At 42.6% G+C, this 144179-nt stretch overlaps 4 protein-coding genes across 4 annotated transcripts; 2 read left to right on the forward strand and 2 right to left on the reverse strand.

Moving 5' to 3' along the window:
* Positions 1 to 6948: 6948 nt before the first annotated feature.
* On the reverse strand, positions 6949 to 10998 carry thoc3 (THO complex 3). Its single transcript, XM_041944435.1, has 6 exons — positions 10819 to 10998; positions 9984 to 10140; positions 9107 to 9311; positions 7812 to 7973; positions 7517 to 7617; positions 6949 to 7334 (listed from the first exon to the last, which is right to left on the reverse strand). Exons 1-6 carry the CDS (start codon positions 10996 to 10998, stop codon positions 7171 to 7173), a joined length of 969 nt encoding a protein of 322 aa, XP_041800369.1. The 3' UTR covers positions 6949 to 7170.
* Positions 10999 to 15447: 4449 nt separating this feature from the next.
* shtn3 (shootin 3) lies at positions 15448 to 45726 on the reverse strand. The gene is made up of 16 exons (XM_041943703.1): positions 45562 to 45726; positions 43418 to 43478; positions 27431 to 27525; positions 26792 to 26960; positions 26033 to 26130; positions 25448 to 25529; positions 24581 to 24675; positions 22985 to 23131; positions 21682 to 21835; positions 20092 to 20269; positions 19449 to 19519; positions 19031 to 19158; positions 18110 to 18172; positions 17526 to 17655; positions 15651 to 15954; positions 15448 to 15556 (listed from the first exon to the last, which is right to left on the reverse strand). Exons 1-16 carry the CDS (start codon positions 45724 to 45726, stop codon positions 15448 to 15450), a joined length of 2049 nt encoding a protein of 682 aa, XP_041799637.1.
* An 8739-nt stretch (positions 45727 to 54465) lies between these two features.
* gm2a (GM2 ganglioside activator) lies at positions 54466 to 61063 on the forward strand. Its single transcript, XM_041944567.1, has 4 exons — positions 54466 to 54700; positions 55890 to 56042; positions 57097 to 57279; positions 59171 to 61063. The coding sequence occupies exons 1-4, from the start codon at positions 54599 to 54601 to the stop codon at positions 59324 to 59326; spliced, it is 594 nt and encodes a 197-aa protein (XP_041800501.1). The 5' UTR covers positions 54466 to 54598; the 3' UTR covers positions 59327 to 61063.
* A 12463-nt stretch (positions 61064 to 73526) lies between these two features.
* pcdh12 (protocadherin 12) lies at positions 73527 to 92297 on the forward strand. The gene is made up of 5 exons (XM_041944566.1): positions 73527 to 76778; positions 80848 to 80939; positions 83966 to 84117; positions 89244 to 89408; positions 90073 to 92297. Exons 1-5 carry the CDS (start codon positions 73911 to 73913, stop codon positions 90330 to 90332), a joined length of 3537 nt encoding a protein of 1178 aa, XP_041800500.1. The 5' UTR covers positions 73527 to 73910; the 3' UTR covers positions 90333 to 92297.
* Positions 92298 to 144179: the final 51882 nt, after the last annotated feature.

Raw genomic sequence — 144179 nt, forward strand, 5'->3', positions numbered from 1 at the left:
TGAACAAGACACCTCTCCTCTGCTCTGCTTTCCCCGCCCCATCTTCTCGCTCTGCCAATAGGAAGAGAACCAGGAAGTTTAGATAAGGTGGGGGTGTGGCCAGCTAGAGTCTCTCTTTGGGACCATGCGGCCTGTTCAGGTGAGTTTGCGTGGTAAGACACAGAGTTGGCTTGTTTTTTGATCTTTTTGGTTGTTTTCCTGTTTTGTCTGCTTCTTGAAGGAAATGTTAGGGTTTGTTTTCCTGCTCTGTTTGCTTTTTGAAGGAAATGGTAGGGTTTGCTGCTTCTTGAAGGAAATGTTAGAAGAGGCTGTTAAATCTAGTCTGTGGTTTAGGCCTCCACCTTCAGCACCTTCTAAATTTTCCACCCCCTACCCGAACAAGGGTCTGTATCCAATCCCTACTTTCATCTTTTGACTCTACCTCTTTATTTTCTATCCCCTACCCGAACCAGGGTTTGTATTCCCACCCCGCTTTTTCTTGGTGCAGTTGGTGAGAGGCAGGGGTAGATGATGGTAGTGTGGCAATCGGCAGTTACATGTGGCATCTAGGCCTGTGGTAGCATTGTAGCAGCTAACAATAGCTAAAGCGGTGAGAGTATGATAGTATCTTAGCAGTTAGTATTGGTAGCTAGCAATTAACATTAACAGTATAGGTGAATCTAGCGTTATTGTCTTCTTCTGTTCCTCTTAGCAGGTAGCGGTTAGCACATAACATTAGCTAAATGGTAGCATCGGAACTGTATTGTCTTCTTCTGTTCTTCCTAGCGGTTAGCAGTAGCATTAGCAATAGTTAAATGGTAGCATCGGTACTGGCCACTACCTGGAGCATCTCTGGGTCAGTTGAACGTGGCGGTGCTGTTTGGACTGTGTAGGAGCAGTGTGAACTGGCACTAGGGGGGGTGACTCTGGGACGCCGGAGTTCACTGCCTAACCTCCTGGAGGTGTAGTGGGACTAAGTAGGCGAAACACTGTTGAAGGGAGGTTTCCACCTGATGACCCCCAGAGACGTGTTAGGAATCACTGCTCTTTGGCAGGTATAGAGGCAGATTAGAGCTCCAAGGTTCTTCACTGAGAATGAATCCTCTTTTTGAGCAAAAGTATCTTGTGTTTAAATTAACTAACTCTTTAGGAAAAAGGTAAAAACTCTGTGATAATTGCTGATAAACATGACATGATGAATATTTTCTGATTTCAGCCTCTCTCTCTTCAGCCTATTGTAAATCTTTGGACTATTTGAAGTAATTTTTCCACAATATTCTGACATTTTATAGACTCGATTATTACGCAGTTAACTGAAAAATGATTGACGAATGAACCAATAATGACAGAAACGGTGAGTTGCAGCTCCAGTGCACGATGCAGTATCCTGTGGGTGCATTTCTACATTAACCATGTTAGTTTTTCAGGGCATCAAATACTCAAGCGGTTTGTATTCAGCAGCATTTTCTGCATCATTATCTCGTCCATCTAAAAACAGCTGTGATTGAACATGTTTACAGAGTGAACGACACGAGCACACGATCTGTTTTAATCAGCTGGGCGGGAGGAAGAAATGAAACTGTCTACTGTCCAGAAGATGTATGCTGCTGTCCACACTTTCCTCCCGCTCTCTATTATCCTGCCCTCTCTCCACCACTCGTGTGTGTGTTAATGTGTGTGTGTGTGTGTCCTCGTGCTTCTTGTCTTTATCCGGACTATTTGGCTCATCCAGCCGAGCGCTGCCGCTGTCAGCAGTTCAAGAAAAGCCCTGACTCCTGCACTTCCAGTTAAAGCAGTAATCTGTGTCCTCGCTGCTTATTCCCCGGAGGTGAAAACCACAAATTAGAAACTTGAACGTCTTGTATTGTTGTGTGCGATAAACTCTCAGAGTCCGGTGAACCTGCAGCTGTTTTTCCAGCCTTTATTTGTCCAGGGAGGGTTTGCTGAGCACACACATGCTGCTTCCTGTCCAGGCAGAGAGACATATGACACGTGTGTTTTTATGTCTCTGCTCTACCTCCATTTATTCAGGTGCACTAGGCTTCAGCTCAGGGCATTTACAACAGCAGGCTGCAACCACAGGTGTGTGCACATCGTGGTTATGCAAGTAATCATGTCATTAAAGAAACATTAAAACTAAAAAAAAAAAAAAAAAAACCCTGAGATCCTGAGAGAGTGACATTCAACTCAGACAAACACCCGGGAAAGCCGGATCTCATTTTACAGGTCTGTTTCCTCATTTAAAGGTTTTATCGTCGGTTAGTCACATTTATGCTTCACACAAGCCGCTGACAGCACAAATACCAACAATATAGGTTTTGATTTATAGTTGAGCATCAACTATTGTCCACACTCCGCTGAGGAGGCGCCGCAGCTGCAGTGAAGCTTTGGGTTGTGTACACTTTATCTGAGGTTTCCTGTGTGTCAGTTTGATGGAGCACGACTTTATTTAATATTGTACAGCTTCAGTTTTTTTCGGGTCACATTCAGTCACGACTTTCTAAGGTTAGAACGTTTTGTCAGTTTGTTTTAGACAACATGATTGGACAATAACAGTGGACCCACCTCAGTTGGTCTGTTATCAATCTTTCATTTGTATTTTTTTTATTTGACCTTATTTTATGTATCTCATATTACAATTATTTTATTTTCCTATTTTGAAAATCTTAAGTTTTTGGTATTTGGCCTTTGGTCAGTGGTGAATGTACTTAAGGTGAAATTCTGGGGGTGTAGGGAAACCTGTATGGCACTGCATCACATTTTCTCCACCTCAGAGGAAACTTTATCACATTTTCTTGCCCCACAGGATCCTCCAAGAGAGCACTTTGCTGCACCAGTGAGATGCCACTAAGGTCTGCAGCTAAAATCAAACCAGGGACGCTGCAGTTGTATGGTAAAGTTGCAACCAGCAGGCCACGATGTCCTTCATATCTCCTCTTCTACTGTGTTTTTGATTGGTGCTTTTATGCATTTCTTTACCTTATATAAAGCACTTTGAATTACCTCTGAGATTTAATGTTTCTTCACAAATATCTTTGTGTATATCACACCTCACTGTACTTTAGAGCCCAAACACATTTGCAATGAATGTCTGCAGGAACTGTGCACTTTAACTTTTAAAGGCATCTTCTTCTTCCTCACCGAGTTTGTTGGCTGCCAGATGTTAGAGAGCAACAGTTTGTTTCACTGTGAAACATCTGATGCTGCAGATGTTGTCAGGAAAGCACTAAAAGAACAAAACAACTGGAAAAAACCTCCTGCAAAACAACCCTCTAATAGCATGTTAGCACGCCTCTGACTCGCCACAGATCCCATTCCAGCAAATCAATCTTTTTAATCTGGACACAGCAATTAAGTCTCCGACCAATTATTGCGTTACGAGGCCTGTGCGAAATGCAGACGAGGCCACTCGGATCCGGTTTCAGCTTCATGTGCTCTGCATCTTCAGTAATGAATGAGGTCATCAATTATCTAGGTAGCTATTTGTTAATATACAGAAGATGAAATTTAATGGCCGGTTTGGTTTCATATAAAGTAATGATGCACACAAACACCGACAATAACAAGACTTGAATTTACTCACTTCAAAGCTGGAAGACAGAACTTTAACGAGCTCTAAATGCATCTTTAGGATTGAGGGTTTTCTGTCCTGATGAAATCCTGATGATTCAATCAGCTTTGATTTTACTTGACAGGAAACTGGTGGAAACACTGATGCAGTGCGTCTCTGAATTTGTGCTGTTCTGAGTCTGAATCACCAGGGGTTGAGTGAAAAAGATTCAGTTCTAAACAGCATTTAGTCTGAGCTGGTTTCTCCACTCAAGCTGAAATAAGGCACATTTGAGAGAAAGAGAGAGTGACCGAGCATCAAAGATTTTCATCTCACCAAAACTCCAAAAATCAATGAGGAAGCCTGCGGTCAATGCAGCGCAGCAATTATCTGGAATGTGCCCTTTAACAGATCCAGAGACTAATTCGCTTTGACTGAAACAAATGGATGTGTGGGTCTGATTATCTCTCTGCACGCAGCTGGCCTTCCTTAACACACTATGAACACACACACACACACAGAGGAATAAATAGACAAATAACACAACACTAATACACTCATGCAAATGTGCAAGCAGACACACACCTTGTCTGAAAGCATTAGTATCTGAATGGACGGATCGGCATGCCGGAGCACATCTGAGCTCCTCAGAGGAAACAGAGGGCGATCACCTCGAGAAAAACTGATACTCACTGAATGAGAGTATTGATCAGAGTGAAACCTGATTCAGGCTGCGGGCTCATGACATTGTTTCACTTTCCTCATGTTTGAAATGTTAAGTACATTAAGACACACTGTAAAAACACTGCACTACAAGTAAAAGTCATGCATTCAAAACCTCACTTGAGTAAGAGTACGTGTTATCAGCAAAATGTTCTTAAAGTTGCAGTAAACTGTTCCTGTCAGTGTTTCTCATCATATCTGATGTTTGTGGATTAATATTCCTGCTGCATTAATGTGTCTGTCACATTTTACTGCTGTAGATGTTTCAGGTTGAGCTCATTTGAACTACTTTATATCCTGTTGGCTGGTTTAATCTACAGCGACGCATCAAATTCTACAAGATCATCGTATGTTTGTAGCATGGCTGCTAATCCAAAAGGCTTTTTAAAGAGTCTATTTAGCTGAAGGAGGAGGAGAATTTTCTCAAGACATGAAGGAAAACTTCATCCTTCACTTTATCACAAACATCTGGAGATATGTGGTTTTCACAGGACAGGAAGGACAAATTGTAATCTGAAAAGTAACTAGTAAATAAAGCTGTCATACAACGTAGTGGAGTAAAAAGGTACAATATTTGCTCCTGAAATGTAGTGAAATAGAAGTATAAAGTTACAAAAAATGGAACTACTCAAGTACAAGTAATTGAAATTTCTACTTAAATACAGTCCACGATAGCTGGTGTTGAAACTCAGCTACAAACTTTATGAACAACGTCCTCTAACCTGTGGCAGTTAAATGCTGGGTTTGTGATTATTGCCTCAAGCGACATGAAATTACACTATTCAGAAACTTTTCTGTGTTGTTACAGAGAAATATAAGCTTATTACAGATCTGTCCGGCTAAATCATCACCGTGTACCTACAGGACAATTTTTAAAGCTAGAGCAGATTAAATGTATTATTCTGACTCTGCAGATGCCACCAGCAGTATTTAATGCTGTTGTCTATCCACCGAGCTTTAGAGCCACATCAAAGTGCCAAAACAGAGGTGATTTATAGGCCAGCGGTAAGTGGAGCGGTGAGGCTGCTCCATGTAGATCAGACCATTAAAAGTCAAATCAGATAGACCTTCCTGTTTACACAATGAGACGGGCACATGAAGGAGACCCTGCAGGCAGCTATAGTTGATTTATTATCCCAAGATGCTCGCTGGCAATCACATCCATGGATATTGACCGACCTCTTCACAATGTCTCGGCTTCAATAAATAACAGCTGGGATCAGCGGGGAGACTGATGGGATGACATGCTCAAGGGCCATCCAGCTGCATCAGGCCACGATGCTAAATTCAATACCAGGTGCTTGACTTCAGCTCATTTGCATGCTGGCTCTGAAATGATCCCAAAGCAAACACACACACAATATATCTTTCACACCAACAGCCGTGGGCCCCCGAGGTTTTTCCACAGCTCACCTCTCAGTTCTACACATTCTGGGGTTCAAGCAGTGAAAACACGAACTGTTCGCCACAGATATTCACAACTACTTTCAACTAACTAATCATTTGGAAGACTTTCATGCAGTGACTAATAAAGGTGAGTCAGCACCTTCGCCTCACGGGACGGCGTTGAGCACTTTTGTTTTGTTGGACAGCACAGCTCTTAAGCGGGGTGGAACCAAATTAAAATTAATTAAAGCCGGGACTGAGGAGTGCCTTGTGATATCCCTCCTAAGATTACAGGAAGCTGCGAGGCGAAGCAGCCTGCTGGTCTGAGGCAGCGAGAACGGGAGCGACCACCTGTCACCGGCCCGGGCCGAGGGCCTCGTATGAGGGCCCACGCTGCGTGCATCTGTCACGGCAAATGAAGATGAAGCGGTCAAGAGAAAACGGCTTCGACACACGGACATGCCCGCTGTCAGCTGATGGTTGTTTTAAGGTATTTATCTGTTGGTGAGGGTCAGAATGGAACAAAGAAAGACACAAGAACAAAATGATATTTGTGAGATATATATCATATTGAAATGTAACTATAAATCACAGCTGTCAGACAACTGCAGCAGAGGAATAAATCCAGAGTAAACTGACTTAATCTGGCTGCAACACACCTTCAGACCCTTTGTTTCGACTCATCAGCGGAGAAACATTACTGAGATTACATAAAAAAACAAAACCACACAAGAGTTACAACATGAAGGAAATGAAACGAATCGAAAAGAAGCTGAAACTCCTGTCAGGAGCAGGAAAGGAGGAACCCTCCAGAACAGTATATCACTGATGAGCTGTGTTTAACATTCAATGAGGCCTCATATAAAACTAATACATCATCTGCTGTTTGGATCTGCAGAGGCAGAGTTGGGAGCTTCCTTCTACCGGCAGCGGTGTTAAACAACGTTAACATGAATGTATACATTTCATAAATATGTAAACACCACTGCTGAATATTGTTTGATCATTTAAGACTCTAAGCTTGTCAGAGCTTTTATAGCAACCAAGTAAAGTGAGTTTTATTTCTATCGTCCCGAATGAGAAATCTTAATTTGCCTGAAGAGGCTTTACAGTGTGGACAGTGAAACGTTCTGTCTGTGATTGAGATCAGGAACACATACGGTTTCATTTTCTACATTAGGCTGAGACACAATTCACCAGATTCCAACTCAAACATCTGAATACCAACCAAAGAGAACGTCATTAATTTGACATTTAAACAAAAATCAGAATTAGTAATTCAGCAATCAGGGCTCAAGACACACAAGATGTATAAAGAGACCGATTTTAATATCAAAAACAATGTATATTTTACATAAAAACAATATATTACAGCACTGGGAGTTTATCGGCGTGTCAATACAGGGAATGAAGCTTTATACGAAACTTAGAACAGCTGCGCCATCTGCTGGTGGCAAAAGGTTACTGTCACAACTTGCAGCCAAATTTCAAAGCAGCATCTGAGACGAGTGAGTGAATTCAGCTCATCTGTCTCAGGAGTCGTTGGGAAGGCCAAACAGTTTGACAGTACCCGCCTCCCGGTTGTTGTCGTATTTGCCCTCCTTGTCGTCGCAGGCGTAGGCCAGCAGCGGCCTCTTGGGGTGCCAGGCCACGGTAAAGGTTGGAGAATCACACTGCACCTCCCACAGCTTCTCTCCTACACAGTCAACAGTGGAGACAGCGAAAAAGACACAATTCTTTAAAGCTAAAACAAAATTAGCCATCACAGCACAGTTATTATTGATGTCGTTTCCATTCTTTAACCCGCTTGGTTCAGTGATTTAAAACATCAGTTGTGCTTTTTTTGAAACTGCAAGATCCACATCTTGTGGTACTGACCCGTTTCCACCTCTGCGATGTCTATGAAGTGATCCTCGGAGGCTGAGGCCAACATCTTTCCATCATGGCTAAAGCTCAGTGTCCTCACAGGCCAGTCAAGCCTACAACATCAGCAGCAAAGGAAAGAAATCCATGATCACTAACAAGCATAGATTCAGACAGAAACTCTCTACGGGGTCTGTCGTACTTATATAAAGTGGCATGAGTCATATTATCATATCAGGATTAACACATCTTAATCAAGAGATGGCACAAAAATCATCTTAAGAGACAGCACATATAACCACAGACTGACCTGGAGAAGCAGCGAACACACACCAGTTCCTCCACGTTCCACAGGCTGACGAGGGCGTCGGCACTTCCTGTGGCGAAGTATTTCCCCGTAGGGTCAAACTTGATACAGATGCAGTTGGACGGGTGAGCGTTGATGGACTGGATGGGCTTCAGCTCCGGATAACTGCAAACAAACACGCTGTTCATTTAAGCTCTGAAACACCAGATTTCTGTACAAAACAGACACCAGAGACTTTGCACATGATACAATAATCAGATTCAAATAAACTTTATTGATCCCCACAGGAAATTGCTAATCTAACAGGATCTTGACACCAGGTGCACTTGGAATTTGTTTTAACTGTAATTTCACTTACAGGAAAAAGAGCAAAAAAGTAAGACAGTCTAAGGTAACAGTGAATATGATGAACTGTGGATTACCCAATAACCTTGAGAGAAAAGCTCCATTTACCTGGGTGGGTTTATCCTTCGGGAACCACGGTGTTGTGTAGAGAAGGGTCGGAAATAAAAATATGTTTAAGTTGTTGCTCCTTTACTTTGGTTTTATTTTCGGGTACAAATGTCTTTATTTTTCTTTCGCGGTATGAAAGACACAACGATGGCTGAAAATGAAATTCTGCAAACGAAAGAAAGCGACCCCAGAATGAACGTACTGATGGGTAAGAGGTGACCGGAGAGAAGTTGTTTTTACACCACTTGTGCACAAGTGATATGTATGTTAGTTGATGTATGATTTTCTTGTGTGTCTTGGATTGTTACAGAGCGCACACTTCACTGCTGGCAGGTGTATTTTGCCTTTTATTTGAGTGGAAAATCTGCACCATGCTGGAATGACACAGTGTGCAGAACAGGTTTAGCCTCTCTCCTGAGCAGGATGGCATTTTATCAAAAGCTCTGACCAAAAACTGAGCCATCAGAGAGTCACGTGACTTCTGTTTACCCTGATCTGGAAAACTGAGACGTCTTCGTTTTAAAGTCACTTCATATCTGGTGTCTACCCACGCTGATGCCAGCAATGTGAAAACAGACAGCATGTGTCAGTTTCTGTCTGTGGTCTGAATTTGAAAAACTACAGTGTTTCCTGCAGGAAAAGCAAAGACCAAAAAGTACATTCTAACATCGCACGTTCAGCAGTGGCTTCACTCGGCAGCTGGCAGGCGTCACAGTGTGAAAACTGACTGAGAGCATGGTACTCAGACAGCTTCCCATGAATATGCAGAAGTTAGGGGGGAAAAAAGAAAAGCTGCAGGACTGCCTGAATCCTGTTTTCCCTGCTTCACTCTGTTTGGTTCTTACCTCAGAATGTTGATGCAGCCGTTGCCGTTCGTGAGGAAGAACATGTCGTTGTCATTGTTCCAGGAGATCTCGTTCACTTCGAACTTGAACTGCTCCTCCGCCTTGGAGCGATGTGTCTTGGCATCGATGAAGGTCACCACATCGTCTTTGTTCCCGACAGCGATGGTCTGACCATCAGGGCTCCAGCAGATGTTAATGTTCTCTCCTGAAAAACAGAGACTTTTAATAAAACGTTCTCTAAAGGGCAGTGGTTTATTTGGCATTTAGGGTTCTTACAATCTTTAAAAAAATGTAGTTCTTTTTCTCATCATCCACCAGCCTGAAAACGCTTCCTACCAAACTGCTTCTCTAACAGAGTCTGCTGTTGTGCCAGAATCTGGGGGTTTAACTTGACATGATCAGATACCATGGTTTTAGGACTCCATAGATCAAATGATATTACGGGTTATCGGTTTTGCATTGATTCAGTTTAGTTGTCATCTTTTTCACGTGGACACAGAGCACAGGGAGGAAGCAGCAATTTCATTCCTTCTGTCAGTCATAGGAAGTGTAACTCAGGAAGTGTCACTAACAACAGAACTATTTTTTGAAGTCTTGCTAAGCTTCTGGCAGTGAGTTAGCAGCCATGCTAACTTCTTAGCATGTTCTTAGCCGTTATTGTTGTTTTCATGACTGCTTTTATAGTAATCACAATTCATACTTCGTTTCACTTTAATCAACTTCATCCAATTTGTAAAGAGCAACAGCAACAGACAACATGTCTAATTTCCACTGCAATTACATATATCATATAAAAATGTAATAAACTGCTATTGGTATATACTTTTGAAAGCCCCTATGTATCAAACGCCAGGCACCACATGAACTGAAGTCCCACCTTTCGTATTGACGGTGGCGATGCATTTGGTGGTGCGGACGTCCCAGATGCGAATGGTCTTGTCTCCTGATGCTGTGACAAACAGATCTGGGTTGGTTGGATGCCAGCAGAGCTGATCCACACTGTCTCCATGACCTCTGTAGTTGTTTTCCTTCACCTGGAGACAGAGAGGATCCCTTGTTAACTCAATGGCACCTCTGTATTACTAAAATAATGCCACGTTCACGCCACATTACACAGACCACATAAACAAACAGCATAATGACAAGTTTCCCACTTTCCCACCACAAACGTGCCCACAAACAATTAACAAAGTAGCTGAAAAGCCATCATCAGAAGTAATTACATCTAAGTAAAATAAACACTTATATGGTCCATTGAGCTAACGACTACTTTAATGAGCTACACACTGGGTGTTCATAGTTTCACCTTAAAATTAAATGTTATAATATCATACCGGTTATCATAAAGAAAACCTACAACTTTTGGGTCTACTCGTTTCTTATAAGACACATCGACCTGAAGAAACATGGACAGAAACAACTATCACTATCACTGTTAACTTATGAAAGACTCGCTTCGGTTTGTCACCGTTATATGTTCAAAAATCAAAGCACGTAAATTTTGTAGCTATGGCTAACTAATTTACAAGCTGACGAGCATTTGGTGTGATATAAAGAACCACTTACGAGGCCATGATACATTACAACAGTTCTGAGTTCATTATTCAGCTAACGTTAGAGGTTTAACCGGCGACAAAACCCTGCACATTACATTCATTCAATGAAACGAGGCTAACGTTAGCATGATAGCAGAGCACTTCACAGCGACTCACCAAACGGTCCTTTTCGAGGACGAAAACGCTGGCTGTTTTATCAAAAGAGCCGGAGGCCAGTCTCCTGCCGTCACAGCTCCACGCCACCGAGTGAACTTTTGCTGTGTGAGCTGGGAATTCTCGACTTTTGTTGTTATTTTTGAAGCTCTCTTGCATCTCTTGGTAGTACTGCGACGCCATCTTGAAACTCTACGTAATATTTTCGCGGCGGCCGGTAACCAGCGGCACGTGAGCGTTAGCGCCCTCTTCTGCTTCGGAGTGGAGAGCGACCCCCACACTTAAACTGTCAGCTACTAAAATCAAACAAATGTCTGTCTCCGTAACTTAATTACTCGTTAGGCTATAATATATATAATATATAATAATATAATATTTTATAAGATATATTATATACTCTATTGAGTACTTCTACTTTGATACTTAAAGTACATTTTCCTGATAGTACTTTTTGTTAACTCAGTTACATTTTGAATGCAGGACTTTTACTTGTGATGGAGTATTTTTGACAGTGTAGTATTGCAATTTCTACTCAAGTAAAGAATCTGAATCCTTCCTCCAACACTGCTTCTTCATAACATAAACTCTGGATGTTTTTATCTTGTGTCATGCTTGAATTTTACGCACAGGCCTGATTCTTCATCAAATAAAGAAAAACAACACTACTTTCAGTTTGAATTGCAATTTATTTCAAGTGATGCTAAAATGAAAATCCATGTTTTAAAAAAACTTTTTAACACTCCATTTATATCCCAAACACACACAATATCTAAGGTCAGCCAAACTCAGGTACAGCCAGATACAGTAAATCCCTTTGTTAAGTAGCCACTTGGTTAACAACTACGCAATCAGTAAAAGGACCAAAGACACGACCCCTCTGCAGGCCAACTACAACCGTCTGAAGGCCTGTGCAAGGCCTCGATATGCATAATATTCAGGCCTGTGGCTGTCAAACGGCTCGAACGGGTAGTTTCATGTGCAGCCTGACAGTTCTTAACATCTGGTCCTTGCATTGGAATAAAATGCACCTAAATGAACAGAACAAAATGCACCTTTAAATGTGATTCTGTGTTTTAAGAAAGAATGACATGGTGTGAAAGCATCATACAAATGTGCCTTATGTAATTGCATACTCTTCAAAATTGTTCTTAATGTTGCATCACGTGTCAGGAAAGCTATATATAGACAGTAGGCCCTACAAAGAAAAAGTCAAGGAATGCACGGTGCATGATTTGATGGTGAGCGTGTTGACTGAGTACAGAAACAATGAGGGCGCCTCAGAACATGTGCATACAGGACTCTGGACTCAGTGCTGATTCAGCGGAGGAAGGCGTGTGGAAGACATCTCATCTCTGGTGGAGGGACAATGACAGCATCTCATCAGTTCTCACACAGCAAAATGTAAATCAGGACGTGTCGGTTTGGAGGCAGGTGTCTGTGAAGAGGTAGACAAAGTACACAAACACCTCGTCCCTCCAAAGCTCGTCTAATCCTTTGCTCATTTAACCACAAGTTTAAAAAAATGGCTTCCTGTTTGTTTCTCCCGAACGTTCGGTGAAATCTTGTCCCATTGGGCCCTGAGAACATTTCTGTTGGATGTGATTTAGTTGGAACTGTGCTACTGTCTTTGCTGTTGTTGGAGAAACTTCTGGCTCTGTTCCCCTAAACCTGAAATATGAGTCGCATTTCTATCCCACGTTCGTCTGATCTCAACCTCAGACCCTCACAAGCCTTACGACACACTGATAGTCGACACGCTGAAACCTGGACGCGAGCGGTCGCTGAAGAGCTTTTCCACGTTTTTACCCTGGTTGTAAAAGTTGTTCCTGGGTGTTTTCACTCAGCTTCCCTCCATTCAGACTCAGGAAGAGGTTGGACTAAACCGACGAAGTTCATGAATGAGATTCTCTAAATACCTGGATGCTACAGTCAGAGGTACACAACGACGGCTGCAGAGCTTCAATTCATTCTTATTCTTGGAAAACAGAGAAAAAAAAGAAATCTGGAGCTCTCAGCACATCTCTTGGTCTCCATCAGTGGATGCAGTTTGTTAAGTAGAACTTATTTGTTATCAGTCTCATAATAATCACGACATCTTATTGATTTATCAACAATTACTGATGGCACTGAGGAAAGTTGAAGGAAGTTGATGCAATACTTTGATCTGGAACAAAATAACCAAACTGCCAACCAGATAGTTGAGCCTGTTGATGCTGCCCACAGAATGAACCCTAATGATTCTGTTGACTGTCAAACCGTTCCTCTAGCGCCACCATCAGGCCAAAATTCACACTTTTTTCCACACATCTAATCAGCAGATTAGATTGAAATTCACCGGTTAATTACCTGCCGTGCAGAGGATGGACCCAACTCAAATATCACGGTGAGCTTTGCTCCAGTGCCAAACCTCAGAATAAACTTTACATTTTAACTCATCAGCATGTTTGTTCCATCCAGTAGTTTTCTACTGCGACACTGATCCTCGCATGTGGATTTTGTCTTTAGGTTTTTTGTGCATTAACATAATTTCCACTCTGATTATTGATCCAAATACAACAATGAAAAAATATTAGTGTTTATCGACGTGTTCAACTTGCTTTAATTTCGCAGTTTCTCCCAACTCTAATCATGAATCTGCCTCAGTGATTGAAACAAGGGTGTGTTTGCACTTCAGTTAAAAACCTTTCCCCGTTCTGTTTTCTGCAGCGTATAAACAAAGTAAACTGTGTTTCAGTATTGCCTGAATGCCTGATGAAGCTCAGAACAACCTATGATTATAAAGGAATTAATTGTGCACCTCCTGCTCCAACTGGGAGTGAAGAAGAGGGAGGTCGGGGGAGAAGCAGAGGGTTTTTAAACAGCACAGTGCATTCCTTCTGATGACACAAAGTGACACTGAACGGACCCTTTGTGCATCAAACGCAGAAAAGCATCGAGCTAAAGCTTTGCAGTCTTTGTACAAGTTGAAGTGTTTGAAGAAAACTGAAGCTCTGTGCAAAAAAGTGCAGCTTCCCTTGTACGGTTCAGTCAGTGCGTCGTCCAGGATCCACAGGTTTGTTTTCAGAAGCCTTCAGAGAGAAGGACCGACGGACAGCAGATTGAAAAATGCTCCGGCTGCTCAGTAACAACTTAAAGCATCAGCCATTGTAGAAAGCCCCGCACTGACTCCGCCGTCGCCACGGCTTTTCGTTATGTGATTGATGAGTCGGGGTAGTTTTAGCCGTTTTTTACATGTAATTCTATTCAGCTGCAGCACACTGACATCTTCAGTGCAGGTTATGTTTTAGTGAAAGCAGAAGGATTATTTTCTAATGTTTCTAATGTTCTGACCATTAACCGCCTCACTCTTCTAACCCTAACCCTAATCCTTCTCACTGGAGATCAAAAACTCTAAGCCAGGCATGTCAAACTGATTCCATAAAGGGCCGTGTGGCTGCAGGTTTTTGTTCCAACCAAGGAGGAGCACACCACGCTGAAATCAATTAACTAACTAAGTGATCCCTTGATGTTGATTCGTTGGCCTGGTGTGCTCCTCCTTGGTTGGAACTAAAACCTGCAGCCACACGACCCTTGATGGAATCAGTTTGACATATGTGCTCTAAACCAAAGGAAAACTGGCAGTAAGTTTAAAAAGTGACATGAGGTTTGACGTGTTGCATTAAATCAGCTGAAACACATCACATCATCGGCCGTATGCTGTTGAATTAAAGACTGATGTTTAGCCTTTTCAGCTGTTTCAACTGAACACATTATAGAGCCTGAAGGTGTGAAGGTTTACACTGAGAAAAAAAAATGGCTGCAGAAAAAGTCTGAAATAGCATTTGAGTCGTAGAATACACCAGAAACAATCCAACTCTCAGCTGCAGTAAACACTCGATTTCCTGTCTTTTAATCTTGGTGCAAGTTTTCATCCCTACAACAGACTGTGTAAACTCTGAATCCACCATGTTTTCTCCGAACAAAAAAGAAAAAAATCTCCTTTACGGATCAATGAATCATCCACCATCGCAGTCACGTGAACGTTGGATAACTAAAAACAGAGTAATAAGCAGAAAAAGAAGCGGTTAACGGTCAGTGTCATTTGTTTCACCGCCTTATTTTTACCAGCAGCTTCATGAACTTCAAGAACTAAAAGCTGGGTCAGGCCAACAAGAATAATCGTTTGAATATTTCTCAACCGCTCATGAGCGACAGGTAGTTTGAGGATGTCGGGCTTCTACAATGACAGATCAGGGTGCGTTCACAACAAGCATTTTCTGAACAGGTTATCTGCAGCATGTTGAACTTCACGTCATTGGTTCATGTGAAAACACTGACATCTAAACTCCTTTTCAGCTTGTGTTAGAGTGACGAAAAAGCCCAAACTCTGTTCAGTAAAAGGGCTACATGTTAGTCATGTGACGTTTCCTCACAGACCTGTTAGTTCTTAAACGTGTAAATCTGAAAAACACAAATACAAAAAGTACAACAAAGCCAACTTCTCCGTTCTGACCCAGTAAACAAAAGGCAAACGTGTGACCGCACCCTAAACCTTCCGATGTGAGGGTGACCGTCGATGACGTCACTCTCACAGCAGCCAATGAATGCATGGATCAGATTACAGAAACGAGGCCGGGATCCTCGCAGTGCATCCTAGCACTCGGCGTCGGTGCTGCCGTTGACTGGGCCGGCGCAGACGGTGGCGTCCTCATCGGGTTCGACTCCGTTTGACTGGACGCACCTCTCAGCCGCGTCCCCGACGCTGTGGGGCGGGACACAAAGACAGACGAGGTCAAAAGATCGTTACATTAAGTCAAACAGTGATGGTTAGTGGCGTTCAGGTTCCTGCGCTCCACCTGTTGATGCAGCCGTTGCTGACCGGAGACTCTGCTGTTTCTTTCTCAGACAGGGAGCTGCAGGACCTCCTCTCCTGCCAGGAGCCCACTCTGGGCTCTTTGCTCGTGTCGGAGCTCTTCCTCCTGGCCACGACGGGCCCCGGCCCTGAACCCCGTCTCTCTGGGCTGACCCTGGGCCCCGCAGAGTCAGAGGGGACGCTCAGCCCCCCCGGCCCCTCCGGGTCCTTGCCCGAGTCGCTGCTGGTGCGCCTCCCGTTCAGGCTGTCTGAGGAGGAGACGTGGCTCATCTGGCCCTCCCGCTCATCTGGAGAGGAGAAACAAACGCTTCCAGAATGAGCTAGTTCTTCAGCTGAAGATAATAATACTTTTTACTTTAACAAAGTAAAAGTATTATTATCAGCAGAATGTACCTCAAATATAACAAGCAGAGGTACCCATGACGCATTAGTGCTGTACAGTGTTACATTAATGCAGTATTATTACATTTAAACAGCCTTAGAATGCTGTAGCCACTCAAAGGGGTGTCTTATACTGGTGGAAGTTATTAATTTACTGTATTACAAAGCAGGTTCACTACAGGACAGTCACACAGCGAACCAGTGAGGGACCACAGCTGCTGATATGTTGATTGACAGCGAGATTGACCAATCGTGTGCAAGCTTAAGCAGTGAGCAGGCTGCCGACGTTCCACTGGGACTGATTTATTATTATTGCTGAACGGCTGAAGTTACGTATTTTACTGTTTTTATTTTCTATGTGCACATTCACCGGATGAAGGACTGTGCAGGAAATTAGTAGACCACATCTGCTGATACAATGAGAAACCTGTTAGACTCTTCTGAGCTTCACTGATTTCGATTTGAAAGGAAAGAAAATAGACGGACAATCTTCTCATCGGCTTCAACCGGCTTCAGCTCGTAACGAGTCTAAATATTTTGCAGATTTGAAATCAAGAAGCTGTGGTTCATTCAGCCAGATGAGGTCAATCCATCATGGAAAAGCAGATAAATCCATGTCAACAATAATGTGACCTCGTTGCACAGTCTGTTCAAGCTGTGGTGCAGTGCGCCCTCTAGTGGACAGCTCACAGTTTTTCTTCCCTGACAGCAGCAGGAGTCGAACCTCTGACCTCTGCACTGTTAACAGGACGTGTTCTGAACAACAGCAGCAGGATCGTTAACAGCTCTGCCTCGTCTGAACCCTCAGGTACAGATCTGAGTGAGCCGGCTTCATGTCCGGGTTCACTTCTTCACACAGAGAGTTTGTTTGCACCATCTTCATCACAGCTGAATTCATTCTTCTCTGAAGATGTTTGCAGTTTCATTTTCTGTATCAGGATTTATTTTCTCCAGAGAGTTTAAAGGTGCTGCTAAATGTGTGATTGATGAGCTTCAACAGGACACTGAGGTAGAACTTAATGCTGAATCCACACCTGAGCAGAGGTGGAAAGTAACTACGTACATTGGACCAATACTGGTCCTGTAATGCAACACTGACACAGGCCATTCTGCCTGATGAGTAGTTTTACTTTTGATGCTTTAAGTACATTTTACTTTTACTTGTAATGGAGTATTTTAATAGTCTGGTATTGTACTTTTACTTAAATAAAGGATCTGAATACTTGTATTACTGCACCTGACATACAGTATATGTTATATACTGTAAAAGGTTTCACACAGTAAAATTTATGTACTATGAAGTTAATACGAGTCCTAATTACAGACGAGGCCGTAAAAAGACTTTTTCTGAGCATTTTTACGGAACAATCAGAAAAAAAAAAGTGTGATTTGTTTTTAGCTACACATGAAATGAAATGGTTGGAGGTAGAAACTCTGCAGTCAGACAGAGCAGAACCTCCTCCTCAGGTGTGTTCACCTCCAGAGCCAGGTTCTCCCGCCTTGTTGCGTCGGCGTCTCAGGATGACCTCCAGCTCGCTGTCCTTCTTCCCAGGTGGCGACGGCCCCGACTCCTGAGACCCTCGGCTGGGGCTCCGCTTCACCGTCTCCTGGAGGCAAGAACAGCTGTCACTGCTGGGAGTTTATTACTCACCACTGAAGTGATTAAATCCAGAACTTCTTTACTCTCAAGGACACACTGACATAAACGATCAGATCAATAAATACAGTGTCGGTTTAATTAAAACTCTGTACAGTTAAAAAAATGATAAAATCTGCATTTTATGTGTTTCTCACTGTATTTATACCATTTGTTCAACATTACTGAGGAACACAAACCTTCAATATCAGAAACCTGCATTCAGATTAAAATGCAGTCTCGTCTTCATCACTGTTTTAATCACTGCCAATCAATTTCAGCCTCTTTTTAGCAAACACAAAAATCATCCAAATCAAAAGCTGAATGACTCTGAGTGATACAAACACAGTAAATGTGTAGATTTGAGTTGTGGAGCTTCAGTGAGCGTTTTCCTCCTAACAAAGTTGATAAAAAGCCTTTTGTACCAGGATGCCTTTCAGTTCTTCCATGGCGCTCTCCTGCTGCTTCTCCTCACAGACTGGAGGTGGCTGAAAAAAACACACAAAGAAAAACAATTATTCCACTTTTTTGTAAAACTAAATTGTGACACAAATGCTGCATTTCATAAACACTGCAAAGTGGGAAATTTCAGTGTTTTCAAGGGGAAAATGCATCTATGTGTAACCATGAGCCGGGATTTTTTGATTCCCATCTCTGGTCAGAGTGTAGCAGCATCATAAGGCTCACTGGTACTGCAGGCCCAGTGTGTGTGTGTGTGTGTGGGGGGTGCGGGTGGGTGTGTGGGGGCGGCATCTTTTCTCCCCAGAGGGCAACAGTGACTTCACAATCACAAGATTGATGCAAACATCAATATACTCACTTTTACTGCTACTCTCTGCGGCAGCACACCGGACGCACATGAGGAGGAAAGAGAAGAGAACAATCAGCCAGAGTGCATTCAGACACATCAAACACGGAGCCCAGTGAGCCCCCAGGTCACTGACGTCCTGATCTTTACAGCAGCAGGATGGAAAGAGTGAAAAGAGGAGAAGAAGGACTGTAAAACGTGTTTTCCGGAGATGAAGCAGGATGTAGTTTCACCTGCTTTCACGTGTGTTTTAATGCTGTTATGAAGTGAACATTGATTTTCTGATCACTTTAAGGTCATACGAATATTTTATTGCCTCTGCTGTCATGGAGCTGTGACCTTTGACCTCCATACTATTGTTGGATGTAGGGTCAAATATAAAGAGGACTGAAGACAAAGAGGCCTGACTTTCAGCAGGATTGGGTAAAATTACAGGCCTGATTTTCATGAAACTTGGTGGAATCAAATTAGTGGCATCTAGTGGTGAGGTTGCAGATTGCAACCAGCTGAATACCTAAATCTAAGATACAGCGACAACACCGTTAGTCCATCCTGTCCTCACCTTGCTCTCCTGACTCTTCACAGGCCGCAGGACGACGCCATGTTTGATCCTTTCCATCATTTCATTCACCGCCTTCACCTTCACGTCGTCTACACCCTCAGCGGCTAGACGGACGAAGGACGAGAGGAAAGGAGTATTTATTCCAAGTATTTATTCAGTGGATTAATAAAAACAAATAATAAATAAAACCTGATATATGTGGAAGAAATTCACAACATACAACGTAGTTAAAATAAACTGCATATTTAACAGCAGCGATATTAATGCACATTAATACATCAATAATTTTTATTAAATATTATAACTAACTAACATTATTCTGAATTTGAACATTCTGCATAATATGAACTTTTATTTTTGTAAATATAATAATAAGAGGTGTAATGAGACTCACCTGGAGGCTGCTCGGCCTTCACAGAGGCTTTAGAGCCTTTTGAGGACTTCCTCATGATGGCTATCAGAGAGCTGAGAGACGGAGACACGACAGCTGAGAATGTTTACATCTGTAGGGCTGATCAGGCACCGATCAGCTGATCAGAGACACACTTTGAACATTTGATTTTAAAGATAATTAACGTTTCTTTATTTTTGTCATCTGTAAACTCCCTTCTTTACTTATTTAGTGCTCCCAGTGTAACAGACACTCAGCGGTTTGTTCTAAAGAGAGACGAATATTCAGCTTTCAGATGCTTATGAATCAACGTCACGGTGCGTCATCACTGACAGGTTTACTGTCACACGCGTGTATCATCACAGCTGTTAAATGTGAATCGGGGGATTGATCAGAAAGTAATTCAAACGTCACAGACACACATTTTTTGTGCCATTGGTTGAAGCTTTGAGGACACTGTGTAGCGGAAAGACTTCTGAGAAGACGCTCCACTGCACTGTCCTCAGGGTCTGGGGGACATCACTTTATATTTCTGGTCCCCTGCGCTGTTATTGAGGTCTGAGCGTTCTGCGCGGGACAGTAACCACGGACACGTCTGCAGCGAGCACGCTGATGTGGAACATGTGTTTGGTTTGTTGTTCCTCACCTGAGGGGGTTGCATCTCGAGGGGGGAGGTGGAGGAGGGGGCGGAGGGGGAGGGGGAGGTGGAGGAGGCGGCTGTGGGGGAGGGGCTGGAGGCGGGGCTACCCCAGGTTCAGGGGGAGGGGGTCCTGTGCTGGTCGTCATGGCGATCTTTTTCTGGGTCTCCTCCTGGAGCTCGTGGACTGTGAAGAGAAAGGAAAACAACAGAAACAGCTCATAGTACTGACGTCTACTGCAGTACTACTGCTCCAGCTGTTACCGCTACTGCTACTGCTGCTACTGCAGACGCTGTGGGTACACAAGACTCTCACCCAACACACTATCTCTGCACACCAGCGGACACAAAGTGCCAGTGAAAGAGGCTTCTGTGTGTATTGTCCTTTTCAATGGTTTCTGGATGAAGTCGGTTGGTGGTTTTGGCCCTGAGTGCATGTGACCCATTTAAAACACAAACAGATGCCATGTTGCACGCAGGCAGAAATTCTGCCAGCCTTCCTGCAGCAGATGGGTCAATGGGTCTGTGTTGGAGTCAGTGTGGAAATACACACAGAGGGATCAGAAGAGACCAGTGACCCTCCAATTTCTGTCAATTATTAAAGCTTTATATTTAAAATTTATTGTGTCACATGAACATCAAAACAATAAAGCTGAAATCAGATTCGTAGAACAAAAAAGCTCAGTTTAAAACCAGATTTTTGTGAAGGTCGGGACAGCACCAAAACTAAAAATGCCAACACAGCATGACTTCTCATTGACCTTTAGCTCCAAAAACCAGCTGTCACCCTTACATTTTCCCATAAATATCTTAGAAAATGTAAAATACTGACAACATCAAGTAAATGTTCTCTATCACCGTGCTTGAGCTCTTCATTGAAGCTTTAGGCTGTTATACTCAGTTAGACTCCATGTTTCTTTATGAATGCATCCATCAATTACATCATGGCACCAAACTTCAGACATTTTTGGCGTCTTTGTAAATGTTGGAAAATAAAATCCTGTGGACAAATCACCAATGTCCGACTGTAAAACAGGAGCTGAAAAATAAATATAAATATGAATAAATGAAGCCACTGGAGAGTCAGTGAGGTGAAGAGATTAAATAAAACCGAAAGGTTTATTTGTTTTTTTGTATTTAGTATTTCATCATTGAAACATTTTAAATGGCAGACTTCAGATCGGAGAAGCTGAAGTTGGACCACAGAGGTGAACTCAGACTTTGTGGAGTTCAGTCTGATTTGGTGCAGCTCAATCAGAGCAGGTCAAACAACTTGTTCCACATTGGGTGTAAAAGTGTCAGCGCTGGCATTAACTGTGCATGTGTCAGCTCATTGCTCCCACTACTTTATTATCTGTTTATTTATTATTTTATTAGTACGTTTGTTCAGGTAGGTATACTTGCCAGCCAGTCAGAAACAATTATTTTCTGTTGCTATGGTGTGTATGTACAGTATTTTACTTTGTGTGTGTGTGTGTGTGTGTGTGTCCTTTTAATGCTATGTATTCCATGTCATCAGCACCCATCTGAGGACCTCCTTAACTCCACCTGTTGTTCCACTGTGTGTGTGTGTGTGTGTGTGTGTGTGTGTGTGTTCACCTCTGTTCTCCAGCTCCTCGTTCTTCTTCTCTGCCTTCTCCAGTCGTCCGTCCACCTCCTTCTTCTCCACCTCCAGCAGCTCCAGCTGCCTCTGCAGAGCCTCCAGCTGCTTCTTCACAGCACTCTGCTCCAGCTGGGCCTCTAGGCTCTCCACCTACACACACACACACACGCACACACACGCATACCACATGATTTAGCTCATGGCTACATAATTAAGGGGAGTCTATTATGAGAGATTAGATTGTCCCGTAACATGAATGTGTGAACAATTCAAAAGGCCTGAAATGCAAACTGATGAAGCCTCTAATGAGAGAAAAAAACAACTGATTAGCTGCCTTTAACTCACAGCATCGTAGCAGATATAGCATCATTGATAGCTGAGGGTCTTCACAGCACCTGCTGTTTCTAGTTTTACCTTCAGACAGCAACATCATCTAAGCAGAGTTAAATCTGTTATCTTATGACCTTTGGTTAAGGTCGTTTGATCCGAGCGGTGACTGACAGAACAAGACTGTGGTTCCCCGTGGCTGCAATCTGCAATATCCTCATGAATTAATTAACTACACTTATATGATGTCAAATTTTACAACCTGCCTGATCTTCTGAAAATGAAGCTGATTCAAAATGTGTGTTAAAGCAGTACAATAAAACTTCAGAGTCAGTGCAGTGGCATAAAAAAGTCAATTGAATAAAATGTAATTGGTGCTGAAAATACTTAAATTCAGCAAAGTGAGGTGGAGACACACCAACCCTGTTTAACAATGCTTCCACTTGAGCAAAAAATTAGCATTTATTCCTGAACTGTTTGACTTCATTACACAATCCGAGCCACTTTAAAGTGGCTATAATTAATATTTTTATAACAACAATGTATGAAATGATTTTAAAACAATGAGAGCAGCACCGTCCGTACTGATGAAAGTACAGAGAATTATCAGCTGAAAAAGAGAAAAAGCTCTAAAAAGCCACTTCATACTACCTACAGCAGACAGCAGACAGACACAGCTGGTGAACATAGTGGAAGAGACAGAGATTTCCTTTAGGAGGTGGTGGAGACCATATCAGAGCTAAAAGAGAGTGGCTATTGGACTGACATTCAAGTTCAAGTTCAATGTATTTCTTTAAAGGTGATAATATGTGTTCACAACGTGTTTCTGCTGCCCCCAAGTGGCCAAAAAGCAGTTATTCAACACCTCCACCTGGCTCAAACAAACTGATGGTGACTCAGGCCTTCACTATGTCGGCTCTGCAGAGTGAACACCACCTTCCTGACAAAGAAACTTAAGTGTTGGGGGTTTACCTTCTGCTGATGCTGCAGACGCTCCTCCTCCAGGGTTTTAGTGACGGCAGCGACGTCCTCCAGAGCTTTCAGAAGCTGAACGCTGGGCTCAGCACTCTGCAGCAGCAGCATACTCTGCCTGTTGGCCTCCTTCTGCTTCACCAGCATCTGCAGGAGGGAGCAGAGAATGACGAGGAGCAGGAGGAGGAGGAGGACAACAGAAAGAGGGAGAAGGTAGGGAAGAGAAGAAAACGATGGCCAAAGCAAGAGAGGGGAAGATAGACGAGAGAAGAAAGAGTGAGATTCTACATTTCAACTACCAGCACATCATCCCAGTTTGTCCATCACACACAGTCTGTTTTAATCCTGCAGGCTTTTCACTTTTCAGGTCAGTAAACATCAGATTCAGGACATATCATTAATCAGGCACAAGGTTATTAACTCACACATCATTTACCAACACAGCAATGCCGGTCAGGTTTATCACTGAGGCTAACAGCAGCATCACTCCACAGCTTTTAATCACAGAAATTAGCTATATCATCAGACTGGATCACTTCAGACAGCTGAAGCAGAATAGCGGAAAAGATTTTCCGAAAGGAGGAGAAACTCCAAAATGTAGATTATGGTTAATGTGAAGATTAAGTTCTTCTCATGTGACCTAAATATTTTCACGAATCCACATATATCCATAAATAGTTTTCAAGTGAAAAGATTACTCAAAGCTGTGCTGTATAAGCTGCAAGACAAAGCAGATTTTATTTTGGCACACACAATAGATCCTGAGCAGGTTATTATTTAAGCTGCATCCAAAACTGTGCAACTAATAAGATGGAAGACTTCCCTCCACCTGACTTACAGACATGATGCATTGAGAAAAATCAACATTGCCTTTGAACCTGCATTAATCTATATTTTTGATATTAACACTGAATTCCTTTAAGATAATGCCAAAGTATGGTGAAACGGATCACCTCGTGCAACAAGCCACTGCTCTGCATCAACATCTAGCAGCTAAACGCTGTGTGGCCTGTTGCACCAAGTCCACGCTAATGATATGCCGAAGCTAGTTAGTTTGATACTGTTGATAGTATTCTGCACCACGATGACGTAAACTTCATCTTAATTAATCTGGTGTTAAGTCCAAATGAACCCAAACAATGTCACAGAAAATTACATTTTCCCTTCCTGTGGCCAATCAGTGAAATGGCTCTTCTTAATGCAGTGTTTACTATCGTGTCCAATCATCATTGACCACTTAGCTACACAATAGTGAAGAGGCTAACGGCTAAAAATAGCTAATGTTAATTATCAACAAAAGTAGAATGAATGTTGGACATAAACATAAAGGAAGAATTAATGAAGAATTAAAGAATTGGATGTTTGTGGCAGGTGGACATGTAAATATGCGACTGTTTGCTAATGTGTTAGCTAACAACTTCATAAACTTGTGATAATGTGGTGGCTGTGTTTTGACATTTTTCTGCCCCCTGCTGGCAAAAAAATGTTGCTTAAAGGTTAAAAAATGTTTCTTTTTCAAGCTAACATGAACACTGGTTGTATTTTTACACACTTCGGCCATCTCTCTCGTACTGTGCGCTCAGCGTGTTTCTTTACCTCATGTGCGAAAGTCTCAGCTTTGACTCTCAGGCTCTGCTCCAAGTCGAGCTGCTCCTTCATCCCATCGTACTCCTGAGCCGCCATCGTGGAGACTGCAGAGACACACAGACAGACAACATCAGACTAAACCAAGGACAGTCCCATCAGTTCATTTTAACTGACACTTAGCCACTTAGCATGCTAACATGCATCACATTATTGTATGTTAGCTTTTGACATGCAAATCAGCACAATGACATTTGTACAGTTATGCTACACATGCCAAGACTAAATACAAATCACTTTTCCCATTTTCACTGAGGAGCTTCAGTATTTTGCAACATGTCTGCTTGTTGCTTTTGTTTAAACCTCCTTGTGTTTCTGTGTTTTGGTGTTTTGGTGTTTCAGTGTTTCTGTGTTTCTCTGTTTCATTGTTTCTCTGTTTCGGCATTTCTGTGTTTCTCTGTTTTGGTGTTTCTGTGTTTCTCTGTTTTGGTGTTTCGGTGTTTCAGTGTTTCTGTTTCAGTGTTTCTGTGTTTCTCTGTTTCTCTGTTTCTGTGTTTCTCTGTTTCAGTGTTTCTCTGTTTCAGTGTTTCGATGTTTCTCTGTTTCAGTGTTTCTGTGTTTCTCTGTTTCAGTGTTTCGATGTTTCTCTGTTTCAGTGTTTCTGTGTTTCAGTGTTTCTGTGTTTCGGTGTTTCTGTGTTTCAGTGTTTCAGTGTTTCTGTGTTTCCTTGTTTCTCTTTTTCAGTGTTTCTGTGTTTCTGTGTTTCAGTGTTTCGGTGTTTCGGTGTTTCTGTGTTTCAGTGTTTCTGTGTTTCCTTGTTTCTCTTTTTCAGTGTTTCTGTGTTTCAGTGTTTCTGTGTTCCGGTGTGCTGTGACTCACCTCTGTTGAATCTCTTGATGGTTTTGCTTTGCTGTGCAACAGTTTCACGGAGCTCCTTCATTTCGGCCTGATCTTTCTCTGACTGCAGAGAGTGAAAGGAAAGTCAAATCAGGCAGCATCTTAAACAGTCAAAGAAATGTTTTGTTTTTCTTTATTTTCTAACAAAACCGTATCATATTCAGTCATATGTTTGTAGCTGTGCTGTCCTGTGTGAACCACGAAGCTCCTGTTTTCATCTTTGTACTGATGCGTTTTCCAGCTAATCTAAGAGGCTTTTTAAAGACTTTATTTATCTTAAGAAGTAGGAGAAATTTCTGAACCTATAAAGGAGCATTCAATCCTTCAGTTCATCACAAACATTCAAAATCAACACATCTGGAGATACGGGGTTTTTACTGGACAGGAAGGGGATTAAAAACTGCAATCTGGAAAGTAACTAGTAACTACAGCTGTCAGGTAAACGTAATGGAGTAAAGTGGAAATTCTTCAAAGAACCTCACATTGGTTCTGAAGTAAAGCTCTTGAGTAAACGTGTATTCTGTGACCTAAAGCTTCGACAGGTGGCAGCGACGAACATCTCCTCACCTGTGAAGTCAGCTCTTCTATCCGCCTCTGCTGCTCATGAATCTGACACACGAAATTCTTCTTCTCCTCCAATAAGCTGTTGACTGTCTCCCTCAGCTCTGAGAGAACAGTACAGGATGAAAAAGCTTGTTTATTTCTGGAAAATTATCTACCACACAATCAATATTAGTACGTAGTGACTACGGTTTACTCTTCATTAGAAAGTGCCCAGAACAGATAATGTAATAATGATAATCTGACCAGTTCTTATATGAGTATAATTCTACATGTTGTTCTTTTAACCTGTTGATGGCGCTGTGTGAATATAACGTCTTTGTACCTTTAACCTGTTGATGGCGCTGTGTGAATATAACGTGTTTGTACCTTTAACCTGTTGTTGGCGCTGTATGAATATAACGTGTTTGTACCTTTAACCTTTTGTTAGCGCTGTGTGAATATAACGTGTTTGTACCTTTAACCTTTTGTTAGCGCTGTGTGAATATAACGTGTTTGTACCTTTAACCTTTTGTTAGCGCTGTGTGAATATAACGTGTTTGTACCTTTAACCTCTTGTTGGCGCTGTGTGAATATAACGTGTTTGTACCTTTAACCTGTTGTTGGCGCTGTGTGAATATAAAGTGCTTGTATCTTTAACCTGTTGATGGCGCTGTGTGAATATAACGTGTTTGTACCTTTAACCTGTTGTTGGCGCTGTGTGAATATAAAGTGTTTGTATCTTTAACCTGTTGATGGCGCTGTGTGAATATAACGTGTTTGTACCTTTAACCTGTTGTTGGTACTGGGTGAAGGTGTCAGGACTTCCATCTGCGGTGTCTGCATCCGAGTCAGCCTCCAGCGCGATGCAGTCGGAGATGCTGGGAAGCAGCTCGTCCAAACAGGGACGAGACGACAGGCTCAGGTACTTCAGCTTCCTGTTCTCACAGTTGAGCTGGAGGTCAAAGTTCACAGGGTTCAACATGATTAAAACTATAAATAGTCAAAATATCCTTTTCCTGTCAGATACAGCATCATGGTAGTGACGGTATCTGCATGTTGATGAGTTAACAGAATAAATTATTACATCCACTTCATGTTAAATGATATTGTTACAAATATTATATTTTATATATATCTTAACAGCAAACATAAAAGATGTTGTATTTACATCTAAATGTTATCAGATTTGAACAGAAGCATAAAGTTTTTGCTGTTGAGGCAGTAACAGACAGAGATAACAGTCAAATCATCGCTGTGCAGAGTCATGCTGACTCAGCTCTCCTCTCTATTCTCCTGCTAATGCCAGCTGGACCCTGATAATGCTAATCTCATAGTCCTGATTATTGTGTGTGTGTGTGCGTGTGCATGTGTGTGTGCATGTGTGTGTGCATGTGTGTGTGTGTGCACGTGCGTGTGTGAGACCTTCGTGGCCAGGGCCTCTGCATTCTCTCGGCACGACTTCTCGATCTCCAGCTGAGTCTGCAAGACGCTCACCTCCTCAATCACCATCTGAGACACTGAGGGGAGGACACACATACACACACACACACACACACACACAGAGGATAAAGTTAATATTCATCTTAATGTGCATTCCTAAAAAACATCTGTACTGGTAACTGAAGGTCCACTCTACTGTATTTTGCCCCACGTTGGTAATTTTAGTCACTAATGTGTTGAAAGTATTGAGACGGCCTTGGTTGACTGTTGATGGACAATTTGTTCCACACACAATTTAAATATCGTTATAAGGAACAACAAATCGGGCCTATTTAGGCATGAGGCTGTAACTGTAATTTTCCTTTCAGAAAGTTAAAGAGCAGGAAGTCAGAGCTGAAACATTAGAGCACATAAACAAAGTAGAAGCAAGACACCCAAAGAATCCTGTTATAAAGACAGAATGTGTGACATCATTCAATCAGACATCTGGTGAACACAAAGCCAGAGGGAGCAAACTGCTGCTTTTCATTTATTAAGAGGAAGTGCAGGAAGAAAATTGTGCTCACGCTCATTAATTTGTTAATAGTGAATCACCTTATGATTTAATATAAAGGTAATGAGTCGAGCTTTTCTCTGTTTCTATGTTTCTCTGTTTCGGTGTTTCTGTGTTTCAGTGTGTCTGTGTTTAGTGTTTCAGTGTTTCAGTGTTTCTGTGTTTCTCTGTTTCAGTGTTTCTCTGTTTCAGTGTTTCTCTGTTTCAGTGTTTCTCTGTTTCAGTGTTTCTGCGTTTCAGTGTTTCTGTGTTTCTCTGTTTCAGTGTTTCAGTGTTTCTCTGTTTCAGTGTTTCAGTGTTTCTGTGTTTCAGTGTGTCTGTGTTTAGTGTTTCTGTGTTTCTCTGTTTTAGTGTTTCTGTGTTTCTCTGTTTCAGTGTTTCTGTGTTTCAATGTTTCAGTCTCTCTCTCTTCCTTTGTTTTCCTTGTGGAGCAGAAGTCTTCCCAAAATAGACCTTAGATTTAAAATGCAAAGACACAAACACACTCAATACGCTTAAAAAGAGAACAGGTGCGTTTCTGGTATCATTTACTGAGAAACTGTGGAAAACACAAAGTCACGAGTTCCTTTAAAGGCAGAACTGGATTTGAATAAAATCAGGATGTTTTTTCTTTCGTGGTGCTTTGTCAAGACAGCAATGAGCGAGTTTCAGTGTAAAACCACCACAAACTCAAACAGCTAAAGACCCAGTGAGCCCGAGGTTGTCAGACGCTCGCAGCTGTCGAACGTGTCACCAGAGCTCAGCTAGTCCTCGGTTATTTTAAAATGACCCAGTTATGGAGACTTCAGCAAAATCTAGACTGAGAGAAGAAACTCGCCAAAACAAACATCCACTCATTTCTCTCCTCTTTCCTTCTTTCATCGGCTCCTACATGTCGGCTCTGATGTTTTAATTTAGCATGTTTTAAATAAATAAATACAAATAAGACTTTTCTGCTCGGCACAAAACACAAAGCGATAACTAAACAAAAATGACCGTGTGAATCGAAACACATCTGGTTATTAAACAAGATCTTTGCCAGACTTAACTACAGCTTCTTCTTGCTCCAGCTTCATTGCTGGTTTCAGTTGGGTTGTGGTGACAGAGGCAGACCTGGACTCCTTCAGGCTGCTGTGACTGTATTACAGATAGCATCCCTGATCCATTAACAGACTGTTTCCTGGTCGATGCACAAGCCCTAAATCTGATTATACTGCTCACACACAAGACTGCAGCAGTGATTTGCATCCAGGACCGGAGCTGACTGTGGTGTGAGCTGCAGCAGAAGGGGTGGTGAATGGGCATAAAGCTGGCTGTATGTCTGGTTTGGTGATGCGCAGGTGCAGTAAGCAGGTAAAGACGCTCTGAGTCATTGTAATGTGCGTTCAGTATCGCGCTCGCTGCTCCTCGAGTTAAACAAAGTGGCCGACATTAAAACGCAGCCGTCCTCTGTCGGGAGCGTTCAAACACAGTAATCACGTCTCAGCGTTCAGCGGGTACAGCTCAGTGAAACGTTTGCTAACACTGGCTCAGTGCACACCGTACGTCACAAACATCAATTCAGCAGTTAATGACAGCCTGTCGGCCGCTTTCCACACGCAGGCCGGTTGTTAGGCCGCTGTAAGTGAAACCCTCCTGCCTGCTCAGCACTCGCTCAGGTTTCATCCAGATAACAAAAGAGTCTGAAAACCTGTCACACTGTAGACTGGAACACTGCCATCAATCCACCATGAAAGGCTGAGGTATTATATACCGACATGCTGCACGGCGACAGCGATGGAATCAAAGAACGCCGTCGTTTCACGTTCACGGCATCCTCTCGGTTCAGTCGCTGCTGTGCTTCGACATACTAACGAGCCAGGAAACAGGAAGGTATCTGGGAAGCAGTGCTGTGCTGTGAGTGCAACATGTTCTGCTTTTCTAAGAATCAGCACCAGCATGCGACGTGAAACAGTCTCTTATCCTGTAACGCCGGAGTAAAATACTGTCCTGCGAGAGAAACATGAAGGCACCTGCAGGCATGAATCCAAAGCAGGTTTGAGCCATTAAGTTGTTTCAAGCAGGTTTGAGAGAGAAACTGAAAAAAGCAGGAAATGTAGTGAGAAAAAAGCATTTCATACATATATTATATTATATTTATCACATGTCTGATTAAAAGATATAGTGTGAACTGAAGATCTTTTTAAAGATATTTTAACTTTTAAACTTTTTATAACGTCTGTTTTCCAGCACAGCGCTCGTCTGTAACTGCGGTTTAGAGCTGTGCAATAACTCAAAATGTCACATCATGATATTTATATTAAGCTACAACAATGCTGATAATGTCTAAAGTTTTTCCTCATAGTAAAACTCTTGGGGCTTATATTGTGATATTTATTATTTCCTCACTATAATGTCTATAACACGTCTTCATATCATGGTACATATAAAATAAAAAGAAGGAAAACACAATAGGACTGTCACCATGACAACCATTACCACCACCAGTACCTGTATGTGTGTCAGTGAGGCCTTCAGGCCCACTGAGCCCATTACGCTTCACCCTGATTCTACCTCACAGGATCTCAGGTGAAGAGTTGTCTGCTCCCAGGCTACATGACTAATGCTCCTCTGTCTGCTTGTGTAGCCTGAATGCAACACAATTAGTCCTACACACACACACACACACGCCAGCGACAGCACAAAGCCTGCTGCTTTTCAGCCAGGTTTGACTGTAGCTGCAGCACACTGCAACACTGCAGCAGCAGTCTGCTCGTTTATTGATTTGATCTTAAAGCATTTACAGCTTTAACAATAAACTGGTCCAAATCCATTATTTCTCAGGCCTTTGATGGGAAAACGCCGCAATAAAAAGTTGGATCTCACCTCATATTTTAGAGACACTGCAAGAAATTACAGTATAAGTGCACAGAGGACGCAAACCTGAGTTTCCTCTGAATTCGACCTTTACAGCTGCCTTTAAACGTCACCTCTTTTGTGACTGATGATGATCGAGTGGAGTCCGTTTAGAGGAAGCTGAGAGGAAGAACAGAGGAAGAACAACGGAAATGCTCTGAGGAGCTTCGGCGCCACCATCTGACTCACATGAGCTGCTCAGGTTACTTCAGCTCCAATGAAGAGCCAGAGCTGAATGAGCTTCCTGAACCAGCTCGCTGTTTGGCAACATCGCTAAAGACTCTTCTTCACGCTGGGTAGTGTAATGCATGAAGTCTGGAAACCAGGACCGGCAAGTCTACACCTCTACTTCTAGACCAGGCATTGAGGTCTGAAGATCCACAAAATTATGCCAAAGTGTCGTTAGACTCGACCAACAGCAACATTCAGTGTTGCGTATTTTTTGCTGCATCTGATCACCATTTCCAACACATTTTTTTAATTCTCTGACATTTCTAACCTGCTGTACTGAAAGCTTGACTCATACTGTGACTCCACAATTGCATCTCAAACTGTGAGTCATGACACAATTATAGATCACATACAAGCAAGCTAGCACTCTGCTGTCACTAGCCACATATGTCACACCTGAACACGTCGTCCATGTGACACCACAGCAGCTTCTTGAGTACATTACACCCGTTTGTTAGAGGCTCAGCTCTCACATGAAGCTCATTGACTTTAGATTGACAAATTGAGGGTTGATCAACTGTACAACAATTCCCCCAACAATCACCTGATCTAACATTAAAAGAGTTGCACTGACTGACTCACATCTCGTCATGAGTTAAAGCAGCAGTTGTCAAAGTGCGGCCCGCGGGCCAATAGCTGCCATCAGAAACATTTTGTGCGTCCCCTGAAGGTGAAGTGAAATGAATGTGTTATATCCGAATCACTCCATTTCAGTACTTTCACTTTAAACAGCCTCCATCGCTCGGCTGCTGCGTCAGACTGCGCCCTCTGACAAGCATCTGTCAGGTCATCAATCGTCTGCTTGATTTAGGCGGACAAGTCGGCACTTTAACGTGGAAGTTAGATGGAAGAGCCACCACGGAAGAAACTTTAAAGCAAAATGGATCAAGTGTTACTTAGTCAGACCTCAGGGGACAGATAAATTGAGCTGTCTCGTCTGCAAACAGGTGAATTCGGCGCTCAGGGAAACACCAATGAGACCTCAAATCCTGCGTCCACGTTCATGGATTTTCCTGTGCCGGGTCCCTAAAATGACGCCCAGTCGTCAAAACTTTGAGAAGCCCTGATTTGAAGACAATATCACAGACACAGATGATGAGAACAGCTTTATACGTTCAGCCAGGTGACCTTTGAACCCCTGGATGATATTCATCTGCCAGACAGGCTCTTGGTTTGGGTGAGGAAAGCGAGGATGATATGAGAGAGAAGGAGGACAGGGAAGGCTTCTGGATCTATTTTTAATCCCTCATTCAATGTTTAATGCTCCTGGATGGGCTTTGGTGGTGTGATTCCCTCCCAGCCAGAGACTCATTTAAAGCCTCGCCTCTCTCTCCGGGCCGCTTTCGGTGGCTTTAACCACCGTTTCGACCCATCGTGCTCCGCTCGGCTGCACCGCGGTTCAGCTGCAGCTCTGTGGGTCAGACGCGACGCAGGAGGCAGAGACGGTGGAGAGCGGGTCACTCTCTGCTATTTATAGTCCTGTTTTTATTCCGCTCAGTTATACTAGAGAAACCACCAGCTGGTGCCATCGCGGGGGAATACTGGAGAGTCGTCTGTTAGCTAATGATGTGCAGTGTGAAATGTCGGGCTCGCTCTCTCGATTTCACCAGATTTTTGCTCTTTACCAGGACAATAACGAGCACAAGCAGCTTCTTCCTTTATGCTGCCAATCGGTGCATAATTCAGATTGATCTGACAAGCAAATTAGCGGAATCACTCCTGGTCCTCACTTCTGAACTGCTGCAATTTGTTGAGCAGTTTAAACCACCCTAATGTCGTGCTTATTGATGGCTGATTTGCCCAATTGGAAAAGCAACCAACCAATCAGAGCTCTGCAGGCAGAATAAAGAGAGAGAGGACGTCTTCCAACACAGGTTGTACAGAAATAACTACTCTTAAATCAACACATTTCTCGGATTAACATGACGAGCTCGCTGCTCTGAGACACCGTCACATGTCGTCCAGTCAACTGGAAGTGACATCATGTTCAAGTTACATATCAGTGACTCACTATTGATTGTTTGGCTGAAGCAGAATCGCTCTGTGGAGAGCATGTAGGTCTATTGATCCGTCCACCTCTTTGGTCCAGGCTGAATGAGGTTATTGGTTGTTTTTAATGAAATATTTTTTCATTTAATTTTTAAAGAAATTTGGAACACACATGTAAATAACTGTAATAACTTTGGTGATCTCCTGACTTTTCATCTAGCGCCACCATCAGCTCAGAATTTTAATTACACTTGTTTATGACCATGTTCCTGTAAAATGAATATTCCCATCAGCCTCAGCTGTACTTTGCTAATTAGCAAATGTTAGCATCCGTCATGCTAAACTAAGCTGGACGTGGGAGACATAGATATAGCTGCTAAACATTAGCATGTTAGCATTGTAGAGCCTCACAGAGCTACAGGCACTGATCTAGAGTCTTAGACTTGTTTTTATTTGTTTTTGATCCTGACATAAGAAGCTTTTAATTTGGTTATTGAATATTTATTATGTAAACTCAACATTGTTTCCAATGTAGAAATGAACGACATGAGGAAAATAGCAGTTTGCTAAAACTCGGGTACATTACGTTGCTTCTTTACATGAAGTAAAAACACAGGAAACATCCATCCATCCATCATCTATACACCGCTGAATCCTTTGCAGGGTCACGGGGGGGCTGGAGCCTATCCCAGCCGTCTCTCGGGCGAAGGCAGGGGACACCCTGGGCAGGTCGCCAGCCTACCACAGGGCTACACAGAGACAGACAACCATGCACACCCATTCATACCTACGGGCAATTTAGAGTTATCAATTAACCTCAGCATGTTTTTGGACTGTGGGAGGAAGCCAGAGAACCCGGTGAAAACCCACGCTGCACAGGGAGAACATGCAAACTCCACACAGAAAGATCCCAGGCGGGATCAAACCGGGGATCTTCTAGCTGTGAGGCGACGCTGCTAACCTGCTGCTAATATTGTTAATCATTTTCTCAATATATTATTTCATTGGCTAGGTCAACTGTTAGAAAATAGTATAAAATAATAAAATAAGTCCAAGTTGACGTTTAGTTTGCTTGTTTTGTCTCACCAACAATCTAAATCCAAAACCTGTTCAGTTTAATTTCATAAAAAAAACAGAAAAAACAGCAAATATTCCCATTTGAGAAGCTGAAACTAGTACTTTTTGCCATTTGTTTTCCCTTACATACCTTAATAACTGTCCTGGTTAATTTTCTGTCTGTTTGTCTGTGACAAACAAACCTTTGAACCCTCAGCAGGAGATGATGAACTCTCCCTGCTTCCACATTACCGGCTGAGCTTTTCTGGAGGCGCAGGAACATAACAGAGCTGAAAGCCTCAAACTGACAGCAGGGTTTCCTCTGAGTGAGGCAGAGTTTGTCCTACAGCGCTCTGTCTCCTGTCAGAAACTGTTCTGGGTCAGTAACTCCTCTGAGTTCAGGCTTCATGGGAGAAATAACATGCCCTTAAAACCTGTAATGATCCGACAGACTAAAAACAGAGCGCCGCTTTTGTTTTCCACCAATGAGCTGAGGCCGGGGAAAGCCTCTTTAATGACGATGCGTGTTATTAACAGATGATTTGGAGGATTAGTCAACGGTAAGCACATTCATCCTTGAGTAATGGTGAAATCCCACCACAGAGTGTCAAAACTGTGAAGAAGCTCGACAGGGAATTAACACACACCGACATGCAAGATGCTACTGAGTGTTTCCAGTCCAAACCAGTACCAGGACCTTCATGTTCATGTTCAAGAGTTCATTTGAAAAACTGTGATTTTTAGGAGTGAGATCAGTGGCTGAAAAAGTCACTTCCTGCCGGGAAAGGATTTCCAACAAGAAGAACTGCATTAAAGCCAGCAGTGTTTAAGCTGCAACACTAACACTGAGCTGAGCTGTGAACAATAGACGGACTAATCCTGCCTTCAGCTGCTCCTCTTAAGCTTCTGCTTCACAGAATCACAGTTGTAAAAATGATTTGTTGAGCGTTTGAGGGTTTTTTAGAGGGAAAAACTACAGTAAAGCCAGAGCAGATACAGAACTCATCCAGTTTTATGTTACACGGTCAAAACCGAAATGAATAAATTATGTGTAATTCAACATCTGAGTGTGACTTCCATTTTAGTGCATCCATTAGTCTGTTCTCACTGATCAGATGACAATATTTAATATGTATTCTGGTATGTAAAGTATTGTTGAAACCACTAGAATGTGATTGATTAGTCAAGAAATTCATCGACAATTTTTAAGATACCAATTAATCGTTTGAGGTTAGTTGTCGAGCAAAAACGCCAAATTAGCTGCTTTTTTGAGCTGTATCTTGTCTTTCCAACTGACTTTTAATTGATCAATCAATCAGTTCATCAGTGCTGATTTACTTAGCGCCATAGTGCCCGATCAATATTCAACATTTTATTTCAGCTATGTATTTTTAGAGCCAATCATCGCATAAAATAAAAAAAAATAAAAAAAAATCAGGAGTAATTTTTATGATCGATTAAAGATTTAAGTTGATTGTTGAGCAAAAATGCTAAATATTTGTTGGCTGCAGCTTCTCAAATGTAAGAATGAGCTACTTTGTAGTTTATGCTGCTGTAAATTAAAATCAGAATTGAATATCTTTCAAATCAATTCAAAGACAATAACAATAGTTATACTTATGAAGTCCTAAAGTCTCTGAATCTGGCTTCATTCACTGGAAACAAAAAAGTGCAAAGATAAGAATACACACATAGAGCAGCATGAATTATTAACATGGGATCCAAAACAAGAAACAATATAAAGGTGTTTCATTAAAATTAGTCACTGACATGTCCTCTGAGCCTGTGAAAAAAGCGGCATCACGTCTTCATTCCGATTGGCAGAGTAAATGAGACCTTCCTGGTCACATGTCACCAGTTTGTTGGTCCTTCACGTGTTCTCAGCGTGTAATTTAAGTACTTGTGAGAGCACTTGAATGCAGGGAAAGTGCAGCCACGGGCTTTTATCTAAGTACAGTAGACTGAATAACTGGGCTGCTTAAGCTAGCAGCGCTACAGGCCGACAGCTCTGCAGAGCTGAGCGGTGGCACAGTTAGCTTCCAGCGACATGTTGAGTTACAGTTGCATTAGTTGGCGTACGACACTTTTAGAAGCAATACTGCATTTTTATCTCTTTATTTTTACCTCCTCTGGTTTATCTGCTGGGTTTCATGTATTTCTGGGGGCTGTTTTGTCGTCTCTCCTGTTATTTTTCTTGTTTTGTTTCCATTAATTCTCTTGGGTGTTTCTTTGCATCATCTTTTCTTATGTATGAGAGTATATCACCTTTACTCATTTCTCTCTCCGCATCTGATTTGAAACTCTGAGGGATTTTGGCTGCTAGTAAAATCCCCTCCTGTGAGGCATGTTTGACACTCAGCTCCTTCTCAAACGACTTGTTCTGCTGCTCTGGCTTAATACAAAGCATGTGAGACATCAGCTCCGCCTGCTTCCGACCAGCTGAAAGTCTCAGGACCATGCAGCCATAGCTGTGGGTAAGAGGCAGTTTTCGACTTTAATGCAGACAAACTATGAAGTTCAAGAGCTACTGACGATCCTTGAGTTTCTCCCCGGCACAAAGCAAAGAAGCTTTTAGTAGATGTTCATTCCAGGATCCATCTTGAACTCTCTGAGAAAGTCCCATCAGTCCCTGTTGCTCCAGGATTTATACCCGTATTTAAGCTCTGCTCTCTTTTACTAGTCGCATGTTTGTCGTTTGTTCAGTAATATTCTTACAAATCTTACACTTAGGCTGAAACACACAGGAGGAAGTCAAGGTAATGCAGCTCGGATGTGATGAATGCAATAACAATGCTGTTTTTCAGGGAAATATTGTGTACAGACCTTTTACAGACTTTTTGGAGTATCATAGCACAAAAAGCACAGTTATAATTGATAATAAAATAATAAAAAGGACTGCATTACATTCAGCTGAGCTAGTTTCAGGGCCCCATTCTGAATGCTAGCTTGCTGTCATGTCGTGGGTCTCTTCACCAGCACTGTGTGGGCTTGTTTTCCCGCTTTTACCAACATTTTCAATCAAAGTACTCCCATAAAAAAAACTACACCTCTCAGAGGTTGTCGAGGGTGTAGAGACTGTGGATCAGGAACCAAATGTTCATGGAGAAAACGGCTCTCTTGCTCCATTGAAACTGAAGCATCAAATATGCACTTCCATCTCTTTCATGGTACTTGTATACAGGAATTGATAATGTACATGTTGAGCGCTGTTTTGTAGGAAAAGCTGCAAAGAGCACATACAGTAGCATGCAGTAAGCTAGCTATGTTAGCATTAAGCTCACAGTAGAGCTCAGTTTTAGTGGTTTTAGAGGAGAATTCATATTTTCTTAACAACCAGCCTCTTGTGGCGATGTGAAGAATGACCTACAGTCTCAAGTTGTGTGATGTACTTGTACCATAGTTACCTAAACTTTAGCTTGCAGTACACAAAACAACTTCACTGTCAGACCAACATGTATCAGCTTGTGGCCTTCATCTACAACTAAACCTTCACTGTAAATGTGGCCAATCAGAAAACGCTCATATGAGTCATTTACGTTGAAGGCACTGACAACTGATTTTAGGTATCAGCAGTTATTGTTTCCTAAAATGTTGGACAAGGGCAAACTCCAGCGGCATCGGGATTCATCCTCTGGGGACCATGATGTTTCTCTCAGAACTGACCACTGCTGCTAAAAAGGAAATAATCCACGAGATCTTTCAGCAGCCCAGATGCATTAAGGATTAAATGCGGTAGGATCATGAGCATGCTGGTGTGGTGGTGTATTATCTGACACTGAGTCTCGGGTCAGGTCATGTTTTCACTGTTTTATAGTCAGTTAATCTGCGCTGAACTCGCTGCGTCTGGCCTTTGAGATTCAAACGAGCCTGAAATCAAGTACCTGCAGGCGAGCAAAGTCTCCCTCATTAACTTCATTAAAATGTGGCCATCAAATATGGAGTAGCAGGTAGGAAGGCCTTTTGAAGGGCCACAGTGGATAAACAGTCAGGCAGGAGTGCCCCCCTCCCACACACACTCATCCTTCACCCATTTTCTGCTGCTGAATAATTCATGGCAGGAGGCTTCAATTATTCATGGGAATAACATGACAAGAGCGACTGCTGTCTTCTCTGGGGAGAGGCAGTGAATGAATAAATGAGTGAATGAATGAAAGACTGAATGCATGAAGTGACGGGAAAAAAGGAGGCTCAGCACTGAACTGCTGAGTCTGAAGACTTTGGGTCCAGTTTTGCTGTTGTAGACAAGTATTTGACATGTTTCTGATAACAGATTCTGGGTTTGAGTCCAGCAGGAGGACTCATCCATTTATCTTACACTTTTTCATCGTTCATTTCACTTTCAACTTGTCTAACAGAAGGACAAAATGATCTCAAATCTACGTGTCCATCACTGCAACCAGTGAAGGCCGAGCTGCTGAGTCATATCTGAGACATCCAGATTTTCAGGTGCACCTACAAAACCTCCCAACAATTCAAATTACCAACTTTATTTTATTTCCAAATAATTAAATATATATATTCGTTGAATCCATCTGAAAATTCATAACCTACAGGTTCGTGTCTCCACTGCGTCTGTAACTCAGCTGAACACACTGAACAATGCTGACAGAACTGGCCCTTAGCCAAACCTAATTGCATATTGTACATGGGCCAGAGCAGCGCTGTCTAACATAATCAATCAAAAGCTGGCAGGTGATTGATAACGGTTAATGACGGCTATAAGAAAACATCAGCTGGACTTTTCTGTGTCTTCTCTAATGTCCACTGTCATCCAGATTTGCTAATTAATTCACTTATTTGGATCTCAATGAGTCGTCACCGGCAAAACAGCCTGAGCTGTTAAATGCTAAATGCTCACAATGACAATGCCAACATGCTAATGCTAAACATGTCTGCCATGTTCGCCATCTGTGCCTGCTAACAACTGCTAATTATTATCAAACAGAAACAGAGGTGACACTGACAGGAATGTCCTTGGCTGTAAACGAAAGTATTGCACAAACAGAATTTTGACCTGATGATGGCGCTAAATGAAAAGTTAGGTGTAACCAAAGCCATTACAACTCATCCTGTGGGGGCCGTCGAGACATCTCACTCAAGACAACAAATGTCAGCGTCGTGATGGTGCAAGAATAAAAGTGAGGGGAGCACCGCCGTCATTAGGATACTTCCTCTGAGGACCATGAATGTCTGTGTACCAATCCATCTGATCTCAACCTGGATTGAGTGACCGGCAATCCAACGATAAGAGTCCCAGCTAGCATGGTTAAAAGTGCATGAATATAATGGGTGGACTGAAAACAGAGAGCAGTTATTACTGGTCGGTAACAGAATCAGCAGTGCTGCAGCATGTTGCAGTTCAGCGGCCACATACTGAGCTAACATACAACAGAATCACCATCTGACTGTCAGATCAAACTACGTAAAGCCTACATCGGTCATAATACGACTATCCAGTGACTAACAAGAAATACCTTTAGCTGGTCGTCTTATTTGACGCTTTTATGATTAACATTTTATTTCATTGATTGGCCGCTCTGTTCAGAAAAGGTTTCATTAAAGCGTTGGTTCAGGGAGGAGCTATCGTAACCTTGGTCACTTGTCAGGTTGTGGTTATCTCTTCCGTTATTTACCCAGAAGAAGGCTCAAACAAACCTCCGCCCTCACCCAGTCACCACGCACTCCATCAGCTTCCTGTCTTAATGAACAGTTGAAGAACAAATGTAAACTGAAATATGACACTGAGGTGAACGGCAGGTGCCTGGTTCTCCTGTTACCTTTTGAAGAATAAGAGCCCCCTCATCAGTCAGACAGGTGACTGAACTGATCGCTGACCTCTTTTTCTGTGACTAACTTTCTTTAATGCGATTAGGAAAACGTCATTATCTCGTGCTGCAGCCCACTAGCCAGAATAAAATGCTGGCATTGAACATTTCTGCAAACCATGGATATATGTTAAATTTGTAGGTTTCATATATGAATATGTTTATATGTATATATACAAATGTTTAGAGGTTGATCTTCTTCAGGGCTGTAAGGTCTGAATAAATGATCCGTGAGAATCTGAAAGCCTCAGACAATATTTATCAGAACAAATTTATCCATACAAATCTATTTTTCCTCTATAAAACAAACCCTGCCTCACATTAGCTGGATGATATGACCCTAAACGCCCACTAACGTTGACATCTTATTACCGTTAATAAAAGCTGTAAAATGCCGTCTCTTACCTCTGTGAATAGTCATGACAGAAGCTGCAGCGTCATCAACCTTCCTCCTAACAGCTAATGACTGAGGTTCAGCTCCTCACTCAGTAGAATCAGAGGTTAAACTCCCCAAAACACAAAACCTCTGCCACTGTTGGCCAACTAAGCTGACAGTCGGCATGGAAACGGGGGCACCCTCCCCTCCTCTCTTGAACACATCCATTCAGAGGACAAGGTGTCGGTGATGTCATGTCGACAGAGGTGAGGAGAGAAGGTGTGAAGGGGGAGGAGAGAGGGAGGAAGTGAAGGTGTCACCTGTCTGATTGTTGGTGGGATGATGTGGCACATGATATCTGGATAGACTGTGTGTGAGTTGGGGGGTACGTTTTGAAATGAATGCAACCTTTTAAAGGATAATTCTGTCATGACCCGTGCCATGCACGGCGGTTTTGTTTAGTTTTCCTCTCGATGTTTTGCCTTATTCAGTTTGTAAGTGTTCATTGTAGTGTTCTTTGTTCATGTTCGTTTCTCTGTTCTACTCTGTGTATTCATTATGTCTTCTAGTCATGCCATGTGTTATGTGCTTGAGTCTTGTCTTAGTCCATAGTCATGCCATGTTTTATGTAAGAATTTTGTATTGTCTTAGTTCTCTACCCTTGCCCTGTCTTGTTGGTACTTTTGTTAAGTTTCCCATTGTGTCTTGTCTTTGCCTGGTTTTGGTTACTTCCTGTTTTATTTTGAAGGTTCATGTCATGTGTCTTTGGGTTGCTTTACTTCCTGTGTTTTCCCTCCCGTGTGATTGTCAGATTGTTTCCACCTGTGTCTCATTAGTGTTCCTCCCTAGTGTATTTAAGTCCGTGTCTTCCCTTTGTCCTTGTCGGTTCGTTGTTTGAGAAACCTTAGTCAAAGTCATAGTCTGTGTTCTTGTTATTATTCTTGCCATAGTCCCATAGTGAGTGTTTGTTGTGTGGTTTCTTTGTCATGTCCGAGTCTGGTCTCACGTAAGTGTTTCTGTGCTGTGTTATCTTTGTTCACGTCCGTGTCGTGTTTCATGTGTATGTCTCCTTGGTTTGCTCTTGTCCTTTGTTTCAGTCCATGTAAGTGAGTTTACTTTGTTCATGTCCAGGTCTTGATTTATGTAGTGTTCCCCGCCCTCAGTATTGTCCTATCGTGCGTGTTATTTGTTTGAACGTGCATAACTTAGTTTCTGTTTTCTTTTCATAGTTTTGTAGCTTGCCGATTTGTTTTCCTCGATAAAGAGAGATTTTGTGTTTGAGTACTTTTGTTGTTAGATTCTTGTTTCATTCTGTTTTTAAGAGTGAACGTTGAGTTGATAGTTCTTACCTAGTTCTGTTTGTTGCATATCATAGCTTTTGTGTTTTCCTCCTTCGGGAGCGTTTTCTGTTTATTTTATTTAGTTTATTCCTAGTCATGTCTATAGTCTTCCCACAGTTTATGTAATTGAGTTTCTTGTCTAGTTTCGCCAGGTTTTGTGTTAGTGTTTTTTCAGTTGCTCAGTGTTTCCCTGTGTAGCCTTTGTTGTGTGTTTAGCCCTTAGAATTTGTTAGTTCCCACAGTTGTGTCTTTAGTGTGATTAATAAATTTGTTAATTTAAATCTTGTGCATCCCTTGGTTTGTCTGTGTTCGTGTCCTTCCATGTCCTGATTGAGTTTTCCTTTTATTGTATTGTCCATAGTCTTGCCCTGCGTGTTAGTGAGTTCCTTGTGTTGCCCTAGTCTTGTCTCGTTGTGTTGCATGTTATTGTTAATCCATAGTCTACGTCCCCTTTGTTTGTCTGCACCTGGGTTCAACCCTTAGTTTCCCCTCATAGTTCCCCTCATAGATCCCCCTAAGTCCCCACCTTCCTGACAAATTCCAGTTCACTACAGTTTGGGTCTTATTTTGCCCAATGTTTTTATCGGTTGTGATATCTTTGTAATCACCAAAAGAGTAAAAGTTGCAAATCAGGAACAAGGAGACATAGAAATGATGGCCAAAACTCCAAAAATAAGACCCAGGTTATAATAAATCCTTTGAGCACTAAACCATTGTAAACCTTCTTCTTCCAGGAAGGACACATATGCAGAAGATGTTGTTTTGCATGTCAAGCTTGTGAAATTTGAAGACAGTTTTGTCAAAAAAAACCCAAAAACTGATAACAAGACCTTCTGAATTTCTTCATTTCTTTTCAGTCACTACAAGTGAGCTCAAGCTACAAGCTTCATGAACAGACCCTGAGCAGAAGCTACCAGGAGGATGTTCCTCTGTCAAGGCTAAGAGTCTACAGCTGTGCTAGCAGCTCTGTGGCTGTACTGAGGTGCTTTGAGCTAAATGCTGACATCAGCATGCTGACATGCTCACAATGATGGAGCACATTGATGTGTTGCAGGTTTTATGTTTACAATGTTCACCTTAGTTTAGCTTTGTCTTAGTTTAGCAAGATAGCATGCTAACATTGGCGAGTTAGCATTAAAGACAAAGTACAGCTTAGGCCGGCAGGAGCGGTCATTATTTGTGAAATATTTGGTTACATATCAAGGCACTGGACAAACTTAAAATCTTATCTGATGACAGTGTTCACCGAAATTATTACCGTACAATTCATCTTTTTAAAATCAGAACCAAATTTCATTGCAATCCAGTTACATATTTCACTCTGAACGAAAAATATCAACCTCATGTTGTCACGAGGAGAAAAGTCAGGGACTCATAAATATCATGAGGGTTTATCCTCTGGGGATCATGAGTGTCTGTAAAAGATTTCATCACAATCCAACCAATAGTTGTTTTATTTCAAGCTCAACTAAAGTGAAGAACCAACTGATCCAACACTGAATGAAAATAGGTGATATAAAGATCCCAAATGCTGTCACTAATGTTCTTTATTATTATTTATTGAAGGGTGTTGGAGGTCTGGCGAATGACCTTGTGACTTCCCCGTCTGTCCTGCTTCTGAAATCGTTCCTACGTCTTACATGATTAAAATAAAGCTGCGTGAGTTGAATCGCTGCTTGGTGTCTGGTGACGGAGGCTGACGGGGTTACAGGAAGCTGGACTCACCTCTCTTGATGTGTTTGAGCTGTCTCTCCGCCTCGTCTCTCTCCTCCGTCAGTCTGTTGCACTGCGGGAGGAGACAGCAGGGTCGACGCATTAGATCATGTTCCACAACAGACTGCATACAGGCCACTGCACACACACACACACACACACTGAGTCAGACACAACCACAGGCTGCACACTAAGCTGCCACAACTTCATCCTAAAACACTTTCAGTACACTTTAAAAAGACAAAACGGGACCTGAATGAATTAGTCAGTTATTAGTCCACCTACAGAGGGCTGACTGTGCGCACTGGAGCGCAGTACGAGATTAAAACAAATATTTGTAGTTTGTGCTAACAAATGTGTGATTAAACAACATTAGTCACTCATTTCCTCAAATTCTTAACATTCACACGTTCATTTTGTTAAGTTATTGTAGAAAGTGATGGTACAGGTGTTTGCAGCCTCTCCAGAGGTTGATGTTAATAACGCCGGGCTCAGATGCTTCAGCCATATTTTGGACGTCTGGTTTCACAGAGTCTGTCCTGCGTCTACAGACACACAGCTACAGACAGCTACAGCTGGGGATGTGATGATACAACCACACAGCTGCTTCTGGATCACCACCACTGCATGAGAGGTCATACAGTCACCGAACACACCTGTCCAATAACAGAACACAGTCAGAGGAGGCCCCACAGGATCCTGATCAGGAGTTAGACAGTGTTCGTATGTGCACTGCAGTGTGGTTGAACTGCACTTTGTGTACTTGGTCTCACTTTAGCTCTACTTGATCCAGTTTCTGAGGTGTCAGTCAGACCTGTATGCCTGACTTTGAGGGTGATGGTTGAATTATTAATTTGAAGGTATGAATGAATAATTTGTAGGAATGAGCTATCAAAACTTGCCAACCTCCATAATCTACACAAATGGAACTATAAATTAATGAAAACTGAAACACATTTTTATGAGTATTCATGACTTTCAGGATGATATTTCCCCTTTCTGCCTGATGAAGTGCCTGACGGGAGACTGTAAACATGGCTGACATGATAAAGAATTACTAAACATGACGTCTGACAGTTGCCATTGAGTCTTCACAGCTAATTTTGGTGGTATAATTCAGTGTTTGCAGTATTATTTGGTTAAATTAAGCTGATTTGTGAGAAGAACTGAAGGAGGCTGACATAAGGCGTCTAACAGCAAACTGTCATGTGAATTGTGGAATACTAGGGATGCACGATAACTGTTTTTTAAAAACGATACCGATAACCGATAACTTTCAGCTCCTAAAGGCCGATAACCGATAACCAATAACACACACTTATACCTAACATCATGACATCAATACCACGAACAAAACCAAAAACAGCAGCGCACAGTGAGAGGCGGTTGCTACGCAACGTATGTGTTTACTTTCAGAGCCGCTGCGCAGTGAGAGATGTGACAGACGAGTAGGCTCATTTTAAATCAATAAAATATGTTTTAATCACTATTTTATGTCACATTATTGAATGCTTTAGCAGTAAGCCGTGTTCTAAGCGGGATAGCGTATAGTGAGCAGGTTCCTATGGAGAAATAAACCCCACCGCTTCGCGTCGGACTTATCTATGTAAACAAACTGAAAAAAGGGGCAGTCCATAGTAAGGCAAGCGCCATCATGTCCATGATTAAATCTTCCATAACCTTAGCCCGTAGGTCATCTTTGGCAAATTTCTTGGATTTTTCGATAACTATTGTGCACCCCTATGGAATACCAAACTGTACTTCTGTGTAGTATTTTAACACATCCAGTTTGGTGTTTCACGCCACGGAATGAACCAAAAATACCGACAAAGCAGAAGATCTTGGGTAGATAATAATGAGAATAAATATCAAACAAGGTTGAAATCACAAACCTCTCTAAATCAAAAAGAATTCAAGTTTGACTTTGAATTAAAAGTATATTTAACTTCATTCTAAATGATTCGATCCTGTCTGCTTATTACCCAACAGACCGCTACCATGTTGTCTTAAAAGGCACCTTTGTTGCTTTCTTTTTTTTAATGGACAGCAGCGTCCGTCCATCTCCTTTAAAATCCTCAGAAACACCAGAGACAGAGAGCGAGAGATTTGGAAATTTCAGCTGCAAACATTTCTCTCAGGAGACCAGGAAAGTGCACCATCTTCCTTCTGCCTGCTCCCCCTCCTGCGCTGCCCTTCTCCATCATCTCAAAATGTTGCCTGGCCTTCGTCTGAACACCGACAGCCCATCGCTTCCGATAACAGACCGACTCTTTCTGCTCCTGCCGACTTGACGGCCGCCCTACAAAAGGCACAAAGGCCATAACTACTCATTTTCACATCCACAGGATCTGATGCAAGTATCCCATGTTGTGCTATATTTAGGAGGAGCAGCTGTGGAGGAGCCTGCTTTGGATGTCAGAGGGATGAAATTTGGGCGACAGCAGCAGCAGCTGCAGACGTCACTGAGGCTAACAAGAGCCGTCAACACTCAAGGACAAACTGGAGGTTTCAGTTTGACTCCTTCTGAGTGCAAAGGACACAATTAGCATCAAACAACGAGCAGTAAACCAGACCCAGATCACGAGCATCGAATCATGGAAGACACTAAAGGTTCATTCTTCAATTGGAAACAGAAGCTTGACATGAAAAACAAAAAGAAAACTCAAGATCCAACAAGTTCTTAAATGTGCTTTCAACCACATCTCACGGTCTTCCTCACTGTGTGAAGTTTGCTCAGTTGTCACGGATATCAAATAAATATCTGCTCTCCTGCTGAACCAAACAACTCTTTGTGGTGAATTTACAATCCAGTGCGATTTTTTTCATCCTCTTTTCGTCTCCCGTCTAATCTCAGGTTAACGAGGGAGTGACATCATCCTGGCTGAAGTTACTGCGTCTCCTCTTTGTTCGAGACCGTTTGCCTCCTGAGTGGCCACGGTCAGAAGCGGAGTATCTGCGGTGCTGCTGTGCTCTGCTCACGCTTCATTTAAAATGGTAATTGGAAGCATTCAGTGACCTCTTGAGAAGCAAATGTAACAGTAAACAAAGAGAAAAGTCCCTTTGGGTTCAAACAACCTCCAGAAGAAAGAACTGACTGCATGTACAATCATCAACAACAAACCATACATGCTGACTCCACATATATGACATGTAATGACGAAAAATAAAGATAATGGCCTGTGTGCATGTCTAACTAGCAACAAGATGCTTCAAGCCCGGAACGTTCATCAGATTTAGACCAATAATGTTGCAGTAATGGTTTCTTAATGCTTAAACTTTTTACCTTTGATTAAACCTCTTCCACCAGGCAGTGATGTTGATGAAAAGAGGAAGACAAAATGCTTCATCACTCCAAGTTTTGTTCCAGATAGCATCCAAGATATCAAGTTAAAGCTTCTATTTCTCAAAAATAACGGAAGCATGTGAGAGGTGCTGCTTAAATTGAACATTTAAAGTTGGGTGTTTTAGTTATGGTGTTCGGCCATATGCAGAGCTGCTTCATGAGTCACAGCCCAGCTCAAGGCAGGACGAAGAGGAGAGAAACCACCATGAGCTGTAATGCAACTTGTCATCTTTAGCAACAAGAGAAGTGATACTGTGAGCAACCAACCAAATGTGTTCGAGACAAACAGACTTCTTTTGGAGGACACCGCTGGTGTGTCCTTTGTGGCCTTTCTCATCCCCAGTGCAGGCTCATCAGCTGCTTGGTGATGCATCTGTGTCCACTTGTAAAGCCAGGAAAAATCCCAGAGTGACCAAACTGTGTTTAGCAGGTGTTTGCATTGAGGTGGTCATCAGTCGCCAGCAAACAGACCGAGCTGGTCAACGAAGAGGTCACTGCTGTTTGTTCTTGTTAGCAGCTGCGACATATTATTCATCATAGGCCTACGCAGTGAAATGAGTACAACTAACTATAAATGTAATTTACATTTAAGTTAAAGTTGCATCTTTACCGTAAACTGAAACTTCCTTGAATTCACCTCTGCCATTCACTTTGAACTTCCAGGCGAGAGGAAAAGACATTAGGTTTTGGTCTCTGTGGTTGATTTACAGCTGGTATTAACTTGTGGTCCGTACAGTATCTGCATAACGACATCTGATCCACGGGTCTGCGTATCTCCACCTGCCATTAAAGGGTGTCTTGTGATCAGATCTTATTATGTAAATGAGTTGGTGACTCTGGTGAACAAACATCCCAGGTCAAAGGGAGCATTGGCATGGACGGCATCACTTACTCTCAGATCATTCTTGTGAGGGAAGGCTTAAGCAGGCTGGAAGATGCAGAGTCAGGTGACCTTTCAGCTTGCTGCTGGTCTCGCTGTATGGATATGCAGTGATATTTACACCTGGTTGAGATCTGATCCTCAGCACTCTACTTGTATTTACGTACACCTTGCATGTTTGTGTCCAAACAGGGACACAGATGGCCTGTTAACATCAGATGTAAATGTTGTGTCTGGTCCACATGTTGGGGTGCAGCTCATGGATGTATCATCAACCCCAACCTTCAGATGAATGCCGTCTGATTCAATCTGTTTAATGTTAAAAGCACACTGACAACACAACCGTCAAAATGTCACCAAACCTCACGCACCCCGAGTCTGATTTTCACTATAAACTTCCAGTAATGACAGATGTTTGAAAAGCATTACCATTTGAGTCTCTGAATGGGCGTAACTGCGACAAATCCGAGCTGATCTACACCGATGAAAAGGGCAAAGAGGACGCTCAGCATCCCGCTCGCTCTCTCTCCTCCAGCAGCAGGAAGCACTTGGCCCACTTTCTCCCAGCTCTACCTGCAGTCTCACACACTGTCAGCTCAGATTTCCCTGAGGAGCACAGCGATGGCTGCGGTTCACCAGCAGACAGCAAGGCACTGCCGCTGCCAGGGTGAGCGGTTCAACTCCCTGAGCTGCTCGGCGAGTACGGGGAAGCATGACCACATTTTTCCTTCTACATAGAAACTCCATTCACTTACTGTGTGTGATCTGAACGGTTCAGCGGACATTTGCTGCTGAAACGCACTGCGAAATCAAAGTCAGCAGTATCTCACTTTAGAGTGAATGTTAATGGTAACAAACTTAGCAATTAACTTTGCTTTGATCTGTCAAAATTAAAAGCAGATTGACACTTCGCTATGTGTTTTCTGCCATGAATGTTAGCGTACGCTGTTAGGAAACACAAGTATCGGTTTGGTTAAGCTACATTAGCCGTGCTGCTACAGTTTAATGTGCGAGAAATGTTTTATTCTAGCTTCATTAGGCTCTTCAGCCGGGCATCTCAAAACGTTTGGATCAGGCAGGTTTGTGCAGAGATCGGGGACGTCCTCCATCAGGGCAGGACAGACGGCCCACCAACATATTCAGACTCTGTTCCATTAGGTGGACAAAGAAAAAGAGTTCTGTTTCATCTGTCTTTTTAAGAAGGTGAAACATGTTGGGCTTTCTCCCATTTAGGCCTGCAGCTAATGATTATAACCCACTCCATCAACCTCACAATCATTATCTCAATAAATCCATTAACTGTTTGGTCTATAAAATGTCGTGAAACAGTAGCCTAGTCAGTTTAACACTCCAGTTAGGAAACACAAGTATCGGTTTGGTTAAGTTTAAGTTTGGCATTATTATCATAAAGACAAGAACTGGCACTGGACACATTTAGGTTGAAAACTGACTTAAATTCGTTATAAAAATAGTTGCTGATTAACTTTCTAAAGCGATTTAACTAACTGTTCCAACAATATTGTCCAAATTCTAGTAGAAATTAGTTCATGCAGCTGCACCGGAGAGTCAAATATTAACAACTTTTCATTTGAACCCAAATAAAACAATGAATAATCAGAGCTCAAAGGTCCACTTACAAGCTTTCAACTGCATTTCATGGGCTTCACTCAGTGAATGGTGCAGGCTCAGGTGAGCAGTCATGTGAACTGATGTGAGTGTGGTTCAGGTGTCACGTGATGACACACCTGACACGCATGAGCAAGCTACAATCACTGAATGAAGACCGTAAATGTAGCTGAGAGCTCTGAATGCTGGCAACCATTTAGTTTAGATTCAACTCTTCCCCCAAACAGCTTGAGAAAACACTTGGCTGCTCAATATATTTTTTTTGTTAAGAAATGTGCAAAAACACATGTCATACACCTCACTGAGCCACAGAGGAGCTGGCAAAGCCTTCTGGGAGTTGTAGTTGTTGAGTGCTAACAGAATAATTTGCCTTTTGTCTTGACACTCAGTGACGAAGGCACTAAGAGGGTAGCACTTACATTCCCAATGAAATGCAGTGAGTACTGGTCCATTTCCTTATATGTAGGCCATTAGGGGCAGCAAGGCAGTAAGAGGTTTGGGGTTCCATTCCCAATGCGATGCAACAGAAGGAGCAAGAGTTTCTCTTTATGTAGGTCAATGAACAGAGCAAGGCATTAACACAACAGGGTTGCTAGCTCTATTCCCTCTTTGTAGGTCAGTTGGGAGAGCAAGGCTCTAACAAGCACTGTGAGGGTGGAGGGTTCAGCTCCACCTTTAACTCAAGGAATGAAGCAAGGCACTGTTTGTACTGCAGGTTCGGGGGTTTGATCTTGTCCTTGCAGGTCAAAGGGTGGAGCTAAGCACTAACAAACACTACCAGGGTCGTGCGTTCAATTCCTGGGTGTGTAAAGCCAGGCATTACAGATGGAGATGTGAGTGGAGTTCTCATTGTATTCCCTCCTTATATTGAGGCGTTCAGGTTAAAATCCTCCACCAAACAGCAGATTAGAGGCATATGAGGGACTAATGGAGGTTTGGGTTTCTAGATAAAATCTGTTGAGGTGGACTCATGCATGAACTAGTTCTGCTAAATACCAGATCACACCTGAGGCGAGGCTATTTCTCTATTTCAGAGGAACGAATTCAGACATACAGCCTAGAACAAGACTGCCAGCACATTCCGCTATAAAAAAGACAAAATCCCTTTCGAAATCATGTGACTTCTCCATTAAACCACCAAAATCTACCACTAATCCACATTTAAAGAATCATTTCTTCTCTCCGCTTAAATGGCGAGAAGAGCGACAAATTTAGGGAGGGGTCCGGCTCTTTGATGCTACAATAACCTCCAGGAGAAGCCGGCCGGCGAATCAAGCCGGCTGGAATTGGCGTGCACAAAAATCCCATTTGAGCCGTGACATAAACGGATCTTTTCGGACACCTTTAAACCGGTTTACATGCAGAATAAACTGGATCGGAGGCAAACATTGGAGCCGGTTTATGTTTTTTTCTCGTTTTACCTCTGTTTGCATGTGTGCGTCCCTCTCCTCCTCGCATCCCTCCATCTGCGCGGATGATGAGCAGGGAAGCATTTCAGGAAAAGAGTGATAAAATATTCCCACCACAGACTTTTTCCAACCGGGCTCGGTTATTTAGAAGAAACTAAAGCTACACAGAGGTCTATTCTAACAGCACATGTCTGGATACGAGCCCATTTTTTTTTCTTCCGAACACATGGGATGGAGAGGAGCTCGGTGCGCTGCTGCTGCCCGCGGACAGGATCCTCCTCCTCCTCCTCCTCCTTCCACTGACAGCATCATCTGGCTCCCCTGAACCCCTCCTCCCGCCTCTTCCTCCTCCCTCCTCTTCCTCCCGTTTCAATGCAGCGGCCAGTCGGACTGAACCATTTGTGCGCATCCAGATGAGATAAATGTTCTGCCGGACATCATGAACTCATCTAGCTTTGGATTTAGTTTTCAGCTGAGCCTTCATATCATTAAAGTCGCACCGCTGTCAGGTTTTGACACTTTGCCCCCATTAAAAGAGTCGGGGTGCGTTCTTGTGCTCATGGGAGAGTCCGACATGCGGGAATTCAAATAGCTGCGAGACGGGCGTTGCATTGAATTTAGTCCATTTGGTTTGTAGCAATTAAAATGTGATGACAGTCTTGCATTAGTTTTTAATATGCGCCTATTGTCGTTTTAACACTTTTTTAATTGCTTCTTTTAGTTTGCAAGAAAATATCTGTGTCGTATAATAATAATATAATAATAGTCTTATATATTGTTCCCTATAGGCTATAGTAGGCGGCCTGTGAGTGGTCTTAGTGATACAGTCTAGTTATTATATTAGCTATTAACATCCCATCATCATCCTCATCATCATTTGAAATATAAATTAGGTTACAAACAGCCTACTGTATAGATGACCCACCGCCTGATTTAAATTACAGATAAGATAGACTTTATTAATCCCCATCAGATCACAGCATCGTGCCCGGTTTAACCCTCCGTGTGATGTATTTAAATGTAGCTTCAGTAAAACCATTTTATTCAGTTGCTTCCTTGACAGACCTCAGATCAGTTGCAAAGTTCAGCCTCTGACACTGAGCTCTGCGGACACATTTCCACACAGTCTGATGTGTTTGCGTGGATCTGTGTATAGGGGAAAATAGCTGTACTACACCGACATCTAGAGGCGCTAAGGTGCAACTACAGGTGATTCTCAACCATTTCAACATCAATAATAATAATAATAATAATAATAATAATAATAATAATAATAATAATAATAATTGGTGGCAGGGAACCACATCCAGATCAAGCAGGGAATACCAAAGTGCTGCCTGTGGACTTCTGCAGGTGCAAACACTCACACACTAGTGAACATCAAGGAAACGGACACTGAGATGGTGAAATCTTACCAATACCAGGATGTTCACTTGAATAATAAACTGGACTGTACTGACAACACACATTCACTACGTAAGAAAGTCCAGAGCGGATTGTATCTACTAATGTGAAATAAAAAATAAAAAATACTGATACATGAATCACAAAGATTCAGGAAAGACACTGAGTTATATGATCAGATCAACTAAATACCAAATATATGTTAGATTAAGCATAATCGGGGTAAACTGATTTGTTTAAATGTAGACCACTTTTAGTTGTAGTATGTGAGGCCACATAGGATCAGAGCAGGGAAAGGGACACCAGAGGTGGTAAAGTTTATAGAGGGGCTATTAGGACTTAAACCTCTCAAAGAGATAGATATAGCTTGTCGCAAAGGAAAACATTCCTCAGTGGCACATATGCCCAGAACATGATCTGGTTTTTGAGTTAGGAAAGGTATGGGTGGAGTAAGACAAAGCGCCATGCTATATATTGTGTTGTCTGTATGTTAAGGGCAGAGTCTTCTGATCTGACCCTGAAGCTCTCTCGGATGGCCGGCATCTGATCTGATACTGCTTGTTAATAAAGGTCTCTTCAACTCAAGCTTGTATCAGCGGAGTTCTTCCTACATCATCATCATGCCACTGCTTGGCAGGACCTGGCTGATAAACTTCAACACTTGGCCTGAAATGTGGTCAGCCTGGTTGTTCTCATTTCTTTGGTACATTTTCTGGGTTTCCAAAGCACATGAAAGCACATGAAGCGTGTGATGATCCTGGTGAAGGCCCCTCTACAACTGAAGATTTAGCCGGACGTTTTGTTGATGACTTGATGCATCAAACACTGCCCCTTCTGACCCAGTCCGTCTTAAAAAGAGTCTTGTAGACAGCTGTGCTGCTACAGCACCTGTGAGGTTGAGTGTAAAATTGATGAGTGCTTTGAAAACATTGAAAATCCTTCTGGTGTCTTAAATTCTGAAACTAAGAGAAGGCAGTATTTCACAGATACTGTTGTTTACATTTGCACTACAAACAGTGTGTATGGATGAGCGTTTTTATGCATTTAAAGTTGTGTGTACTGCAGAAGGACCTCATGTTGTTGATGTCAAAGAGCTTTTGTGTTACAAAGCATTGGATATGCAGACGTCATACAGTAATGATGATTCAAGTTCATGTATTGTTCCGTACTGTTTCCCACCAATTGAGCGTAAATGTTTTGGCTGGGCTGGTGGCTATTGCAGTATTTTACAGCCTTATCTGCAGCTACTGATGGTGTGGTGATCGTGCGCATACCTGTTTGCAATATTCTATTTGTTTTTATTATATATGCCATTTTAGTTGTTCATGTAATATACAATGCTGTCATATTACAAAGGCCAAACAGTATTGACATGGATATTATGGGTGCTCAGTGCACGTGTTATGCATTTAAGAAAAATACAAGTGCATTGTTGAATTTTCATTTCTGGTCTTTTTTATTTCAAATATTTTAATCCAGAGTTATTGAATAAATGTGTCATCTTTGACTCTCTTCTACTCACTTAACTATTCAATATTGAGTGAAGTACAACTCTTTATTGGGTGAAACAGAACTCTATTCATAGTAGAATTGGACCTCTATTTTAAAGCAGTAACTACTCTGTGCAGGGTAAAATACAACTCTGTATTGAGTGAAATGGTGCTGGAGTTGTTCTCACTTTATGCTCAATTGAGTAAATTTCAATCTAGTGGAGTAAAAGATGAACTCTAGATAGAGTAGAAATAACTCTGAAAATGTAACTGTATGACGAGAGTAAATACTTTAATACTTTAACGTGAAAATACGCATTTACGCACGCATTGTAACATGTCCAGTAAGTGATGGATTCCATATATATATTACATATCTATTTTAATATCTAGTTAATATATATATATATTATAATAATATATATTATTAAGAAGACCTCAGTCGTAAATAGTCCATTGTGATTGGTAAATGGCTCAAATGGAGCGGTGTTTATTTCTGGATAGAAGAGCGGCTGCTCAGGAATTCCTACCAGTCAGAGACTAAAGGGGCAATCCCTTAATGTACCAAGCTCAATAACAAATTGGCAGCTGATTTGAAAGGCAAAAAATGGAGCATTTAGCGGACATTGCTTTTCATTTGTCTGGAGAGGACAAAACACTTGAATATTAACTAAATAAAGTCAATGAATAAATATCTCATTTGAATATTGTCCTGCTCTGTATTTTTCAATAAACTTCGTTTTTGGTTGATCTAAGTGTCTTTAGTGGCGCTGCATGTAACAGCATTAACCAACAGAAACCCTCAGTTTTAACTGCTGAGCGCGACAATTGTGAGAACAAAGTGCAGACGTAGGTCACGTGACTCAGCGGTCACATGACAGACTGGTCTACGCGGAAGTAAACACGGAACCTACGGGCGCTGCGAAGAAAAGCGGCTGTGGCTTCAGTTGTTCCTCATTTGGGGCTTGTTCACGGTCAGTACCGGCTCCTAGCTCGTTTCTTCCCCGGTTTGTGTCGGAATCTGCGCTCAGAGACAACAGCATGGATAAACTCTCCGTTTTAACGGTAACTCTTAGCCTGGTTGTAGTTATGAGTCAGGTGAACTGCACGTCCCCCACAACGAAGAGAGTCACTAAAGCGCAGGTGAGTCCACCAGCCCTGCTACATTACAGCTAAAACTGCCTAAATATGTCAGCCACCGTTATATTCTGTTCAGGCTGCTCTTTGTCTTTTAAACTTTTTACAGCAGCCATTAATCTGTAACCTGAAGTGACTGGTTGAAAATGTAAACATCAGTTATCTTCGCAGATAATCTCCTGTCGACAGGTCCAAGTCGTCCAGCGAGCTTTACAGAAACACAACTTATTCAACCTTTTTGATTGATCAAAGAGTCAAGATCCTCTAACTTTTCATGATGCGTTCACAATCTCATGGTCTTCCACAGCTGCTGAACTTTACACTGTATTAGCCTACATTATCTCTGTTTTCATTTTGTTAATCATTTAACATCTAACACTGAAGAAGGCAGAAAAACATTTGTTGGTAAATGTGAGGGTTTATTGCTTGCTTTCATTGTCTGTTTTACGGATATTTGTACATCCTTGCTTCTGGACTCTTGGTTTGCTGCACTAAATTATCACTATTTTGTGATATAATATACCTCTTGTTCTGAACAGGCTACAGTACATTGTGAAAAATTACGCTTTCTATTTTGAAATAATTCACTATTGATCAATAAATGTTAGTGAGTTTGATCGTACAGTGTAGCTGGCGATCATTCAGTGATCTTGTCCCCAGATCAATGTGGTTTTAATGCGGTTTGTTTTCCTATCTTTGACATGGTTGTCAAGGCAACTGCTGACCTTTGAGTAATAAGTTTGAGAACCCCTGCTAAAGATAATCAGTAGACCATAAAAAGTTATATATCTCGGTATAATGATAATAATAATAACCTTTATTTATACAGCTTTTTAAAAATAAGTTAAATAAATTATTTACATACGTAAGAACGAATAAAGACAAAAAATAAACGTCAACATAAACGGACATAAAATACATGATGAAACATTTATAAGAGAAGACTGTAAAAAACAAATGTGATGGATTACTTCACTGCTTTCATGTCTGGGCAAGTTGATTTTCTGAGGGTATGGAAATGAATTCAAACCTGTCTGGACGGTTGGAAGAACATCGTAAATGTAAAGCACAGTGGTGAGACTGTGACAGGAGTCGGCACAGTCATGTGAAATGTCTGATTTATAAAAAACAGTCAAAAAAAAAAGGCGAAAAAGCCGGTTTGTGTTGACGGACTGTGCATGCGTGTCATTGACAGATTCTGGGTTTTGACTGGAAGAACTGTGGGCAGCCAGATGCTCCAGCTGTTCTGAAGACCCTGAATGTGTCTCCAGACCCGATCTCCATCCCAGGAGACCTGACGGCCTCCGCCTCTGGATCCACATCTGTTGAGCTGAGCGCCCCCCTGTCTGTGAGTACACTGATGCTGGCCTTATTTTCAGTCTCTGAACAAAGTGGGACAAAAAGGCAGAAATCTCAGCAGCGGGTGAACTAATCGTGAAGTCACTGCAATTCCTCCCCTGCAGATGAGTCTGTGTGAGCTGCAGGACCATAAATGCAGTATTGCTCAACAGCAGCTGAACTGTCTTGTCTAATGTTGCATCTGTGTGCAGTGAGCAGCGTATTATTGGTGCTGTTTTGTGAAGTAGAAACAGGCGTGTCTGGATCTGCTGCTGATCCTGTGAGCTTCATGTGAGCAGATCAGGCTCTCCACTGTAAACAGAGCTGAGAGCAGTTAAGACAAAGAGGATTTTAACCTTTGAGGTTCTTTCATTGGATTTCCTTTCATAGGAGAGACATAAAAAGTTACATATAAAAATATTGGGATGGCGACAGTTTTGTTGCCTAAATTGAGCACAGTTAATGAACTGCTTCATGTCTTTAATTACATTTTCAAAGTCTCATTAATCTCGTGAGGTTTTTTTCAAGACAGTTTATTTCTGGTGAGGACTTAAATTGGTCAAAAAATGTCGTCATTGGCATTAAACATTTTCAGAGAAGCTTGTGATCAGAGGTTTGCAGATTCAGGAAATGCTGCCTTCCTCTTTCTCGTAGCCGCAGGTTTCATGTGTTTATCTCACGAATCAGGAGAAGTAGGTTTATGAGTCAGGTGTGACTGTAAAGTTGCAGGCATGTGTGAGGCCAGTAGTTACGCGGCCTCTGCTCTGTGTCATGAAACCATCTGATTTTGTTCTTCTGTTGTAAATGTGCACATTAGGCCTGAAGCTTTGTGTCTGATAACTGCAGTGTACAAATATTCAGAATATCTTCATTCATTCATTTTCTTCAGTTCTGAAAAATTAATGAAAACAACATTCACTATATTTAAAGTATTTGGATGCTACTCAGTAAAGCAGTAACTATTTCCTTCATCCTGTTGATGAAGATCTCATAGAAGAGATTCCAAACTGTCCACAACAACCTCAAACTCCGTTGTCCCCTCTTCCTCTTTCACTCCTCATCAGTTGAACGTGACCCTGGAGAAGGAGGTGGCAGGTTTCTGGGTGAAGGTCCCGTGTGTGGAGGAGTTGGGCAGTTGTCACTATCCGGACGCTTGTGATATTCTGAACCAGCTGATCCCCCCCGGTCAGGACTGTCCTGAACCGCTGCACACCTACGGGCTGCCCTGCCACTGCCCCTTCAAGGCTGTGAGTCTGACCGATGATTACACAAACTATGCTTCAAGGGGGGGGTGATAGCCTGCATTTCATCAAGGGAAACAGATTTCAGCATCTACAATATGCCAGAGACACATTTTAATTACGCGATTTAGCATTAAGCTGAAAGGTGAAAAACTGTACGGCTCTTGGTTATAGCCCTGCCGAGGCCGCTCAGTCCTCTAAAACTGTTCGCCTGGTGAGTGAAACCCTCTGCAGCAAAATGCACACAGCGATAAACAGTGATTGTGAAATGATGTGTGCAGAAATAAAACACTGTGAAATCTCCATGCAGTCAGACAGAGTTTCCTGATTTACAGCAGCATGCAAGAGTCAAACTTTCTGTTGCTGTGAATAGTTGAGCGAGTAAAAGATGAGTGATTTCCGAAAGGCAGAAAGTTAAAGATGATTATCCTCCAAATTCCCCCCAAGCCGGGCGGAGCCAAGGGGTGGCCTGACGTCTGGCCACCTCACACGACCGACGGTGAAGCCCATCAGAGGACAACACACGCACTCAGAACTGAATGTTCGGCACTAACCACAATTTTTATGGTAGAACTTTTTTTACTGGACCGTTTCTCCACAGCCGTGGTTCCTTTAAGAGCACATTTCACCAGCGCAACAAGTTTACTGTTGGTGTTTAAGTCGTCAGCTCTGATAGTCTCACCCTGTAAAAGGAAATATTCGCTCTGAATAAGCAGGAAGCAGCTCCAACACGGCTGTAAAACAGCCACCGCCCCAGCAGGGCTGCCAACTTTCTGTGCCGACCCGGCCTAAGACAATGGAAGATGAGGTCTGCGTGACGAAGATGACAAGAAGTTGTACTTGACAAACATGTCTGTTTTATTCCAGCAGAACATCAACCGCGTCGTTAGCTTAGCGTTAGCTTTAGCAGGAGGAGGCACAGTGAGGAGAGAATCAGTTTCTGATTAATGTGAGTAATGGTCTCAGCCTGGTCGCCCCTACAAAAAGCTCCTCCACGGCCCCCAGATGAGTTATTTTTGACGACAAAACTACCACATCAAGAAGTAATAGTAATAATAATCACTAATTTATTAATGCAGCTTTTCAAAAAAGGTACAAAATGCTCTTCATGGTATTAAAATATTTCAGGAAAGCAAATACAATCAGACAATTTAAAATGATAATAAAAAAGATTATTACTATTATTATTATTAAAAGATAAAATATCCAGCAATAATATAAGATAAGAACAATAATAATTATTCAACAGTTAAGACAGTCAAGGGTTTTTATTCTGCAAACGTCCTGTAGTGATGAAGGATTGGGTTTCTGTGTCTGATGTTGGTGTTCTGTAACAAAATGAATAAATAGATCTGAAGAGATGCTGCAGCCGTTTAATATTACACTTCTATAAACTCACAAGAGACAAATTTAAAAAAAGAAAAGTTCAGATGAGATGTCCTGACTTATGTTATCTGACTTGTACATTTCCCACAATGCAACTCGATACAGTCTGTTCATCCTTTAAACTCTACACCTGCAGTTTGTATCGCAGCCTTTGATTAATCTGAAAAAGAAAAATGTCTTAAAGCCAGTTTGAGGTCAACATGACGGCACTTTGAGCTACAAATAAAGTTTATTATTAATATCAAACCTGACGATTTCAGAGCCACAGAAGACTTTGTACAAATATTTTCACAGGCTGAGCACAAATCTTTAAATTGTCAGAATTTTCCCTTAAAGTTGTACCCTTCCATGTTTTTAATGCACTTTTTAATTTGCACTTTCAAACTGTACTGAAACAGGTGTTATAATTGTTGAGAATTGTAGTTAATGTGCACATTTGCAGGAGCCACATATCCTCCTTCAGGATGTCCTGTGTGTCTGAATAAAGCTGGACCCTCCTGTCCCTCCTCAGGGCTCGTACTCTCTGCCTCAGTCGGACTTCTACCTGCCCAACATGGACCTGCCCTACTGGCTGACGAACGGGAACTACCGTGTGCAGGGCGTCCTGGGCAGCCAGGACAAAGAGCTGGGCTGCGTCAAAGTGGCTCTGTCCCTTCACTCCAGCTAAAACCAACAGGAACGAACCGGCAGGAGGTTTCGGGGGTTCGTTTACTTGCACAGAACAAAGATTGAAAATTGGGAAACAAAAGCAGACGTTGCACAAAGTTCCGAGTGTGATAAACCTCACAGGGGTCGATGAGAAGTTTTGATGTCAGACGACAGCGAGGAAAGAACATTTCATATTTCTACATACATTAGCAGCTGTAGCTGTCAGTTTAGCTGCTTCCTGCGTCTCTGCTGCCGACACTTCACTGTCAGCTGTGGCTGCTTTGCATGAAAGTGCAGCTTTTCCCCTCCAGCATTTATTCTGTTCTATATGCACATTAACTGCTTCACTTTACCCGCTGCAGCCAATCACGGTGCCATAAAATGATGAGTGGCGAAAGTGAAAATGACAAGTGCTTCTTAACTGGCAGATGAGAATTTCCCATTAGTTTAATTTTGTTCTCTAAAAACTGAGGCGCCAGAAAAAAGTTATGCATAGTTTTGAGGAAAAGTAGGAAAAATGTCCCTTTTGACATTTGACTGTGACCTCAAAAACTTTTTTTTTTTATGGCCTTCAGTCTCTTCTGCAGGAAGTTGCACAGATTTTTAAATCACGATCAAAAAATGATTTTTTTTAATAGTCCCAGTGAGAGTTTCTGTGGTTGTGATGTGGATGTGTGTGAAGCTGAAGCCCAGAGGAGCCGCAGGTGTCTCTCACAGGGAAATGTTGTCACTTCATGTCGACACTTTGAGAAACAGGAAGAAAATCTGAGAGCTGCTCTCAAAAACCTTTATTCATCCAGCAAAAACAGACAGAAAAGTGCTTTTTTTTCCAGCTTGACTCTGTTTTCCTGTCGCCTGTTGGATCAGTGGGGGTTGACAGGCTTGGCATGAGGCTGTTGAGGGAAGAGAAACAGATTTGAACCCACAACTTGTCGGTCGTGAGCATCTTTCTGTTGGCAGCACTGCGACACTCATTCAGGGAAGTCGACCAAAAGTACGAGAGCCTGCTGGACTCATAATTCCCGCTAGATCAATCATCACATGTTGATTACTCTTCATCGTTTTTCAAGCTCATACTGAACTGATGCAGGCGACTAAAATCCAATGTGATTGAACAGAAAACCTGAACTAGAAACCCTAAAAAGAAAAATAAGAATAGTTGTTGGAAGTGAAATCAGCATTTTTTTCTCAGTGTTTCAGATATTTTTCATCTGACGTCAGATGTGTCAAAGAAATGAAAGTTTTTTGGAGGTGAATTCAGTTCTTTGGTGATGAAATGTTCTTTTTGACCTGTTCTGCAGTAATGATGAATAATGTTTTTCCTGCGTGTGATGCCGGGATTTGTTTTTTAAGTGCTCTCGGTTCTTTACTTCAATCATTCTTTAAAAATGGGGAAGTCTGAAAACGTAGCAGCAGAAGCTCTGCTGGGAATTAAGCAGCGTTCATCTGCCTCATTAATGTAATCTAACTGATAGCAGCCACTGTATGAGAGATGTTATTTGTTTTTTTAATCGTTTTTTTGATCTTATTATTCTGTTTATTTTGACCGAGTGCCTGATTAGATCTTTGGGAGGAAGTCCTGCATTTACAATTAAGAGTGAAATGAATAAAAGAAGAAATGAAATCATGAAACATGTGCAGAGAGAACTGCTGAGGTTTATTAGATAATTCTTGCCGAAATGTTTTGTTTTCTACAGTGTTGATGACAATGACGGGATCAGTGTCTGCACAGTTTTTAATAAACATTGTTCCGTTACTTGTCTGCTTTGTTTCATTCTGTTGCTTCAACACTAAAAAAGCAAATTATTTTTGCATGAAATGAGACAAAGTACCTCCTCGTTATGAGGAAATAAGTTGAGGATTTAAAGGTTCTCGTTTCACTGATTATAGTGAAAGATGAAATCAGACACAGAGTGAGGAAGCAGGATTTGACTGTTTGTGTTAAAGTTCTGATTTCAGCTGTAAGTGTGTGTGACAGTTTGATTAATAACTTTATATAAACATGATGCAGCAGGAACAATGACCCGAAGTAACCAAGTTTGACTTTTATACTGGCCAAGTCAGTCACCTGACCTCCATCAGTCACCTGACCTCAGTCAGTCACCTGTCACCTGACCTCCATCAGTCACCTGACCTCAGTCACCTGACCTCAGTCAGTCACCTGTCACCTGACCTCAGGTATCTGACCTCAGTCAGTCACCTGACCTCAGTCACCTGACCTCAGTCAGTCACCTGAGTTTCACTGCAGAACATCAGACTGAATCCACTCGTCCTCTAAAACAAGACATCACTGTCTGAATAGTTTGTTTGAATGATAAAAAACACTCGTACTACTCCCACCATTAGTACTACTACTATCACTTCCACTACTAATACTTCTCGTCCTCCCACTGCTACAAGTTACTACTGCAACTACCACCACCCCAATATTCATACCAATTCCACTACTACTACTGCTGTTACTGCTCATACCAACACTACTAATGCTAATAGCCTACTTCTAATGCTACTACCACAACCATCACAACTACCACTACTTCTACTACTGCCAGTATTATTAGGCCTGTCACTACTACTACTCCTATTGCTCCTTGTACTCAGTGATATGTAACCAGTGTACTGTCTGATAATTCTATCTGTAGTGGATCAATCTGTAGTGGAGTGAAGCTCCATCCTGCTGATTATAAAAGGTTTAGTATCATGTAGCTGTGATGAGTTGAAAAGAATCAGCAGCTCCGTGTTTATCCACAAGGTGGCAGCATTCCTCTGACAATCTGCAGCCCTCAGTTTACATTTAAATCCACGCTGTGAGACACTTCACAACACTGCTACTGTTACCTCTGCTGCTACTGCACCTTCTGCCACAAGAAGTACTACTACTACTACCCTGAAAAACAGAACCAAAAGTACACAAAAGCCAGAAAAAGTACTTGTGTTCCTTCGTGAGGAAACCAAAATAACACAACATCCTGAATTCTTTATTAAGACAAAGACGCTTCAGTGTAAAATCAGATCTTAGGTCTCTGCAGCAGAGAATGTTAACAGGAAGCAGCAAAGAGAGCAGAAAACAAAAGAAGGAAAGTGAGGAATTACACATGAAGGAGCAACAAGTCCGCGAGTCCAGGCCATGAAATCAAGCAGCTGGATGAGACTGAGGGCCTGTGTGGACAGTGAACAGGCCCAACGTTAACAACGCTGTACCAAACTGACCAGTTACTCCAACAGCGATGACAGAAGAAGTTCTGCGCGATGCTCAGAGAGAAAGTCGCCGCCCGTGTCCGCGAGTCCAAATGTGAACTACAGAGTCAGGATCTTGTTCACATGTGTTTTCAGCCTCATGTGGATTCTTTGAAACTGGTGCTCTGCTGATGAAAAGCAGCTTCCGGCGTCTGGTAACATTTATTAACTGTTTCTGTTGTGGCTCCGTCAGAGATGAAAGACCGACTGAGAGACCAAACAAACCACAACATCCAATCAAGTTTCTGTTCACCTCCGCGCCCCCGTTTGTTTGTGTAATGAACGACCTTGAACACTGATGGCGTGACCTTAATTCAAGAATCAGTTCTTGAATTAAAAGCAGCACTGTCATTTTATTTTGGATGACTCTACTGTAATCAATCCATTTATCTGAATATAAATTCATCCTTTTGTGTCTCTGATTTGTTTTTCAGAAGATTAACAGATAAAAACTGCACTTTAATTTCAGACGGAAATTAAGAAACAGCTGCAGAACACTTGTGCCTCTTAATCTCAGACAGGAAGTGCGCTGCTTTGGCAGCTGCAGCATTTTAACCAGAGCGAAGGTGATGTGGTCTCACTTTGATAAAACCCACAGCATGTGGACGCCAGACACACATGCGTTACATGAACAACAATGATAACACACTTAATTTATAGCGTAAATTTCTTATACGTGCATTGTGTGATTTTGACCACTAGAGGGCAGAAAATTTAACAGTCGTTCCCATTTAACTGGCTAACAGCGAACAAACGTTTCCTCACACGTCTCAAACATACAGAGCAGCAGTGTTTTACTGTGTGCATAAATTTTTTTATAATTAAGCCTTGTTTGTACATCACAGACCTGATTAAAACTGAATGTGCTGCTAACGCTGTCAGAGTGTGACTGAATTTTAAATAGTTTTACCTGGTTGCCTCTCAGCTCAGTGTGAAATTCATTAAGATACAGTAGAATTAAATTAAAACCCGAAAGATGATCCAGTTTTACTGACAGGAAATTATCACTGTTGGTGTGATACTGTTTCGATCCATATTCCCCAGGGTTCCCATTGACACTGAGTGTTACACAGTTCACATTCAGGAATCTGAACTGAGGGTCAAAATTAGCGTTTTGTATAGAAATCATGCTTCTTTTTTTAATACAACTGTGTCATTGTATAATCATTGTGTATAAGTCTGCCCCTTCCTCCACCCTAAAGCCCCTTGTCTTAATGAACAGGTGTGATGGTTGTGGTCATGTGATGTGTGCATGTGTGTGCTTGGATGAATGTTAGTCAATGTGAAGCACTTAGTTGTGCTCTCAGGTACAAAGAACAAGTTAAAGGTAAATGTAGTCTATTTGTCATTAAAACTAATTAACACCATTACAAAAAGGAATCGCTTTATAATTTACACAATATATCTGACTGTACTTTCTTAACAGCCTTTATAGGTCTAATTATAGGTATAATTAGTAGAACTGAAACAGCAACAGTTTGGTTTTCAGTGCCTTGCTCAAGGTTTTATATTAAATTCAGTTCAATCTTCTTGCGTGAATTTCACCACCACCTGTTAGCACACAGCCTGTTAGCACACAGCCTGATCTGACATTCTTTAGTAAATCTAATAACGACACAATTCACAGTGTGAATGTAATTTTCTCTGTAAATGTCATGTAATGGAAGTATCACCCAGCCTGCAGGGACCCTGCGTCTCCTCACGTGGTTTAATGTGACCTCAGATGGAAATTGAATCAAAGTTCATATGTTGTTTCTGTTTTTATCTCCATTTTAAACTTTGAAGCGTATAAATGGATTAGAGTTGAATGTGTTGGCGTTCACTAATGCCGTCACAGCATGACCGAGTTTAAACTGGTTTCATCTGGATGCTTCCGGCTCAGCTCAGATACAGTAGAACAAAATGCTAACAGAGACTCTTTGTGGATTCAGAGAAGAAACCAGCCTGAAAGATTGAAGAAGCTACTGACTGACTGTTACAACGTGCAGTGAGTTCCAGCTTGTGTCACTGACTGAATCTGCACTGTTACACTCTAAGAGTTTCAGCTCCGTGCAACGTAAACTAACGTCATAAAAGAAAGGAGCTTCTGACTGCAGAACCTCCCTGAGAAACATCACTTTGAAGTTTTCTTCAGTGTCAAAGTAAACAGGTGATCAAAACAGTGTTAAATTCTATGCTAATCTTTCAGAGGAACAGACTCAGTTAAAAATACACACAAACACAGTTATTCTACTGTGTCACATCAGTACACACATATGCATCCAAAGAGGTTTACGCCTGCTGCATATATAGCTAATGCGAGTGTGTGTGTGTGTGTGTGTGTGTGTGTGTGTGTGCTGAGGAGGTCAGTAGGTCTGGGTGAGGTGGAGGAAGATCCACAATCACAGGAAGAAACAGTGAACCCTGCAGACATACACACACAAATGTTATGTTTCCTCCGTCTGCAGTTCAGTGTGTCGCCTTTATTCAGTCAGCTCAGTAACGTAACACACACACACACACACACACACACACACACACACACACACGCACAATATAAATTCACTTTAACATCACTGTGCAGAATTCTTTAAAAGCAGATTGATTCGATGATGTTAAATCAGGACCTGCATCCAGTTGTGTTTACTCCAGACAAACAGGAAATGTGAAGGGCAGCATCGCTTCGTCTGCAGCAGCAACAAGCTGCCAGACGTTCGATCCAGAAACGAGCTGAAACAGACGCGCAGTGTATGAGAGAGGAGATCCGGATGAGGAGGTCGAAAGTTGAGGAAGGAAGACGCCGTCAAGATCACTGTCAGAGTGTGTATGTGGAATAAACAGACGTCAAAAGATTAACCAACACATGCTGGAGAATGAATACAAGAGTCAGAGACACCACACACAGACCGCAGACCTGAAGTAGACCTGAAGCAGACCTGAAGCAGACCTGAAGCAGATCTGAAGCAGATTCTGAATGAAATCTGTCCAAACTTTAACCCTAACCCACATTTTAAGGAATGTGAGCCTGAAGAGAACAAAACGCTCCAAACTCCTGCAGGTTCACATCAGTAACTGAAGCAGGAGCAGCTTCATTCATCATCACTTCAGCCCATAAAATGATCCCAAAAATCCCACATCTGTATGAATGACGCTACCTATCTCCTGTTTCCTCCTCACCCTCCTCGAGCCTCCCCTTACTTCATCTCCTTCTCTCCTTTCCTCTCCTCTCCTCTCCTTTTCTTTCGTTTCTTCCTCCTCCTCTCCTCTCTTGTTTCCTCTCGTCTCGTCTCGTCTCGTCTCGACTCCTCTCTGTGTTTCCTCCCTTCCTCTCCTCTCTTGTTTCCTCCTTTCCTTTCCTTTCCTTTCCTGTCATGTCCTTTCCTTTCCTTTCCTTTCCTTTCCTTTCCTTTCTTTCCTTTCCTTTCCTCTCCTCTCCTCTCCACTCCTCTCCTGTCGTCTCATGTCTTTGTTTCCTCCCTTCCTCTCCACTCTTATTTCCTCCTTTCCTTTCCTTTCCTTTCCTTTCCTTTCCTTTCTTTTCCTTTCCTTTTCTGTCCTCTCCTCTCCTCTCCTCTCCTCTCCTCTCCTCTCCTCTATTTGTTTCCTCCACTCCTCTCCTCTCTTGTTTCCCCCTTTCCTTTCCTTTCCTTTCCTTTCCTCTCATCTCCTCTATATGTTTCCTCCACTCCTCTCCTCTCTTGTTTCCTCCTTTCCTTTCCTTTCCTTTCCTTTCCTTTCCTTTCCTCTCGTCTCCTCTATATGTTTCCTCCACTCCTCTCCTCTCTTGTTTCCTCCTTTCCTTTCCTTTCTTTCCTCTCCTCTCTGCAGGACGTCCTGTTTCTGACCTCCACCATCAGGCTGTTTCCTGTCACGGGAAACTCGTCCACACAAATGCAGGAGAGGAGGCGTAAAAGGAGGAGGCAGGATGAAGAGGAGGAGAGAAGGAGGAGGAGGAAAATCTGCAGAAATGTTTAAGGAAGAGAAAGAAGTGTGGGGAGGGGAAGGAGGCGAAGATGAGGTGATGAAGAGGATAAGGGGAGGAGGGAGCAGAGAGGTCAGAGGTCAGCATGTAAACAAACAGTTCAGTGGGACAATAGAGGTGGAGGTGAACGGGTTCAGCTCGGCCACTGATTGGGTGTCAACAGACCCGTGTCATCACCTGTTGTCATGTGGGATCCACCAATGAGTGAGTGAGGCTGTTAAACTGACTCAGTCCATCAAACATTTTATCTTTTTATTTCCACTGCTGTTGTGTCTGAATTCGAATCAAAGTAATCAGTGGAGGTTGTTGATTTATTTATTGATGGATTAGTTTATTTAAGCTCCCTGCACCTGATAGACACGAGATAACAAGAACCACAACAGTCACAAATCATAATCTGAGCAGAGAACATTTCCAGAGGTTCCTTTTAGTAACAGAGATGTCTTATGATGAGGGATTCATATATTCTATAAATCACCTGACTTAAAATCTCTGCATTAAAGAGCCAGCTGGTCTTTTCAGCCTCAGACAAACAGAACAAATCAAGATTCTTTACCTGAAGGTTCTGACGGTTCCTCGTGTGTTTGAGAGGCCGACTGAGGAAAACGTTTTCTCCAGATTTTGTATTTTCAGGAACAAAATCAGCTTTGAATTCTGCAAATTAGATTTGATGAAAACATTAATCCAGGTCACGCTGCACAAAGCTAATATGAAAAATGAATGGAGACTTCACACACACACACACACACACACACACACACACGCACAGAGTATATCCTCTCACCAGAGAGTGTGCTTTTTGTCGTCTTCCACTCTGATCCTTATCTGGCAACATGTGGGTCAGCAGATCAGCTACATCCTGCTTTTAACCACACACACACACACACACACACGCAGACACACACACACACACACACACACACACACACACACACACACACACATTCCCTGTTGGAGTGTTTTTCAGCTGCTTTCAGGGAGGCTTTAGGCCAAACAAAAGGTGGATTTTACTGTTGAGTGCAGAGCTAATGGCTGCTAATGAGGCCACATACACACACTCACACACACAATCAGGTGAAGCCCAATCTGACGCCACTTTTCCGCATGAAACCCACAATAAGTTGTCTTCTGCAGGGAGGAGGCAGGTGACACAAGCAGTGCACCCGTTATGGAGTGAGACAGATTTGAAGGGTGTGGAAGTTGGATGAACTTTCCTGTTATTGTTCATGTTTTTATTATCCATCACCAAGATTTGTCTGGCTTTGTCTGGTGAAGACACACCAAACGCTGGACAGGACAGTCACATACCTGCACACTGAACAGACGACACGCTGAGCTCCAGCGTCGTGCCGACGTTTCTCAAGGTGACTTCTATACACACCTCAGATACTAACTCATAAACACAGACATCCCACACCGGGTGGTAATCACCGTCATCATCATCATCATCAACAACAACAACAACAACTCAACTTCAGAGGACACAGTGACATTTCTATACCCAGCCAGCAAAATTTGCTTCTCAAAAGTTCTGGGAACATTGTGTTTTTCTGTGGGAACATGTGTTATTGAACGTTTCTCTAGACATTAAAACATCAAGTTTTTGTTATATAAAACCAGCATTATTGTTACGTTCAGAGAATATTCTGGGAAGGTTACTTGAACGTTCCTCGAGAACGTTCTCCAGATGTTAAAAGGAGAGTCTTTTCAACATGGAACTAACATGAGGCTACATTCTCAGAACATTCAAGGAAAATCAGCCACACAGTAAACTAAATTCTAACAGCAGGCAGAGATAAAACACAACTAAACAACAACAGGAATCATAAAGGCTGGACCACTCATCTGCAGGGTGGACAAGAACAACCTGGCAAACCGGTGGTGGATAGCTCGGATTATAAGTACTGAGAGGACTGATTGGATAACTGAGAACAGGTGGTGATAAAACTGGTGGGAAAGTGAACAATGGCAGGAAGTAAAACATGCAAGTAAAGCATAATGGAGATTTCCTACAAAATAAAACAGGAAATGCAGTTAACTGGTCCATGCAAGTCACACAGCCAGGCTAGCGTTTCCCCCTTTTTTAGTATTTACGCTATGCTAAGCTAATTGGCTGCTGGCCGTAGCTTCGTATTTCTTATCTAAAAGCACATAAGTGTATTTTCCAAAGTGTTAACCTCGGGGGAACGTTATTAAAATTACATTTACATACAATTATGTAAGTTACCAAAAGCTATCAAACAGAAACCTGCAAGGAACGTTCCAGAAATGTTACTGCATCGCTTTGCGTTAGCTGGGACAGTACTTGATACTAAGAGGTGTATAATATACAAAGATTGGCAGATTTGAACCCTTGTGACTCATTGATGATGTCACTGACTGCGGATTACCAGCAGGTGTGGGATGCATGTAAAAATTTGGAATCACCTGATACTGATGTTTTTCTTCTTTCCTTCAATAAAGTTTAATTTATATAGATAAAACAGTTTCATTCAGACACCAAATGTATCGTTTGCATTTGAAATAATTTGGTTTCAGAAGAATAATTAAATGATTAAAACTTACATTTAGTCGATGTCGCCACAGTGGTGCTTGACACAGTTCAGAATACTGTTTTAAACATTTTTTGCCCCAAATACTCTTTGATGTTGAATTTGTTTTTCAGTCCAGAAGAAACAGAAGTGACCTGAGATCATCACTGAACCACAGTGGTGCAAACATCTAAACATCTGAGGACCTTTGGGCCCTCTGCAGTCAGTAGTTAAACAGGTTTAAACAGTGATTTTTCAGTCCACTGTATGTTCATCTGATAATCTGTGATCCAGTTACAACGGTGCTAATACGTCTGTTAATTCCAGCTTGTTATCTCCATTATAGTCCACGTTACAGTCAAACAGGAACCTGTTCAGAGTTAAATCTGCACAGATTTTGATGCTAAACTTCCAATTTCGTTGACCAATGAATGATGATTTCATATATTCTTAATTTAGTGTTGCTCAGAGGATCTTTCTCTGTCGGGCCTTTCAATGATTACTCTGGTTGAACCATTTTTTTTGTTCTCCATATACAAAACATTACTTTTTGCCAACCCTCCATCTTAAAGAACATCTGTTTGCAAAGAGACTTCTACAACCTGCAAGCATGAAAGACCATTCAAAAATATAGAGTCAGCCAGCTGACTGTACCGGATCGATGAAGCAGGCAACTCCAAGCGGTTTTAAGGGAAGGTCGGAGTCGTTGTGTCAGTGAATGTATTTCAGATTCAGATTCAGAAAACTTTATTGATCCCTACAGGGAAATTGCTTTGTGGCAGCACAAACTGCTCAACACACAGTGAGAAAAAGGATGAAATACTTCAAAAAGGTAAGAAAGCTAGAAAGTTACAAACTACTATACAGATGACATAACCATAATATTAATAATAATAATAGTAAAAATGTGCAAAGCAAATGTGCGCACATGCGTATGCACCAAATGTAAATGCAACTGTGCAAATGATAAGTAAAAAAACAATAATTATAATAAAGATAAAAAATCTGAGTTTTGTTTCTTGTCACATTTGGACACTTGGTCAGGACCCCTTGGTGTCACTTTTTGAGGCACTGGTACTCATTTTTCAACTTGCAGAGCTCCGCAGTCACGTTAGCAACAATATAAATGCAACACTGGCCTCCACTTTCAAAATAAAGCTTGCTAAGAACAGTAATAGACATGTGGTTAATGTTGGCAAATGGTTGCACCAAAAATCACCTGGTTAGGTCCAGACAACAAAATCACTTTTTTTTTTTCCCACGGGACATGAACCCCAGTCTCCTGGGTGACAGTCCTGCACTTGATCCAGCGAACCACTGCACCTCCTCCATGTGTGGAGTTTTTTATCATCTGATGCTTTGGGAGTGAAAACGTGCTGTCTTTAGTGCCTTAAAGTGATGCCAAGGGTTCCTGCCCGAGCGTCCATATGTGAAGGGCTGGGAGTGAGAACGTGGTGCGTGTGTGTGTGTGTGTGTGTGTGTGTGTGATAGACCAGCATGCTGTGATCTGTCGTCTGTGCACTGTTGCTTTTCAGCCATGCTGGAGGAGAGAGAGCTAAAAAAAATGTTCACCTTAACCACAAACCTTCCTAAATCTTTGCAGCTGCTGCAGATGTTCTTCATTCGGCCATTTGGTTTTTATTCCAGCTTTTCCTTCCTGTAGAAAACCGTCATGTCTCATTCATACATTTCCAGCTGCTACACACACAAAAAAATCAGCTACAAATTCTGTTATGAATGAAAGCAAATGGTGGAACAGTGAAAGAATTAATGTTCAACAGTTTGAACTGTGAGTCCTGAAGTGAAGAAAGTTGTCACTGCACACGGGAAGATTGATGGTATGTAACGTCCTGACCACACAACCCTTCATACAGGTGGTGAATTAATTGGAAACAGACGTGTTCCTGTGTGTGTCTGCAAAAGCATTCTCTTCCTGTAACTTATTCAACTGGGAATGTAGTCTCTCTCTCACTCTCTCTCTCCCACACACACACACACACACACACACAGTGCCAGTTGATCGGCTGCAGACAGGAGATTGATGGTGTTTGTTTTGCTGATAATCTAATCTGATTGGCTGACCTCTGCTCTGCCTGGAAGCCTCAGGTTTGGGTCCCACGCACATCGGCATCGCAGAGAGTTGAAGGTCATTTGAAGATCATTTCAAATATTTCTAGTTCTGTTCAGGATTTATTTTTTTTAATGGTTATTTTTCCAATAGCATCAGATGTTGTTGTAGTAAAATAATTCAGTTTTTCTCAGCAAAATGAGCACGGTGATTTCTTTGAGTATAACAACTGACAGAGTGTTGTTGTGATGTTGTATTAACAGTATATTTAGAATACAATGATAATATATTTGTTGGTCTCGGCTCTTCTGGAGCAATTCAATTTTAATTTAATTTAAAAGTTCCTCTGGACGGAGTGACTTGTTTCTCCTGCTGTGGTTGTTGGTGAGGTGATCAGGCAGGAACATTCAGTGATGATGGCATCATTGGCATAGAACATATGATGTGTTTTTACAGTCGTCCGCTCATTCCTCATTTTGTTGTATTTATAAAGATGATTTTTGGGGCGAGGGACTGAGATGCAACAATGGTCCCTGTCCTGACGCAAACCAGGGGGCCTGTAGTCCATCGTCAGGCACGCTAAGCCCGACCAGGACACCTCAGATTTGAGTGTATCTTACTGAATCCATTTTCGATTTTATTCTGCCAAATCAGATTTTTCTGTTAATTTTATTGTGTTTTATTTTACTTTTGCACTTTGTGAACTCTTTCTTTTCGTTCCTGAACTAAAACTCACAGTGATTCCAGTGTTTCCTCCCTCATATATTTAGGAATTGGACCCTCAGCCCTTGTGGTGCCTTGCTCTTCTCTGCTGTCTCCTCAGTCTTCGTCCCTCTGTCTCTCTCAGTGGAAGTCTTTCATTGGCAGAGGACAGTGCTGATGTCTTTATGATTTAAACAGCCCTCCTCCCTCAGAGCCGAGAGGAAAGTGATATGCTTGAACATTCCTCGGCCTGATTCTTTCTCAGCCTGCAGGATATTCAAGGGAGCAAATGAAAAATAAGCGCAGTGCATGCTGGGAAGATTCTCAGCTAAGTGTATCTGCAGCTGTTGAGCTCGAACTGGTTTTAATGGTTATCACTTGGTGTCTGCAGGTTTCTAATGCAATCAAAGCCAGCAGCTCAAACAGAAGACACAGAAATATACTGCCATACAGTATTTACACCTCTAATACTGTGTCATCGAATATTTTCCACATAGTCTTTGAGGGTTTGCTCAACTTTGCTAAGTTCCACTTTGACGTCTCCTGAGTTCCAACAAAAAATCTGTTTGCCCTTTAAAAATCAGTGGACCATCCTCAAATTTATGCTAAATCTTTGTCATTTGTCAATAATACAGTTAATCAATCACAGCCTGCATTGTGTAATAAAGCCCAGTGTAATATCTTACAGTTTTACCTCTGAGTCTTCACAGCTAGAAGATTTCCAGAAGCTTTCACATGAAACTTTTCTAAGAAGCCCTAAATCTTCCAGTTTGAGCAAATCTTTCATGCAAACAAATCCTCAATGGATCAAAGTTAAAGAATATTCTGTGCTTGGCGTCTCCATCATTCTTACTCTTCATAGAGTCAGGAATTCATGAAGATTTGCTTCATACCGCCTCTTTTCAATGATGAGCAAACCTTTAATTGCAAAGGAATGACTGAGATGAGCTCCTGCCACGATTTGCTGGAAATGTTTTGACGTGGTTGGAGATGAATGCTCCGGCTCCTTGTAATTACATTTGGGTGAAAGCTGGAATGTGAGTTTTCTCACATTAAGGACGAGCTCCTGAATTTTCAGCGTTCACATCATGGCTGGTTCAAGGATGATCTTTCTCGAGTCAAAACAACCACGTCATTTCATTCATTTCCAAGGAAATACTAGAAACTGCTAGTTCAAAGAAGAGAAAGCTGTCATTGTGTTGGACATCCTTCACTGTGGACACATCGAACTTTTAAGGAATACACAATAATAATTTGTGTGTTACAGATGACTGACAGCTGTGAAACTGTCACTTTATTCATGATGACGGGATCTCTGTATTTGTGTTTTTGCTGTCAGGAGCCCAGATCGCATGGCACTGTGACGGAGTGCAGATATATGTTCTGCTGTTGAGCTCAGCCCCACTGGGATTTAACCCAACACAAATTTCCCAAATGATTTAAAGGCTCAGACTTCAGGTTGTGATGAGTTTATGCAGACTGAAAGGGGGAGAAAAGCTTTAAGTGACGGAGCGGCGGTGTCATGTTTCTTTGAAAGCACTCCGGAGTTGTGGAGAGTTTCCTCAGGGCAGGAGGGCTTTTCTTTGTGTTGAGTCTGGATCTATTTGCATATGACCCTCCTCCTCTCTTGGATTGGCCGTGGCTCCGCTAGCATGTGGAAACACACATCCAAACTTTCTCAGTTGGAGCAAAACTTTTCTGAGTTGAGGATGAAGTGGGAGGCTGGACGCCAGCAGCTGTATGAGTGAGTAACAGCAGCAGGCAGAGAGAGGCTGGTAGTGTGTGAACAGAGAGAGGACGATATCCTAACCATAGGTTAGGCTTGAGGATTCTTTTTTTACTCGGTATTTGCTTTACAATTGTGATTGTTTGTTTTGTGCGAAGAAATTGCAGATTATTTTGAAGAAAAATAGGATTTCATCATTTTTTATAATGTGTGTTACAGTTAGACGGGATATTTCTCACTTCTATTTCAGAAGAGGACAGTTTTAAAGTCATTTCAAACTTCAAAGAAAATACATTTAGTCTCTTTTTTCTTTTAAGTGATTTTTAGAAATGTCTGTTTAGCCACGAGACAAGAGGATTATCATTACTTCACTTCATTATGCTGCTGGCTCTGCTTCTGGTTCTGAGTCTTTGCTCTGGTGCTCGCTCCTCTGAGCCGTCATCAGTAACTATCCAGTACCGGGTTTGGGAGGAGCAGCCTGCGGGAACCCGGGTCGGCCGTCTGGTGGACGACCTCCGTCAGAGGGACGAAGGCGGGCCTTTGGAGGATTTCCAGGTGGTGGAGCATGAAAAAGCCCTTCCCTTCTCCGTCAGCACTCGAGATGGGGTCGTCTCCACCCAGGGCCGGCTGGACAGGGAGGAGCTGTGCCGGGGGTCAGACCTGTGCGAACTGGCCTTCAGCGTCCTCTACAGGAAAAGCGGTGCTGTGAACTGCCTGCGGGTTCGTGTGGAGGTGATGGACCAGAATGATCACAGTCCCACCTTCCCCAGCGCGGTGCAGGAAGTAGAGATCTCTGAGACAGCTGGCCTCAGGATGCGAATCCCTTTGGACCGGGCGGTGGATCCTGACGCTGGGCCTAACGGCCTCCAGACCTACTCGCTATCTGTCAATCAACACTTTGCTCTTGATGTGACTGTTGCTCCAGGTGGGACAAAACAGGCAGAGCTGGTGGTGATCAAAGAACTGGACAGGGAGGTTCAGGCCTCATTTGACCTCACACTGGTAGCATGGGATAAAGGGAACCCTCCCAGATCTGGGAGCACATTAGTCCGTGTTAATATCCAAGACTCAAATGATAACAGCCCTGCATTTGAGGACAGCACTCCTACTGTGGAGCTGCCTGAGGATACAGCTCGCGGGACAACCATCATCAACCTCAAGGCCACTGACCCAGACCAGGGTGCTAATGGGGAGGTGGAGTATTCGCTCAGTAAGCACACACATCCGGAGGTTCAGAGGCTCTTCTTTGTGGATCCACAAACTGGAGCAGTGAGTGTCATAGCACCCCTGGACTATGAGGTCAAGGCCTCTTATGAAGTAATCATACAAGCCCGTGATCGTGGGCCGAATGCGATTCCAACACACTGCAAACTGCACGTCAAGCTTAGAGATGTAAACGATAATGCACCAAGGATACACATGACCTGGACTCCACCCAACTCACCTGTGGCGACAGTGCTGGAAGGAGCACTGCCAGACACTTTTCTTGCTCTAGTGATGGTCTCGGATGCGGATTCAGGACAAAATGGCAAAGTTGCAGCACATATTCCGGAAGGATCGGGCCCTTTCCGTCTTAAACGTATCCATGGTAACAATTACATGATTGTTACTGATGGCCCTCTTGATCGAGAGAAGGTAATGCAGTATAACATCACACTCCTTGCCCAGGATTATGGCGATCCCCCACTCTCTTGTGTTAAACACCTGCCTGTCCACGTCCTGGATGAGAATGACAACGCCCCCGTGTTCTCCTCCTCCCTCTATAAGACCTCCTTTGAGGAGAACAACATGGCAGGCTACCATGCTCTCAAAGTTGAAGCCCATGATGTTGATCTGGAGCTCAGCGGAAGAGTGTCCTACTTCATACGCACCTTAAATGAAGTGGAAACTGACACACAATCTTTCTCCATCCACCCGACCAGTGGTGTCATTAGTGTCCAACATCCTCTAGACTACGAGGAATCCCATGCCTACTCTTTCATTGTGGAGGCTGTTGACCAAGGCCATCCGCCTCTCACTAGCACAGCCACTGTGCAAATCGACATCCAGGATGTGAATGACAACTACCCAATCATCAAAGAGCCAAAACCCAGAAAGGGTGTGTCCTCTCTAAGTGTACCTGTCAATGCAGACAAGGGGGAGATTGTGACCGAGCTGGGAAATGACATGGAAGAGGGATCCACCACTTTGCCGATCAGTCACTCAGTCAGAGAGGGATTTGTTGGATTCCTCGCATCAACCATAAAGGCTGAAGACTCGGACTCTGGGCTGAGTGGGCAACTCAGCTACCTCATCACTGACGGAAACCCATACGGATTGTTCTGGTTGGACCAGGATACAGGCCAGCTGTTTGTGAACACTACTAACGCCACTGAGCTAATTGGGAAAACCTTTAAGGTGAATATTGCTGTGTCTGACATGGGCAGTCCCAGCCTGACCACCGAGACGACCCTGGAGGTGACTTTCATCAATCTCAAGGATCATCTGAAGAACTCATCACCTGGTAACCGAGGACAGCTCAGCTTCACCATGATGATGGCAATCTGCCTGGGTGCCACCTGCCTGTTGCTTCTGTTGGCCGTTGCTTTGGTGACAACATTCTGCCGGCCAGAGAAACGGGACAACCATGCTTACAACTGCAGACAGGCTGAATCGACCTACACCCGCCATCCAAGGCGCCCGCAGAAGAACATCAGGAAGTCTGACATCCAGCTAATTCCTGTCATCAGAGGACGAAAGGAAGAGCCACCGGAGGATGATAGTGAAGCCCAGCCATTGGCTCCATCTCCAGTGATGTCAGAGGATCAACAAACTGACAGACAGTATACCTTAACACCATCAGTGATGAACACAAGCTTCCGTTCCCAAAGTTACCCAGAAGGGGATGTCAATCAACCCATCACCCACCACTGCAGAACGCTTCGGAAACCTGGAAACATTGAACTTGATGGCGCTTTGCCTCTGACACCTGCCACGTCATACCGGACTCTGCGGAAAGCCAGGAACCCTTCATCATCCTCTTCAATCTCACATTCGAGCACCTTGAAGCGGCAGACTCGCGCTGAAGGGGAAGAGGCGGAACCACTGTCTTCAGCATCCCAGGCAACTCTCAGGAGGCCTAAGACCTCAGAGGGACGAGGGGGGCACGATGCAGAACATCGGCAGATGCTTCGGAACCTGGTTCGACTCTCCATGGCTGCGTTCGGGGAGTCCATTGAGCTTTCCTCCGCTTCCCCAGAAGTGCAGGTGAGTTGCGGTATCTTACCTATTCTTACCTACTTCTTTCCAACAACCACAGTAGCATTTGTAAGTTAATAATTGTTTCTTCGAAGTTAGATAAAGTTAAATAAACAGGAATAAACCAGTTCAATTAACCACATTAGCCACATAAGTGTTTCTGTTCCGATTTGCAGATTTGCATGTTGTTTGGTAAAAGACTCATCACATGCATAAAAAGACACAAATAAGTTCCCATTGTCTGGCGGTATTTACTAGATAATAAAGAAGGTTGAATACAATGCATGCTGGGAAGTAACAAGCTTGCAATGTCTTTTACAGCAAACATTATTAATTGAGTGGTAATGAGTGCTCAGATCGCTCAGTTTTATTTTACAAGCTTAAACTGATGACTACAAGTTCTGAAGTTGTTTTCAAGGCAGAAAAAACTGCAAGTTGATTTGACAAATATGTCCATTTACATCATTATTGATTTAGCTAAAGCTGCATGATGATTTTTTAATGTCTTCTTATTTACATTCTCCTCTATATCTGAAACATTAAGGCTGCCGCACTGCTGCTGGCTCTCATTTAAGTGTAATTTACTTCCATCTAAAATGTGTGATCACATTTATTTCAACATGTGCTTACAGTTAGTGTTGGAGTAATTAAGTATCCCCCTGCAGGCTTTGAGATTAATCTTAAGTGAAGTCCATTAGAGAGTAGAGAGTAAAAGCCCCCCTACCTACCACGACAACACAGACACACACACAGACCAGCTTCCCTTACATTTTCCCAGCAGCCTCTCTGTTTTTTCAGCCTCCTGTATGATGACTTACTCAGACAGCCTGAAGGCTGGAGTCGGGTGGAGGTGTGTGTGTGTGGGGTACAACTAGCTGACGGATGACTGTGAAGTAAAAAAGCAGTGAGTTTATTCAGGTGCTCATGTGTCAGATGGTAATCCCCCCTGAGAAACTCCGACAGGCCTTTTTACTGAATATCACATATCAAGATTCATATTGAAGCCACGAGAGGAGGAGGAGGAGGAGGAGGAGGAGGAGTGGACTCCATCACTCATGCTCTGTAGGATGGGGGGTCTGAGGAGGGTGGGGTGAGGCCGGCTAAAGTAAGCTGTGATGTGTTTGTAGTGTAAACTAACACCACTCTGACATGCTGCTCTGTCACTTACAAATGACCCAAAAATGAGTGTTAGCGAGCTGCTGGCTGAGGGAAGAGAAGCAGCTCAGGGTGGAAACAGCAGCACAGAGCAGGATGTTAAAGCAGAGCGCAGATTTAACCATCAGAGCGGGACTGCACCGTGACTCCAAACACAACGGAGCGCTGATTAATCAATCTGTGCTGAAACGAGTGGTTAGCTGGGTTTTATCAAAGGGCCTGTGTGATGTTGGTGTGAGCTTGACTTCATGTTTCATGGCTGTGCATCTTTAGTCTTGCCAAGTCTAAAACCCAAAACAGGCATACACTGTAGCTTATTTTGAGCCGAGTCCAAATAGAGCGTCCTGCTGCCGAAGGAACTGTATTAAGAAAAAACAGAATTAAATTAGCTGTATTGGCCAAGCATGTGTGTACATACAAGGAATATGTACTTGATAGAAAGACATACAGCTCAATGAGGACAAAAAGACAAAGAAACTAAAGCCTGAACAATAAGTTAAGTAGTGCAAAAATCTAAAATAAACAATAAATACCATATACAAAAATGATGAGGCAATAAACAAACATACAATGACATTTACAGCGTACAGAGATTTATGTTGACAGTGACAGTGGGTGAGGAACATATCATAAATAATAACCTTTAAAATTATGCATTATTACACAAATCTCTTGTGTCATAAATACACTCACAGATGGAATATTGTAGTTAATTAGATTAGAAAAGTTAAATGTTAATTGTGACTCATTCGCCTTATGTTAGAGTGTGCAGAACGTGGACGAAATCGTGGAAAAGTGGATGCATCGGGCTTTGTTCATGTGCAAGGTTAAAGTCGTGTTTGGCTAGTAAAACAAATAATGAAAAGTATGAAAATCGCCTGGAGTGGAGCAGAAGATAAAAGTTTGCTTAGAATATTTAGAAATTCATCACAAACAAAAAACATTTAACGAAAACTCAGCCTTACATTTTCTGTATCTTTAGAAAGTCTGAGATGAAATAAAGTTTTGTGGGTTTGAACAATGCCCGACCAAAAGAGATGGAGCCACTATAGGCTGTTATTTAAGGAGGACTTCAAAAATAATAAATCCGAAAGAACATTCAGATCCAACTTCACCATCAGAGAGTCATGAATTCAATCATTGTGGCATCAGAAGCAACACGTTCAACACTTTAAAACTGTAGAAATGCTGCGCTGGTTAACACACAGACCCACGTCACTGAGGGCAAAAGCTGCTGCCAACGCCCAGCAGACAGAGAACAAAGAGCTCGGCCAGGTCCCACATCCTCACGTGAATCCCATTAGAGAAAGGAAGAGGCCTTTTTCTTTCTACCCAGCATCCCCCTCTCCTCCACCCTCCCTGTCGGCCCAGTTGGCACTCCTCGAGCTTCAGACGTTTCTCTCCTCCCTCGAGGTTGCAGAGGAAGAGGCCTGGTGGACGCCTGTGAGGAGGGGGATTTACTGTTCACCTCCACCTCAGCACGCACACGCACATGCACGCACACACACACACACACACACACACACACACACACACACACACCTCGTCCATTTGTCCATGCTTTGGAGCCCATCCTAGAAGGAAACCAGCCAGAGAAGAATAGGCTTTTACGTAGAGGCTATTTCCTGTCTCTGCAGCAGCATACACGTGCAAAAACACACAAATGTCAGGGCTAAAACAAAGCCATATATTAGCATGTGAGCGCACACACACACACACTCATGCTTACCTCCACCAGTGTGTGTGTGTGTTTCCTCCCTGGTGTGCAGTGTGTATCCGCTGTATAACAGAGCTGTCAGCAGAAAACTCTGAGCAGTGAGACGGACGCAGCCGCCCGGTTCTCACAATGTAAAACTAAAAGGAAAAAAAACAGAAAATGTTTATTCGCTCTGTACCTGAGCGTCGCTGAAATCAGCTGCGCTCACTGTTCAAGCAGCTAAACCAACACACAGACACGCTCACTGGTCCAGATTCATGCAGTCAAACACATCAGAGGCTCAGAGAGGATTCGTCCTGGAGCTCAAATCTGACTTCAGGTCCGGCTTCCAGCATTTATAACGAACCAAATTAAAAAATAAAACTCAAAGATTCATCCGATTAATCAGCGTTGAGCATTTATTGGCAGAAAACACTCAGACTCACTGCAGTTTTCAGTTTCACAGCCTGAACCTAGAGCCTGAAGCATACGTGATCGATATATGACATGTATGAAAATTTAGCTGCAAGACTGCTGCAGCTGGAGGACTTTACCAGAGAAGAGTCTCAGTTCATCTTGTTGAGTAGGAAAAACCTCCATCTTTGGCGAGGACAGACACCAGTTTGCAGAGAGTCATTTACCCAAAAAAGCCAAAGGTTTAATCTGGTTTTTGGTCAATTTATTATGGAATTAATATTAATTAAATACCTCACATAATCTGCTACTGGTGAAATTTATCATTTTAACCAGCAAAACCAGCAGCAGCTATTAATGAAACACCTGCCAGCCTTAACGTTTTGCTCTGAGTTAGGGAATCCAGGTGTTTTCTTTTTGTTTTTGCCTGAAATCCAAGCATAAGAGGTCGTCACAGCTCCAAAAAGTTGTACGTGGACCAATAAGGACCCACAACTCGTCCAAACAACTTCAGTCCAAGTATCAATACCATAAAATCTGGATTTAAAAGCGTCAGGATCAGTAAAGGCTTTGCAAGTAGAGACTCCACTCTCAGAGGTGTGAGTGTGTGTGACAGTGTGGGAATGAGAGGCATTAAAGCGCCATATGAACGTAATTTTCACCTGTTCAGGTTTCAAATCTTTATATTTTGGGATCATCTGATGAGAAAAAAAACATCTTAATCAAGAAGCCTGTAGATAGAGTGTAAAGTTGTTATTCTAACCATGTTTCCCTTCTCTCCTTCACCTTCCTCCCTCCTCTTCCTCCCTGCAGCAGATCTCCCAGCTCCTCTCCCTCCTCCGGCAGGGTCAGCTGCAGCCGAGGCCCAACTTCAGAGGGAACAAATACTCTCATCGCAACGGCAGGTCAGTCTGACTCCTCCTGCTCTTTCTCCTCAGCTCCATCCAATATATCCCTCCTCCACCCTTCATCCTCCTCCTCCTCCTCCTCCTACAGACACAACAAAGCCACAACAAAGCCAAACCAAGAGTGAAGTTGTCTCTGAGAGATAGCATGTCTCTGTTTGTTCTAACAGCTTTCATTTAAACATTGTATTTATTTATTCATTCATTTATTTATTTATTCACCTCCAAACTGACATCAGAGCGTTTACAACACAATGTCAGCATTACCTCAAAGAAAAGTTAACAGATTTAATGTTGTTTTTTAAATATAATGTAAAAAGTTCTACAAGTATCTTGTAGGACTGACACATCTGATAGAAACAGAGCAGAGTTTGTGAGTTGCTGTGGATGTTTAGGTAAGAAGTTAATGGCAGGGCAGGAAAACTTGCAGATTATGTGTCATTTACTGCGCTGTTAAAAGCCATTTTTCATTTCGCTGTCACTGTATGTAATGTGGTGAGCAGGACCTCACACTGTCTGTCTCGTGTGGGTTTCAGTCTGAGGTTTTTTAAAATGAAAACAATAACCCTACAGAGGCGCAGGGCTTCATTTGTGGCTGCTTGTGGTTTCTCTGTTTTCACCGCCGGCACACATCATGTTGTTTTCCAGCAGATATGATGTCACAGGGAAGTTTCTTACAGATAACATTCAAAACTTCTTTGAGTATTTAAAACTGTAATATTCGTGGCTGCAGTGCAAAAACGTATGTGCGTTGGCCACAACGTCCTGGACGTCGAGTCTTTCCTCCTCTCCTTCATCGCTCTCTTCATCAGCGCAGCTGGTTTCAGGGCCGGCCGGCTGCAGGTTTCAGACTGTGATCGCTGCTGCGCTCTCTGATCAAACCAGGCTGCCTCTGATAGCGGCACAGACACACATTAGAGGGGAATGCCACCTATTTTAAGAACTCACAGATGTTCCTGTTCCTGATCCAGGACAGTTCAGCTTGTTGTTGTAAAATCAGGAACCTCTGCACAGATCAGATCGATGCAGAAATGTGTGTAATCCTGGAGCAGCCCGGAGTCGTTTTCATGTGGTTTTATCACAGTGAGGCCAGCAGTCAGTCTGCTGGGACGCACCAGGTTTCAACCTGGAGGCTGCAGAGTCAAACAGATGTGATTGTTATCAGGAAGAGCCTCTTCAGATGCAGCAACATTATTCATCGTACGTGTGCTGCCGTCGGATGGCTGTGACGAGCAGAGGTGGAAATGCAGGGAGCAGAAGGTTTGTTGGCTGTGTTGTTGACGGGATCAGCAGATTACCAGCAGAGCGACTGATACGCTCATTCTCGCATCCACAAAAATAAATACCACTTCCTGATTTGGATGAAACTCCTCGTCCCCTCGTTGGCCACCTTTTTGCTGTTTACTGTTAGCAAACAAACAAACAAACAAACAAACAAACAAACAGAGCAGTGAGACAGTCAGGAAAATAGCAACCACGTCAATAAGATGTCCCGACATCTTTCTTTTCACGGTAAAAACAGACACCGTGTGAGAGTGAATCCACTCTCGTGTTGATGCTTCAGAGGGACGAGAGACAGAAGTTGTAGCTGATAAATGTCTTCCTCTCTGTTTCTGACCGACTGACCTGCAGCGACTGAAATAACAGCAACAGACAAACAGGACACAAAACCCAACTCTCAATGTCACAGGAAGAGTGTCTCATAACCCCTGAAGTGTTCAGCTGTGTGTGTGTGTGTGTGTGTGTGTGTGTGTGTGTGTGTAAAGGCAGGTTATAGCAGCTCTATCTGAATGATTCAGAGTCTCTGACAGGAAGCAGCTACCTCAGTGTTGCCGTGGCGATGAGATAAAATCTGACATCATCTTGATACAAACAGGGCACTGTTTCAACGCAAACACACACACACACACACACACACACCTTGACTCAGTGAGCAGTTGTGTCCTTTTGATGTGGAAGTCAGATCAGAAAAAGGCTCATATGTGTTTTTTGGGAAACTGATGAGAAAAGAACTGTTTTTAAAGTGCGAATCATTATTTGAATACTGTTTCGGTGCTGAAAGTTGTTCTTCAGCACGTCACGAAAGCATCATGACTTGAACTGGAGGGCGATTATCTCCTCACCTCTCAGTCAGATAAGATTTTAATCTTCAGCTCTGGAATAAAACGAGTTTGAACGTTCGCTTCGGAGTGACTAACTCGTCTGCGAGCTCACCGTTATCTGACTGGCACTTCCTGTCTGAGCCCGCCTGCAGCTCCACGCTGATACTACAGGTCTACAGTGTTAATGTGTGTGATAGTGTGTGTGTGGGTGTGTGTGTGTGCGCGCGTGACAGTGTGTGTGGTGGGGGCGGGGGGTATTATCATTGGATTTGTCACCTAAAACCTCAGGCATTTTATCACCATCTTATCTCACGACAGCAAACCTCTGGTCTGATCTCATTCTCACTGCAGGTCTGTCTGTTTTTTTATCAGGACTTATGTTCTTTGTTTCTCTGTCGTGAACAAAGCAGACTTATGGAAATTCTACCACTTTTTCATGTTTTATTTCTTAATTTAGGCGTCTTTTTTAGATGTTAAATTCTCACATTTTCAAATTTTACATCAAAACTGCTGCATGAATGCTAATTCTTTACAGTAGTTGTCTCAAACCAAGCAGGAAATGTCTTTCTTTTCTTTTTTTTTTTTTTTTTACATGTTTTTCTTTATTTGTTTTATGAATCAAAGGTGGGAGGATAGAGGGTGTCTGTAAGTCCCCCTGAGACAAATTTGTGATTTTGGGCCCCAGAAATAATACTGAATTGACTTCATTTGTCTAATTTTCTCGTCCACCAGTGTTCTAGATACTGTATGTGGTTGAAAAATGTTGAAAAAAGAACTTTTACTCTCATGAAAACAAACAAACTTGCCTATTCAGACGAGTGTAAACACCCTTTACATGATAATGAGGTTAATCCTCTCTGTTTTTGGGGACATGCTTGATGGGAAAGTCATTTTTGATGACAGTTGTGTGTGCATCCTGTGCAGATTTGGAGGCCAGGACTGCTCTGATTGGCAGAGCACCAAAGACAGCGGACACGGTGAGAGCGAGGCCGGAGATGTGGACTGGGAACCAGGAAGAGACTCACCCATAGACCCACAGCTGGAGGAGGGGCTTAACAACCTGCTCAACAACACTGGTACACACACACACGCTCAAGGACACACACACTGTAACACACACCGATTCGATCGATGGAGGCTCAAAAATACCAGCTGCTAACAGAAGCTAACGGTAATTTCTGGGCTGCTGCATTGAAAACCTCCATCAAATCATCTTTAACTGATTCCATTTCCATGACAACAGAAACAAAATGCCGTGACAACGACTTAATTCCGGTAGCCCGTTGGCTGCACTGAAATGCCAAACCATCACAAACAGTCGTGCTAAAAGGAAGTGTGGCGGCCACGTTTGTGAAATGTTGACAAATTGAATCAAGGATGGTGTTTCCACTTTTATCTAATCTAATTGGAACAACCTCAGCCCGTACATTACTCTATGAATCTCCACATGTTACTTTGTACATTACTCCGTTCTGTTCTCTACAGCACTTTGAATGTTACTCTGAACATTTTTCCATGATTCTTTATAAGTTACCTACCGCTATCTCATACGCTGCTATGGTACGTTACTTCGTACGTTACTTTATATTACTCTTACCATACATTTCTTCATTTTAGTAACATACCATAGATACCATACTGGGCTGAGAACTGAGGTCACAAATAGAACAAATAGTTGTTGTAATTTCCTACAGTCATTGCCATCACCGCATGAGGGCCCAATGAAATAAAGACAGCACTAGCTAGACCCTCTCCTTTCCTAACTATAGAAACTGTCCTAAATGTGCTGCGTGGAAAGGACGGAAAATGGGGTAAAAAAAAAAAAAGCTTCTATCAATATTTGTAGGATACACAGAATAATATCCTCCAGTACGCAGCAAATCAAATTTCAGGTCGTCTTTACTTCTGGTGTTGTGTGACCACATTGTTCGTCGTTTATGTTTTCTATCTCGACTGTAAACCAAGTGTAGCCGCGACCTCCTGGTGAAACTCTTTGATTCATCAGGACAAAAGCGGCTGAACTTCGACCCCTGCAGAACATACAGACTGGTCGCTCACAATGGACACATACTGACAAATGTAGAAAACAGGAAGAAAGCAGGAAATAACACAGTGGCAGGTTATACATCCACCCACGCGCTCCACTCATGTGGGTTACTTACAACAACTCATAATATTTCCGAGATTTAAACCACTGATAGACATGGTTCTTTCTTCTTCTGCAGATGTTTTCATGCTTAAAAATCCCATAAAACTCAAACTAATAAGACAATAACAACACCTCGTCATAATCATTTCAAGTTATTTCTACAAACAGTTATTTCTACAGTGTAGATTCATTAGTTTACAATACGGAGTAGTACGGAGTATTATCTGACAACAAAAAGTGTTAGCTTGTTTGTTTTATTAGCATATTGTGTTAGTGTAATTAGTATGTTTAGATAGCAGAAGGTTACTGTTAGATTATTAGAGTGTTATTGTTGTTAGCATCTTAGTGTTATTAGCATAATCATGTTGTTGGCACGTCAGGGTTATTCGCATGTTAGGGTTTTTATAATGTTAGCGATTGCATGGTAGTGTTATTAGCGTGTCAGTGTTAGTAGCACGTTAGAACATGCATAATATCTTAATGAGCATGCTTGTGTTATTGGTTGTATAAGGATGACATGGTAAACATGTTAGTGTTACTAGCATGTTTGTGTTAGCATATCAAAATTGTTAGCTTGTTAGTGTTACTAGCACACATAGCACAAGGCTATGACATTTATAGCTACATTTGTTGTTATGATTTTGATATCAAGGTATTGCACTCATGGCATTAGCATGTTAGCCTTTACATACTGCTACAGCCACGCAGGCACAGTTTTCTCCACGCTGTGTAAAGTTAGGGCCAGGCCGGGCCAGCGACGGGTCTTAGATATCAGTTTAAAAGTGTAACGAAGAAGTTTTAGCTGCCAGACATCAAACACATTTCAGGCTTATTGTTTAGCTGGGAATTCCACGGTGGTGGAGTTCGTATAATGTCCGAGCGTAGATGTGTGTGTGCTTGTGTGTGTGTGTTAAACAGTTTCTTCCTGCTATTGTGGCGGTCGACCCCCGGGGCGAACAGAGGGGTTTACCGCCTGATGGTGGTAGAGCGAGCTTCACTTAATGACAGGGGAGAGAGAAACAAAAAGAGTGAGTGGGAGTGTGTTGTGTTATACGTGTGATGCTTGACTCACCTCCAGCCTGCAGGCTGTATTATCAGTGTAACTCACACCGCAGTGCTCAGTGTGTGTGTGTGTGTGTGTGTGCATCCGTGTTGACATTCCTCTCTCCGTCTTACTTTTCCGACCTGTATCTGCTTCTTCTTCTTCAGGACTGTCATGATGAATCATGCAAACACAAACCCGGCCCTTTGTTCAGGTCTGGAGATGAAGTTACGGCTGCTGAGAGCCGAGTGTGTTTGAGAATGCGTCTTCTTCTTCAGCTGTTGAGACCATGTTTTCAGCCATCAAGATCATGATGGTGCTGTGTCATATTTTACCACCTTCATGTGTCAAACATCTTCTCTTAATTGCATTTTTATTTACATTTGGAATCGAGTGAGAGTCACATCTATCACGGCCTGATAGATCTTCTTCCTCTGAGCCGTTGAGCTCCATTGTTGTGGAGAAACTATGAAAAACACATCAATGAGCCTCACTGTTTCTCTGGCTGACATGTTCCTTCATTACCATGAACACTGTAGTTTATTTTGACTCAGAAACACCCCCCCGCCGTCCTGCTGCCACAAATACTCTCTAGAGCACCAAATGTGGATTCATCCGCCGCTGAAAATAGTTCCCCTCAAATACACTCTTGCCTCCTGTTTGTTTGATAAAATCTATTGTGAAGTCCTGTTTTAGGACATCAGAGAGACTTTGAAAAGTAAAACTATATATTTTTTGAGGCGTTTTTAAAGGTTGAAGGGGTTGAGAGTCGGGATTTGTTCAGAATAAGACAAACATAGAATCATTTAATGTCCAGTATGTCTCCTTTGTAGTCGGTATAAAGCCTGAAGACTTGAGTCTTTGGCTAAGTTCGGTAAAAGTAGCACCGTATATATTTAAACCTGATTTTGGCTGATGCTGATGCTCATATTAAATAAACCAGGTCACACTTGAATTTCGGTATTTGCCAAAGATTTACACCATCCTGAAATAATGTGTTCAAATTCGCTTCTCTAGATAAACTAAGGGATGAAGAGAGGTTTAACTTCCAGTTTAAACACAGAGGAGGAGATTAATGTTGGTTTTAGAGAGCGGTGAGGGATCTGCTGAAACTCTGCGTTTTGTGATCGAAAGAGCATTTTGTGTTGGGAGGATCTGTGGTGAAATACTGCCAAAACAAAAGGAGGAAAGAAGAGGAGGGGGGGGTTCACTCCAGGGGCGGTCTCTGCCACACTGGGTCTAGATGTACGTGTGTGTGTGTAGTAAGTTAATTCACTGCATCTGGTTGTGGTTGGATGAAGGAGACTGCAGCTCTTCAGCAGGCTCGTCAGTCTGAGCTGAGACATGAACGCTGAATCTGGTGGCTGGAGATGCCGATTACAGCCACATTCATGTGCGTTCATTCAGACTTTTAGACCTCATCTAAAGAGAAAAGAACATGTGATCCCTCGACAATCTACTTATCAGTGATTTAACACTGTTTTACTTGTTATTAATGGAGAATTTATGGATTAAAGTTCTTGTACTAGAGCCGGAACAATACATCGGCATGAATGATATTACACAGCCTACATACACTGTATGTGCAGATCCAGATGCTTACAGTATGTCTGATGTCATTTAGAAACAGCGTCTGTTTATTTTTCAGCTGCAAACGAGTCATTCAGTAGATTTTAGTCATAGTTCTTCAATAACCAAATTAAGTGATCTGTATCTAATTTCTTTGTTTATGCTGAAACACAAATTGATGAATTCTGGTTAAAAAACGTTCAAATCTCAATAATCAGTAATGGCCTCTCCGTCCAGCGCAGGTTGGGCTTTAATTTGGACTTTAATAATGTCGGCCCTTCTCTTCATGTGTACAGACAGAACTTGTTATTAGAGACACACAAACTGTTATATTGATAATTATATTGATGAGAGTATGAACCTGCTGTACTGTGTCAGTGTACGTCCATGAAAGACGAGTCGCGACACTGTTTTCTCTCCCCTCGTCTTCCTTCAGTAACCGGACACACATGCCTGAGCTGATTCCAGCTGCATGCTGAGAAACACTTCCACCGCTTTTAGATGAAATTAGATCAGATGAAACTGAAATAGCTCGAGCGTGTCGTGCGAGCAGATAACAAAACCCGACCAGGAAGAGCAGGACATAAACAGGACGCGATGAAGATAAGATCAGTCGAAATGAGGGTGTTAAAGATGAGGAATTGAAGTTTTCCCCGTTTTGTCCCGTAGACAACATGTGTTACAGTAAATGAATAAATGAAAGGAGACGTATAATTATCTCGGATGAGCTTGTTTGTGACTCAGAGACTCGGCTTGTGTGTTTTCACTCAGACACACCCGCTGTTTACGCCTCTGACACTGACTGGAGCATCAGACTGGAGGCAGCGAGCAGGCCGGGAGAGGTTTTTTATGTCGGCGTGGACGTGATGTTTAGGCGTACGTTCGGACGCCGTGGACGGCGGGAAAAGCCTGCTGACGGCCGCCAGATAAAACCACTGTGTCGCTTCCTTCTTCTCTTCCTGCCTCGCTCTCATTCAGCACTTAGAGAGAAGCTAGAAGGGAAGATCGCTTTTAATCTGCTCTGGAAAAGGTGCACCAGGACAGGAAACGTCTGGAAGTATCACAAGATTTTATCAATGAATCTCTTTGCTGGAGTTTCATTTAATTTTTGCATCAGACGGACACTTCAGGGCAACATGCATGAAGGTCTGTGTTGTCTTAAAGACAACTCATTAAAACGCAGTGCAGGTATGACAATACCCCGCAGTGACCAATCAAAAACCTGATATTTACAGTGATAGACATCAGACCAAATCCTCATACTTGAGAAGCTAGAACCAGAGACATTAACATTTTTGGCTTTAATGATTAATAGATGATAAAGTTCTTGGGTATTTATCTCCTGTCAGTTGATTAATCTGCATCATTTCAGTGTCAGGATTCATGTTCTCGAGCCGCGCTGCAGATCTAATGTGGATCTCTCTCTCTCTCTCTCTCTGCAGACGACGTCTTCTCAGAAGCCAACGATCCAGCCTGGATGGCCAGGCTCTCTCTCCCACTCGCCGCCGATTACCACGACAACGTCTTTGTCCCCAATGGGCCCCCGTCCCCCGAAAGTGAGCTCCTTCCCCGGGACGGCCTGGACTCCTCGTCCTTCTCCACGTTCGGTAAAACAATGAGAACTCTGTTTGCTGTCACTTCAGCCGAAGGGGAAAACTGATTTCTTTAAGTAAAAATTTTATCTTTTTCATTAATTTATACCAACAAAGTTCAACGATCTTTCATGCATAGCTTAAGAGCAGATCTCACCTTTTTACTTTTGAACAAAGAGCCTCTTTCATGAGAATTTTGTACATATTCATTCAAAATTCATCAAATTTTTTGTACAAAAACTAGTATGAACGTAATTACGTACGTAAAACACTGACCAAAACATAAACCCCCAAACATTTCAGATCTTGAAGAACTTTAGATGTTAGTTTTAGGACCGAAGCTTTTTTCTTCATTACTGATCTTTTATTCCGTCCAGTTTGTTTTATGGGCTATAAAAGATCAGAAAATAGTCAATAAAAGTTCAAATTTGATTTAATCAGATTGCCTCTTGTGTCCAACCAGCAGTCTAAACACAAATATATCAAGTTTATAATCATTGAATACTAAGAAAACTAACATATATTCATATTTTTAGATGCTTAGATGCTTTTAGAGGCCGTGAATTCTGGACATTTCAGGGACGGTTAATCGACTATTTCAAAAATTGCTCTAGTTAAAGGAAAACCTGTTTTCAGTTGTCAGCAGAGTGACACCTTCCTCTCCTCCTCTTCCTCTCAGGTAAAACTCCAGAGAAGGACGGCCCACTGGGCGGGGCCCTCCTGTCTGAGGTCAGCACGCTGTTTGAGATGTTGATGACGCAGAAGGCCGACGCCCACCCCGGCCCACGGCCTGACGTCCTGTACCGACTGTCTGCGGCGTACCGGCGCTCGCTGGGCCTGGACGGCGCCACTTCGGCTGCCGCAGGCAACGCACCGAGGAACTCTGGGAACGCCGAGAAGAGGTCGGGCCTGGCTCCACCTTCAGGACTTTATCAATAAGTCTGTTCACTGAACACTGGAAAAGACTGAGAGCTGACTGATGCAGCTCAGATCAGGAAGAGACGGAAAATGATGTTTCTGTGTTTGAGGAGTATTTGGGGATTTTGGAGGCATTACATGATATAAATAGAAAAATAGAATAAAATTCTTAAAGGTGCAACTGTAAGTAATGCCATGATAAACAGTTTTTTGTAGAATCAGAGGTTAAATGTAAAGGATGTGTCACTTTGAACATTTCTGTGCCAATAAGACGACTAAAGGTGTGAAGGTGCGTTCAGAGTGAACATGAAGCTAAAAAAAGTACCCAGAACTTTTATTCCCAGGGAATACTTTCCAAAAAACTAAAAGGTTCCTTCAGCCTGTTGTCGTCTGCGTAAACCTCATCTGAAAACTGGTTTTACACGTCATTTCTGTGCACGACTATGGGCCACAGCTTCAACTGTATGATTTTGTCGTGTGGTTTCTCCTGTAGCTCCATGTTGATGTGGAAGCACAATGAGCAGAACAGAAACTGGTTTGAAAAATGGTGGCTGAAATAAAATGACGCGACAAATGGGCCAATCAGAAATATTCAGCGCTGCAGGCCCCGCCCCCAAAGGTCCTGTACTTTTGTAAAGTAACACCAGCTGAGCAGGGACTTTTTGTGGGTTAAATAAAGTTTTCAGACCTTCATTTAGAGCCTCGTCCCTGCAGTGGAAACACACTGAGCTCCTCCAGAGGTCCCGGGTTCCTGCAGGGCAGCGTGATGCCGGTTGGAAACTGAACTTTAATGAACATTCTGGGACTGCTGTCTCAAAAACTTAGTGGCATGAAACAGTTGAGGACAACTTTATCCAAAGAAACTGATCACTCAGGACATAAACTACTTCTCCTCAACGCAACAGACACCTGACAAAACTACAGACTCGAGAGGCAGGAGGCAGCCTCGTCTGTTCGTGCCTTTTCTCTGACTTCATGGTTTGTCACAGCGTCTGATTTTCTCCTCATCCACTCTGGCATCGCCTAAAGGCTGCAGTGTTCATTACACCCCGAAAGACAGAAGTGTTGGACGGAACAAGCAACATGCTGATCATTGAGATCGTAGAGCTGACTCAAGCTAAAAAGTGTAAATATCTTATCGTATCCTCAGACCAGTTAAAATAAATACAGACGTGGTGAAAATGACAGATCCCGTTGAAATGGTGCTACAGTACAATGCAGCATTCTTACCATCAATACATCAGGTAGCATCAGGTGCTTCAGTTCAGGTTAAATGAGCAGTAAGTGAGAGGAATCGAGCAGTGGCGGAAGCAGGAGAAACTGGAAGGAAGTGAATCTGAGACGGATTTAGTTCCAGTATATTTACTCAGAAAGATAAGTGAGGTGGAGAAAAACAGACAACGATGTGAAGGAAAACAGGAAGTGACGGCAGGAACGGCAAATCGCAGTTGAAACGAACATTATGGTGAATCTGAAAGTTGAAAATGTGTCTGGTTTCCTGACGATCTCGCACCCGTTCGGAGGAATGAACCGTCGGTCAGGACGTAGAAGTCTTGGCTTTAGCTTTTGTCTGAGAAAGCGCGCCGGCGACTTGCAGGAAATGTTGCTTTGTCTTTTTGTTTCTCCTCAAGACTGAAGAGAAACAAGCTGCATGCAGGGAAGAAAAGGTGTTTGTTGACAGTAGAGCAGCTCAGCCTGGACCTCCTCTGCCCACCGACTCTGAAACCCACCTCCTCAAAGTGACCCACGTTAAGATCACTGCTGTTTTTCACCGTGATTTTAAAATATTAGCTGACAAACTCTCCAGTTGCCTCTTAAGTTATTGGTTTAACTTCTGTTCAGTGTTGTCTTATTTGTAGCTCTTTTTGCTGTAGTTTTCAAACCAACAGCACTTTGTACAGTCTTTTGTCAAACGTTTTGTATCAAGAAAACTTTTTTTGAACCATTTTCATTGAAAGTCAGCTTTTCAATAAAGTGAGCAACATGTTTAAACTGAGTATCTAAAGAGGTCTTTGTGTGATTTCAAGTGTAGAGATGTAAACTCAAACAGCATTCAAAACTTCATTGGAAAAACAACACATTTTGTTATCTATAAGTGTGCTGTGTGAAGGCTTGGTGTGTGTGTGTGTGTGTGTGTGTGTGTGTGTGTGTGTGTTACTGTACAAACATCTGCTCTCATTATGGGGACTCGCCTTTTCTCTGTGGGATCAAACATTTGGTCTCCACAAAGTTAACTGCTTATTTTGGGATGGAGATTATTTTTCGGTAAAGGTTAGAATGATGGATGTTTAATGGTGAACCTCAAAATAATAAATTGCAAGGCAGCGCAGCAGTGTAACACGTGACAAAATGTGTGTGGATGAGAACTGCCAGATGTTTCCTTTGTGCAGAGCGCCATCTGAGGTTTGAAATACACATTACACTCCAATAGACCTTCACTGAAAACATCAACAACAGCACAACCTGGTGGCAGCTTCAGGTAACAAACAGAAAATGAAGGATTCATTTGTAAAAACAGATAAATGCTGTTCTTAAAATAAATAAAACATCATCAGCACCTGTCTGATTGATATTCCCTTCAGTGCACAATAAAAACATGATGTCTGATTTAAAAACAAGATGTTGGGAATAATCAGTCAGACCTACTAGGTGATACTACAGTTTTATATTGTAAAGCATCGCTAGCAGCTGCAGGTGCAATAAAATCACCTGTCTTCACACTCAAAGTTTGCTTTATAAGTTCTCATTTGCTGTGTGTTTGTTTGTTTGCAGTGCAAAGGAATAGCAAGAAGAACTGCGCTCATGTTGAAAGCTCAGTGACTGTCACAATGTGATGAAGCTGAATAAAACTTTCTCTTCATGTTTGTGCTGAAATGCGATTCAAACCTTCAGGTCACTGAACTCAGTAAATGCAGAAATGATAACAGCGCAACAAGAATGGAGCCAAAGCACTGCAACGCCTCGCTGATTTCAGTCCAGGCTTCAGGTTAATGTGAGGAGAACATTGTCTGCTGCATCAACACCAAACATCACAGCAAAACACGCTGAATGAGAACACACAACAAAACACTAGCTGGAGATAAAGCAACCACACGAATTCACTCTGCTAATAACTGAAAAAGCAAACATATCACATCACCTGCAGGTCTGACACCTTCACCTCCACCTTCACCTGCACCTTCTGTGTACTTAACTTTTAGGTACACACATGCTTAACTAATTGGTCAGCCATTTTGGACGATATACATTTTAGTATATATTTTTTTCAGCTGCTGTTGAGTATAGTATATTTTATGCTGTGGTATATTCTATGCTGTGGTATATTTTACTGTTTATTGTTCTAGTATATTCTTATTGCCTTATAGTATATTTTCATTTCTGGTATATTTTTATTGCATTTACACATATTTTTATCTGCATGTTAGTTTAGTTTATTCTAGTATCTTTATTTTATTTTATGATTATTACACAAATGAATGCAATTGCAAAGTTTTCTTTATTTTTTCATGTTTTATTGCATGATTTTCTTCAAATGTTCTGCAGTTAATGCACATATTATTGTGAAGCATGCTAACATGGAACAATGCATAGCAATATATAACTACATGTAACTTATAGTGGCTGCATGTGGGTTTGTTGCAGCGACCAACTCAACCAAACGAACAGGATGTAAGCCCGAGTGCCACCAGCTGGTTATCAGGGAGTCCAGGTGGGTCCAGTTCTCCCTGACGAGCACTGACCCCCTTCAGGCACCCGTCCACAGAGAGATTATTTTTTAGCATGATAGATTGTTTAATATGAAGCCCTTTGGTACATTTGCCTAATAATTGATTATGTTGTTTTTACGTCTGTTTTCATGAGTAGACTTTGGAAATGTTGAATTTTCTGTGGCTGTGATGTCTTTTCGGTGAATAATTTCATTCACAGTCCAAACTTTATCATTTCTCATTGTTTTTTTTATGATTATTTACAGAGAGTCTTTGACCTTATTGTCAATCTTCATTTGCTCTTCTTCCACCTAAACTCCCCTTGTTGTTAACTTTCTGCATCCCCCGCAGTATTTCCTATTTCAGCTTCCCCGTGTATTCTGTGGAGGTTGAGAAACATTTATCAAGCTGTTTTTGTTGCTTTTTTCAGTAAACTTAGTGCTGAGAGTCAGCAGGAGTTCACTACTTTCTTCAGCTAGTTGAAATCTAACTTTTCTTAGGACACCTCCACCGAGCTTTGAGCATTTATAACGATCTCGGTCTGCGGAGGAAATATTAATTTATAAGACAAACTGCTCCAGTTTAGATTTACTGAGGAGCAAAAAGAGCAAAACAAACACTTTTCTTCCTCCACAGATGGAGAGTAAACAGGTAGGTGTGGGAGCAGCAGCCCTGAGGCAGGAAATAGATCTGGAAGCTGCTAATGCACAGTTTGCTATTAAATGTGCCACCTGTGACTTAGTGAATGTGAGAGAAAGCAGAATCCAATAAAAACTCGATTAAAACACCACTAGTATTTTATTTGTAAACCCTAATAATACAAGGCGAGTATAAACTCATTTCTGGCACAAATGTGAGGATGTTTGGGCCGGAGAGAAAATCCCAGGAGGAGCTGATGTGTAGGAGGGAAAGTGGATTCACCCGCTGCAGAGTAAAACACGGCCGGGCCTCGATGGAAATATGTAAAGGAACGATAAATTACAGCAGACGCACAGAAACGCTGCTGGAACAACAGGTGTTTAATTCTGCTCCGGTCGTCTCGGATGACGAAGGAGCTGGAATATCGTTTAAGGCCGAGGAAATAAACTGTTGTTGGTATTAAAAAGGAAAACAGGAAAAAAAGAAAATGTCTTTTGTTTGTGATTCATTTACACCGATACATTATTATTATTTTTTTTTCTGATTTGGGATTTCTGATCTCGTCTGATGTTTTTAGCCTTATATAATCAGGATCAATGGAGGATTAGTTTAAGAAGTGCAGGGCAGCTCGACGAGGCCTTCATCCTCCATGTAGCTTCACTGAGACTGAGACAAAGCTGCATTTAAACAATGAAACACATTTAAGATAAATACAGCAGGCGAAGAAGCTGAAATATAGTTTTAGTCCACGTAAACGCTTCTTCACTGATGTTCAACAATGTCTTTTTTACTGCAATTTTTATAAATTATTATGAATTTCATGATTTTCTTCCCCAAAAGAGGGAGGAGAGAGTTGCATTAGCAGGGCAGAGCTGGTGTTCAGATCCTTTGGAAAATCCTGCAAAACAAGAATACTCAGTTCTTATAAGTGAACGTGTTTTGAACATAAATGAAAGTATTAGAAAAATAGAGTAGAATAGAGTAGAAGGAGCGCTTGTTATGTTGCATTGCTGGCTGAGTTTCATCCATTTCATGGGTTTAATCCGCAAACTTTCCCAACACATCATCAGATGTTTTGTTAGCAAAGTCTTAATTTAAAATACACAAGTAACTAAAACTGTCAAACAAGTGAAGTAAAGTGAAAATACGCCAGTGAAATACCTCAAATCTGTACTTAAGTACAGTTCTTGAATAAATGTCTGCAGAGCTTCCCGTCAGTGTGCATCCAGCTCTAACAAGCTGCACCAGCTTCATGCTGAAGTCAGCTTGAGAGGCTAAACGGAGGATCAGAAACAGGATTACGATCGCTGGAGAGACGACAGACTTTTATTTCAGAAACTCTAAACTAGAAAAGGACTCTGAACAGCTGCCCCCCCCGGTCTCTGGTGAAAATTACACCCGTTTAGCTCTCACTTCTCTTTTGGCTGAGTTTCTGAAGAACTCGCAGTGCTGTAAGTCAGCCTTGGCTGATGACTCAGGTTCAGCGTCAGAACGTGTGAGCGAACTTTCCCGCCGTTCCACGACCGTTCGATTCTGCTTCCGAATCTGCAGATTGTTATTTTAGTAGCTGAACGAGTTGCTGAGCCTCCAGATCTAATTTCAGTAGCAGCTTAGCAGAGCTGCACAGCTGAGAGGACAAACTGTCTTCGGCAGAAATGCAACTAAAACTCTCCAAAAAATCCGTCTGTTAACACTCGTTTGCTTCCTGTCGACTGAAGCCGCCTGCTCACACTCACACTGCAGGTCTGCGGCGGTTTGACGTTGGTAGAAAACTGCAGAGAGTAGGAGGTTTGTGGTCTGAGGATGGCTGTCTGCGGGTTTAGAATGAATATATATATATATATATAATGTTATGCATGGATATAATATGATATGTATAATGTCAGAATACAAGGTTCAAGGTAACTTTATTGATACCCGTAGGTAGATTTGTTTTGCAGTCTGGAGAGGGCATCTCAAACATTATGCACAACAGATTAACAGCAGACATTGACAGGTACTCCCAGCAGCTCACTGATCATGGTTAAAAGACTAAAATAAATACATAAAATAAATAAAAGTCATTAGATATCACTAAAAATGCCAATATAAAGAGAGCATGCTAAGAGAACATAAGAGCATGATACGAGGGACAGTAAAACAATAATAAATAAATAAATAAGTAAGCAAGTTAAGACCACGTTAAAATAGGACAGACCTCCTATTTAAAAGAGAAACAGCAGCAGGAACAAAGCTGTTCCTGTAGCGAGTGGTCCTAACTCTCGGGACTATGAATACTGTTGCTGATTGGCTCAAAGTGTGTCAAAGTTCGCTTGTATTGTCGCTCTATTCAGACTCACAGTCCAGCAACATAAAACGATACAACATGTTCAATCCTTCAACAAGTGGAATCATTTTTGCGCCACATGAGAGAAAACTGCAGCCGATCAAGCTCTCAAAAACAAACTCAGACATATGAATGCAAGTGCAAATGGTGTTTTGGTAGAGAAGGAGAGAGCTCATGAAAACTACAGTGGACGCTCTTCTTGGTGTGAATGTCTGTGAGGATTTTCACTCTGTGCATGAATCTGCTGCGCTGACACACTCACATAAACACCACTATATAACGCTGTAGAAGTATTTTGTATTATGTGAGCATTACTTCCACTGTGTTAAACTGCTGGTGGGTTTTGGCCTCCGGGCTTGCCGTAGGCTGCTTCTTTGAGCTGTGTTTTGCTGTTTAGACTCTGAAACTCTGGCAGTTTTCTCCAGCTCAGGCAGCACTTATTGATTGTTGGAAGATTCCAGCCAAGTGCTGGACGAGAGGAGAGCAAATAAAAAGCCTTTTTTTTGGGATGTTTTCCCGCTGTTAGTTGTAATTCACCTGAAGCTCGCTACTTCCAGTTCTGACTGGAGCTGCAGGAACGAGCATTTGTTTCACCGTTCTCATCATGTCAGTTTTTATTTTGCTTTCTTTCTCATCATTGCTCTTCTTTTATGAGAAGGTCGCATGAATGACTGAAGAGCTGTCGAACTTTTAACTTGACTGAACTTCAGTTGTACAGTGCAGAGCAACAAATTATTCAGTTGAGCATTGATCTACCAAAACACAGAGAACACTGTGATGCAGCATCACCTGTAAAACACAACGCACACAAGGTGTGGCAGCATGTTTACAGGAATGAAATGCATGCAAACACATGTTGATGTGAAGTGAACTCTGCGTCAGTCTGCTGATTGTATCAACAAAATCAAAATAGTGATGTAATAATGCTGAAAACTCTTTGTAATCAAACACTTTCTGTGCGTTTAAATCAGCATCAAAACGTCTGTATTAATGAATAAATGAATGTGAGTGATTCTTTCAGTATCTGCCGTCCACAGCTGCTTCACACTGTATGAAAAGTTTCTCCTTCAGTTCGTGAAACCCCTGCAGCCATATGTTAATGAATCTGCAGCCTCTGATGTGCTGCTTCAGAGCTCAGAGCCGCTACACATGTCAGTCCGCTGTGTTTGCCTTCATTAAATGACACCAGACTGCAGCAACACAACCACACACACCTCAAAATGATCGTTACAACTCTTCGGCCAGTTTCCACGAGAGACGTCCATCCCTCATCCCGGCCTGTTTTCCAACTTTTAATAATTTTATAATTAGTTTTATTTTGAAATGCAGTATGATGCAAATGTTGTTCCATCACATTTTAAGATGGACCCGTCTACAATGTGAAATATATAATAATTACGAGTGCAACAACTTCAGATTGATGTGATCATATCAACGGCTTCACCAAACAATTACTTGTTTCATCATGATTGCACTAACTACTAAACACACACACACACACACACACACACACCATCTGTCTCTGGCTGCAGATTTGTGGTGCTGTGTGAGGTGAGAAGATGATCATTCGGCTTAGTGGTTAAGACACATACCACCCGACAGCACTGCATCCTGGGTTTGATGTCTCGATGGACACTGAGGGTCCATCAGAGCGGCGGGGAGCTTCTCACTGTGTCGATCAGAGTCCTGCTGCAGCTGCAGGAAACACTGGAGGGCAGCAGCAGCCTGCGGATGAACAGCTGCAGCTTTAAAACCTGAGACTCGAATCAAGATGAGTCAGGTGAAGCATTTTATCCACAGCCTCTCCTTCTACAACCTCCCCGATGGATATCAACGAGCCTGCGTTCCAGATATCTGATCGATGATCAATCACACAACAAAATGATGCATCCAGAGCATAAGAACATAAACAATATATTAGAAAGACAGAACAGGTCATATTTCTGTGTATGTATTAACACCGTTAATGAGGTTAATGACACAACGGCAGCGCAAACTGGCCAGTCAACATAGCCGCTGCGGAGCTGTCATCATTAAAACACCAACTACATGCAGCGGCTACAGCTCTGCACCAAACTCTGTTCAAATAAATGATATTTTTAATGACAAGATGTTCTCAGATGTTACTGTCAGCGCCCTGCTGAGGACTGCAGGCAGGACAGGACTGTTTACAGCTGTTACTATGGCAACAACGTGTTTATGGGGCAACCTGTGTAGCCCAGAATGTTTGGTGAGGCAATGGTTGGTACATGTGTAGGAGCACCAGCAAGAGGAAAAAAAAAAAAAAGTTTTTTTCTGTGATGACAGAAACATCTCAACGGGAGCCCCAAATTGCTCATTCCTGACCAGTTTTGCGAAATATGAAATAATAATAATAATATTTCATCACATCAAAGAACATAAGAAGGCAGTGGCCTCCAGATTCAGACAAATAAAGGCTGCATTTGTTGTCTGTATTTGAAGGAGCCTCTGAAACAAGAATTTGGAAGATTGAAGTGTCTCATTCATGCGCGACTCACATGAAGCTTCCTTGTAAAGGACGAGACTCGCATTATTCTTTTATTCTCTTCTTTTCTGTCAACAATAGTCGCAAAAACGCAAAAACCAGCAATGTGTTCGACCACCTGTCAACACTTTGTAACTTCCCGGCCTGTCTGTGGCATCCAGCACCAAGCCGCCCGGTTCCTACTGAACACTTACTCACAGATATGCCAAGTTTTTAAAGGCTCGATAATTGTCCCAGAACAGCTGGGCAGTGTCGTTTTTAGTGAAGACCTCGCAGACAGGAGTAAAATACACATTTTACTGTGGACTATTTTCAGTGGAGGATTAATACATACATGCTGCACGTCACTGTCAAATATGAACTTAAAGGCTCTGTGGTGTTTTCTTCTTCACAAACAAAATTCATGTTTACATTCACTCTATTGCTCACCTCGACACACAAGCAGCTCAGCTCGATGCTGCAGAAATTAACTGCGTAAAGAAAGTCGGTTTGCTGTCAGATGCATCAACCTGCACAAATGCATCAGTTTCTTCCACCCCGGTGCTATTTTCCATGGACGTGTCTATGTCGCTCTGTAAGTGGATAACGATATGTTCCCATTCTTAATCCAGCCTGTTCGGCTCTGACTGGTCAGCTGCTCTGGAATCAGGCTTCTGTGGCGCAGTGGTTTTCTCCTCATTACAGTCTCGTAGCGTCACAAATATTCAGAAAATTTCCAGCTCTCCATAAGCCTCTGAGGTTCGTGGGTGCTGCAGTTTTCTATTCCACAAACAAAGGAAAGCAGGAGAAATACTTCTGATTGATCATCATTGCACTAATAGTGTTGTTGGAACTTGGTTTTATTGCTTTTACATTTTCAGATGGTGCTAATAAAACGGCCAATTCTTGGTACAGACACCAAAGCAATACTTTTTTTTTTTTTTACAACACATTTTCTTAAAAAAAAAATCTTTTTCAAAATAAGATACAACCTAAAATTAACAAAGATTTCACTTTCTCATTAAAGAATAAGTAAAGAGGGCCAGTCTGAGCAGTTTTTGATGCTCTGCTATGGACACATTTCACACATTTCAATCAGTTTCAGAACTGCTTTCTTTGAAACGTGTATTTCTGTGTTTGGGAACACTGAAGTTCTCCATAAAAAGTCATCACCACTTTATCTGGAAACTTACTAGTTTGTTACCAACAACAGAAAAGTGGGTGACCTTCGGCAGCGGGAAAAAGGACGAGGCAGGGGCTCGCTTCGGCTCGGCCAGCGGCGCCGTTCACGCCAGGTGAAATCACTGCGTGTGGCAGGTGGCTGAGAGACAGAACAGACAAACAAACAAACAAACAGCCAAACACACACACAGAGCGGAGGAGAACGTCCAACTGCAGCGACAGATGTAAACGGCTCGCCGCCTGGAACAGCGTGGATGCTAACGGCTGCAACGCTCCACGGATCTGCCGTCAGCTCCCGTGTTTGTCAGACGTATAACATTAACTTCAGCTGGAGGGAGAGACGCCGCCTTCGCATTTCCTTCCATCCATCCATCTCCAGACCACTTCTTCTGTTCTTGGATGAAACATGTCAGTTACATCTGGGTGAGTTTTAACCTCTTCAGCCCTGATTTCCATCTTAAACTCCCACAATGACAGTATCACACACGCCAGACCTGCTTGATCCAGATAGTGAAATATTTAGACTCAAGTTATTCTAAATATCTCCATGATTGTGAACACATCTCCCCAATTATCACTCTGACTTTAAAGTAGAAGTTCAACTTTTGGGAAATAAGCTCATTTGTTTTGTTGCCAGGAGATGATGAGATGATTGATATCACTACACCAAACATGAAGCTGTCTCTCGGCTCTGTACTTCAGACTTGAGAGTGATATCAATCATCTCATCCAGCTCTCAGCAAAAAAGCAAGTAATTTTCCTGAATGTTGAACTATTCGAGGCTTAAAGCATTTTAGCATTTATGCTAATTGAACGTTTTTTTCTGCATGCTTCGCATGCTGCACTTCGGACATGAGTAGGAACTGTTTGGCATGAATGAGCTCTTCTAGTTGACTCATCAGCGTTTTCCTGAGAAAAGCTTTTTTTTCCCATATTAATGATCTGCTGTCATATTAGTGCCAATTTAACACTTCCTCTATCTTAAGAATAGTCTTAATAGTCGTAAAGAATAAAGATTATTCTACACATCATTACCAAATCCCATATACACTGTCCTTCTGCCTCAAACACTCTATGGAGCACTAGATGTAGATTAATCCGCCGCTGAAAATAGTCCCCAACAAATGCCCAATTTCCTCCTCTTTAAGACCATTTAATAAAAACCACAGTGACCAGCTGTTATAGGAAACTACTGAGCCTTTCTTTAGAATGAAACTTTATATTTGAAGTATTTTTTAAATATTCTTTAGTATTGACCCTAGCTTGCTAGCTCGATTTTAGTACCAGTTCTAGTTTCAATGATATACCACATTCAGGTGTGACAAGGTCTTTAAGAGGAAACTGTTCCACCTCAAATGTTTTTACACTGAACACATTTCTAGCTAGAACTGTGGCTCCCACTCCTAAAAACATTTGTATTGTTCTGTTTTTTGTTCTTTGCTTTTTCCTCGTAAACCGAAGCGCTCCTTTACACCTTCCTGCCTTTATGCGCCATATGGAGCCAAAAGTCTGCAGGCTTTTAATGCTGCCAAACCCTCCACCAGGTGATTTCACTGATAAACACACATTCAGCCTCAGAGGAGGAACCAACCCGACTTACTTTTGTTTGAAATGCTCCTTTCAGCCGACACAGAAAGCCGGCTTTGTGTCGGCTTCAGGACTCTGTTGTGGTCTTTTTGGTTTTCGGACACAAAGAACCGAAGCTGCAGATAAACCAGCTTCAAAACAGCTCTTTATATCTGTCTGAGGGTGGATGGAGTCACAGAAATAAGTGGAATGTGGGAATTTAATGTAATAACAGTCGAGTAAAACCCTGAAGGAAAAGGAGGACGGGGTGAGCAACAGGATGAAGAAAACTTGGCCAGAACACGATGTTTAGCTTGTTGAATTAGCATGTTTTTCTTCTATATTCCTGGGCCCACAGAGCAGATAAATGTTTATTTGCTCTCCAGGCCTCGGCAGCGGAGAGCGTGTGTGAGAGGCCCAGATGGGTTTTTTCAGATGTGAGTTCAGAGGCTGTAAAGCTCAGTGACAGAGCAGACTGTGGTCAAACACCAGCGGCTAGCAGGCAATTTACTCCACACCAAACATTTATTAGAGTCTAAGCTGCTGCTGCTGCTGATGGAGGTTTATCTTCCAGGTTCACTTCTCTCTCTCTGATCCTCTGCTCAGTCCTCTTTCCTTTCTTTGTCTCGCTTCATCCCTGCTGATTCAGAACAGCGCTGCCTTTTTATTCTCCAAGATTTTTAACTGTATTAAACATGTTGGAGTTTTTGGTTATTTTTTCTCGTTTTTTTGGGGGTATCTACTACTTTACCCAGTTGAATTATCAGTGTTTGCCATTTAATTATCTTTTGTTGCTCAGTCAGGCTCATCCCATTGGCATCGCAGAAGCCGTGGTAGCAAATAGAAGGTGAAGTTAATGTTTATCATGCTGACTGAAGAAATACGTCTATTTAAGACTTAAATTTCTGACGGTTCACGTCGACCTGTATCATCCATTCTTAACCCCCCCTACAAAGCTGTGATTGGCTGTGGTTACCTTTCCAACCTGGGAAACAGCTGCCAATGAGGACAAGACCTGACTTATTTCAATCAGATGCATGGATACAAACTACTTTTACAATTATTTTATGGATCCTGCTAACTGTCCTTTTTGCTGTCCATGTTAATAAAAAGCAGCAATATTTTTAAATTGACTCCCAGAAATCCAAACATTATAGAATGATTAATATCAGGGTGCAGTTATTAATTTGTGTATATTTTGTGAAAAAAATTATCAAAATAATTTACAGTTCGTCCAATAATGGCTGAGCTCTGCACAGATCATTTATGGACAGAATTTTCCAGGTACGAGCAGAAATCTGAGCTCTCAGCCAACAGCTTTCTGACTGAAGGAAGGAGTCCGAGTAATAAATCCACCGGCTTTCAGAGTTCAGTTCACCTTTCAGCTGGTTGAAACATCCTCAAACAGCAGGAGAAAACATCCTCCGGCCCTTCAACCCCCTGAAGCCAGCTGCTCCATGGCTGCCGTACACTAACCAGAGGTCAGAGGCCAGGACCTGAGGCAGGCCGGGATGTAGTCTTTAGCTGCTCTCAAAATGTTTTGTGCATTCTGTACAAAAAGTTTCATTTTAGAAAGCATTTAAAGTTTTTCATTGTACACAGGTGTGAACACGCACACACACACGCACACGCACACGCACACACACACACACACACACTGAGGTTTAATCCCACACCTCATATAGCTTTATGAGCAGCTCGGCATCACCTGGGGAAGAACCACAAGCTCAGTGGCTGCAGAAAGAAGTGTGTGTGTGTGTGTATATACTGTATATGTTGTCAGAAATCCCATTAATACAACAGAATACCCGGGGGGTTGGGGGGGGCCCTCTAGTAACTGATGAAAAGAAACCCCCAAACTCCTAAAGTTGAAATAGTATGCACTTATTTTGAAAAGCCTTTCCCAAACGACAAAGCATATTTCATTGTAAGACAGAAGACAACGGCAGCAAAACACATTACAATACTACACCTCGTTTAGGTGACCAACTTCTCTCCCTTTTTTAACAAAGTTGTTGGTCCCATATGGCAGCGAGAGGGAACAGTTGGACTGTACGGCTGTTTTAGGAGAATATTTGGATTTGTCTGTTCAGTTTGGATCACTCATTTCCTGTGCGGAGGAGCAGATTTCCCACCAGCGACCGAACAGACACCGCAATTTAATTTGGACAAACTGGGAGCCTCAATAAAATGCCCAGTGGCGACGCCAAAGGATGGAAAGAACAGTTGCTTCAGGAATTTGGTCCAAAGTAAGTGGTGATACGCTACACAGCCAAAGGGATGAGAACACATGAAGATTACAACCATGTGATGGTTGAGCATGTCTTTCTAAAACCTCGCTCATTACTCTGCTGCTCCAACAGCTTCCACTCGTATGGTTTTAGACTCTCCACCAAATGTTAGATGGCGTTGAGTTCAGGGTTTCTGTGCAGGTGTCAGGAAGGTTAGGATTGAAGGGGGAACTAAGGGAGCTATGGGCAGAACCCAGACGCAGACACAAGGACGTAGATATAATTTAACAAATTTAACACAAGGACCACCAAGGAAAAACAAAACTTAGGAAACTATGAATAAACACACTAGGGTAAAAGTGATTACACATAAAACGAGGGCAACACCGGGCAACGCTGGGCGAACACTAACACGCAACACAGGGAATGACAACACATGAACATAAGACACCACGGAGCTAGGGACAAGATTACGAATAACTATCAATGAATAAAATAAACAGAAAACGCTCCAGAAGGAGGAAAACACAAAAGCTATGAAAACGGAACTGACCAACTGAAAGAACTAGATAAGAAAAACTAACAACTCAAAATACACTCCTAAAAACAGAGGAACAGAAAATCACTCTTTAACGAGGAGAACAAATCGGCTATGCTATAAAACTATGAAAAGAGAACAGAAAGTTATTAATGTTACAAACAAATAACACGCACGACAGAACTATGGCACGGTAACTCAGAAACAGCTAGGGAACAGCAGACAACACTAAGGACGGGGAACACTAACATAAAACAAGACATGAACATGAACAAAGACAAGAACAAGACAATAAACAAACTTACAAGAACTGTGGCAAATAAAAGACAAAGACGAATGAAGGAGACAATCACATAAATCACGGCGTGGAGATGAACAAAGAAAACACAACAAAGAACTCGTACTTAAAGGACAATGGCTATGGCTATATGGCTATGACTAAGGCAAGGGAACGTAGACAACTAGGTAGCACAGACAACGACCCGACAAAGACTGGGGGGAAGACACGGACTTAAATACACAAGGAGGAAACACTAATGACACACAGGTGGAACCAATCAGACCATCAGGGAAAACACAGGAAGTAAAGTAAACCAAAGACACATAACATGAACCTTCAAAATAAAACAGGATGTAACAAAAACCAGGCAAAGACAACACACAAGAGGAAACTTAACAAAAACACAAACAAGCTCTGATGTTAGCACATCAGAGCTGTGCTAACATCAGAAAACATAAAAACAAATAACTGCATTATCGCCGCTAAATTCATCCCAAACTGATCTAGAAGCTAAAATGAACTTTATTTAAACTGCTGAATGTTTTAAGATAAGATAAGATAAGATGGATAAGAAAGACTTTATTTATACCACACCAGGGAAATTCAATTGTTCCAGCAGCAGAGAAAAAGCAGAGGTAAAAAACAGCACAAGTTGTATATAAAGCACATGTTTAAGTTGCACAGATGTAATGATATTAGCATATGAGGAGGTAAATAACAGAGAGGTGCAAACAGCAGGTTTGTGATGTTGTGGTGTGAAACAGCATCAACACAGTGTTGCATTAAATGACGCTGGAGTTAAACGGTCTGACAGCAGCTGGAATGAAGGACCTGTGGCAGCGTCAGCTTGCTGTTAGCAGCACATGCAGCTGAATTTTAAACTAACTGTGAGAAAAAAGTCCTTCCCAGCTCCGCACTTGAACAGGACGAGTTAGCGTTGAAATAAAACATGCATCCACAGGGGGCCGATACATTCGAGTCTCATTATACTTGACTCTTATCTTTTCCTACTTGATTGATTTGATATTGGATCTGATGAATGAAGTGAAAGATATATAAGATGTTTTGTGCTTTGATGAGAGGCTTTAGATTTTCCTTCGAATGAAACACCTTTGAATTGAAAATCAAATAAGAGAGCGGGGGCGAGAGCGTCGTGCAGATATAATCGTCTCCCTGTTTTTATTAGCAGATGGATTTGCCATCGGGCCGCACCATTGGTTTAACCTCCTAATCAGGTATTGCCACACTCGCCCTGCTGCTACTGCTTCAATTAAGGCTGAGAGGCTGAGAAAGACAGAGAGAAAGAGAAATAATGAAAGATGGTGGAGGAGATGCAGGAAAATGAAAGTGGCTGACAGAGACAGATAGATGGAGAGATTCGACGTATATGAAAGAGCTAACAGAAGATAAAAACAGAGAAGGAGGCTGGGGGATGAGATTATTGTTTATATTTTTCATTTATTCCTTTGTCTCAACATGTTTTTTTTTGTTTATATTCTTGCTGTTTTCATACTTTCCATCAGTCTGTTTTATTTCATCTCTGTCTCTGTTCTGCTGAACTGATGTTATTTGTGCTGGAATTCTTACTGCACTTTGTCCCTTTTACCAAATATATGTCTCCACCTGTTATAGCTGCCTGTTGTGTGTGTTTTTTTTTTTCAGTGTCTCATTTTCAACAACATGCAAAAGCCCTAAAATCACAAATTGCTGTTTTTACATTTCTGTTCATGCATGAGTTAAACAACCTGATACATCATGCAAATGAGACAGCTTCACATGCTTGGCTGGATGTTAGCTAGCTAACAATGACTGTGTGTGTGTGTGTGTGTGTGTGTAACACCTCTGTCTCAAACAGAATTCACCAGGAACTCCACTGGTTTCCCCTTTCGTCTTGTCTCTGTGGACTGATGAAGTGGAGTCACGCAGCTTCAGGATATTTTGTGCAGATTCTGTATTTGGCTCAATCTGTGCCAACTAGAGCGAAATGGAGACTTTCCGTTTGTTTGACATCACTCTGTCTTTAATATTTGCTTCGTCCTCAGTATAAACACACCTTTAATCTCATGTTAGTTTGGTATCTGATGACTGCTAACGTGCAAGCCTGCTGGGTACATGCAAATGCTAATTAAAACAGCTAACAAAGATAGCTTGGAGAGCTAACTTCATTGAGGAGGTTATGCTCCAGGAAAACAGTTAATAAAGAGCAGTAGGTTCCCCTGTTTTTGTGTCAAAGTCACGATGGTTTGCTGTTAGCCCATTGAGGCAATCAATGAAGTGACTTGATATTGAAGGATCTGCTTTTTTAAAAAGTGGCTGGGCTTTGCACCGATGTTCATCTGTTCGACCTCAACACGTCACGACACTCTGCAAACAGACAACAAATATAATAAGGAATTAGGATAAAAGAGCAGAAGTGGAGACTGTAAGACCTTTTCCTGTGCAGGCTTTCTGCAGCTCTCCTGTAAAGCGCAGCAGTGACCCAGCTGTGGAAATCACTCTCTCTCTAATTACGCCTCTGTAATGGATCCACCTGAGCAACTTCAGCGCTGGCTGCTCTTTGCTGCAGGCAGGAGACTCCATCTTGGTTTAATGGGGACTTTGTCATTCAGGCCTGCAGCTCCCTGATGCAAACAGCGAGTACTTAACTGGCTCGCTTTACCTTCCTCCTTCACTCCACCTTCCTTTATTTTCCTCCCTCGTTTCGGCTTCCTCTGACTTTACTTGGGATTATCCTCCTCTCATTATTTCCCCCTGCCTCACTTTCCATCTTCCTCGCCTCTTCTTGTGCATTTCGATTCTTACTTCTCTCCATCTGTCTATCTTATATTCTTCCTCCTCTCTCTCTCTCTCAGCTCCTGTCTTCCCAGGTTTAATTGAGCTCTTTTTTTTTTTCCAGGACTCCATTAACGAGGTTTGCTTTATGCTGCTAAACAGTCAACATCTGAACCCCGCGGATCCCTGGAGACCATCAGTCGATGCCTTAGCTGTTGTCAGTCAATGGAAGACATTTCGAACATTTGTCAGAGTGTTAAACCTTTGGGAGGTGGTGCAAACTGAGCAGGAATGGATGCGGTGTGGTGTGATGTAGCCTACAGCTGTGGGTCTGTTACTGCTGTGTTTCACACTGTGATAAATGACAGTCACAGCTTGAGATTGGCCGCACAGTTTGGTGGTGAAAACCAAAATTTGGATGAAGTTGAAAGTTTGGATGGAAGAGGAGGTTTGAATGAAATGAAAGATGGATGGAAAACGGCTGAAGCTTCGAGGGAAGCTTAGATAAAGTTTGGAGGCAACGGGAGTCTGATTATTCCAATCAGCTGGATTCAGATTTCAAGGCGAAGGTTTATAATTTATGTGTAAAGCTAATATAATAAAACAATATGACTTGAAGATTTAGACTGAAGGTGAGGGGAGTTTGGATGCAGAGCGTCCCCTGAGCGGTTCACCTTGATGAAGTTTTTGAAGTCATGGAGGTGTTTGCTTGTTTATTTTTATCCATTCAACAAACCAGACAGACATACAGCTGTTTTATTAAGTGCAGCCAAACAGCCAGAAGCTGCTCTGACTTCTTCTATCAGATTTGTTCTTTTTCGCCCCCCAAACGTGTACGAGTCCATTTAATCTGCCCAGCAACCACAAATGACATTTTGAAGTCTGTGCTCATTTTCCTGCCTGAGAGTAGCAGAAACAGCCAGAGCCCCCCCGCTGTTTACCAAGTTTACATTGATGTTATCCCGCTCGGCTCGAACCGCTGTAATAGGACTCAATACTTCAAGCCTCTGGCCACTCAACCAATACACTGAATCACTGAGTGGGTGCGGTGTGATAATAACAGCCAAAGGTAATGTGCATGCAAGTGTAAACGTTAGAGAGAGAGAGAGAGAGAGTGTGTGTGTGTGTGTGTGTGTGTGTGTGTGTGTGTTTGGCCTGAAATCTATATTTCTGTTTGGCTGGTCGAGCTGCCAGCAGCAGCAGATTGATGCCAGGAATAGTCGGATCGTCGGCCACATCTGGACTCAAAACAAACCTGCTGCAGAGCTGCATGTTAACGGGATGGCCCTGGGTATTAGTGATTGGAAAAGACCCCATTATACGTGTGTGTGTGTGAGTGAATGTGTGTATGTATGTGTGTGTGAGTGTTTACAGCATCTAGGGGAAATTGATCCACAGATCCTTTTGATAGTCTAAAATCACCTTCCCATCATCCCACAGTAATGTTAACAAACTACTCTCACCTGAACAAGCTCATTTCAGTCTCTATGAGTGTGTTTGTTAAACTGGCTTATTCATTTAATATTTACATTTTTTTTTAGATGCAGACCTTCTGCAGAGTGTGTGTACATTTTGCAGCTGGTGGTGGTTCAGGTTACTGTGCTTCACAAACCTGGTGTCACCTCAACAAGCTATCAATAGATGGAAAGCAGCAACTTCCCATAAACAACTGTACAACTTTGACAAAATCCAGGCTTCAACTTGATGTCTCAATCTGTAGAAACGAGACAAACACCCAGGCTGGCTCTCAGAAACACCTTCTACATACTACATACGAGTTAATAGGCCCGACTTAGCCAGTTTCCAGTTAAAGAAAAGTAATCACCATTTACCTGAGAGATGAGTAACACCTGTCTAATGATTGGAAGGAATCAGACTTTTTGTTGCATTGCTTCCCTGCAGCTGTAACATGAGTTGGAGCTCGCCCTCCTGGTATTTCTGTTGCCTCGGAAGCAACGTTATCCTTCTTCAATCAAACTGGGCTTCTTTTAATAAAACTCTTACTGCTCATGCTGGTGTGGTCGTATCGTCAAAGACTGAATGTACTGACAGAATAACAGTGGCATGAAATGTAAAAGTCTTTCAGTGGAGGGTCTGGCTTTCCTCTGCCGGTGCTGCTGCAGTGGTCAGTGTGACTGTGGGGTCAGCAGGTCTGTCAGACCGGAGGTATTTGAACAATTAGTGTGACAGCAGATTTTGCTTTTGCTTGCGTACTACACGCTACATTTTGGCCAAATCAGTACGTAGTATAATAGTAGTAGTAGCAGTCTTCTTTGTTTTCTTCTTGTTGTACTTCTTTCTTTGGCTGATTAGCACCAGGTGGGATCTCCACCACCTGGTGGCTCAGAGGGGAATAGCACCAGCATATCATAACAAAATATTGGAATATGAACGAGTTTCTGCAGATTATGCGTTATATAGAGGCTGCGCATGGATGCCCCGAGTACTCGCATTATACGGATATACGCGCCGCTCCTCTGGGGCTAATTTCTTCAAAATGACTCCAAATGCCACCAAAGTTGTCTGGGTGAGTAAATGGGCGTATTTAATGCTACAAATAAGGTCCAGGTTGTAAAAAACTAAAGTTATCCTTTAAAGGTGTCGAGTTGAATAAAGACTGACTGCTCCAGCGCAAACAGACGTCCATTCCATTGCCAACTAAACTAGCATTAGCATAAGTTAGCCTGATGATGAGTAGATTAGCTCAGCATCTGTAAAACAGCCTAAATAAAACCAACCAATAAGGCGTGAGAGGATCGATAGATGCCAGTCAGTCAGAAATAACTGCTTTTAGTGACGGTTCATCAGCGACACACACAGCTCACAACACTTGCACATGCACAGCCAATCATTGTTTACTCACTCATATGAGCTTTACAGAACATGACACACACGTATCTGATTATCATAAACATTTCACCAGACTCAGTCATTGTACAAGAACATCAACAACATCCCAGCATTAAGTTTAAAGGCCTGAAGGTCGGCCAACCCTTTCAACCAGCACACAAGGAGAGTGCAGTTAGTGATTAACCTCTGAGCTCCATGGTAACCGGAGAGTGGAGTGCGTAGGCACTGACAACAGAGGTTTGGGTCTATATAGTACAACAAACACAACCGGCTTTCCTTTGTCAAGTCCAGCCTCAGCTTTCCAGCCTGGGTATTCTTCTCTCTGGAACCAAGGCCTTCCAGTCACTCAGCAGCTCATAAACCCAGTCATGTGAAAAAATGTTTCTGTTCTTCAAGATCAGACAAGAAAACAACATAATTCACTGCAACCAAGAAAGATCCTTCAAAGTCAATACAGGTCATGTAAACTGTAAAATCATCAGATCTAAATCAGATATAAGATTAGATTTTCATCGTATTAAGTGGTTTTGCTGGAGTATAGCTTTTGGCCACTGGTGGCAGCACTGAGCTCACTGACGCTGAGCAGCACTCCAATCAGTGAGGAAGAAATATTTGATTTAATAACAATTTTTGCTTTTTATTCCAGAGAAAAGAATTTAATGAGCTGCTGAATGACTGAACTAGAGAGGTTCAGGGTTCTAGGAAATGGTTTTCTAAAAGATGGATATCGCTTAAAACACCAAGATACTTGTACAAAGATACAGACTCATTGTAGGAAATGAAATTCTCCTGGTCTGTGGCACAACAAGTAAGAAAAAAAAGCTTCCAAAACAACAAGATCGCCTGTCGAAAATGCGCCAAAATGACAAATTTTCAAGTAATGATGCCCTCTAGTGGTCATGGTAATTATGACTCGTGTATGTTGGGAGCAAATGAGGAAGAGGAGGAAGTAGTGTGGGTTCGGATCAACAAAACGTTCGACTTTAACACAGGAAACTGCTTCCTGTTTCCAGCTGATTTCAGTTAACCATGAGCGCCGTCTTTCCAGGTGTAACCAGGTGGTTATTCTTGTAACCATGACGACACATGTCCCCTAACCCTAACAGAGTAGTTATTTTGACCCAACCCACGCTCTTTCCCTAAACAACTGTCGCCCCGTCCATACGGTTGTCAGATCATCAACACTTTTTAGTTTTAATTTAGACGACTTGTTGATAAATCTTTACTGTTAATTAAAAGGTGATTAACAGGACTCCGCAGGTTTCACACATGTGGAAACATACAGCAGGCCAGAGGCAGTTTGGCTTAATGTTGTTTTTAACACCTACAGTAAGCTGTCTCATTTCCCCCACACACACACACACACACACTGCAGTGTTGTCAGGTGACCCACAGGCCTGCCTACAACAACAGGGTATAAATATAAAGCTGTACACGCGGACGGATGAGCTGCTTCGTATCGCCTTTTGACTGACAGTGTCGCCGCCGGCCCTCCTCGCTGTTAGCGGGGATGCCCTCTGCTTCTGACGGCGTTTGAAAATCCTCTCCTCCGTTCTGCAGGAAAGATGAAGGTGAGTCGGTCCGCCTGCAGAGCCTCTCCGCCTCAGGCATCGTGTCGGAGAATTTGTTTTGTTTTTCCACCTCACTCCTCTTTCTTTTTCTGCGGGTCCTTCGCTGTTTCCCGTCTGCAGAAATAGATCCAAGCTCAGTGGGGTTTGGTGGTGCAGAAAAGCACCAGAATATCCAAACCATCGAGGATGAGTGAGGTTTTATGGTTTACTGAGCTCCTGTTGCTGCTGCTCTGTCTCTGTGCATGTGTGAAATAAAAGGAGGAAACCTTCGAACCAGATGGACCCAAGTTATCTGCATGACAGTTTTATTAGCCCGTTAAAGCAAAACCAGCTGACGGCTACTAAATGCTCGGCCCGTAAAGCTGGTGTGATGTTAGATCTCTGCTTCCACACCCAGCAGACACAGAGCAACATGACCATCCCATCGGAGCGATGCTTCAGTCCACCTGATGAATGTATCCTCTCTCCTCTTCCCTTAAATGGAAGTCGGCATTTTAGCTAATGCCAAAGGTGTTGGATTGATTTGAGGTCAGAGCTGGTGATACGGTGTACGGCAGCATCGTCACGAGACAAACACAAACAGCTGACACAAAGAAGAAAACTAAATTAATAATCAGACAAGAACAACAGTGCACGAAATAATACGAAGGCGTGTCCACATACTTTTGGCCTTAGAGTGCAAATTGATACAAAGAAATGTACCATGTCTTAAATAAATGTAAGGAACAGGTTAAAAACAGACTTAAAGGACAACTTTCGTTTTTTACAACCTGGACCTTATTTCTAGCATTAAATACGACCATTTACTCACCCACGAATACGCAATAACAAACCATAGCTGTGCCAAACTACAGCTAAACTAGCCGACCGCCGCAGAGTCAGCCGTGTTGTGGCTGGCTGAAATGAAATCATCCACGTCAGAGGTAGTTGTCTAGAGACGCCGGATGTTGATAACATGCCACCACAGGCTCAGAGGGGAATAGCACCAGCATATCATAACAAAATATTGGAATATGAACGAGTTTCGCCGCAGATTATGCGTTATATAGAGGCTGCGCATGGATGCCCCGAGTACTCGCATTATACGGATATACGCGCCGCTCCTCTGGGGCTAATTTCTTCAAAACGACTCCAAATGCCACCAAAGTTGTCTGGGTGAGTAAATGGTCGTATTTAATGCTAGAAATGAGGTCCAGGTTGTAAAAAACGAAAGTTATCCTTTAACTTTAATTGATCACCTGGATAGATGATGTCTAACTGGGAGGTAAACCTCACATCAAAAACATAAAACATAACATTATGTGTATTTATCTGTGTACCATTTTATTTAGTGTGAATAACAAAATGAATATATTATCCTGATTTGGAGTAATAACGATGCTTTATGGTCATTTCAGTATTTGGTCGCCTGTAAATGTGCAGCCTCCTTTGTGTCAATAGTTGTCTACATGTCGTCTTTAATAAGGTCAAAAGATAAAAATAAAAAATATGTATCTTTACAGGGCGAAAGGGGTTAAAGGTTAGAAACCATTTTTAGTGCATCATGATAATTACAGAGCTGCAAGCTGAGAAGCTGAAGCATCTAATCATCAGCTCAATATAAGCAGATGCAGGATTATTGATCCTAGAGTGTCCTTAAAAGTTATGAGAGCGCTTGTTTAATTACCTCTCACCCCTGGATGTTTCCAGGACTCAGGACTTTCCCTGCAGTCAGTAATATTCAGCAGCAAGCTGCTTCTGTGCCATCGCTCATTTGGTCTTCCAAGAAGTCTCATTTCTGAGTTAATACTGTAGTTGATCTTCCTCTGTCCTGATGCTAATGCTATCAGAGACAGAGAGCATCTGATGAAAATCGCCCGGCGGACCTTCCACCTCTTGGCATTCTTCTCCTCGCTCGGCCGTTCACAGACTATTAGAGCGTTTACGCCGCAGGTAGAGAGCGAGCCGCTGAACTCATTTCATGGGTTAATTAGAACAAAAGGATCAGCCTTTCGCCGGGAGAGAGGCTTTCGATTATTGAAAGGTTGTGGCTCGCTTTCCTCCCCGCGGGCCTCCGGTGAGAGGACAGAGTACATTGAGCTCCATCACGGCTAAATGCCACCTATCAATCACCTGATCGCGCCTGGCCGCCGTCATTAGCGTCCCGTGATTGAGAGGTAAGCTTTGTAATCATCCTGAGGCAAATGCAGAGTGAGGATATTAATATGCTGTATGTCTGCGGGGAGTGAAGTGACAAGTTGGGTCAACTTTTGAGAAAGAGAGTGACCAGGCAGAGCATAAAAACATGGCGGCGGTGGCTGTGACAAAAACATTGCGTTTTCATCATGTGGCTTTTTGAATGAATCTTCAAACAACATGAAGCAGTTTGAATGGTGTCTTGGTGCAACATGGAGCTCATATTGTGTCTCGCGTCAAGGTTTTGATATAAAGCACGCCTTCATCAGAGAACGTGCGTAAAGGAAATCGTCTTCTCCAGGATAATGGCTGCCTTTCATAGGCTGTGACATAATGACTCAAGGTGCTTGCTGTGAAGGGGTTTCTTATGTTCTGCAGCTCTTCAGTATCGTTGAGTTTGGCTGAAGGCCTCAGGGACATTTCAGCAGAGTACCAACATGAGTGCTGCCACAGTTGATTAAACATTTGATTTTGTATTTCTGTTCCGTGTGTCAGGAAGCCCTTAAAGGCGCACTCATCAGTGTTTTATAATAAGAAAGGATCAAATGGCTACTTGTCCCTCGAAATAGATGACCCCGTAGAGCAGGCATGTCAAACTCATTCCATAAAGGGCCATGTGGCTGCAGGTATTTGTTCCAACCAGGGAGGAGCACACCAGGCCAACCAATCAACATCAAGGGATCACTTAGTTATCAGCTGAAGACTGAGATCAGCTGATTAATTGATTCCAGCCAGGTGTGCTCCTCCTTGGTTGGAACGAAAACCTGCAGCCACACGGCCCTTTATGGAATGAGTTTGACATGCCTGCCGTAGAGTATTCTCAAACTCCCGCACTTCCTGTCTGCTTGAGGGAGAGCTTAACAACTCACAGCTCATTATTTTTGGGTTTGCAGCTCACGACCTTCGTGTTTGGATTCACTCTCAGGCCTCTCGTCAGCTGGGTTTCCAGCAGCTGTGATCACTGTACGCCACCTGTCCACCTGTCCAGCACCACGTCAAAGCTCAATGAATACTGGACCTACATTCACTGGACACACACGTTTTGGTGTCCAAGAGGGCACTTTAGTACGCGTTTTTCAACATTTGGGCCACGAGGGGGGGCGGTTGCCCCCCCCCCTGCACGCCACTGGTCAGTACGACCTCACGCCCGTCAGGTCATTCATGTTTGTTCATGTTTACGTTCATAGGACTTTAGTTCCATTACTTGGATGAAGTAATTAAAATAGTTGGATTACTTATTACATTTTAATAGATTAATCAGTCATCTGTAATCTAACAACATAACATGTTCTGCACGTTCTGTACAAACGTTTTGTCACCTTCAGAGAAGAAAAACTTTTGGAAGGAGAAAAATCTCATTGCAGGTGAACACACAGGTGATAACCCGTGTGACCTCCTGTCCCGCCCCGACATGCCGGGACTCAGTCTGGTCCTTAAAGAAGTTAAAGCTTTATATTCCAGCCGGCTAACAACTTCAAACAACACAACAACACATCTGAGTATGAACGTATGTTTTTTCAGGACCATCAGGAACCCGGCTCTGATCGATAGCATGTGACCGTTTGACTTTCATTCTAGGTTTTCATCGATCGGCTCGAGCCAGATAAAGGTCAGGAGTTCACCATCACTTTCACCTGTCCGCAGTCCGCGCAGAAAAACGAGGCGGCCTCCTGTCGGCATGACAGATCCTTTTAAAATGGAGTAGGAAGGAGCACTGAGGATGTGACCCTGATTCACACCTCCAGACTCTCCGAATCGCAGCGATGCACAGACACATCTGCTCCTCTCTCAGCGTTTTCAAAAGCTTTCTTCATATTCACAGAAGTCTTTTCATTAGCTTTCTGTATTTTTGTTCCGGCCCTCTTAAGCTCCGAAATGACGAGAATCAAGGAAAACATTCAGAAGTCAAAGGCAGATAAGTGATTCAGGTCTACGTCTCTGTTGGCCTTTGGAGAGGAGAGAGAATGATTAAATTCAGCGGAGGAAATAAATTCTCATATACAGTGCATTTACCTGCACAGAGCACACAGAATTGATACAGAAAAACACATTACGGGGGCCCCAGAATCAACCTTTTTAATAAATAGAAATATATGTAGTGTCAACATATGTATTAGTCTCCAGCCTGCAGATGAAATTGTTTGTGTGGAAAGTTAAAGGATCCTTTTTGAAGGAGACCTCGAGTGATATGTCTTCTTTTTCATCTTGTCAACAAAACCCACAAAAAGTAACAGTGAATGCAAGTGTTGTGTGTGAATCACAGCCTGATCTGATAGATCTTCTTCCTCCTTCAGCTGCCACAAACACCAAATGTGGATTAATCCGCCGCTGAAAATAGTCCCCAACAAATCCACTACTTCCCCCTGTTTGATAAAAGCTACAGTGAGTAGCTGTGTTGGGAAATTAGAGAGCCTTCTTTAAAAATGAAACTATATATTTATGACTTGTTTTCACAGGAACAGTTTTTAGACATTTTGGACAGTCACTGTTGTAAGCCCCCAGGGAGCTTCACACTTCTTTGAATACAGACTGAAGAAAATAGAAGACATTTGTAGTTAGAATAAGGTTGAATGTGAATGTACTTAAAAGCAGACTGAGCAGCACAAGCAAAATGTAGGATTCATTTCGGTCTGTTCAGAATCAAATTAAGCTGTTGGACACACAAAAAAATGCATATTTTGTATGAATCTTAATATGAAAATGAAGCTCATTCTTGGCCTTGGAAACAAGCAGCTGTGCAGCTCCTTTCATATGATCCTCCCCAGCAGGTGGAGTTGACCACTTCTATACAGATGTTTGCAAAAGGAACATTTTTGGGCGTTTGGGCTTCTCCTTCACATTCAAACAGTGTTTTATATCACTAAAACCATGGTTTTCTGTGTCTGTGTTTACACGTAAAACAGACCGATAACGTAACGTAACGACGATGACATTACCTAAACTCGGCCGTGCCCTTTGTTCCTCTGTGTACTGAGCATGCGTCTGGAACAACAACAATGGTGGACAGCTGGTTTCCGTTGGGTTAGCATTGAGGCCGTGTGCTAGAAAGGTGTTAAACATTCAAAAATACGTTAATAATTAGCTATTATTATTTTTTGCATGTATCTGTGGTGGTGTCAGGTCACATGACCGACTCATAACTGTGTTTCCAAATGTACAGCGGGCTGTGTGAGCAAACATTGCTGTTTTTTTTTTAGCCTGCAATAGCAACAAGAAGTCGATGCCTGTCTCCCCTGAAGGAACCAGACCTGAAAATGATGTTAATTTCTGAGTCCAGTGACTGTCGGCGTGTCGCAGTTTCTTCAAGGTGTCTCTGGTTGGTTTCACTCCGGCACGTCCTGCAGGTTGTCATCGATTTACCAGAAAATAAGAAGAAGAATGTCCAACCGAACCGAACAGAACAGAATCCCTTTTCTTCGGATCAGTGTGACACGTTCTGCTCGACCGGTGAAATGCTTTCTCAGAGATATTACACACCCTCTGAACTTCCCATCAGTCACAGCAGGATGAAGTGTTCAGCCTCAGAGACGGTGTGTGAGGCGGTGAGTGACAGGTCGTCATGGACACCAAGCAGGGCAACAGTCACTGCTCGACCGTCTGTGGCGCGATGTCCAGGGAGTCCTGGACCCCCGAAAACACAACAGTCAAACTGCACATGTGCAGCGTGGATGTGAATAGGTGTTATTTTCCAGGTGATGCAGCACCAAAGCTGTGTGGCTGAAGCCTCAGCACAGACTCTGAGCACAGTTAACTGTGACGGTGGAACAGATGTGAAAGTTAGGAATAAACGCCCTGCAGTCTGGATCTGTTGTCGTATATGAAGTTGTATGTTTTCTTTTCAAACCATTAAACTTGTGACTTTTTGAATTGTTGGGCCATTATGGTTGTCGTACTGTTCTGCAGCAGTGGCAGATGTACTTCTTCATCTACTTCCCTTTCCCAGCAACAACAGCTGTACTCAGCTGACGGTGTATTTGGCCCCTCTAGCTAAAACCGATGAAGTCTAATTCAACAGTCCTGCAACAAATCACGACTTCATGAAGGCTGAAAAGTTAAAAGTGTTTCAGAGAGGTGCTGATTCTGTTTGGCGATCGCTTCGGATGCTGTAGTCTGCGTTGTTGTTGAACTGTATTGTACGACACCAGACGAGTGTCAGCACTGGATGATTCTGAGAAACGCTGGATTACATTCAGTCGATGGTAATGATTTTTCTGTCCTGTGCCAAAGCTTTTAAAATTCTCTCTTTCTAAATATCTGCTCATGGCAACCACAGAGTGGAGAAGTTAACTGCAGGTCAGGGACATGAACTCCAGTGCCCTGCATTAAAGCTGGACATTCTCCATATTCATCCACCCATCTGACCTCCACAACCTTACCTCCTGCCTCCTATTAGTAGATGCTAGCACTGCTTCCTACCCTGACGTATGTAAATACTAACGTTACTGGATTGGTTACACTGACAGATGTCTGAAATATATATAAATCTATACGTCCATCCCTTTTATATCAATGAGGGCAGAATAAATGTTAGAAAACCTCTCGGTTTCTGACAATACAACAACCGGCTTTGGGTCACAAATCTCTGTGGTCGTCTTTGAGAGGTGACTGTGAATCAGGGGCTGAGAGACGAGTCTGTGAAAGACCAGACCCAGTTCAGTTCCTGCCTGATACTTAGTGAATTTCTGATATTTGTCCCTCATGCATACCCGTGTAGCACCGCTGGTGATAATGCATGAGTCTCAGCAGCACTGACAACAATAAAACTTCCTCCCCAATGAAAAGGAAGAACTAACCGCCTTCATTCTAATCCTGAGATTCAATGGTTGTTGTTTGCCCTTGCAGGACTTGCACCCCCAATAAAACTTATTTTGTTCTGAGGTAATAATATTTCACACAGCACAGATAAATGTAGAATAGCCTAAAAATAGAGTGAAAAAGTAAAAAAATAAATGAAAATTTGTACAACAGGGATGAGAACTGAGCTGAAAATGAAGCAGCTCAAACCAAAAACAACCTCTTTTGTGTCATTTTCTAGAAAGTGATCATTTCTAAATGCTTTTGAAAAGATATCTGTGTTGCTAACATCCCAACTAGCTGCTTTTTATTCTAAAATCTGATTATTTTTGACTGTACTTGTGAAATTATAGAGTCTCAACAGAGTCGCAGCGACGGCTTTGTTCGCTCAGTACAGCCGGATTTTTCATCAAATCATTCATCATGAGCTGTGACCGGAGCATCCTGTAAATGTGTGAAGTGTCCTCTCTGTTTCCGTGACATTTTGCTGTTGTGAGTGTTTCTGAGCGTTTGAGGCGGCCGTGATTTAAATGCTGCTATTTGTTTTTCTTTAAAACAGCGGCGGCAGCGGAGTTACAGGGCAGTGAACTAGAAAATGACATTTTAAAGTCATCTGTAGCTTCTGCAGAGTGTTGTGCCCTTTCCTCGGCGGGGTAAATATTAACATCGTCAACGCCTTCGTCTTCTCCTCCGAGGGGACGAAGCAAACTGAAGGAGGCTGCAGTGAGAGAGGCCAATAACCTGCTACTGTCTGTAACATGAATAAATGCAACATGTAGCATGATTACACCTTATATATATACTGTATGTACAGCATATACTTCATGACAGAATGACTGTAAAAATAATGGCTGAAGACAAAAGACTGAACGAAAACTTATTCTGCATTCCCTCTTATTTCAAACAAATGGCATGAAAAGGCCAAAACCAACAGTGTGTCCGACTGTTCCTGCTCTGCGCTCTGCTCAGCCTCCAGCTCATTGGTCACGACTGAAGACGCAAAGTTTTAAAAACACCTGATAGACTTAAGACTCAATAAAACAATAACTGATCACTGTAGTTTTTAACAACTGTCACTCAAACAATAGAAAATAGTGCATTCGTTAGGGACTATTTTCAGCGGCGGATTAATCCACATTTGGCGCTGTAGTGAGTCTTTGCAGCAGCAGGAGTGTGTGTGTGTGTGTGTGTGTGTGTGTGTTCATGGTGATGAAGGAACATGTAACCCAGAGCAACAGTGAGGCTCATTGATGTGTTTTTAATAGAGGAAGAGGAGATCTATCAGGCAGCGATACACATGACACTCGTTAGCTGGATCAATTCACTGTTGGTTTCTGTCTTTTAATGGATTCCTTGGCGTCGAGTCGCCGTCTGTGTTTGCTGCTTCTGAAACATAATTGTGCTGCCATTTTGGAGAGGAGTCTCCAAAAGGAGATCCTGATCGCGAGAGACCATCCTGTTGAAGCAAAAGGTCAAACGACACAGAGAATAAATGATGGCGGACAGGTGTAGCCGCTGTTGTGTCTTCTCGGTGTGTAACATGTGAACGGGCTAATTTAATCATCCGTGTGTAGGTTCACGTCTCCCAGTAAGACAAACTGGACCTGACTCCGCCCGGCTGTCTCCGTCCCTGCACGCTGGAGGTCACAATGCGAACACACACTTTTCTCATCTCCACCTAAAAAGGACACATTTAGCGCGGCGCTAGCTGTTTTCCGGCGGGACGTCGCTGTCGCCTCGACCTGCTGATCGCCGCCGCCCTTCTGTCCGTCACATGTGGTTGTTTTGCCGCCGCTCTGCCTCCTCGCTCAGTGCTGATTTGCCCCATTAGTGGAACATATGTGTGGATTGTGCTGTCGATCCTAATCAGTTGATTTGGAGCCAGGGCCTCGTCTCCACAGGGAGTGCTGCCTCCTCCTCATCCTCCTCCTCCTCTTCCTAAAAAGAGGTCTGAAGTAAGTGAAATTTCTATTTTCAGCTCAGTACTTGAGTTTACTTGAGTCTTGCTATTTGCACTTTCTTTTCTTCTCTGTCCATATTTCCTTACATCTTGTCTCCTCACTCTAATCTTCTTCTCTCCTTTTCTCTTGTTTCTTATTTCTCTGAACATGATTTTTAGGTCTGTCGAATTTTGTGTCTCCAGCTATTGAAAATCAAGACAAATCTTTGCAATATAGACAGAAATTTTAAGAGTTATGAAATAAACATTTTAGCCTACAATCAGCCCTGCTGTTAATCTTGACTCAGCGTGTCTAAAGAGATGGACCAGTCCTCTGATGAAGCACAGCACTAAATCCATCTTCACACAGTGAGTGCATGTGACAGGAAGTACACTGTGTCACCTTTAGCTAATCACCTCGGGGATGTTTCCTGTAGGAGTCAGTATGGGCAGATCAATCAGCTGTTCGACCAATCAATTACGGATCAATTACTCAGTCAAACTTTAACTTCCGAGCTCACCTGTGAGCCTCACTGTGCCTCGGTGGCAGTTATTAACACTTTATATGAGCTCTGATTTAAACGGGTTTCTAATTTTAACCTCCTTCAAGGTTTTCTTTGTTTCTTCCTGCTTTTGTCTCTTTCTTTCCTCCGTCTCATTATTTTTTACTTTCTGTCATTCTTCACTATTTGCCAATTATTTTCTTTTCCTCTTAACATTTTATGACTCCCACCTCGTTCCCTGTCTGTCTCGTCACTGTTTAACTATCGAATAAAGGTGAAAAAATACCCTAAACCTGATCTCTTTCTTGCTTTCCTCCCTTCTACCTTATTTCTTTTCATCCTTACCTTCCTCTCCTCCTTCATTTCTTTTATTTTCTTATCCTCCTTTTCCTTCTTCCTTCAATGTGAAACCACGACTGTCTTGTTTTGTTCCTTTGCTTATTTTCCTTCATTCATTCCTTCTGTTTCCTGCTCTTTGCATCCTCCTCTCTTATTATTCTCTCTTCCTTCCTTTCATTCTCCCCTTTCTCCAACTGATCTGATTTAATCAAATGAAATTAAAATCTCCAAAAATCGTACGCCGCTTCATCTGCCTTCTACACAGAGAGTACTTTCACTTTAGATACCTGAGTACATTTTACTGCTAGTACTTTTGTGATGAAGGACTTTTCCACAGTGCTGTTGTGAACACTTTCCTTCCTTCATCTCTCAGCTGACTGATGTCTCGCCGGTCGCGGCTCTGCGATGATTTTTCAAAAGGTGGACAGTTTCTGGTCTTCCAACAGAGGCTGCAGTTTACTGTGTGTGTGTGTGTGTGTGTGTGTGTGTGTGCAATTAGATAGTGAGAAAGTGAGCGAGTGCAGCATGTCAGTAGACTCTTGACAAACTTGCCGTTGGCAGCGCAGCTCCTCATCATCTCCACATCGGGATAAAATGAACCCATGAGACCGGTGCCCTCGAGTCCCTCAGTAGACTTAATTTAACAGAGTTAAAATCAATTTCTCTGCGCTCTCCTGGGTCAAATTAACCATCTCCTCGTATGAAGAAGCACCAACTACTTGACAGCTTGTCCAGATCCCGACTGTGTCCGTCTGTCTGTCGGCCGGCTGGCAAAGCGCTTTTCATTTCTTGTCCAATCTCCGATTCGCACTTGGAGCGTGGGCCGTCCGCATGGCGAGCTTCGATCTGCCAAGAAAGTGACTGGACGGCGACGGCGCCCGTGCTTCTCTCCATATCTCAGTATGTTTCGGTTCACAGTAATTGCTCTTATTTGTTGAGACACACAGCGAGGACGACATGAGATGAAATCAAGCGTTTCACTTTGGAAAAAATGCAACACTGATGTAAGATTTGAGTGCCGATTTTGACTGGAGTTAAGTAATGAGGTCACAGCTTGTCCTCCCACAGTCGAGCTGTTTTCAGAACATTAATGTCCATTTATGTAAAAACATTTCGAAGGGCTCGGTAAACAAGCAGAGAGATTGATGCATCTTAACTCATCTGATGATTAGTCCAGCTCTAACTTTATAGCAGCGGTCCTCTGATGGCAGTCTGAGCAGGAGCAGAAAAAGCCCTGCTGCATCACTCCCTGTAGGGCTACCTGTCCTGCTGGGTGCTGCTGTCATACCCACAGGTGGTGTTCCTGACAATATACTCTCCTCAGAGCAGGTGTAGAATATTTTGAGCACCTGTGGGAACGTCAGCAGGTGATAAAAGTGCTGTTGGACTCCTTTAGTCCTGTAGTCCAAGCACATTTAACACTTACTTTAAAGTCATTGCATTCGTTGCCTCTCAGTTTTAGAGTTTTGGAAAGTTTTTGAAGGATTTTCTTGCTGGTTTTTAAATCACTGGCACTGGTTTGGTGCCGGCTTCATTGACAGTTTTTGACAGCGTGCTGCCACATTTCAACAGGCAACATCCCGGACTGTCTCCCTCACAGTGGATGTGACCGTCCCACACAGGGCTCATGATCATTCCCTAAAACTCTAAAAGCCACCGTGTCATCAAGCTGAAAATTGTTCCTGAAAAGCTGCAATTTGGGAGTTTAAAGATTTTTCCGATACAACAATGATATTCATCTTATTTTAAATGTAAAATCTGACCTCCGGTAACCGCAGCTGTCAGAGGAATGATTAAAAAGTACAACATTTCCCTGTGAAGAAAAGCAGAAAGTGTCTCACAGTTAAACGAATCAGAACCCGTCTGCTGGGCTTTAATCCACAGCTGCAGTAACAGCACTTCACTTTCTTCCCTCCTCTGTTCCGCTCGGCTCCCAGCAGCCTCTGAGCTTTGTGTGTCGGACGCTACGCAGTGATGCGAGATAACTCGCCGTGTCACAGGATGCCTTTTAATAATGGCCCCGATGATAAATTGCTTTAATCAGAGGAGCGGGCTTTTCCTGTAACTTATGATACAGGAAGCTTGTGAAGAGAATTGTTGCGCCAAGCCTCATTGAGCGTCTTAATGTGAATCTTTACGTGTCCACAATTAGATTAAGGCTGTGACATGGCGGCCGGCCCCGGCTGGCGGCGCATCAGACGCTCTGACGGCTTCCTCTTCTTCTTCGGAGCAATGGATGGAGGCAGCAGAGAGCAAGATGGGGGAGAGGAGTGTGAGCGGGGGGGCAGGAGTCAGTGAACGGATCAATGGAAGTCATTATATGGTGCTTACGGTTTGGCCAGGTCATGTTGTGATGGATGTGTTGTGGCAGGTAATGGTCCTCTGCAGCCTCCACCTGAGCAAACGCACATGATGAACTCAGATGCGTTCGCTTGTCAACAACTCGTCCCAACTTCATCTGGCGCGGCGAACGCCAGCGGAGCCTGAAGGCCGCCTCATGCTCTGCAGCGAACGCACGCGGCAGAGCGACTGTGGTCAAAATGACACGATTTTAGTCAAAATTACTCGATGCACCGAGGTCACGCGCGGGTCAGGCCACTGAGATGAAATCTGAAATGACAGTAATGTGACGTCTCGTTCCTTTAGATGTGGCTCAGTGAATCCTGTGGAGTGATGGCGAGCTGCAGACGACGGTTGGCCTCCAGCTCAAATCCAAACACACACCTCTTACTATATGCTACAGTAAGCTAGCCACTTAGCTAGCTGTATGTAATGGGCAGGGTTGACTAATCCCCCCAAATCATGTTATTTGGATACATTTACGAAACCATGTTTGACAGGAAAATAAGAGATTTTAAAGTGCTAAAACACACATTTAGCATCTAACAAGAGATAAAAATCAACAGGGACAAAAGTGTACTTTTCATTTCCTGCCTTGTTTTTATGATATTGATTGTTTTCCTGCTGGGGAGGCCTGAAGACGGCTGGTCAGATTTTCCTGACTTTAATGATCACGTTCCTGCTCCTCAGGGGATCACCTGTTTTCACTCGACTGACCCCGCGACCTTTCCTCTAACGCCACCCTCAGGACGACGTTAGCTGAAAGAATATTTGATTTCATCAGCAGTTTTTTTTTTCTTTTTCTGTTTTTGTTCCGGTCATGGTGTATTTAAGATCTAGTGCTGATGTGCATTGATCACATGTGCATCTCCGTGAGAATTCTGTTGTCAAAAAGACTAAAAGATGTTTGGAATAAGAGAAATGAAAGAAGCTTTAAAAAGGAAAAAATGAAGAAATGAGTGCTGGATTGTGTTTTGTCACAGTTGCTTAATGCAATTAAAGATCACTACTTTTTTCTATTTATTGAAATAAAGCATTTAATAATCCTTATTATTTCATAATGCCTTAAACTCATTTTGTGATCAATAAACACACATTATCCTGCTGGTTTCAGGTAGAATGCAACCAAACACACACGTCATGTGTTGTATAACACTTAATTGTAAATTTCTCTTTGGAGATTAATGAAGTATCTATCTATCTAATACAATTTCATGTTGTCTCTGCATCACACGGGTGCCATGATCACAACAAACAGATAACAATAAAATAAACAAGCTTTGTCTCAAAACTATCTATTGATGTATAAAAATTATCAGCAGTCCTTCCAGAATAAACATCCATAATTGTGGTAAGAAATCATATAAGAGACGAAGAAGAGGAAGAGGAAGAGGAAGAGGAAGAGGAAGAAGAGCCCTGCATTAGAAAGACAGAGGAAGAGTTCCAGGAAGTGGAGATCTTCACTCATTACTATCAAAAGTGATCCAGATGGTTGTCTGTACAGTGCAAACAGGACCTGCTAGCAGCTAAGCTTTTATTTAGCTTCAGTCTAACTTCTGTGTCAAATGTCCTTTTTAGTTTTATCATAATGAGTCAACCTCATTCTGTTGTTTTTAGTTGAGGTCTGAGCCTTTTAGTTTCAGCTTAGTCAAAGAAAACAAAACAGTTTTAGTCTTTTTATGCATCAGATTATATTAAACTTTCATTTCAATTGTCCGTCCTAAACCTTTTTTTTTTGTCAGATTATCTGATGGAAACCGCAGGATGAATGATTAAGATTGCAGCTTTGCAGAAAGTGTCCGACCTCGTGGTCTGATGGTTTCAGTTTAAGGAACATCCAGATTCATTTTGACGCCGAATCGAATTCATTTTGATGGCAACATGAAGGACAAATAAACATCTAGACAAATAGACATCTGCTCACCAGATACATCAGTTAGTAAATTAGCTGCTCAGGTGTGAAGCTCCCACTGCTGCTTTACATAAATCCACAGGAAACATCAGTGTTTCCATACAGTGCAAAGTCGTCCTGCTGGTTTTACGTTGGTATCCCCCAAATATAACCCCAAACATACACACACATACACACACACACTCCAGCGTTGCATGCTGCCAGTGTAGTCCTGAAACTGCTGCATTGGAAAAAAACCCTCTATAATATTTTTTGTCATCAAAAATAAAGAGAGATTTTACTTTTTCGTCGCCTATATTTCATGCCGATATCGTCACAGCGTTTAATGACATCGGCGACGTCTCGTCCTCTCATCGTCGTCGACAAACAGACTCGTAGCACTACGAGCGGCTAATGCAACATGACTTTTCATGTTGAAAGAAATGGTGGGACTCATGTGAAGCTCTCAGCTTTACTCCCGTTTACATCATCCAAAGCGTGATGAGCGGCGCAGACCCAAAACCTCCACATGGTCACCACAGATGGACAAAAGACAATGAAAAACAAGAGAGATGATGAGTTTGTTCAAACCTTGCTCAGACTCACAGCGTCTCATCAACATGGATCACATCTCCCTGCAACAGAGCCTGATTAAAAAAACATGTGACCCATCACAGTGTTTCACTCGTGATATAGCGTGCGGTCTTCAAACGTTTCACATGTGATGCATTCAGGGGCTCATGTGACTCTGTCATCTACGTACTTATCTATTCATCTATATTCATAAGACACTTTCTCATATAAAAGCATCTTCAGTCTTGATTACTGCTCACATCCACTCTGATGGGGTTTGTGAATAGCTGAACTCATTCTGAAAATAGCCACATATGACACGCATAGCGAGCACATGTATAACAGACATGCAAACACATGTATGACAGACACGCAAAGCAAACACATGCATGACAGAAGCATTTAAATAAAGGAAGTGAACACTGAGAAAAAGCAGCGACGGGTTCAAAAGCGTCATTCTGACCTGATATTCAGACTGAAATGCTCTTTCATTTCACTTCATTACACTACATTATGCATGAAACTTTTTGCATTGTTGGAAACATACGACATGCGTGGAGCAATGCAGAGGTCTTGAATGAGTGAATTTGCAGAAAAGGAAAAAAAAAGCAGCAGCTTGAAGGTCACAAAATAGCTCAGAAATGAGAACAAAAGCAGCAGCGCGGGTCAAACATGAATCATTCTGTAAAGAGCCGCTGTGTTCGTTCATCAGCTTCTGTTGAGGAGGAGAATCAATTCATCGAGCTTCTGTTTGGCTGAGGGCAGGATCCTCGGCTCAGTGTGTGTGTGTGTGTGTGTGTGTGACAGTGAGTCACATCATACATGATCCTGAACAGCTCACGTTCAATAGCTTCTTCCTGACAGCAGAGAATAAATACACATCTGGTTTCAGACTCTTCATGAGGAGAAAAAACACACACACCTTCAGCCTGCTTTCATCCTGTAAGACCTTTATTGTATCCAGATAAAAGCCGGAGAGCGTTATGAAACAGCTCGGCTCGGTCCGCGGCGTCGCTCCCGTCACGCCACCCTCCCTGCAGACTGAAGGAGTGACACACAGCGGGATGGAGAGGCCATTTTGTCTTTTTGGAAAGGCACTTTAGCAGCAGCCGCTCTGAGTGCTTTTATCATTATACGCCACTACAGTCTGGCCATTTGTTCTGACCTTGGGAAATGGTTTTAAAGGTCTCGCTGTGTGTGTGTGTGTGTGTGTGTGTGTTACAGAAAGTGCCTGGATTGAGATGTTCCATGAAAATATGTAGTGAACAGCCTCTGTCGGCCAGGCGGGGGTGGATAAGGGGAAAGCTATTTGGGGGACGGGGGCACAATCCAATTTGTTTGTTCACACTCCAGCAGACCCAGATCAGAACAATTGATACATTAGGACTGGTTTTAGAGAGCAAATATGGCAGCCGGGGAGAGAGCGAGAGGAGAGGAGGACTATATATTGCAGAGAAGTGCTCCAAGAGTAAATTTACCTCATGGGCCATTGCACAGGGCGCAATATGAAACTATGATAAAAAAGAAATTGCTTTATTCTCCCTGTTATCAATATAATTCTGTCTCTGTGGCTCGCCGTCTCATTTTGGCGGCAGGAATCTTTTGTTACCAGGAATTTTCTGTTGCAAAAAAAAAAAAAAAGAAAAAGAAGAAGAAAACCTGCACTTGTGAAGGTCCATTCAACATTCAGAGATAAATGCGCTCCAGGAGGGCGATGCCTCACTCAATTTAAAAAGCCCCGGCGTGCTGTAACATCCAAAATCCTTCAGACTTGAACATGTCATCTGCGCCCGCAATGACAAAAGAAATAAATTAGGAAAATACAATGTCCTTAAATGACAATGTGGTGTTGGGAGAAAAAAAAAAAAGTCTGAGCCAATCTTATCAGCAGAGACGACACAGTCCGGTTTGGCGTGGCTCTGCACACAGAAAAGGGACAGCTGTTATTTCCTATTCAGCAGCAGGATCCCCGGACTGATAATGTCTAATAACCCGCCATAAATTAAATCTGCCGCATCAGTGCGCTCGCAACGGCGTCCGCTCGGATAAATAGTGAGGTTCGATGTCTCAAAACGAGATTTTGGCAAACCATTATGGGAGGCTGCAGTAATCTTTTTTATTCATTTATTCATTTAATAGGATTATTCATGAGGCGATGATGACAGCATGAGGGGGCTTCAGGTCCTCACACTGGAGAGCCGCACAGAGACAAACTGGTCTTTGTTCAGCTGCTGCTGGTTTCAGATGCTGCACAAACAAAAACACTGGACGGTGTGGATTTGTGTGTGATGTCATGTGACTCGTACTCTAACACAGTTTTGGCTGGTATGTGCTTTTAAAGCCTCAGTGGAAACACATTTTGAAGCATTCGGCTTCTTTAAAGTCATACATTTCTCACAAGATTCATTCAATATATTTGCATACTATTTATCTGTTGAATGGAGCAAATACTGACCTCTGCGGGGTATTAACATTTGTGTCCGACTGAAAACCATTACTTTTTACTCAGCACAATACTGCTTTCTTATAAACTTGGGTATTCATGGTGTGGTTATTGTAAGTGTCGGGAAAATTGAGCAATTTCCTGCTCAAACAAGCTGCGAGAAGAAGCAGAAATGTGCATCTTCTATTTCAGACACAGTATGTGGTTGGAAATCTGCTGGATAGGAGTTTAGGCTCTATTAACTGTTGGATTGTTTTTTTTGTTTGCACTTAGTCCGCGTCTCCATCAGCCAGATCATAAATCTTTTCCTGTAACAGTACAAATTAGTGTCGTCCCTCCTCCGGTCCAGAGGGGGGCGGTAGTGCACCTGAAGTTACTTGGTACCTGCTAACATGACACTATTAGTAGCTTAGCTAGCAAACAGCTATCCAAACGCTATCCTCCCCTTCCTCACCCTCTCACCCACAGACCATTTCATGGTTGCACAGATCAGGGATCAGATTGATGTTGCGCCGTCTGTACAATGAATAAAAGACTGAAACAAACAAACAAACCGTTGTTAGATCGCAGTTTCTCAGTGGTTCAGTTGGGTGTTCATGGACATGAATGAATGAAGTACAGTCAGACTTTCTGAATAAAACTTGCTGATAAACATTTTGGGTGACAGTCGCAGTTTGGTTGAGTTTAAGTGCCAAAACTGCATAGTTAGCTTATGATTAGGGTTAAAATAAGTACTTCCTTGAAACAATGACTGTTGGTTTCACAAGGCAATCAAACCCTGAACTCATGCATGAAGGATTTTCTCACACTTAATACTATGTTTGTCCTAAAGTCTTGTGTCCACATACAGGAACCTATAGACTGAAGTGCCCTGACACTGGGCTGGTTGTCAGTACACAGCAGCAGCTCATAATATACTCATAAACTCTGGTTAATACGAGAGAACTGGTCCCTTTTTATTTCCAGACGGAGCACTATACAGATATATGTTTCATTTCCTTTCTTTACTTGTTTTTCCTCCCGGGGTTATATAAATCTGATACCACAGTCATTTCATCTGCACACAGACTCTGCTGTGTCAGACCTGTCAGACGAACCAAAGTCAAACCAGTGCAAAGGCCTTTTTCTTTCTCTTTTTTTGTCTCTAAGTAACACTCAAAATAAAAAGCCACTTAATCTATCTTCTGCCGCATAAGGCCTCTTTTCCAGGCAGCAGAGATGCTAAAGTACATAAGTCTGCGGCGACGAGTCAGCCACATACAGAAAAACCATCTGTCTTCATCATTCTCCGGGCACAATTGATCTGCGGCACTCTGGAAAGTATTTATTATGAAAAGTCTCATTTTTTAAGCGGGCCGTTTAAAGTAGCAGTGGCCATAAATCACCCCTGAATCGGAGCAAATCAGAACGCCCTCCCACTGGAATCCATTATTCCTATTATATCAGCTCTAAGTGGACATAACAGCTTAATCTAGTATCGATCTGAGCGTGTGCGTTGGTCATCCCATCCAATCTCACCTTGATATCTGAGATCCTGCGTGACGAGCCTCGCATCTGCTCTCACTTTAAATAATCACAGAGGAGAGTCTGCGTGCTAGCTCAGCTAGCTCCTTTCTCATTAGAAAGCAATAAATAATGTCTGTGTGTGTGTGTGTGTGTGTGTGTGTGTGTGTGTGTGAGGTCTAATCCTGGCTAATACTCTGTTTAATACCAGAGAACTTCAGCGAGCTGGCAGCCCTGGTAATTAAGTGAGCAGCAGTCTGTTCTGATGGCTCTCATACACACGGGCATAAATTATTGAAGTGCCGTTAAAATAAATAATGAAGTCGATTGCAGCATTTTGGATGTGGGCGGGAGGTTAAATTATGCATGAGCTCAATATTTGTAAGTGTAATAGGAAGTAAGTGTGGTGGTTTTTAAACCGCGAGGAAATAAATCCCCCACCCACCGCTATTAGCCAGATTTAATTTAAGAGGAAAGAAACTCCGGAGTCAAAGTCGACAGCAGATATCAGAGTAAATATACAAAAAACGATGCTGCAGAGGTCTCCACGGTTATGTTTACACCACAGATCTTGATGCCTAAATCTGATTTTTGATGATGTTTGATAGTTCTGATCTCCATCTGCTTTAGCAGGGCTGAATCTGGAGGGTGGAGCTGGGATTGGCCTCGAGGCTCTGGACCTGGAGGGTCAGCCTGGGTGGGGCGGTGGAAGGGGCCTGCAGCCCGTTGGCATGTAGCATCAGCCTGTATTTGCCATTTCAGGCCACGCAATTCAGTCACACAAGCTCACTTTGAAGGCCAGGTGATACGACAGCAAGAGCATCTCTAGCTGTTCATACAACATTTCAGTGTATGAATAGTCAAAATTGCCATGTATTTGTTTGTCTTTAAAGGCATAAATTATTAAGGATTTGAGTAAAACCTCCTTTATCAGGACTGTGTTTAATATATAGTGGTATCTCCATGACAACATAAAGAAACAAGTTTTGTTGTTTCTTTAGTCTGAAATTCCTGACATTGCTATTCTTTCAGTATTTCTGAGTTCCACCCGGTCGAAGTGAGAGGAGGTCAGACAAAAGCAGAAATATTTCATGTGAATTTAATTAATTAGTGTGAAATTAATCAATTAATGTGAAGAGAGTTAAACCAAGAGGTTTTCAGTTTTGAGGTCTGACCAAATGTACTGCCAACAAAACCCACATGTAATCCATAAATATGAATAATGGTGATGAATAATTTAGAGAAGATCAATGGACAACGCAATGCTCAGCAGTCCTCACCAGAAAGCTTATTATGACCCATATTAATGTTTATTGTTGGGCAGCGACCTCTAGTGGCTGTAGCAACCATGACGGAGCAAAGGAGGAAGTCAGGTGACGTAGTTTAAACAGTGAGAAACTGCACATGAAGTAAGGTGAGATGGATGAACTAACACAGGACTATCACCAGGAAGACAGATGTTCATGTCCCCTAAAGCCCCAAAAGTCAACGCTGTTAGCTCAGTTAGACACCGTTAGCTCAGTTTAACTCACTTAACATTGTTGGCTCAGTTTAATTTACGAAACACTGTTAGCTCAGTTTTAATTACGAAACATTGTTAGCTCAGTTTAATTTACGAAACACTGTTAGCTCAGTTTTAATTACGAAACATTATTAGCTCAGTTTAACTTGGGAAACATTGTTAGCTCAGTTTAATTTACGAAACACTGTTATCTCAGTTTAATTTACAAAACACTGTGAGCTCAGATTAATTTACGAAACATTGTTGGCTCAGTTTGGGAACCATTGTTAGCTCAGTTTAATTTACAAAACATTGTTAACTCGGTTTAATTTACGAAACATTGTTAACTCAGTTTAACTTGGGAACCATTGTTAGCTCAGTTTAATTAATGAAACACAGTCAGCTCAGTTTAATTTACGAAACGCTGTTAGCTCAGTTTTAATAACGAAACATTGTTAGCTCAGTTTAACTTGGGAACCCTTGTTAGCTCAGTTTAATTTTCGTATCACTGTCAGTTGTTTATTTTATGAAACATTGTTAGCTCAGTTTAATTTACGAGACACTGTTAGGTCAGTTCAACTAACAACACATTGTTAGCTTAGTTTAATTTATGTTACGCTATACGCTCAGTTTAACTTTCCTAACACTGTCAGCTGTTTAATTTATGAAACATTGTTAGCTCAGTTTAACTTGCGTATCATTGTTAGCCCAGTTTAATTTACGACACACTGTTAGCTCAGTTTAACTTGCTTATTGTTAGTGCAGTTTAACTTATGTAACACTGTAAGCTCAGTTTAACTTATGAAGGCAACTAACACAAATATTTTGCCCCAAACCTGATATTTTCCTAAATCTAGTAGTTTTGTTGCCTAAATCTAACCACACTGTGACCTTTTCACAACGATAACCATGGCGATGACGGTCCGGTAAGATGAAGATCCGTTATGCTTGTTGCTGTTACTCTACTGTGGTCATATATCTCGTTTTGGGAGTCCCTGACAGTCGACCTACACAGTCGTTTATAAGTAATGGGGGGACGTGCTGCAATGCTAAAGAGGCACAAAGGCCAAAACTATGTGATTAGGATTTACATTTCACATGTTGTTTAAAGCTCCAACACATCCATTCGCCATGTAAAGCATGATGCTCAAAATCCACATGTTGACTCCTGTGTCTGTCCCTCCTGGAGACTGACCATGTTCAACATCTGGAAGCAGAGAAAAGAAACATCGTGTGAACAGTCCTCAACTGATGATCATTTAAATGTGTAATTTAAATCAGGCGGCTTTCGTCGCTCTCAGGTAGCCGATATATTTTAATTGTTGATGAAGCTAGGCTAGCAGTTTCCCCCTGCTTCCAGTCTTTGTGCTAAACCAGGCTAAACACTTTCTGGACTTGTCCGGGACCAAACATGAAATCCTCTCGTCTGACTGTGGGGAAGAGGACAAAGGAGGACATCTTCCAAATCCCACAGTGTTTCTGTAACATTCACATCACAGTTATAGCTCACTGAAATCATGTTGGAATTAGATTTTTAGGAGAAAGTGCCGACAACACAGAATGCAGAGAGCAAAGTCTGCATCGGCATATATGACACACATGTCTGAACACACACACTCAGGTTAGTTCCTGTCAGTAATGGCCTCCTGCCTCCTTCCTCCGTCTCATCGATAAATAGGCTGAAGCAGAGCGTGAAATGAAAAGCAAGAGAACAGCATGAAATGGGACTAAAGTTGGGAAAATGGACATATTTATCCTTTTGTTTTTGAGGAAGGCCGGGGAAAATAATGGCACAATTTTTACATAAAGCCATGCAATCTTCACAAACACTGCTGATATTATGCTTATTTTTATGCCCTGCTCTTGTTTTATTCTGTGTAATAATGGATCATTGACTGTGACTGTTGTAGTGACGGAGGTCTGCTGTTGTTTCAGGCTGATATGCAGATGAAAACAACGTCGGGGGGAAATAACACAAATTATCTGTTAAAACAAACAAAATGCTGAAACATTTCACTCACCGACCCACCGACACTTTTTTACTCATGTGCTTACATAAATACTCATTTCCTGTATTCTGTAATTACTATTTGGCTAAATGTTTACACTAAAACCACGACATAAATAAAGCTTTGCAGACATAATTCATCATATTACAGTGTGTTTTCTCATATCAAAGTGACTCTTTGAGGGATGTTTGCTGCAGGGATATGATAAGTCCAGTTTATTACTTTGGTCTCATTTTTGTAGTTGGGTCCATCATTTCTATCACTAATAACAACACTAAACCATGAGCACTCAGACATTTGGGCAGATTGGACCCAAACTATCTGTCTGTAAACTCTGATGGATGTTTTCATCAAACGTCCTGCACAGTTCTCCTGTGCCATCATCATTCTACAGGCCAGACTGCATGAAAGCATGAAGCAGGAAGTGCATTACTAGTTTTAAAACAAGAATCATCTGTACGTCTGCTGCCTCCGACACTTTCACACTGTGGCTGCAGCGAACATGGCAGCATTGAGGCAACGTTAGAGGAGAATAATGCGTGAATTTACATGTTTTACCATTATAGTCGTAACTGATTTAGAATAAGCAGGCTAATGAATACATATGACATACAGTATGTTAATGAAAACATTTTATTCACATGCTTCTGGCTCCTCTGATGCATTATGCAAATATTGGAAATTTGTGTAAATGGTGAAACAGTCGGTTAATACACTGGTTGTTTGACAGGAAACTGGAATAATCTATTCCTCATTCATAATACACATAATAAACATTAATCTGTGATGTGAGTGCAGGCTACTGAAGTTACAGGAATATTTGTCACAGTCAGTGTTGGCGGTCAGACGATTTGTTTTCCCTGAAAGAGAGACAGCTAATGCCAGCTGCCAGCAGTCGTTTGCTAATTTTAGCAACCGAGGCTAGCTTGCTTCCACATTCTAGGAGGAAGCTAGTTAGCCATGTGCTAGAATGTAATGAAGTGATTTCTTACCAGTGTCAGAATGTGGAAGTTCATTTCTGTTCATTGTAAACTGAATCGTGCACCTCTGAACAGCATTTCTCATTTTTAACAAGCCGCAGACTAAAGCATAATTTGGAAAAAGTAATAGAAATATTGGTACTGAATTAAAATGACTATTTACTGCAGCCCTGATTTCATCCCCATAAAACAGGGATTTACTCTCATCTGTCATGTTGTATAAAATCCACTGGCTCCGTTCAGCCAAGCCCACCAAATGCACCATGGGAAAGTTCATCCGAGCAAGGTTACCACAGAATTGATCTCAGACAACATGTATTGTGTGTGTGTGTGCGTGTGTGTGTGTGTGTGTGACTGGCTGCTCAATAGCATTAAAGAAAAAAACAATAGCAACAGCAACACAATACACAGGTTTATTCTGCAAACCACCCAACTGCAGCATCACACACACAGAGGGTCCCGGGAGGTGTGTGTGTTTGTTTGCATGTCAGCGTGTGTGTGCGTGTTTGGACACAATTAAAACGTCCTCTTGGCGGCGAGTGCCAATGCATCACCCTGATGACAGTGGACAGGCTGTTTGCTTTGCCACCGCTGATATCGAGCTTAATGATGTTGTCCTTCATTGCGGTTGCCGCGGCTGACCTGCCCATCACTGATGCGTGGCAGCTGGGTTTCAATTGGGAGGAGGTGTGTGTGTGTGTGTTCGTGTGTGTGTGTGTGTGTTCAGGCAGATTGAACCTCTGGTTGGATGCCGAGGTGTGATGATGCCAGCAGGGATTTTTGTAACCGGGCAGCTAGAAACAGATCACGGTGTGTTTGACAAGCAGAGCTGTGGGAGGCGATCATGCAGGACGCCGCAGCCAATAGAAATACACTTTAAATACTGTAAAGGCGTGGTCAGCGTGCAGGCCTCCAGGAGCTGCAGCGTTAGATGACTTGATATAACGGAGTCTGGTTTTTGTGATAAACTTGCTCCCAGTAAAAGGTCAGAATCACAGGAAGAGATACCGGAACAGCTGGATCTCTGATGAAACGACTTTCTCCCTCTGATGCAGACCTGTAACGTCTCTTTTTGGGTAGTTCATGTGATTTTATTTCCACTCAGGGCTGGTTTGTTTGTTATTTCCCTGATGTTTCATTTAAGCTTTTTTAAGACTCCTCATCGTCTTCACTTAGTTCTCTGTTGCTCTCCCCCAACGTGGGTTCATAACACACAATTGCTTTCATTCCTGTGGTTGACTTCATGTTTAGTCTTTGGTTGAAATGCAGACTGACAGGTAGCTCTTCCATTACACAGCCTTGCTGACAGTATTGGTGCATCATCGGCACGACATGGAGCCACGAGGGGAAAATCTAATTCTGACTATCAGCAAGTCAAGCTGCACTTTACTCTTTACTCAACACGATGTTTCTCTGTCTCCTCTGGCGTCACAAAGAGTGCATGAAGAAGAAACTGATGAAAAGTCCTGACTGCAGCTGGACCTCACCTGTCTTAAATGTTGATGGACAGGTAGAAACGGGATGATAAATAGTAATGTGGTAATGTAATATTAGGGAAGGGGCAGCTACTGTTTGGCAGCTACGTTTGTTTTACAGTGAGGAACTGCCAAAATGTGAATAATTAAATAGATCTCTTATAAAGACTGTTTCCTTGAAATCAGCAAATAGATTAAATACAGTAGTTTTTCTGTCACACACTCCTGCAGCTGGTCTGGTTTGCTTTCACACACACAGGGGTCTGATTGGAACCACACCAAGAACCAGAATTCACCGGAACAAACACGTCAGAGAGCGTTCACACCTCAGCTGTATCCTCCATCCTGTCACTAGGACTCTCCACTGGACGGCCATCTAGAGGGCGCTTTATCACAATTTATAGCTTTATCATGTTTAATCTTCCATCGGGGCATCCAGGCTCTTGCAGCGGTCCACCAGCGTAACCACCAGTGACACCGGAGAATATAAATCCACATTTAAGAAGCAGTAAACCACAGCATGACTTCCTGTTGCTGTGTTCCTGTGCTGATGGTGACTGTCGCCCAACTGTCCAGTGAACATGCGAGTAACGACTTACATCTCCTGGTTTGTTTTAAGTCTGTGTGACCAGGAAACGTACTGAAATACCAACAAGGTGATATCATTTATAACTTGGCGAGCAGGTGTTAAAGCATCCGAGCAGATGTTTGCGAAAGCAGCCGCTGGTGTCTTTCATAGACAGAGAAGTGCTGCGAGGTGCTGCTGGGAACGAACGCCTCGTCACTCCTTTCAGTTTCTAACAGGAAGTGGAGGATCAAGCACATGAGTGCAATTCTTCTCGAGTCTCATGCTGGAAAAACACCTGACTTGCAACAGATTGTTGATAAATGCGAGTGCGTGTAAATGTCTCCTAATGTATAGTCAGCATAGCCGGGTCTGAATTATTCTTTCTTTCATTCCACTAATGGCTCAGCGGATCGCAGCGCAGGCGATGCAGAGGAAACGTGACGGGGAGGGAGAAGGAAATGATTATTTTCAGCAGGGTTTCACATACAGGTGGGGAAAGGGCAAACTCTCAGCTGGTGACGTTCATCAACGAGTGTTGTAAAGGTCACGCTGTGTCTCTCGACGTGTTTACCCCCGCTGGGTGCCCCCCACCCCTCCTCCACGGCTATGCAACCCCCCCCCCCCCCCCCCCCCCACACACACACACACACACACACACACACACACACACACTTCTGCCTTTATTAGCTCCCGTGGGAGAGAGGCCGCGGCGGTGGCTGAAAAGCGTGTAAACACACAGCGCTCGTTTAATATCCTCATTCAGAGGCTCGATCGCTGATGAAGCCACGCTGTTTTGGTAAAAAGCAACATTTAAACGTCTCTGACACGATGAAGAGCAGCTGACCTATTTCACCATCTGTTGTTGCCGGTTTTTTTTTTTGTCTGCGCTAATTCGGCGACGTTTTCCCTCCTGAGTTCGAATCAGTCAAACTCCAACACGTCCAGGCAGAGTTGAACGATTATGACCGAGCTTCTGTGGGACGTGTGGTAATGTATGGACCGTCCTGCCTTATTTGACTTCATTAATACCTGTCGCTGGCGGCTGCTGTTTCTGTGTGCTTACATCATGTTCTGCCTGCTCAGCACAAAGTCCGCAAAACACATTAACATGATGAATCGCTGAGATCATGTGACTGCGAGGCAAGTGGGGCAGCAGTCCAGATTCGTGATGTGTCGCTGGCTCTTGGACAACCCGACCTTTGACCTCCAAAACAGCCCTGAAAACCTCAGCGTGTTCCTGGCTGAGGACGGAGCAGAGACGGCCAAATCTGTCAGAGATGGAGTCTTAAAAATGAGTTTTAACTACAACTAAAACACCGATGAAATAGGCGAGCACCACGTTTAAAAAAGCAACAAATAATGTCCTGAATTCAAAGCCAGGTGGATGAAAAGTAGCTGCAGCTGTCTGCGATCTGCATCTGTGTGTGTTGTTTTTGTGAGCATGAAAAAGGCAGTGTTGGAAATTCAGGAAATACAGCTCGGTCTCCATTTGAGCGTTCTCGCTGCACGTCAATCAATCAATCAAACTTTATTTATATAGCACTTTTCATCCATTTAAAATGCAACACAAAGTGCTTCACAAAATAAAAGAATAAACAACAGAGAGAATAAAAGCATAATATGACAGACGATATCCAGATATATACACACATGCGCTCACACACACTCACAAAACACACACACACACACACACAGTGCTGAGACATGTCACATGTTGCAGTAGCACGCTAGCGCACTGCTACACAGTCCACCAGCTGACTAGCTAAATGTTTCTGAGAGGCTTGTTGGTTTATTGTCGGGGTCGACTGAGAGCGACGACCCTTTTGTGCAGAAACTCTCTTGAGCAGAACAGGATCATGTTAACCTGGACGGAGCGACGCTTTGCCTCTGAAGACCAATCGCAGCAGATCCATACAGAAAGCTAACACGAAAGCTAACATGTAAATACAGCACGTCAGTTTAGTCTTAATCTTAGTCTTAGTCTAATCGTTCGACTGAACTCTTGATTGCTCTTCACTTCCTCTTTCTATTATCTGTTATTATCTGTTATTTTAATTCTGTTCTTCGGGTCAAACTTTGTGTTCAGCAAACTTTGTTTTAAAGTTTTTCACAGATTTTGACGATGAGTGCTGAAGGTGAAGCTGAGGACAAACGTCACACACAGCGTTGGTAGGTGAGATTTAACGACAAATCATCTTTTTGTTCGCCGTTCAGAACTTACCTGAGAGCCTTTTTGTACAGTGAAATGTTTAATTAAATGTTTTCTTCTCTCCTGGCATAGCTAACCTCACTTTGGACATTTCTCTGTGTGTTGTCAGTGTGTGGGTTACTCTGTTTGTGCAGCCAACACATGAGGCTGAAAAGCTGCCGGAGCGCAGACAATCCAACATCCCTGAGTCATTTTGATCTGTATAAAAGCCTTTTGTACACACTCTGTTTCTCCGGAAAGCTAATTAAAAGCCCAAACTTCATGTTGCTCTTCGCACAACGTTGACTTTGAATTGAATTTAAGGGAGAAATATTGTTTCAAGATGTTAATGTCAGTATGACAGCTTAGTTTTCAGATGCAGTTTAGTTTCTGGTTCCAGCTTTTTCTCAGAGGTTAGTGTTTGGAGGATGAGGACATGGTCTCTGCGCTCCCCCTGTCAGCAGGTGTTTCGGGGGCCCTGCAGCTCTCCTGTATTTTTAACATGTAGGCCGCTGCACCCATTCAGTCTGGTGACGGGCGAGCCTGCCCCACTGTGATTTAGCACGCAGGGCTTTGTGTGGCGAGGGGAGGGGGGGGGCTCAGCCTACTTTATCAACGTTAATTTCAAAGCCTCGACCTGCTTGCTCAGCGGATTCGGGCGGTGACGGCGGAGTCGTGTTCCTCCTCAGCTGCCCTCCTTTTTCATGCCGCCTCAGCAGTCTGGCTGCCCGCGGACCGGAGCGCCCTCGCCGCTCTCTGAAACATCTCCATGAAGCTCGTGAAGCGCTCTGGGAGTCGGCGGGCCAAGAACTGATTTTCCACTTCCTGTGCACGTGATTGACAGGCGCCGCTGCCGGAAAGGGCTGACATGTCGGACGCAGTCGACCGCAGGATGTTTTTCTCTTTTTTTTTCCAGCCTTTGTCGGCACTTTTGGGCGTCGTCATTTGTTCAGGAGTCGCTGTTGTCAGGCGGCGGTGCAGAACTGATGACTGCGGCCGGCCCGAAATATCCATCGCTGTTTCTCCCTGGGAGGCGATTTGTTTGTCATGCTGGAGGGTTATTGACAGCAGCACTACAGGAGAGGGGCACTGAGCACACACACACACACACACACACACACAGTGGTACAGAGTGAACATAACGTGGGTCATTTCATTTTACCAATGAACAATCTTCCTCCCCGCGGGGAACAGTCTAATGAAGTTTTACCTGAACTGCTCCATTTAGTTCATGAAGCAAACTTCATCATAATCACCCTCAAAGTTTAAGGACAAAAATGTCTCCTGAGGTGTCGACTAACCGGACCTGATCAACCGGACGTGTTCCTGTACAGCTCGCATACATCTGAAGATTAAAAAAATCTCATCAAATAATTCAAGTTGATGCAAAAAGGCCACAAAATTACCATCATCCATCCTCATAAAATGTAAAAATAAAGAAATTTGTGCTTATTCTTCTTTAAATGAGAAGATATTTTTGATGTATGGACTATGGGATGCGGCGTCCGTCAAAAATATAGAATTTTTTGTATGTCGTGTTCAGGTAGTTTTTTCATGAAGTTGTATGTTTTTGAATGCTAGCAAAGACAAATGATACAAACTGTTGCTAACTTATTTAAATGGCAGAGAAAATCCACTGCGGACGCTCACTGAGAGACTGTTTTTAGTTACAGAAGCTAGTGGAACAGCGGCTACGCAGGAAGTGATCTCAAGCTGCGTTTCCATTACAGTTGTTCGCAAAATAAAAGCGATATTTCTGAAATTTCGGCAAAGTTCAAATGCGACTTGCAGGTGTTTCCATTGAACAGTGTTTTGCGAACCAGCCGAAATTCTCGTAAGTTCTTGGACGTCCCGCGAGATGTGTGTGCGTGCTGTGCGTCGGTAAAACTTAACACAAAGCCTTATAATTAAAAAAGCACATGCTGAAGGTGAAATAAAGAAATGATCTGTTGACTTAGAGTGATCACTGATTTTAATGGCCTATTATTTATCTCTTTGTTATTACGCGAGGCTCCTCTGACAGCGTCAGCTCGCGCCGGCGGAGCAGCAGCAGAATACAGGACTGTGAATTACTGAAGTGTCCTTTGAACATATTTTCTATCAGCAGTTATGTGTAAATATTAAAGTTAATGGCGTGCACGCGTGTCTCCCACACAGCTGAGGTGCACACAAACATCATAAGTTCATCTCACGATTAATGAAAACGGAATGATTAGATTTTGCAAAGTGCGCACAGGACGAGATCACAGCTGTCGGATTGTCTTTAACAGATCAGTCAGCGTGACAGCTGGAACAGCTGTAGTGTTTTTGTCTGCTACTTATTGAGATCCAGAAACATACAAACACTCAAAAACTGACAAGACGTTATATCTGACTGCATGCGGCCGGCCCGAACGGGGAGTCCGCTGACCTTGGAGACGTGTAAATGCGAATAAAGTGTTTCCATTACACTTTTGCAATACACCTTAATATCGACACTTCTGAAAAACCACCTCATGAGAGCGTAAAAATGTTTTTGCGATATTTGAGAGGATTTTTGAAATTTAGTTGTTTCCATTACCGTTTTTTTATTGCGATATTTAGGATTTGCGCATTTCTAGGGGCAATGGAAACGCAGCTTCAGAGATTGGAGGTTGTTGAGAGTTTCTATAGTAACTATCTATGTTTCAGTCCAGATCAGGTTGCTGTCGTGGTTGGAGGTCAGTGCTGCCGGGTTACTTTGTGGTGTTTTTCCCCTGATTTCAGTTTCCTTTTCTGCATCTGTTAGCTTCCTGCCTGCTAGCTTCACATCCGCAGTCCATCAGCCTCCAGAAGAGCCGTAATAATAATCATCCACTTCAGTCTAGGCGTTTGTCTTCTGTCTCGCTGCTCCGCAGTCGCCTGCTTTGTTGTATTTCAATTGACTTTCAAGCGATTCCCACTTCACCTGTACACATTGATCACATGCATATGGAGAAACGGAGAGAGAGGCTGGGAGGTGGAGAGAGGTAGAGCAGGACGGAGGGAGAAATGTCTTTAGAAACAGGAGCTTGTCAGGAGAGCCATCACTAGTTTCATTGCCGTCTCCATAACAGCGAGCCACTGGGGTCTGTTTTACACTTCAGGCAACATCAAGCAACTTGACAGAGGAGGCGAGTGGTGGGCACTTCACCGTCTCCTGCTCGCTCTGATTTATCTGTTTGTTCAGCAGGAAGCCAGACGGAGGCCTTCCGCCATCAGAGGCTTTTTATCACAGCCGAGTCGGTCCAAAGGCTTGCTGGAAACTCAGAGGTTTTAACAAGAGAGCCTTACTTTCTTTAGCTTTTTGTTGTGGAGGATTTTACTCTCTATCTGCTGCTTCCTTCCTGGGAAATATATGTGCAAATGATGTCCCCTGCCACGTCAGATTTGGTTTAATACGCTGGTTTTATTGCCCGGCTGGTGGCTGATTTCCATGAAAGCTGCTGGAGATATTCACAGTAGCCAGAGGATGAAATTTTGATGACCTCCTGACTTCTCCTCCTGCACCATCATTATATGTGAATACCCAGCATTGTTTAATATGGCCTTACAAACATGGCATCTACGGAGCACGTCATCATCTTCCCAGAGTATGAACCCTTCTTCAACATCTTTTCTTCCATGAAATTTGACAGAATACGTTCAATAATAATAATTCCATGTGTTGTTTTGATATGCACAGCTTTCCTTTTTGCAGTGTTAGCAAATGTTTACAGCTAAATGTTATCAAAACTGTAACTGTGCTGCAAGTGGTAGCAACACGTTAGTTAGCATTAATGCTATCAGCCATACTGAACACATTTTAACTCCATAACTTAAAAAAGCTCAATCATCAGTTCATTGTTTGTACTGGCCAATATTTTATCACTGTTTTTGCCACAAGCTAAATCCCTTTTAGACTTTTAAAACGTATTCATGCAGAATTTTTTGAATGGTTTTAAGTTGCTGTCCTAGACCAGATTCCACCACTGTGTCAGTCCACACTGACTCAGAGACACACAGGCTGAATGAGTCACACCAATCTCCAACCTTCTATTCATGAATCTATTTTATATATGTATGATGATGATGATGATGATGACTCAGGAGGCCCAGCTTCACTGTGAACTGGGGGTGAAGTTAAAAAAAAAAAACACGTCCCACAAAGCCTAATTAAAACTGCAGAACTTCAGTGGTCCTGCAGGACACGGTCGGGCTGCTCGCCGTCCTTTCAGCACCGCAGCTCCCGCTTAGTGCTGATTCGTCAGTTTGCAGGTCAAACGCCACATGTGGTTCTGGCTAAAAGCTCAATTACAGAACATGAAAGTGACCAAAAGCAGTCACGCTGCGATCACTCCTGTACAGATCGGGGTTGGCTGAGGGGAGCGCTCGGTTTTTACTGAACTGAGCAAAATGGTTTAAAATGACTTCGAATCAGGGGCTGAACTTGATGCAGTCAGGAGCAGCGACGTAATGTTTTCCTACTTGCGAAAACAACTGAATCATCAAACTGATTCGTGA

Source organism: Chelmon rostratus, chromosome 9 (assembly GCF_017976325.1).
Source record: "Chelmon rostratus isolate fCheRos1 chromosome 9, fCheRos1.pri, whole genome shotgun sequence".
NCBI lineage: Eukaryota > Metazoa > Chordata > Actinopteri > Chaetodontiformes > Chaetodontidae > Chelmon > Chelmon rostratus.

Excerpts from the sequence above, each read along its gene's own strand:
- pcdh12 (XM_041944566.1), top strand. The coding sequence starts at position 73,911 with ATGCTGCTGGCTCTGCTTCTGGTTCTGAGTCTTTGCTCTGGTGCTCGC. Across the intron at positions 84,118-89,243 it reads CAACCTGCTCAACAACACTG|ACGACGTCTTCTCAGAAGCC; the intron begins GTACACACACAC and ends CTCTCTCTGCAG. Across the intron at positions 89,409-90,072 it reads CTCGTCCTTCTCCACGTTCG|GTAAAACTCCAGAGAAGGAC; the intron begins GTAAAACAATGA and ends TCTTCCTCTCAG.
- thoc3 (XM_041944435.1), bottom strand. The coding sequence starts at position 10,998 with ATGGCGTCGCAGTACTACCAAGAGATGCAAGAGAGCTTCAAAAATAAC. Across the intron at positions 10,141-10,818 it reads TCCTCGAAAAGGACCGTTTG|GTGAAGGAAAACAACTACAG; the intron begins GTGAGTCGCTGT and ends CTCTGTCTCCAG. Across the intron at positions 9,312-9,983 it reads CGCCACCGTCAATACGAAAG|GAGAGAACATTAACATCTGC; the intron begins GTGGGACTTCAG and ends TCTGTTTTTCAG.
- gm2a (XM_041944567.1), top strand. The coding sequence starts at position 54,599 with ATGGATAAACTCTCCGTTTTAACGGTAACTCTTAGCCTGGTTGTAGTT. Across the intron at positions 54,701-55,889 it reads AGAGAGTCACTAAAGCGCAG|ATTCTGGGTTTTGACTGGAA; the intron begins GTGAGTCCACCA and ends TGTCATTGACAG. Across the intron at positions 57,280-59,170 it reads GCCACTGCCCCTTCAAGGCT|GGCTCGTACTCTCTGCCTCA; the intron begins GTGAGTCTGACC and ends GTCCCTCCTCAG.
- shtn3 (XM_041943703.1), bottom strand. The coding sequence starts at position 45,726 with ATGGCCTTTGTGCCTTTTGTAGGGCGGCCGTCAAGTCGGCAGGAGCAG. Across the intron at positions 26,131-26,791 it reads GTACCAACAACAGGTTAAAG|AGCTGAGGGAGACAGTCAAC; the intron begins GTACAAACACGT and ends CTGTTCTCTCAG. Across the intron at positions 23,132-24,580 it reads CTGAGACTTTCGCACATGAG|ATGCTGGTGAAGCAGAAGGA; the intron begins GTAAAGAAACAC and ends TCCCTCCTGCAG.